We start from the raw sequence: 144,179 nt of genomic DNA, 5'->3' as shown, positions 1-144,179 counted from the left end.
TAACGCCAAGAACGGCAAGCTCCACAGCAGGCCGGGTGATCAGCAGGTGAAGGCGAAGACGAAGCACAAGGCGGCGCCATCCCTCACGGAGTCCGACTCCGCCTCCGCTGCCTCCAGCAGCGACCAGCAGAACAGCAGCACCGACCAGTACATCCAGGTCATTCACAACAAGGAAAAATACTTAAAGTCAAGCGGCAAGGTGACTAAAAAGAAGTCCAAAGCCAGTATCGATTTAAATCTAGCGGGATCCAAAGACCTGGTCTGCTCCAACGTCTAATGATGCACAGCTTCCTTCGCATTGCTTTCATCTCTCTCCCTGTTGTCACCGATTACAGTTTATTCTACCGAGATGTATAATATACTGTTATGTTCAAAGTAATAGAAAGTGGACGATGCTGTAATTAATGTCTGCAGTAGAATTATTTTAGTTACTCAAGTTTTAGCACACCCGTATAGAAAAATATTTACATCACGATGTGAAATTGGTGTTTTTAACCTAAAATCACTGCATTTATAAATTACTGTAATAGAAATAAAGCACATGATTGTGATTCACCATAAACTTGTCAGATGCAGCCGTCGTGTCCATGACTGGTTTTACAAAAACCGTTTGTTCACCGTTTTTTTAAAGAACGGCTGAAATTGCTGAAATCATCTTAACATTACTCTGACATTACTCTGACATTACTCTGACATTACTCTGACATCACTCTATCCATCCATTTTCTGAAACCCCTTATCCAGTTCAAGGGGTGGGGGGGGGGGGGGGTCAAGCATATTATTATTTTTTATGTTCAGGGCACCTCTGAACAGCTCCCCCCTCCCCCCCCCCCCATCTGCCCTCCTGACCTCCCTGGATAAGATCATAAGGCCACACGTTCAGCCATTTTAGCTGAGCCGCCATGCAGATCACAGACCGTATAAATGAAACACTTAAAGGCTGTAGATCCCAAAGCATATCAAGTGTAGTTCTTTATAAACGGCTACAAAAAAGGGCTATAAATGTAACCAAGTGTATGATTTAAACAGTAACCGCTGTTACTAACAGACGGATTTACACATGGATTTTGTGAGGTTTGCGACCGGCTGGCTTATTATTATTAGTTTCAAAACTGCGACATCTAAGCTCTAATCACATTGCAGAGAGACGGGCGCTGACCAGCTGCGGATATGATGGCGCAAACCTGCTAAATAATTCAGTTTGTGCAGCGCGGCTGCAAATACGCAGGCCAGCCGCCGTCCGGCTACAGCGTGCAGCTGGAGGATCTGCCGGCACGTAGCGGGTGAATTATTACAGCCTCTTCAGGTCACAGTGAACATCAGCCACATGGTGCTTCTGTCCGGGGGGCTTGATTGACGCTATCCTCTGCGTTTGCTTTATTATTATTATGTAAATTCATTTTAATCTAACTTTGCGAACTGGCGGAAGTCGATAATTTATTAAAGGGGCAGTTCACCCCAAAATATATATGTTTAAGAGGGGATTTAGTGCTATCTATCCATCTAGGTTATTCTGCTGGGAGTTGCCTAGCTTTAGAGATATCAGCCGTAGAAATGTCGGGCTCCTCTCGAATATGACGGGACCGAATGGCATTCGTTCTGCGGGGATCTGAGCACAGATGATGCTCCCCGGTGATGTCTCCATTAGAGACCGGCCCCCACCTCCCCAGTCAGCAGAATATACACCTTCTCTTACACACACACACACCCCAAATTTATTTCTGGCTGTGGACCTGCCCCAGACAAAGTTTACCATCGGCCCCAATCCCCCTGGGGGGACAACTACGCCACTGTAGAAAATAGTGGGGGCAGGTCTCAAAAAAAACTCAATTAGCCCAGGGGCCTCTGACCTTTCTGACATCGAAAGTTACCCTCCTTCTCTTACTTCATGGCTGCTTCTCTCAGGAGCCCTTTGCTGGCGTGAGGCAGAGGCACCTTAGCTAGGAGGCGTTAGCCTGTCTCACATTTCTGTGTATGTCTCGGTGTACAGGGCTGTTACTTATCCAGACACTTTCGGTTTAATGTCCTCCCAGGTGTTGTGTTAGCCAGGCAATGGCACCATTAAATCAGAGGTGGCCCCTGTATATTCCATTTCTTTTGGAGGTTTTCTCTTTTGAGTCCTTCCCTGTGGATAATGATGTACAGGGGGCAGCAGAGGACTGCTTAATTATGAGTGAGGCATCACCCAGAGCACCAGATGTCGTCCCAGTGCAGTGGAGACTCTTGCAGACACTCATGCTGTGTATCGTAACTCAATGTTTCCTCTGTTCGCATGATGCCTGCGGCTCTTTCTGGCAATGTTTTGCTTGTGGACATTGCCATTCCGGCCCTGACCCTTTAAATCATTTTTATTTCCCAAGCCGCGATGCAGACCCCAGACTGTCTGCAGTGATGTGACTGGTCCACCGTGCCTCTTTATCAGCGGTAATATCCAGGGATCGCTATTAAAGGCACCAGCTGGAAGCCTGTAGGCGACGCATTATGTGCTCATGAATATACAGTATCTTACTTACCTTTGCAGAAATGCACAGTCCTGTTTTTCATGTACCAGTGCCACAACATTTTAAAGAATGTTAAAGTGGACAAACATCTGTAAACTCTATGTTACGTATCATTTGTACAACTTTCAGGCGTGTTTGTTGGAATACAGCTATGAAGGCGTGGGATATCGCAGCAAAAAGCCACATTAGTCTGTGACCTCAGTGACCCACAGAGCCGTTTGTGAATCGTGACTCGGGGAGGGACACGCCATGTGACTGCAGTGCCTGGGTGGCACCAGTGTGTGACGTGTACTGGCTGATATTTAGCCGCAGTCTTCAGCTTTTTTGTAACTATCCTGAGAACAAAACATATTTTCTTGAGTTTCACAGTCGCATTAGACAGTGTAATCTGAGTTTCTTTTTTAAAGAAAAATGGCATCTTTGGAATTAAAATGAGAAGTTGCTTTAGATTCCCGGCTTTTAAAATACATTTTTTTGAATTTGCATTTTTGAATTTTTGCATTTGAACCTCTGTGGAGTTTTTGAGCTCAGTGCTGCATGTTTCCTCTGGTTCCTTAAACAGACATGACCTTTAACACACACACACACACACACACACACATATATTCATATATTCCTATCTGTATATTCCTATCTGTATGGGACTCTCCATTCATTTCTAGAGGCATAACAATAACCATAAGTATGATAACTGTGGGCGGCATGGTGGTGCAGTGGTTAGCACTGTTGTCTCACACCTCTGGGACCCGGGTTCGAGTCTCCGCCTGGATCACATGTGTGCGGAGTTTGCATGTTCTCCCCATGTCGTCGTGGGGTTTCCTCGGGGTACTCCGGTTTCCCCCCACAGTCCCAAGACATGCTGAGGCTAATTGGAGTTGCTAAATTGCCCGTAGGTGTGCATGTGTGCGTGAATGGTGTGTGAGTGTGCCCTGCGATGGGCTGGCCCCCTGTCCTGGGTTGTTCCCTGCCTCGTGCCCATTGCATCCGGGATAGGTTCCGCTCCCACCCGCGACCCAGTAGGATAAGCGGTTTGGAAAATGGATGGATATTGCCATGTGAAAAAATTAGGACACCTCATGATATATTTAGTTCTTTATTAAGAAATATCAACATATCAATATAGAATCTTCTCTCAAATGATATCTGTAGATAAAAGTGATGTAATTGCATCACTTATGCAAAAGTAAGAAACATAAACTTATTTAACAAAAGAAAATAACTAAGATGGCAATTCCTACTGAGGAAAACGTTAAGACACCCTCACAGCCATTACTATTTAAAATGCCTATAATCAGATTATGGTACACCACATGAGGTGAAAATGATTAGAACATCATTACGGAGCTTTTTTGTGGAGCCGGTCTTACTTAAACCACAGACATCTAGTTAGCTGAAGTGAGTGGTATTACCATGGTGAGATTCAAAGAGTTTTCTGAGGCCTTCAAAAAGAAGCTTAGAGATGCATATGAGTCTGGGAAGGATATAAAAGGATCTCAAGGGGGTTTGGAATCAGCCATTCAACTGTCCAGAAAATAATTTACAAGTGGACAACATTGAAAACAACTGCCAACATGGCCAGGTCAGGCCGTCCTAGCAAGTTCACCCAAGTGCAAACTGCAAGATGCTGAACGAAGTCTAAAAATCCTAAAATGTCATCACGGGACGTACAGGAAGCTCTTACCACAGTTGATGTCAAGGTACATGCATCTACTATCAGAAAGAGACTGCACAAGTTTGACGTACATGAGAGGTGTGCAAGGAGGAAACCCTTGCCATCAAAAAAATAACAGAGCAAGACTGAAGTTCACCAGAGACTCCCTTAGACAAAGACCAGGAGTTCAGGAACAACCTGCTTTGGGCAGAAGTATCTAAAACTGAATTATCTGGTCACAGTAACAGAGGACATGTTTGGCGTAAACCAAAGGCAGCTTTTGAGGAAAAGAACCTCATACCAGCTGTGAAGCTTGGGGGTGGAAATGTCAAGGTTTGGGGCTGCTTTGCTGCAGCAGAACCTGGCCGGCTCACCATCATAGAACCCACTATGAAGTCTTCATCGTGTCAGAGGGTCTTCGAGGACAATGTGAGATTGTCTGTCCAGAAGTTGAAGCTGAAGAGTGCGTGGACCATGCAACACATCAATCACACATGCAAATCTACCAAGGAATAGTATAGAAGAAAGGAATGAGGAGTGCTGGAGTAGCCGAGTCAAAGCCCAGATCTGAATCCTATTGAGAAGCTGTGGGGTAAGTTGAAGTGGGCTGTGCATGTGAGACATCTTTCAAACATCACACAGCTTAAGGAATTCTGTACTGGAGAGTGGGGAAAACTTTCTGCCAGTCGTTGTCAAAGATTTACAGATGTGTTTAGGAAACGTCTAATTAGCTTATTTCAGTCAAGGGGACATACTAGCGATTATGCATTAGGTGACGTAACTTTTTCCTCAGTTGAAATTGGCATCTTAGTTAATTAATTTTGTTAAATAACTGCATTTCTTTATTGTTTCTGCATAGGTGATGTTATTACATTGATATTTCTTAATTAAGAACTAAATATTTAATGGGGGTCCTAATTTTTTCACGACTATATATTCCACTTCCTCTTTCAGCCTAAATATCTGACCTATACAAAATAAGACACATTTATATACTTAGCTTTACCTCTAAATTCTTGCAGGAGTGAAAGGTTGAGCAAAATGCTATTTGGCATCTGGCCAAATGAGCAGTGATATTGGTGTGATCTGGCATTGTCTCTCAGCTACGCTCACAGGCCTACATGTGACCTCATTTCTGTTATTGTTGTGTAGGTTTTTTATGCTGAATGAGTTCTGGATTGTGTTAATTTAAAAAAACCAAAATCATACATGGAACATGTATGCAAATATGATGCATTGGACTAACTGTTTATTTTGCATAATCCTGTTCATTTTTTATTACTTATCATATATGTATATGGATACAATGCAATGATTTTCTGTTTTTGCAGTCCTTCCATAAATTCCAAAAAAAAAAAAAATATGGTTTTCCCTGATTTGATTTGTAAAAAGTGTAAACAGACTTGAACTTCCTTATACCTTCTAGGGTTCAGAAACCGTTCCTACGATAATGAAGAGAAGACCCCTCCCTCGCTGGAGGGCCAAGCCGTACGTGTCACACAGGACAGGCTTCCTTGTGAGGTCTTGCTTGGTGCGACCCACACGGTGCTCTCTCAGCCCATCTCGCCCCCCTTCCTCCTGATGATGGCTGTGAAGGGCCCATCGGGCAGAGCCTTGATGATGCTCCAGGCCTCAAACCGTGGTAGACCCAGCAGAGACGTGTCCTGCACCTGCTGGATCTCGTCGCCTAGTTGGATGCAGCTTAGGTCTGAGGAGAGCAGGCACACGGTGATGAGCTTGGACCAGCTATGCTCTGACCCCTGTCTACAAAAACAGAGCTGCAGTGTGATGAGTGTGGTGAGTTTCTGGCCTGTCCTGGTGTCCGTAACACTTGGCTAGAGATGCCGGCTCTGCACCACTACTCTGCGTAATTTTGAAAAGTGCAGCGCATGCTGTTTAACAGCTTAAACAAGCAGTCATGATTACCCTTATAAGACAAACATTAATCTTGTGGTTCTTTGCATAAAGTTATATTATTTGCATAGCTACAGTACCAGTTTATTCGCGCAGACAGCCAATATTAAACGGGAGGTACATCGTTTTTCAAGCTTTATTGAGGTTCTGCCACAGAGCACCTCTTTAAAATGTGAACTTGTAATATCTTTGCCAAAGGTCTGTTTTTTTACACAAACTGCATACCACAGGGTCCGAAGAACAATGGCATGTTTTCAGTTTTTGATTTCAAAGTCTCTACAATTACTGTGTTTTTTTTTTATCCATTGAAGGTACTAAGAGCAGAACGATCAATCCGTCCTCTGGCTGTTTGTTACAGGTGTGGCGCTGTTCTGGCAGTGTCTGTTGTAGCTTGATGGCTAGGTGCGATTAGCTAGCTAGCCTGCATGTGACAAGCTGCCTTGTATCATTGCAGGATATCTTAGTCGCTAAGTTTCTGCAAGTGGTTGACCATGAAACACTGGCTTCCTGAGGGTTTGTTTCCTGTCTTAGATATTACACACCAGTATCTGGTTTAAACACCAACCAGTTAAGTCACAGAGTTGTCAACTACAGTACTTGATTGAAATAAAATCTTGGTTTGGAATTTTACTTTCTGGACCTGAACTATCCACCTTTGTTTTCAAGTATGAAGATGAATAGATTTTTGACGACAGATATTTCTTTGGATTAATGATAAATACATAGTAAAATCTAATAAGTCAATTATTGTAGCTTTCATGGGATATGAAAATAATCATAAAATAAAATAAAAAATGCCCCCTACTATCATGGGAAGCTCAGATCTGGCCCTCTCAGAATTGGCCCTCTCAGATTTGGCCCTCTCAGTTCTGGCCCTCTCAGATCTGGCCCTCTCAGTTCTGGCCCTCTCAGATCTGGCCCTCTCAGATCTGGCCCTCTCAGTTCTGGCCCTCTCAGTTCTGGCCCTCTCAGATTTGACCCTCTCAGATCTGGCCCTCTCAGATTTGACCCTCTCAGATCTGGCCCTCTCAGATCTGGCCCTCTCAGATCTGGCCCTCTCAGAATTGGTCCTCTCAGATTTGGCCCTCTCAGTTCTGGCCCTCTCAGATTTGACCCTCTCAGATCTGGCCCTCTCAGATCTGGCCCTCTCAGAATTGGGCCTCTCAGATCTGGCCCTCTCAGTTCTGGCCCTCTCAGTTCTGGCCCTCTCAGATCTGGCCCTCTCAGTTCTGGCCCTCTCAGATCTGGCCCTCTCAGATCTGGCCCTCTCAGTTCTGGCCCTCTCAGTTCTGGCCCTCTCAGTTCTGGCCCTCTCAGATCTGGCCCTCTCAGTTCTGGCTTGTTCTGAGTGCTTAGGGCCGTCGCTGTGTACCTTTAAAGATCCTGTTCACCAGCAGGGGTCTGTCTCCGTTGATTGAGCCCTTGCCTCCTTCAAGGCTGAAGCCCACGCCCCCTGCACTCTTCTCTAGCTGGACGGTTAGGATCTCGCCGCCACCTTCGTCTGCAAATGCAAACCCAGAGGACGTTTTTCCATTAACCCCACTCCCAGGGCCCAGTGACCTGGAATATTCTGCAGTCACATTGTTGCCACATTTGTGAACATTGACCACCATTACATACTGCTGAAGCTGTATGCCTCTCTTAGTTTACTGATCAAATATCTCCAGAGAACATTAATATTACCCACAAACCCTTTCTGTCCACTCCTCCACGCTATTTTCACAGGAATGACTTTAAGCCCAAGATACCATCTACTGTTTGCCAAAGGAGCTTTATGTATGATAGTGATGCTTTCGATTCGGCTCCTGATTGCCCTCATCTGGCAGCAGCTCAGACTCTCCCCCACACTTACCAGCTCCGCTCTGGTCTGGGCCACCGCCGGCCGCGTCGCTGGAGAGCCCAGCTCCTGCCTCGCCCTCTCCAGCCTTGCAGATGACCACTACGGCTTGCTTCATCGTCCTGGCCTGCCGGAGGATGGCTGTGGCATCGGCATGGTTCAAGTTCTTCAGAGTCTGCCCGTTGACGGAGAGCACCTCGTCCCCCTTCTCTATCGTGCCCTCCTGAGCCGCCAGTCCGCTGGGGAACACCTTGTGAACCTGACCGGGGGGGGGGGGGGGGGTACCACAGCTCAGCCTCAGATCACCAAGGAACCGCCAAAGCCCAAATAAGGCAACAGATCAACATCTGCTCAGGTAAAAGCAGAAGCTAAGCATCTAAATGTACACTAATGTTTGTAATGCTTATAGTCCTAAGGAGTGGTTGACTTTGACTTTCACAATTGCAAACTTTATCTGTGCTATTTTGGGTAGTATATATATATATTTTTTTTTTAATAGAAGGCTACTCACAATGGTTTCTTTGTTCTCACAGTCCACACCCCCGGCGATGCTGAAACCCAGGCCAGCCCCCTCTTCTTTGTGTAAAATCACAACTTGGATATCTTCAAATTGCTGGGTGGGGGGAGACCAAACAGGTAATTTATCACCAATTGACCATGCAAATACTCTTCAGCCTTGAATTATACTAAACACTAAATTTGACACCTCCTCTTAAGTGGCTCATGCACCTTCAGTGATGTTTCAGCTTTTATCCTACGTATAACTTTTATATTCCTTCATATAGCTTTTATGTATGTCTAATATAAACGTAATAATGCACACACAGGCACATTCCGCACTAATGAAGAGCTTGAAGCCTTTGTCTATCTGAGTAATTCTGGTCACTGATGTTAATGTGGCCAGATGGCCGGATCTGCCCTGTTGCCCACTGCCATCACCGGGCCGGAGCTTCAGGGATGAAGTAGCTGCCCCCCCCAGAGCTCGCAGTCCGCTTGGTGACTCCAGCTCGCCGCTCTGTGTGTCCTCCGGCAAAAGAATTCAAGTCTCCAAAATTTAGATGGTAGTCTAAATATATATATATATATATATATTTCTGCAGCTTAAATACTAACATCAGTGTGGCTTGCAATGTGCCGGATATAAGTACAAATCAAAGATGAGGCCACCAAGCAAAGCCGGTAGCTCTTAGCTGCCCCCACCTGGGCGTTTGTGGGTTTAGCGCGAAAGGGAAGTTTATGCCCATTCTGAAGGGCCGAATACAGCCTTAAGTGCTCGGAAACTAAATCTGAGACGTTCTCATCTCTCAGTCCAAGGCCTGTTACTTCATGAGGTGAAGAAACAAATGATTGTGACACAGGAAACACAGATGTTATCTTGAAGTGCAGTTACTTAAGTGGTGAGAGCAGCTGTCATTCTGCGAGGTAAAGGGAGGTTTCCATGGTGATCCAAAGGGCACTGGCTTCTTCTGTAGCTGATACTGAGCTAACGTCACGGTTAAGGTGTTGGACCTGCTGCTATACCTTTGATCAGGGTGTATAAACCTGATCTGCTCCATAGTTGGTAAGTGGCTCATTTTATCCATAGTAGTTTACATGTTTTACTGATATGTATAACTAGATATTCGATTAGGTTAAATAACGTGCTGAAGGTTTGGGTCTTAAACCAGCCATGTTCAGATTATACATCCAGGTTCATAACCACTAATCGCCAGCTCCCAGGTGTACGCAGTTTAGGGGTATCGGTCAAGAAGCTTGATCACTGCTACTGTATGGAGACCATGACTGACCTTCAGGGTCTCCTCATCCAGGGCCTCAACCTCTTGGATCATCCTTTCGATCTCCTCGGGCAGGATGACAGAGATGACCGACTGGGCACAGTTGGTCGAGGAGCTCGGCAAGGTTCTCTCCCAGTTGCCATCTTCGCAGGTGTCGCTTTCCCACTTTATGGTGCACTCACGGAGCTCCGCCAGACTGGGGGGGGGGGACACTCAAGTGAGCTAGTTATCTTCCCCACCCAAGGATATTGGAGTAATACAGATGAATTACAGATACTAATCAAACTTGCTTTTGCTTCAGATAAATCGGCTCTGTTTGAAAGTCTTTAATGGACAAATCTCTCTGTGTTTGACAGAACGCTTGCAATGGTTCAGCTTTCTGAACAGGAAGTTCACAGGAAGCTGCCCTTGAAATCTTGCAGAAACTTCCTCTAAGTACCGGTGCTATCATGTTGCCAACTCCACTGTGGCTTTTTCTCGAATCTGAGAAACCATCTTCCTCGTTCGCTACACTGTTTCCACCCCAATGGCTGCACACCATATCTGTCAAAGCAGCCAGTGTGTAGTGGCAATGCAACTGAATTCAAGGCACTCAAAACCGTTCTCGAGAAAAAAAACCCACATACCTTACAGAGAACCCCTTTTCACTGCAGTCAGCTCCAGGGGAGAAGGGGGCGGTTTCCGTAGTTGAAGGGTCCTCGTCTGTCTTGGTCAGAGGGGATCCTGGAGTTTGGCTCCAAGGGTTTCCAAGGCGGAAGCACGGGGACTGAGGTAGGGAGCGCATTGAGCGGATCAACGCGTGCGACACCTTGTTGCTGAAAGACAAGATCTTCCCCAGACTTTCATTATCAAACAGCCGGGTGGTGGAGGCCTCCGTGGAGAGCTCAGGAGTCGTCAGTGGCAGGCTTCTTGTCCGCAGATTCTGCTGCTTGGCGATCGCAATGGACTCCTTGGATGACAAAGGCCTGTCCAAGACGTCATCCTTCAAGCTTTCAACCTTAGGCTCTGGAGCTGAAATGGAGACTTGATCTGCCTCTGGAACAGGCTCATCTGGAGAAGCTGTTTCTGGAGTAAATGCCTCTGTGAAAGACGCCTTTGGAGCTGTTGTCGCTGAAGAAATTCTGTCTGTAGAATTCTCTGATGGAGCAGGTTCTTCTGGAGAAGTTGCTGTTGGAGCTGGAGCTTCTTGAGATGTTTCCTCTGGAATGGTCTCTTCTGAGCTGGATATGACTTTGGAAACAGCAGAATGCCTTCTTGCCGTGGCGGTGTCTCCTGGAGGACAGTCAGAGACCAGCTGTGTGGGAACAGACGGGGAGGCCCTGTGCTCATTGACTGAGTTAGCCACTGTAGATCTGCTGCTTGGCCCACTTCCTGTGTTGCAAGGGCGCGATTTCTCTGCTAAAGGCAACGATGTGGAAGAAGCAAGACGTCGGCTGCCCCTTTCTGGTCCCTCTGAACTAGAGAAGGACTCGAATGAGTGGATCTTTTGTTTGAAGGACAGATTAGCCGATGCTGAGGTGCTTCTCAAGCTCACCCCGAAAGTCCTTCCCACATCAGGGAGCTTCTTATCAGAAACTCTGCTGGATTCTGCCTGTAGCCTCCCTACCAGGCTCTTCCGAGTCCAGGTGGGCTTGGGTGCCACAGGCGGACCCTTTTTCACACTCAACGATTCATCCGCCTTCGCTGTACTGAGGTCCTGGTCCGCCTCACTGCTCTCAGGCAAGGCGGGACCATTGACGTCTGCCATCCCATTCTCCTCACTCATGGCGGCTGGGCTGTGCGTTGTCCCGATGTAGGGGGTCACCTTCACCTGGGGCTCCTGTGCTTGGCTGTCCTGGTGTAGCTCCACACAGGCCTGCCTCCTCAACAGAGGCCTCTTACTCTGGGAGCACACGTGAAGGGCAGGCTTAAGACCTGCCAACAACAGGCACAGAAAACAACATTTACTCTACCTCTTCTTAACTGGAATGTTGGATAATTTATCCACTCTACTGTCCACTCTACTACAGCCTCCAAAAGCTAAATATTATTCATATGAAAGCAACGTTTTACTTTTTACAGAAAGATACGATTTCCTTTTTTTGAGCATTTTTTTTTCCAGGAGACCATCACAGCAAATCAGACGCCATGTATTCCAGGATCTCATCGTTAAACATCAGTCCTACCTTTGTGCTTGCTGTCTCCTCTGGAGGAGAGATCTGTCGCCTCTGAAGCTGCAAGGACAGCTAAGGGACTTGTGTGTGTCGCCCTCGGTGTCTCAGCCAGCCCGCCGACTGCTTCCTGTAACAGAAACAGGAAACAAAGCACTCTGGCTCCATTTGCAGCAACCGCAGAAGGTACGAGCAACGCATCCGGTCGGCTTTAATCTGACATGCATTACTGGCGACGGACACAAATTGCATCAATCCCCCTGTGGATTCAGCAGTGCAAGCTGAGGCATTTTTCATACCAAGCATGCAGACACCTCGCTGTGCTGGGGGAATCACTTAGATGGTCACTTTCCACGTACAAAGCATTCAAAATGTCATGGTCATGTGTGCACGAATGATCGTGACAGCCACATCTTGCTCATACTGCAAAAGCCATTTAGTTATGTGAAAACCACAATATTTAAATATGTACGCTGCAACTGATATGCAAAATGAAATTATACAACAACGGTGGCCATTTTGATTTGTTTTTTTCATTTGGTCTGTGACTTAGATTTAGTGATTTGATAGAAATGTAGGTAAACAATTTGACCAGGTTGTAATTGGAAAAAAGCTGATGTACTTGCGCAGAAAATGACGCACGAGTTGCATGAGATGAATTGCTGTATAAATGCTGCATTGTAAATAATGCACTTCTGGATAAGTGCATCTCCAGTGTTAGCCCCATGCACAAAGCTCACCAGCTCAGACACAAGAGAGAAATAGTTCAACATACATGTTTAAATAGCAATTCTGGAATCTTTCTTAAAGCCATGTAAATACTGCAAAAAAACTAGAGGCATATGGAGAAAAAAGACAATTTTCAGTATAAAAAACATTGTAAAACAATCCATTCATTTGTCAGTTGCTGTTCTTAGAGTGAATGAGAGCAATTGATTTGACTCAAATGTCAGGATTGTGTAAGAGTTTCTGGTAAAATGCTGGATTGAGCTGTTCAGACCACCCACACACATTCGGTTTTAAGAGTTTTGTTTCAAATAAAGCTTTTAACTATTTAGTTTTGAAAGTGAAATACAGCTGTTTCACAAAACACTGCTTTGTACAGAGTTCAGGAAGTGGCAGTCCTGTACTTCACACTTACAAAAACTTAAAAATGAGCCAAACTTTAAATGATGAGGCACGCTTAATTCATGCCTAATTAATTTTTTTACAGATTATTTTTGCAGATGCTAACATTTGAACTACAGCAGACAGTGCTGAGCTTCCTGATTACAAATGTACTGTTCCCTGCATGTAGATTTTTATCACTTTACAAACTGAAGTTGAATATTAATCTGTGTGGCAGAAGAAAGATCACACCTGGCATGTTGATTGGGGACGAGGCCAGGCATCGTCCAGGGAATCTCTGCTGGATCCCTGTGAGTCAAATCTGTCCAGTTGAGTCTGGGTGGGGCTTGTGGGGTCAGATCCTAGAGTCTTCGAGCTCCTGATCCTCAAGTCTAATGGGTGAAGACTGTGGACTGTGTCAGAGGAGCTAAGGGGAACATTGTAGTCCTGGTATGAAGGTGGTTTACTGTCAGGCCAGGACCCGGACCCTGATACTGGTGACGCCGGCAGTGGGATGTCCATGCTGTGGACCCTGGCCTTGGGGTCTGATTGCGTGTAGCTGTGGACCAGACTGCAGGAGCTGCATAGCATGCGGTAGTTGTAGGTGCTGTCACTGCATGAGCGGGTCATCAGTTTTGGGACCCGGCGGCCTCCAGGCTGCAAGAAGCTCCTTTCAACACAATTCTCACATCTCAGCCTCCCGTGGGAGCAGGGGGATGGTCTCCTCAGACCTGCCAACATGCCAGGAATAATCAGTCTCTCTGGAGACCTACAGCTCTCTCTGTCCAGGTGTGGCCACATGGAGAAATGCTAAAGAAACAATGCTTAAGGAAGGAATGGACCAGCAGACAAGACCCAAGTATGACTGCTTTCAAGCCAAGAAGGAATCGTTAGTTGTGGCTTTACAGAAAAGCTTTGCATTTGACTTGCCAGTGGTTTTAAGCACGCAGTATATATTGTGTTCATGTCCCACGAGGGGTGACTCATGCCATTACACAATAATCACACAGGTAGATATGAGGTTCTCTACCTTCTATACTCCATTGGCTCCTGTCTCTCTTCATCCGGCTGCTCTCCACAGCCTGAGCGATTGCCTCATTCAGCTGCTGCTCTGAGACCTATATGAAGTACCAGAAGAACCAATTATACCATCAGTAAAGGCTTCCATCACACCCTGGATTGTAGGGTTTTGGTGATGGAGAACCATGTGACATTGTCCATGAGGTACATACCTTGGGGTCGGGGTGCCGGCTGATGAGGACCCGAACCGTACCGGGGCTGCACTGACTCAGCACCGTGTAGACCTCGTTCAGCGTCATGTTGTAGACCACGGTGTCATTGATCTCCATGATCTTGTCCCCGCACCTTCATGGGGAAATGTGGCCAGCTGAGAGGGGGGTCGACCTTTGCGCGTATCTCGACCTGGCCAGAGGAGTCACTTACCTGAGTCGCCCATCTATGTGGGCTACCGATCCCGGCGAGAGAGTGTGGATGTAAATTCCAGGGCAGCCCTCCCCTGACGGGACACAACAGAGTCCAACTCCAAGTCCCACACCGGCTTCTGTAAGCCACAAAGACAGAGGCATGATAAACAGATATAATTGTCCTGAAAGGGGTCACAGTAGGACTATAATGAAATACAACCTAAATTAAGACGTTATTAAGTATGTGAGAGAAAGCAATATCATGACATAATAGTGAAAGCATCATCCTCAAACGTTGCTGTGTGATGTTTGACCTTAAACTTGAGTGCTGCTGTTGGTTTAAAGGCTCCTGTGAAATATTTCTGCCCCACTGGATGGCAGCGACCTTTCTGCAGTGAGATTTCCATCACAATGCGGTCCTGGGGTTTGGCTGGCGTGGCTGTAAAGCTGCAGTCACTCATGTCTGCGCTGGCCCTGCTGATCCCCGTGCTGGAGCTGAGGGACCGGGAACGGCAGAGCTGGGCGGCCTGAGCCTGGCTGGACAGCACCCCGGGCCGCAGGCTCGTCCGCACCACCAGCATCAGGAGGCCCTTCTTGATTTGCTTTGCACACAAAAAGGTAGCTGCTAAGTGGCTGCGTTTGGCAGTGGAGCTGAGAGAATCTGTACAGTGGCCATTTACACATGTATGCCATGGACAGGTATCCCCAACAAAAGCCCAGGACCAAATCAACGAAGGCGCACTCACTTTGAACTTATGCAAAGCGTCTTCATGAGTCAGGCCATGCAGAGACTCGCCGTTCAGTTCCAGAATCTCATCTCCTGCATGACAGAAATGAGGGGGGGGGGGGAGGGAACAGTAGGTTGAACAGCAACAATAGGGTTGTTTATCAATACCAAGAATGCAAACATCATACTTGTGCAAGAGCATTCTCGCTAACTTGTCTCCCAAGAATGAACTTGAGCTGCATTGAATCATGGGATTGTTCTTATCGACACAGACGCCACTGAAGCATCCTCGATATTTCGGACAGGCAAGAATGACAACCGGGGATTTACCTGCCTCTGTTCTTCCGTTCTTGATTATTGAACTTCGGCAATGGAAGATGGTGTCAAACGGGCAACTATGGTCAAATACACATATTGAGAAACACCCCGGGTCTTCTTCACTGTACCTTCCTGCAGCCTGCCATCTGCTGCTGCTGCTCCACCCGGAAAGATGGTCTTGACATAGATACCCATGGGCCCACATATGCTGTCCTTCCCGCCGACAATGCTGAAGCCCAAACCCTTGTCAGGGAACAGAGGGATCCTCGGTGACTGCCGAGCACGTTCAGCGCACCTTCTGAGCAATGGGGGTTTTCTGTCCTTGAGCACGCTATGGTCTTACCTTTCCCTGACCCTTCATCAGGACGACGTTACAGATGATGAAGGCTTGCATGCTGCCGCTGCTGCTGAGGTGGACCAGGTGAGCCGAACTCAAGGAGCGGGAGGGTCTCGGAACAGCCTAGAAATCCGCAGTTACAGTGTAGGAGCATCTCAGGACACGTCTCTGCTGGAGTCATTCAATGCCTTGTAAAATCTTATGGAACGCTATATGGCACTCAAGGTTTAACCAGATGTTAACTTTCTAGAGTATATACTGTTATACAGAACTGACGATTTTTGAAAGATTGAGATTTAAGTGGGTTACTTAGCAATAGAGACATTGCTATTCCTGGCAAGATGTTGGAATCATGCTTGAATTATCCGCAAATGATAAGTAAATGACTGCGATGGGCTGGCCCCCCATCCTGGGTTGTTCCCTGCCTTGTGCCCATTGCTTCTGGGATAGGCTCTGGACCCCCCCCCCCCCATGACCCAGTAGGTTAAGTGGTTTGGAAAATGGATGGATGGATGGATAAGTAAATGATAAATACTGATAAGTAAAGTTTTTCTCTCTAACAAACTGGGAAAACACCTGGACTTCTGGGAATACCTGCTGTTGACATCGATGTGATGTATTTGGAGAAGATGTTGGTAACTTCAAAGACTTCTTACCTGTGAAAATCCATGAGGAAATTCCAACTGCTGAGACAGGGACTTCCTGTTTCCGTAAAAGCGAGTGTGCCCCTGGCGATGGCCACGGGAGATCTCTGGAGTCTTCAGAATCAACGTGTCCAAGTCGCCGATCCAGTAGGGACTGACGGCTGAAAGAAGGGGGTGTAGACAGTTTGAAGTATGAATCGATTAATGCATGGATAGCATGTGCAGACTGTCTACATCAGATTCTTCAGTTTTTTGAGCTAGGTGAGGAGAAAATAGGTAAGTAACGATTTAAGAGGAAATTTCCAAAACTCCCACAGTCCATTTTTGTGGTTTTTGAGATGAGATTGCAAATGATTTAAAGTCAGGCTTCGTCATCATATGTTCCAGGTATGGGAACCAAGACTCACTCCTCATGTAATCTAACAAAAATTTTCAGCGAAAACATCCCATGGATCGAGTTACTTTTGGAAATTTGCCTTTTAATTGTGGTGCTGTTTGTGTCTATGCGACTTACTGGTGGAATTAGACTGTGTCTTCGGACTGTTAGACTGGTTCCCCTGGTCACCCTTCTCTGCCTTCTCCACATCCCAGCTGTGACCAGTCTCCCCACAGCTGGCCTCCACAATGGGGTCCTTCGAGAAATAGAGTAGCACCAGGCCTTGGTGAGACAAGTCTGCCTAGACAGCTGCTGGCCGCCCTGGTAAGGATGGCGACACTCACCCTCAGTGTGACCGTTTTCCCAGTTTGCTCCTTACGACCGTAGCTGGTGAGGATGTGTGTTCCGTCTCTCACAGCAGGAGCCATTAACGGGACTCCACTGTTGACCAGCGTGGTACTATTTTCACTCATCAAAGACTCCTGTGGTTAGGATCAGGAAAAAGTGTATGGAGCACAGAAATAACTGTTTGTATTTCAATTATTTATGCGAGCTGCATCGGGGCGGCATGGTGGTGCAGTGGTTAGCACTGTCGCCTCACACCTCTGGGACCCGGGTTCGAGTCTCCGCCTGGGTCACATGTGTGCGGAGTTTGCATGTTCTCCCCGTGTCGTCGTGGGGTTTCTTCCGGGTACTCCGGTTTCCCCCCACAGTCCAAAGACATGCTGAGGCTAATTGGACTTGCTAAATTGCCCATAGGAATGCATGTGTGAGTGACTGGTGTGTGAGTGTGCCCTGCGATGGGCTGGCCCCCCATCCTGGGTTGTTCCCTGCCTCGTGCCCATTGATTTCGGGATAGGCTCCGGACCCCCCGCGACCCAATAGGATAAGCGGTTTGGAAAATGGATGGATGGATGCGAGCTGCATTTCACTTCTGAGATTTGGATTCAATGCTTAGCGACTTTTTGTTCGTGTGACTTTATTTTGTCTGCTTTTAATTTGTCTCCTTAACGACCGTTTTTCCTCAGAGCTGAGGCAGCGGAGCCAGTTCCTTTTGCCGCCGTCAAGCCGGCACTGTGGAAACAATCGAGGTACGGCTGAGTCCACATTAGTCACATGCCTCGGCATTTTTCTTTCTTTCTCTCCTCGCCTGGATGTTCCCTTCTCCTGCAGAGGCTACGTTTATAGTCAACATCTGCAGTTTCCTCCCAGATCAATATAGTATCTCTGTTTGTCTGTAAGTCAGCCTGTCTGTCTGTCTCTATTTACGTCGTATTGGCAGTATTAGGGGGTGCAGTCAGCCACCTAGCAGAAGGTTCCAGAACACAACAACATTGGGACGAGAGCCATTAGACCGTCGTATGAATTCCTGAGCTGGAACTAAGCTTTAAGAATAGGAACAGACATACACAGTACAATCCAGAGCTACATCCTCACTTACCAACCGCATTGAGTTGGGGGGAATGGGGAGACTTTCATTTATTTGCTATAAATCACTAAATGTATGAAATTTTTATGAGGGGGGGGGCAGGGAGGAAAAAAAAACAGCAGAAGTATTTCTCCTAGGAGCTTGGTGTCAGAAGAAAATTCACCTCCATAGATGTAGTCTGAGGAAAAAGTGGAGATCTTTTTGCATATAGAGATTATCCTTTTATTAATGCTGAGACACTGGGTGGTGCATTTATGGTGATGTTTTACAGTGAGTGGGTGGAGTAACTATTAGCCTGTTTTAGGAGCCCCCAGGGTGGGTGAATTGGAGGACGCTGTGGAGGTGAGGGGCTCACGCATGCCTTACCTCACTGCATGCCAGCGTGTGAGATGCCCTGGCACGTGACCCCACTGCTGGCTCTTCCTCCACCTCGGCACGTCCGCCACGGAGCTTCCCATTGGCTAGAAGGGGATCGGCTCCCGGCTGGAGGTAACTGTCCCTGCAGTTTAGAGCAACACCACACATGCACCATCAGCTGCTCACGCTGTATTTTTGTGTAACCTAGGTGACCCCATGCTGCAGGAATAAATAATGCACATTTTCTGGACATTCAAAATGTACATTATATGCATTATATAAAAAAGAAACAGTTTCACAAAACTTTGCGAATAAAGCAAATTTATGCTGAGGCCAGTACTGTACCAGTCCTAGCAATGTGGCACCCTAGGGGAGCATCATCGCCAGCGCCCCCTGTCTGAGGGTAAGTGAAATTGGCTGGCAAGCCAGCGCCCCCTGAGAAGGCGGTGCCTTAGGCAGCCGCGTATGTCACCTGTGGAATTGACCAACTCTGGCTGATACATTTCTGAATATTGTACCTCTGCCCAACACACATAGACAGCGATCGATCGCTATAAAAACTTTCCTCCGAGTGACAATGAGTCTTTACCTGTGCAGCGCCCCTCCGTTTTTGGTGCAGTGTACAGTAAGGCCTCTTTCAGCAGGCAGGGTGTTATGATGGCCAGTATGGGTTCCTGGGCCTTCTTCACCAGCCACACACATTCTCCAGATACTGCTCCTCTGTGTTGGGATATCATCAGAGTTACAAAGGAGCCTCTGTGAGGGGTAAATGTTTTCTTTATGAAAAAATCAAGCCCTCCCACTAACAAGAGTCCGAATGGCTAACTAAGCCCGTAAACAGCACACTTTCATCTGACCAGAATCCAGAGCTTCAGAGCAGCATGTTGGAGCCAGAAATGGAAAAGCGAAGCTCATTAAACTGGGAGTGCCGGTTAGACAAATGGGTTACTCTTTACTTGAGGGGTCACAAGTACTTAATAGTCACTCTGTTACTACTGAAGTACAAATCATGTACAAATATAGTAAAAGACGCGTCATGGTTCATTAATGATGAATAAATATGAGATTGGTATTTAACTTTTGTCACTCATTACTCGTTCCTTCAGTAGTTCATAAAAAAATTACAGAATTAAGACATATAGTAAGAAATATAACAACTTCTTGGAATAAAAGATGCGTCATGATTCATTAATGGGGAACAAACATGAGATCATTATTTCACATGTGTTATTCATTACTTGTTCCTTCATTAGTTCCTTCATTAGTTCACAAAGGTTCACAGAATTAACAGATACAGTAACAAATATAATAACTGCTTGATATAAAAGATGCACCCAATTCATTAATGATGAATGAACATGAGATCTGTATGTAACTAAGACTTGGTTTGTTTGATTAATTAATACATAAGTAATAGCATAATACTACATTATTTTGTCGACAAATGCATTTGGTGTTCGTAGCTCACAAAGCATAAAATGAGAACATACATTTTTATACTTGGCTGGTTACAGCGGATATTAAACTGTCCTCTTCCTTTATAGTTACGTGGCTGTTTCCTAGGAATAAGTATTCCGGTAGACACATAGGCATCTTGCCAATTTAGGAGTGGCATGATTGATTGTCATTCATAAATTCAGCCTCTTAAATCCAAACTCACGTACTCTGTCATGTTCTGTGCACACACTCTGACAGTTGGTCCACTGTGTTACTCTTTTAATCCACTGTATGCTGCAACTGTGGTTAAGGCCCGATGTTTTGGGAGTAAGAAAATCTGCTAGCTAACAGAATGCCATCGTGCCTCTCATACTGGTCTAAGTCACATGGTCTGAACAGAAACATCTTTTCTGAAGGGGCCAGGGTGCTTTAGACAGCTCTGGAGCTCCGAGGGCTTGTGACCTGATTCAATTTAAAGAGAATCGCAAGCACAGAGGGACAGAATGGCGGGTATGAGGTTCCATGCTATAGGAAAACTGAGATTCATTGCAGTTCACCTCGGGGGCATTAAGTGAACATGTTTTATCTATTACTGTCTCATATAGTTCTCATCCATAATAGTAAATCATTTTAATATATGCATGATCAGCTGGCCAGAGTCAGCCGAGAGGCACTCTGGAAAACTCAGCCGTACACTTAGCTGTTAATTCTCTAACATTTCATCTGTATGCCGTTGTTTTTCATTGTCTTCATTATCTGTCTCCTGTTTTGCCTCGTTCCATTTCAAACAGTATTTTTTACAAGAACCGAGATATATTCAGGGTCACTTTTCATTTAAATATTTTTGATTTGCTTGATTGACATTCTGGTGAACATAGAGTGAATTATGGCAGTATATTGAATGAAATTAATTCATTTTTTCAAGTCGTACAAAATCTGAAAGCAGTTTTACAGAGAAAAATCACTCTGTGTCGTCTTTTAAATTCACATTTTTTCCACATTTCTACTACCAGGAGGTTATTTTTAATTGAAATTGATCAGTTTCGGCAGGTGAGTGCAATTTACAAAATGTAGATCAATTTCTGCCATTCAATGCACAAGGAAACATCATCGTTAGAGCCGAAAGATATGTGAATGTCTGAGTGAACAACCAGCGGTACCTTAAAGGAGAAGGTCCGTTTGGAGATCTCTTGTGGGCCCCCAGAGGTCACGGTAGGGCTGCCTCGTGGTGGAATCCTCGGGGAGGCCGACCGGGTGCTGGCGTGCAAGGCAGCTTCCTGACAGTCCCACCGCTGCCTCCCCCCGTCCCCTCTCCCTGCCCCCGGTTGGCTGTACTTTTCCTCCGGGCTGCTGCTGTCGTCGCTGGTCACCGAACGGCACAGGATCAGGGACCTGGAGATGGAAGCGAGCTTCCAGGAGCGCTGGCCAGCCTTCCCCGCGCCCCCCTGCGGCTCCATCCTCCTGTCCGGGCCATTCGCCTTCCGCGGGTGGTGGGCGATTCTGAGAGGCATGTGTGCGCATGGAGCTCTCCCCCCGCAGCCGGCTAATGGGGAGGGCCGTTCTGCGAGGCAATTAGGAAATTCAGTTAGGAATCCTGTTTCATAAGTGTTCTGAGAAAGTGCTGAGGCAATGACTAGATAAAAGCTCTTTTCTTTCCATGGCCTGAGAAAAAATAAAAAGGAACTTTGCCTTATGACTTGGGTTTGAGTCCTCTCTCAAGGCGATGTGCAGCCTGCTCACGGTGTGCAACATCTACCTTATCAGTCAGATTGCCCCAAGGATACGTTTGCTGTGATAGCTGACAATTATATCAGGAAAAGCAAATTCACACAAGACTGTTTTCCACTTTTTTAGAGGAATGGACCTCAACTCAACATCACATCCATTGTCCGATGTTTGGCTCCTATGGATCCTTCATAGCCCAACATATCCCAAGATTTACTGCACAGGGGTGAAGTGGGTGTGTCCCGATAAGTGGGTGTGTCCCGATAAGTGGGTGTGTCCCGATAAGTGGGTGTGTCCCGATAAGTGGGTGTGTCCCAATAAGTGGGTGTGTCCCGATAAGTGGTTGTGTAATCGATAGGAGCAGCGCTTTGTGACTGAAGGGTAAGATGGTGACGACCAGACCAACCCACTGGACATCGCTTTCTCGTCAACCTTCAAAGAACACAACCTGCAATGGCTACGCTTTACTAGACCACATCCTTCGAAAGATGCAGACCTATGAATCTGGACACAGCTAATGTGTGAGAGAAGGACTAGTTAAACACCCATGTAATTAGAAATAAATCAAAATGTGGAGGTCAGCTAATTTACCTCCATTAAAGTAGTTTTCACATTCTGTTCAATGTTTTTGTAAAATTCAGATTATTTATTTATTTATTAGAAAGTGCATTATGTCGAATGCTAAAGCAACAGGACGGTTCATAACATGTAACACACTTATACTTTCATGATGCTGCGTTCACTTACTTCTCATCCTAAAAATGTATTTGATAGTTTCTTACTCAAAACATGAGCACTAAATGATCACCTGTCCCACATTACCTATATACTTCATATATCTCAGTTTGTCTTCGGCCCGAAGGGAGAGCAATTTAGAGGTGCAGCAGTTAGAATGGGAACAGGCTGCTGTCCTTACTAAAAAAACTAATAGCCTGCAGGGTTTTATTTTAGTATTTGAATTAATTCCTTCCTTACTGTGATTATTAACACCACACTCCTGTTTGACACAGGGTTACAACCAGGAGAGGAGTGTTATGTCACCTGAGTCTGCACGGCCTCGTGTCCAAGACGCCACCTACATGACACCCCTTTCTATTTGGCCTGGCAGGGAAGCGTGTTGCTTGCTTTCAAATGCCAGCAAATGCCTTTGCTGTTGGGTGAAAATTACAGAGCCATGGTGCGATGGGGGAGGGGGGGATGATTATCTAGTCAGATGTAAGCCTGGCCGTTGGACAGAGAGTGTCGGCCATACTCTAGTGTCAGATGAGTCTGTTTACAGTGAATAGGGGAGTGTTGTTAAAACTGAGCATGATTGCTTGAATCCTGGCTAACGCTGCTGGGATCAAAACAAACAGGAATATGTCTGTGTCCTGTCCGTGTCTCTGTTGTACAAGCCGAGCAGGAATATGTCTGTGTCCTGTCCGTGTCCCTGTTGTACAAGCCGAGCAGGAATATGTCTGTGTCCTGTCCGTGTCCCTGTTGTACAAGCCGAGCAGGAATATGTCTGTGTCCTGTCCGTGTCCCTGTTGTACAAGCCGAGCAGGAATATGTCTGTGTCCTGTCCGCGTCCCTGTTGTACAAACCGAGCAGGAATATGTCTGTGTCCTGTCCGCGTCCCTGTTGTACAAACCGAGCAGGAATATGTCTGTGTCCTGTCTGTACTTCTGTCATATAAAACAAACAGGAACATACGTGAGTCGTCTCTGTTCCACTGCTCTACAAAACACTCCAACTAAATCTAATCACAGGCTAAAATCAGATGACACAAACTCTTCTGGTAACTCTCTTAGCTGTTATAAACAGTTCTTATTTATTTGTATGCCTGTTTGTTTCATTTCCTCTGGTTACACCTCACCGAGTCGGATGTCACACATGGCAGTCGAGTGTGGCGCAAGGTAAGTCCTCACACTGGGGCGCATGTCAGCTGCACGCGATGGGATCTCCATGAGGGGGAAACTCCCTGCCTGTCCAGTTTATGGAGTGCCCTCCCTTCCCCGGCCGTGACCCCCTACAAGTCTGGCCGGACACTCCTCATTCTCGGTTCAGTCTAAGTCCTACCATGTGCTGCCATGTGACTCCAACTTTCCTGAACATTCTAGTATTGATGTAATGGCACACAGCAGTAATATTGTTTTGTTTTAAAAGCTTTTTGCCAGGTCCCAAAATAAGAGAACACGCAAAACACATTTCCTGCCTTCAGCCCACCTTGGCAATGAGCGGACGAGCCCAACTTCATGGACAGACCTGCAGTGAGGACTGCAGAAGTAGCTATGGTGGCTAATTTGTAACATTTTGTTTTCTCCCTCTGTTTGTCACTCTCACGTTGCAGGATCCTTTGTCTGATCTTAACCCCCGAAATCTGTCAGATGATCCCTTAATCTAATATTCCTTACATAGAGGAAACAGCAAAGATTCATCTGACTGTCATTTATTGTCTAAAGGATAATAATGGATAATTATTACTAATGGCTAAAAATATCAAAATAAACTAACAAACTAGATAGTCATCCAATGAGGAGGAGAAAAAAACAGACCATTAGCAAATGCTTTCTGAGCCGAGAGCTTGGGGATCTGCGTCAGAATTTTGCAAATATTGTTCTGAATCCAGCATTTGCTCAGCTTTACTGTAATCAGTTTGGATGAAATGTTGCATCGGGAAAAAAAAATCTTAGATTTGCTAATATTTTGTTAAAAAAGAGTCATATTATAAGTTCTTATTCTCTCTTTCATCAGTCCCAACTTCTCTCCATGGCTCTTTAATCCAGGCATGTTCTGTAATCAGAAGCATTTGTCGGGCAGCAAACAGAAACCGCCCCCCTTTAAATGCCCACAGTATTTGTATAAGGGTAATACAGGGAGTTCTGACTAATACAAACACTTCATCTGACCATCCGCAGTAAGTTCACAAGCCCAGATTCTCACACACTGCCCTGTCCCTTGACACAGAGCAGTAGGAGACTTGGTTGTGGAGTGGGGGGGGGGGTTCTCACAATACCCCAGGGGAACTACGTGCGTGCAGAATGAGCCCAGGTGGATATTTCAGAGGGTGCGGCGAGTCTGACCCATTTTATTAAGCAGTCTTCCAGTTCCCCATTCAGGGTTTACTTTCCACATATGGCTTCTCTCAGCAGGTCTTCAGTGGTGGCACCTTTCCATGCTGTTGTTTTATAAGGAGTTACATCCTCTGCCCAGCCTGCCCCTGTACAAAATCCCATCTTCTCAAACCCCACACATGCACACGCCAAGGTGCACGTTTTTCACGTACTTAGCCCGTGTGACTGAACCTACACACATTACCACAGCTAAAACCTCTGCGAGATCTCCGGGCTCTGCATGGATGCCAGGCTCTTCAGGTAAGTTATCTGGTTATGAAAAGTCTTTCGAGTGACCAGGATTCTATTTCTACAGGGAAGGACAACAAAATGCTGTCAGCTTGTACTCTTAAGACATTAAGCCAGCAGGAGAAGCACAGGAATTGACATTATGTAACATATTCCAGCAGGCCGTTCAAAGAGGCAATAAGATGAAGTCACTTACGGATATCGATCATCCTTCTTAGGTTACAGTGTCCAGCCAGGGATTCAGAGGACGTCCAGTTAAAATCGCTCTTCAGACCATTTCTAACCTGAGGTCAGACCTACTGTGACTTCAGGAGTCTTTGCTCCTCAGTACAGATTTTTTTTTCTTTTGAACCAAGTGCCAGAAAGTTTCGATGATTTAGATTGGACACTTGTGACTACCGCCTCCCTAACTCCCAGGCAGCTGGGAGCACAGAGGACGCTGAAAGCTGCAGAGCAGGAGCCTTTTTTCCTGTCTGGCAAACGCAGAGTAAGAAAAGCCACTTCGCTTTTCCCTGAGAACTTGTGTGACCTCACACCTACTTCGTGCCTAATAAGGCTGCTCTCTTTACGTGATCGTCGGAGGGCAATCGGCAAGCGTACATCTGCGGGGCTGAGAATGAATGCGCTCTTTATGTTGCATGTCTGCCTGCACGACTTTATGCCCTTTGCAGTTATGTCGGGCTGTGTGAGTTTATAACTGTTCCTTTGGTGATTGTTGGGGATCGTTAAACATCGACCTGGCAGCAAAAAATCTTTTCAGTTTGTCACACTTTGGCCCGGGGCTTCCGCGAGTTCTTCATGTGTTCTGTTACGTGTGTGTGTTTCACATTGACTTGCTTGTTCTTATGAAGGAATGTTATCATTAACATTAGCATTGCTCTGGTCCAAAACATGGCATCCCTGCCAGGGTGAACCCCAGTCTTGTGCCCTCTGGAACCTGATATGGGTTCCAGGCCTCCTCCCACAGCCCTGATCATGACAAGCGGTGGAAAGATGGGTAGATGCTTCATGATCTGGGATGCACCAGCACCCCATCCAGGATGCCCGTGCCTTGTGCCCTGTGCTTTCTGGGACCATCAGTCTCCCAGGCAGCCGCACTCCAGGTCACTACTCCTTTTCTAATGTGTTCCCCCATGTTCCCCCCACCCCTCAGCAGTGAATCGTAAATGCCTGCCCTGTTACAGGACAGACCCCAATGCCTGTTTATTTATCTTGCTAGATGCGACGCCAGACTGGCCCTCACCTTGGGGAGGGGGGCTGGGGGCAGAATTAAAAAGTAATTCCTGGGGAATATTTTCCCCTGATTAAGACCTGCTTTTAGCAGCAGGACTCAGGGGGGTGCAGGCCTGAATGCAGCCTGTGTGAGGGGCATCAGTGTGCCCCACCGGGGGCCCGAGAGAACTCCCTGAGCAAACAGAGCAGGGACTGAGGGGGCACTGAGGCCGCCACCCTTTACGCTTACCTCCCCAGAAGAGGGGCCTGGGGACATATCCCTTCTCAGGGGGCTCCCTCCTCTTCTGCTGCCGGACTGTGTGATCACTTAGCCTCCACACGACATGTAACGCTGGATGGGTGTGTCAGAATCCGCAGCTCCAGCCTCTGCCCCCTTATTGCGCAAAGAGAGGCGTTGTTTAACTGCTGCTCTCCGCGTTGGGGAATAACATGTGATTGTTCTGTGGCCCCCCCCTGCCCTCCCCTTCGCAGCGTCGAGCTGTGCCCAGCCTGTTTATGAAAGGGCTCCCTTCATTACCACACTAGCTGGCCTGAAATTAAGTGCTTCCAGTTTTCCAAACCTTTGGAGATCACTAGATCCTTAGAGCTACAAATAAGTATAAAGAGTCACCGGTGTTAATGAAATGCTTTCTCATGCCAACACGTGTTTTTTTCAGTTATAATAATGCATGATTCTGTTCGTGATCATGGATTCTGTCAGAGGGTTTTCCTGGGACGGTTTCCGGAACATTGTAAAGCTGGGTTCATTATTTTTGCTGAGTGCACTCCCAACTCTGTTCTCAGAAATTATGGACAGAGATAAATTAATCCCACTTCAGAACACTCTTAGCATCAACTTAAACTGAGCAATGCTCCTTGTGTAAACCTGGCTGGAACAATAAATCTGATCACCTTTTAGCTTAATTTCTGATTGTTATTAAAAATGTTTCTGCCTTGTAGCTCTGTGTCCTATAATGCCTTATAACCCCCAATCCCCTCTTCCATGACCATGACCAGGATAACGGTTTCAAAGATGGTTGGATGAATGTTTCAACCTTGCGTTGTTAATTTGCAGAAGCTGAACGTAAATCTAAGCTTTTGTCACCCTCTAGTGGAGAATGAATTATTTTTTTAAAACACACAATGTTTTGGGTACAATTTTAATTTCTAATCGCTGGGATATGGCGTCATTTTTATATGGTGTAATGGTTAAGAAAACCCGCTGGATCAAGTCGTAGGACATTATTTGCTGTCCATGTTCTGAATCCCTCCACTTATCTTCATCCAATTATTTTAACAGAGAATGAGTAGTACGCTCATGGGAATTTTACTTGCACAAAAATGTTCTGAGGGCAGAACGAAAAATTGTTCACAGAAATAAGATTGTTGAGGGGGTGGGTCCAAGCAACTAGTGGAGGCGGGACCAACCAATCATTTTTCGTTCTGCCCTCAGAACATGTTTGCGTAAAACTCCCACTGGCCAATTGCTCTGGAAGCTGGGATTCAGCGCGCGCTCTGGTCTGTTTCGTCAAAAAATTAAATCAGCGTCATATTCTCTCGCAAGGTCTCACGGGTATCTTTATAATTATTTATCCAAAAAGAAGCTGACTGCTAGCTGTTGACAGCTACCGATCACACTAAATAACTTAAGTGTACTGGTTGTTTCGACGTTCAGCGCTGAGTCTAAACCTTCTTCCCGCGCCTATGCACACAATGGTGTCTAATTGAAAAAGTACAAATTAAACACTGGGGCGGGGGGGTATAGCCCCCTTAAATATGTATACTACTTGGGTCTGAAATAAATGTATTAATTATTATTATTATTATTATTATTATTTACATTTATATATGTGGGCTCTGGGAAGAGGTGACACACAAACGTCAGCACGTTTCCCTGACGGACTCTTAACGCGGAGGCTCCGGGCGGCCGAGTCGCTTCAGTTGGTGAAAAACGAAGTTAACATCAGAAACAATATTCAAGCAAGAAATCAGAGTAAGTTATATATTTGTAAAAGCGAGTTTACGAGGCCATCTTCTCCTTCATTGTGATATCTGAGCAACAATTGACCGATCCACAGTAATAAAAACAAACCCTACTATGATAAACAATTTAACACTAGCACTGCTTATTTTGTTTTTGCTATAATCAGTGTTAAATTTTGGGAATGTCCGCTGAATATGGTCTGTGATCGGTACTGATATTGCAATGGGGTCTGCCTAAAAAAAGGGAAATGCATAAGATAAACAGCCGACATACGTTCCCTGTTTCCCTATGTTAAGCCGTCGGGTAATTACACTTCTTCGCTGCCGTTTGCCTTAGATTCAGTGTCCAAATATCATAGATTTTAATGGGTACATGTTTTGGATTACGTTGTGCGCTGTATGGCGCACGTTAATAGCGGACTACACGTGTGAAATGGCTGTATATATGCAATCCAGTGTGACAGTCCAGGTAACATGAATGAATGTTATATTATTGATTTGCTGTAGATGGCGCCATGGTACTTCAGAGCAAAGATCTCGGTCTGTTTTCAGTTTCTGGTCTGAATTCTTATGATGAAGGTCTGCAAGCAGGGCATTGCAGTCGTACAGGGAGTCTCAGCATGTAATGTGCATCTTCTAATCTGTCCAATGGACAGATTGACCACAATGACTCAATCATGAGTGACTAAATGAACTGTTAGCACATGTGAGTTCATTTTGACTTGGGTGTGCAGGCTTTCTAGGTGGGACACAGGGTCTATAGGCTTTTTTGTTATTTGATTAATTTCATTAACACAAAATATTTGGTTAGAAAGTAACACCTGCTGTTTAGGGGCATGAATATTTTACCTCTTGTCACATTTCAAGGCATCTTATTTGAACTCCGTACATCTGCTGTAACTGCTTGTCATATTCAGGGTTATGGGAGATCCAGAGCCTAAGGGTACAAGGCAGGGAACAACCCAGGATGGGGCACTAACCCATCGCAGGGCACAGTCACTCACACACCATACACTCAAACCTATGGGCAATTTGGTAACTCCAATTAGCTTCAGCATGCTTTTCGACTGTAGAGGGAAACCAGAGAACACGCAGGAAACCCCACAATGACACTGGGAGAACATGCAAATTCCACCCATGGAACTTGGGCGGAGACTCAAACCCAGGTCCCACAGGTGTGAGGCGTAGGCCTAACCACTGCCCCCTTTCATTTGCGGTCATGGACACCGATTTTATTTTTCTGACCAAACAGTACCTGATTAATCCGTTTTTAATTTCTCGAATGCTGGGACTTGAAGAGAACCCGCAGGCTTTATGGAAATCCTAAATTGTGTTTCCCCAGTATTACTCTCCAAGCTCTGTGATAAGTGTGAGCGGCAGAGTGAAAATGAATCCAGCTGCTCATTCACACGAAGCCTTGTTCTTTCGATTTACAAGCAGGCGACACCAGATAAGTGACCTTTGAGAGAAGCTCATGCTGGATGTAATCTTGGATGACAAAAAACTGGATTTCTCGTAATACTGATGAAAAACCACTCAGTTTTTATCACAAGTGCAAAAAAAAATACAGATTTCTGTACCTGTAGTGAAAGCTTGACTGCCAAGAAGAAAATGCATTTAGTTGAATCACTGGAGCAAAAATGCTTGATATTGTTTTAAAATTTGTTACTGTCAGGATAACATAAATTATTTTAAAAGTGAAAGTCTGGTGTCCAGTTCTGTGAAACTTTGTTTTGAACGTTTACACTGATGGTTCACATTACCTTATGTTCTTTTGGTGTCTAGCACAGTTCCCAAACCGGTCCTCGGGGACCTACAGACAGTTCACATTTTTTCCCTCTCCTAGCTTCGGAGGGTGCAAAAATGTGGACTGTCTGACAAGGAACTCAGAGGGAGCAAAAACGTGGACCGGCTGTGGGTCCCCGAGGACCGGATTGAGAAAAACTGGTCTAGCAGACTGTCATTCATCGCCGAGACTGAAACATTGTGACGGATCTGAAATATTTAAATTTTCTTATTTATTTGATGAATTCTCTAACAGTTTTATGCTTAAACAGTCCAGGAACATCATGAATTGCAAGCTGGAGCAGAAGTCAGCAGCTCGGCAGGTTCCCGGGAATCCTACCCAGGCATTTGCACATTTTTGTCAATAAGAAAAGGAATGATGGCAGAAGAAGTCGCGCTTTATATATTTTAAACTGTCAGAGGCCATTTACTCAGGTTTTAACGCTTGGGGGGTGGGGGGTAATTCCACTACCAAATGATAAAAATTTACCTAAGAAATGTTCGAGATCTTTTTGTTTTCATTACCGTCTAGCAAAGTGGGGGATGTCCTTCTCCAACTACTCTACTGCGGTCTGTCATCCATTCTGTGTAGTTAAACAAACCTCGTGTTAAACCCAGTCCTTCCGGAGGTTTCTGCTCCTGTGTGCTGGCATGCCTTGCCTTGGTGGCTTTCAGTAAGGTCACGGGCATCCTGTGAATGCAGTTCTTGTTTGTTTGTTAGAAAAGCTGAAGCCTCCAACTGTACCCGAAAAAGTATGACATCACAGCAGGGGAATGTTCTCCGTGGAGGATTTTACCACTGGCTTCCATTATACATCAAAGCAATAAGACTCTATAGAAACTGTAGAAGCATCAGATGGAACCAATAATGCAGACTGATTTAAAAAAAGAAATAAAAAAAATTACATTCATTTACTTATATGTTTATTGAAATAGATAATTTGTATGTTGTTACGAGTATCATTTTGAATTTAGTATTTATAATGGAATCCGTTTGTCTTGATAGTACAATCATATAAACTGTTCAATTGTCTGTGTCACAGTTAACCTGATAGTTTTCTCATCTTGGATATTTTCTTTTTAAAATGGTGTTAATATGAGTTTAGCGTCAGGGTGAGCTGCAGTTTCGAGCACAGTAAGACCGTCACGCCCACACACTAGCGCCTCGCGGGTTTGGTAGAGAAAACAGAAGTTAAGACTCGAGGGGCTGCTGTTAGGCAGTTGAAACCGGAATGAGTATCGATTTGGAGGGGAGGCGTTGCCTTCCCACAGTCACAAGGAAGCGGTGGGAATCTCTGCACTTCTCTTCCGTGGAGGGAATTTTGGCTGGATAATCGAAAGCATTCAGGCCAAAGGTGAAGACACATTGGAGTGTCAGCGCTCTGGGGGCTGAGGTATAATAAGAGACTCACTAGGTGGGGCCTTCCTCCCCCCGAAATGACAGCACGAGGGGAAGGGTGGGAAAAGCTGAGATCAGCACTAAGTCCAAAGACGCTGTAGGGCCTGAGCGCGGCTCACACCCGACGCAGTAAGCAGGGAGGGGCACATGCCGAACAAAGAGGTCGCTGTCCACTGCATAGCACTTTCCAGCAATAAGAACATCCCAAGGAAGAACCAGAGTCCAGCTAAAAGGAGAAAAGGGGCGGAGCATTTACAGAACGCTATAATAATTTGGACCAATAGGAAGGGGAAGAAATGACTTAAAGCACATGGATAGGTTGGTGCCTGACAGACTCTTAATTGGAAATGATGGATTGAGGGGCTCTAACATAGTGAGATTTATAAGCAGCTGGGCTACGGAAATAGCTCAAAATTTATGTTACTGTTTAAATGCAGTGGAAGGTGATGAATAATGTTTTAAAACCACTGTATAAATTAATGGTGCCGGATTAGTTACAGAGCCTCTGAATAGAATTTCTCTCGGAAGTAAATCTAACAAAATGAGCATTTTGAGTTTCCTGTCCCCCGGCTGTCCACGGCAGAGCCTATGTTTAAAGGTGACTGAGGGTCCGTACGCTCCCTACCCTGCATCCAGAGGACCTGGGGCCGCACCTCAGGCACGTAACTGGAATTCCGTGATGCACAAGTCGTTTGCACCCAGACGTCTTCTGTGCTCCACCGTTTGGGAGGGCCTGCCGATGAAAAGGAGACATGCTCCGACGGGCAGAGAGTATTGTATCTCCACGCATCCGTGCAGAAGGGATGCTGGGTTTGATTACTCGGGGCTGACACTGCGAAAAGCAGCTATTTGGGAAAAAGGCCCGTGGCCCGTGTACTCGTCCCAAACTCCCAGGAGTGTTTGTGATGTGTGATCGTGAGAAATTAAGACTGTGGTGAATTTCACAGGTATTACCATCATTTTAACCCTAAATTAGGATAGAAAGTGGTCAAGACCAATCTATTTATATCATGGATGAAAAACTAGCAGATTTTGATGTTAGTATAATTATTACCTGATTATGCGTCTTGCTTTAGCAAGCATTACAAAATAATGTGAACTGCTGCATTTAAATGTGCATTCATCTACAGCAATATTTGAGCAAGCTAACTCATAAACGATGTTGGGGATTCTCATTAGCCCATTTCACCCTGATCCTGGATTCGTGAATTGACCTTTCCAGGAATTTTCCAGATTCAGTCGATAAAGCTGCCTTTCTTTCTGCAATATGACCCAGCAGCAGACCGTTTTCCTTCCTCTGATATATGTCAGGTGTCTAAAACATTTTTTAATCTGTCTAGATGAAATTGCTGCCTTCACTCTTGAAAACGCATATCATTCCATCGTACTTGTTCTCAGATGAAGGCTGGAGCCGATTTGGTAAAAAGGAAAAGGTTGTTACGGGTCTGAGTGCCTGGCTGAGAAACAGCCAGTCCGTCACCTTGTTGGAAAACTTGATCGACCCTTGTTGATAAATTATGAAGTGGGGATCCTCATTTTTCATCACTGGTTCCTCTTACATCGCCCGTTGTCATAACAATGACCAGCAGCTACGAGGTACATTCACCCCTTTCCTAAAACACAAGGTACATTGTGTCACTAGGACACTTTAAATATTTTGAACCAAATGTCAGCCCATTAATGAAACTATTAATAAAAAAATCTTTGTTAAAAGTGAAAGGAAAAGAGAATTTCTTTATATCCTTTAGGGATGTGAGAATAAGCCTGTGGAGTGAAGGAACGTCCTGGTTCCGCTCGGTGTCAGTGTCGCTGGGTACAGTTAACCTGTAGCGCTAATCAGTGTGGGCAAGGTTCTGAAAACTGCAGAAAATGTTATACTCTTAAAATGTGTTACATATTAAGAGTTTGTATGGAGGGGGGTATATATATACACAGTACTGTGCAAAAGTCTTTGGCAGTCAAAAGAAATGTTTAAAGCTATTTGTCTGGTCTAGGTCAGGGGTGAACAGGTGATATGAGTCAGGTATGCTCTCCTACTTGGAATGTAACAGTGGTCATTTGCTCAGAACAAAATAAAACACAATTTGACATTAGAACGTATTCAAATTAAGAGTAGCTCAATAAAAACCAGTAAATATTTCTTCTGTTGGATGGCTAGAAGAATGCCGGCACCATTCCCAAACCTCTCCTCATGGAACCCCCAGTCATCCCATGTATTTATAAAATTTCACCAACCGGGCTCGTTTAATTTAAGTCAATGAAATATTGATTAGCTGTACGAGTTGTGCAGTTTTGAAACGGCTAAGCTGACACTCTGACAGGCATAATAACATAGTTTTACACCAACATAAAGATCATTTAAACATTTTTGCCTGTCTAAGACTTTTGCACAATGCTGCATTTTGGTATTCACATCCACTGACACCGAAGTGGGCTTCCTTTATGACGTTGTCAGCACTGTCAGTGACACATACTGACAGGAAGAGCGCAGCTCTGAAACAGGATACTGGGCTTAGGGCTGTTCAGGGGAAACAGGGTCTGTTACCCAGAAGGGAAGAACATTACATCACAGTGTTGGTGGAAGGCATGTGGGAGGGATGGGGATCCTTTAGCAGGAAATGGGCGAAACCTTGACAGAAATTATTATTCAGGCGCTTTGTACCCTGAAGGAAGCATCTCCCGATAGCACAGCCTATTGGCTTCCTGTTGTGAAGTGACAGATTTAGTTTGACCAGATGTGGACAGGAAGGGAAAGGTGACCCAGGATTACTGGAAGATTCCTTTCGGAATCTGCGGTCAGCTGTGGTAAATCTTTCCCTGTGCGCTAGCAGACAGCGAAGCCCCTCACGTCTGAACGCAAAGCGGCCTGAGTTTTCATTCAGGACGAAAAGGCTTTGCAGACACAGTGACCCTTGGCTTGCCACCTGACAGGATCGCTTAACCTTTACGCTCGTTACATGGTTGGCCTAATGAGCCTTCACGCCTGAGCTTGATTTCGATTCATCCCCCCGTTTGTCAGCAAAGGATGCACTATTTTACCGAGGCTTTGTTTGTCGCCTCCGCTACTCACGCCTGGAGGTCGGCCTGCATGGCTGAGATACGGCATAGGGAATCTAAACAGGAACAGGGGTCAGCCTGGAAATGGTACTGAGATTACCACGGCTCACCATACCAGTCTGTCGTGCGGAGTGGTCATCTGGTTTAATGGTGGGCATCTAGAAGCACCAGCATTCAATAAAAGCAGCTTAATAGCCGGTTAGAAGCAGTGTAGACTTTTTTCCAAGTCGAATTAATTGGCCAAACTCGTCTTCCAGATCCTTTGTATATCACACGTCAGAACCTGTTTCGTAAGCATTCCTTTGGCTCATTGTGTCTAGAACAATCAGATTGTTTTAAATACAATGTAAACAAATATCTCAACTTCCCATTCAAGCACTTCATTTTAAAAATGCACAGAGTTTACTATAGGATTTTCCTTGGGGTTAACCCTTTTTGTCATGTCCTGCTGACAAAACCAAGACTGGGTGCTCCAAGTGTCGCATGCTGCTGTACCAGTGAAAGCTCAACAGTGAATATTTGGATCTTTGGTGAGTTTCTTTGAAAAGACTCAATTCGTATTCAAGAGTCACATGGGCGTCATATCTTACTGGCTGCCACCATAGTTGGACACCATTCATTATTTATTAGATTTTAGTTTCAGTCATGGAGCAGTATTCTATCTAGGGTGTACCCTGTGCTCTCTGGGGTAGGCTACAGACTCATAGGACTATGCATTAGATAAGTAGGTATGAAAAATGCCTGAATGGGTGGAAGGATGTTTGAATCTATTCTCAGGAGCAGTATTTCCCAACCCCGTCCTCAGGAAGCCCCAGACAGCCCACATGTTTGCTCCTTCCTACCTCACAACACACCATTACTAGGTATTTGGAGTTTTTGATTGGCTGGGGGCTAGGAGGAAAATGTGGACTGTCTGGGGCTCCCCTAGGATTGGATTGGGATATACTGCTCCTAAGAATACTCACTGCACTTAGAGTACCATCAATGTTTTCTTTGCAGTACTTAATATACACATTATTTTTAAACACTGCCATCAACAGCCCAATTGTCTGTAAATTTCTAAACATATTCATACTACTATACATCCGTCTATCCATTCATTCCTTTTTCGTGTTATTGGAATGCAGGCACAGTGAGATGTCACTCCACCACAGTGCGATAACATTATCAATGAAATAGCCAAATCAGTCTTATTCAGAGGGTCAGTAGACAAGAGTATATCATTTGAAAAATACACAAATGGAAGCAGCAAATATGAGAAACAACATTTTTAATATTTGAAATAAATACTCCAATACATGCATGAACAAAACACATTAGAAAGACTAGTAAATCTGGTAAATAGTGTGAAACACTGACAGCAGCGTTTATCTGGTAAATTTCACACATGGATCAGAACGCTGGGCATGGCGGTCCCGCCCCCACCTCATTTACACAGCTCAATTACTTCCATGGATCACCGTGTCATAGGTCAAACGAGTGAGGCTACATCCATCTGAAACTGAGGTAAACTTTTCAGGGTTTAATTCCTTATTCCGGCGAAAAAAGGAAAGGGTGGGAGGATCGACAACAGATTTTCACCAGGGTCACTGGGCTGTTTTTGTAAAGGATTCAATCACAACCAGTGTGAGAACACCTCAAGTCTGCCGACCGCCCCAAGGCGACCTGGGAAAGGGACGGACCCAGTCTCTTTGGCATACGGGATTGCAGTTAGGAAGGAGAGGGTGCTTACGCTCAGAAGGGTTCAATTCACAGAATGGGAGTTGACTGGCGGCAGAGTCCGTGGGGAAGACCGTTCCCTTAGTGCCTGCGAGAGAAGATTGCAGCCATCCGATACGGCAGATGCCGAGTTCCGCAGGCGCTCCCGGTAGTCAGCCATCTTGGTGCTGTTTTCTGGAAGCTGGGAAATGTCCCTGAGGCCTTGGGTCAGGTGGACACAGGCAGAAACGACACTCATGGCACCGCCGAGCACAGCTGTCATCACCGCCTTGCCCTCAGGGCTCACGCAGGCCGGCCGGCCCAGGAACTGCGGTTCCGTGGCGAAGCCGACCAAGGCGTGCACGGCCTGTACCAGCGGCCCGCTGAAGAGCACGCAGCGGTTCCTCGTCAGCTCACTGGGCGACGTCTTCACCTCCTTCACGCAGGCCAGCAGTGCCGTGGCGCTCGTGCTCATGCACTTGACGCCCAGCTTAAACTGCTCTTTGGCGAAGCGGTCCTTGGACCTCTCACTGGCCTGAACCGAGGCATCGGTCAGCGTCTTCAGGTTTCTGGAGATGCTCTGCGACACTTCCAGGAGGAGCTGGGGAGTCAACTCGGCCAGGGCTGTGACCCGGAGCACGCTACAGCTCTGCTCCACTTCGTGTCGGCAGCGTGTCACCTTGTAGCGGTCCACTAGGCCCGGAAGGGCAGGTTGGGAGCCTAGCATCTCCACGGCAGCCAGGTAGGCAGCGTGGGCAGAGCACTCAGTCAGTGAGACCACTAGGTCTCCCATCTCCAGGAGACGGTCCCCCACCTCGGCAAAGCGGCCCATATTTAGCTGGCTCTGTATGTCATGTGTCAGGATGGACAGCTCCTTGGTGCGGGCGATAACCGTGTCCCGGCATTGCTCAAAGGTCTCAGCCACGGAGAGCCCCTCGCTGGTGAGGACAGGCCTTGTCTCACTGGACAGCAGCAGCAGGTCGGCCACCAGCTGCATCTTGCCCTTACATGAGTCGGAAACAGACGACAACCTTCTCCTCAGCTGGGAGCTAACGCTCAGGGAGCTGCAACTCTCACTGCCAGACCTGCCCGAGCCCCCACTGGCCATAGTAGGGTGCTCAGTCAGAGATTCTGGGGTTTCTACAAAGATTAATTTTGACGTTCACTCCACAGCCAGTACCTTAGGACATTTTCATTCAGTTAAATGGTGCTACCTTGCCTGCCAAAAACTGAATCTAAAAAAGCAGTAATCTCTTTAGAATACAGTTGTACACCATGCTACACATTTGAACCCTTGAAATCGTCCCGTGGCATTGATTTTTAACACAAGCTAATTAAACAAGTGAGATGTATTATAATATTTCAAAGTCAATAAGCTTGTTTGCCACAAGTGGGATTTCCCAAGAAAAGGCAAAGCTCATCTGAGTCGTGGAGGGGATGCTTAAGATTTCTATTTTGTAAGTCACTCTTTTACAGTTAGGAAACGTTTTGTCAAACAGTTATAACAGGATGTAACTAAAATAAATCCCTTTAGCTAATACCATTTATCTTGCTACAAATTAATTTACTTCTAGACAGGGTACATGTACTTGTTTGAATGCCCTTAGCTGCCCCCCTAAAACAACCACTTAGCTCCTATTTACTAAACAGAACTGGGCAGTTCAACTTGTATTAATCAGATGTAGTAATATCCTCGGTATAATGGTCTGAACAGTAAGAAAAAATACAGTGCCTCTAGAATGCCTTAATTCGGGCAAATTAATTTGACAAAAATATTTTAGAACTATTATCTGGTGGACAAATATATATATACTGTAAAAAGTCTCTTGGAATTGCTCCTAAAAGGGTTTTGGTTTAAAAATGACAGTCCTTCGCGTTGCCTCCTTGCCTGCTGCATCAGAGACACCTGCTCCGAGACTTGCCGGCGGGGTTAATCCGTGCGGCCCGGGGAGGGGGCGGCCCGCTTCGTGCCCCTCGATCCCCGGCCACCAGCGGAGCTCCGATCGGCCGCGCCTTTCCCCACGTCGTCATCCCAGCGACCTGGCCGGGCAGCAGGGTGCCCCGTGGCCCTTCGGCCTCTTCTTCTTCGCGCACGGCCTCGCATGCATATCTGGCGTCCTCAGCAGAAAGCGAGCCGCCGGCTTTCGCTTTTGATATCCATCTTACGGCCGCATCGCCGTCGTCCCCGCTGCAATCTCCCTGTCCCCCGCTCTCCCGTCCTCCCTTCAGGGCAGAAGTCGTGTTCCGCTCGCTCGGGAGCGCCCCGGCCGCATCTCCCCGTATCAGGAAGAAGAGGAGGGTGTGGCCGGCGGACGGGAGCGTTCGGTCCGCCAGGCGCCGCTCAACTTTCGGTCGCAATAAAAATTCGGCTCAGATCCGCTCGGCTTCCGCTTCTCGGGGTCTGTACTCCGGTGCGCAAGCTGCTGTCCCGCTGCTGATGCTCAGGTCGCCCGGGTCCCGCCGCGGGCTAATCTCCGTGCCACCGTTCGCCCCTTCCCGAGGCCCCGACGTGGGTGCACTCGCAGCACCGGCTGCAGGAACAAAAAAGTTATCAATTTTTAAAGCACCAAAGCAAGGCTCCTAAATGAGTCGGCCGCCCGCCTTCTGTCCCTCTCCAGGATTTTTTCCCCACAAACGGGTCAGTTTAAACAGCATGCGCCGAGTGCCGGTGTGTCATGCGGCTTCCCTTGTTCAAAGTTTGCCTTCCCACTCCCGGAGACTCGTCTCTAAGCTCTCGCTGAGCGCCGCCGCGGCCTCGGCGCAACTTTTAATTATGTGTTGCTTGTACCCGCTTTCGCCGTAAATCCGAATTCACGGCGCACGGCGCAAACACGCGTCAGATCTGTTCTGTCGGTCGTAAATAATACGCGTCCCGACGCCGGCTTTGTTCACTGCACCGCGCGCAGAAGTTACGGCTGGTTTCATGGTGTCCGAGAGAATTTTAAGGCCCGGTGTCGGCGGTCACATTGCGATGACGTAACCGAGCTGTAAAAGCGATACCAAATTAATGCAGCTTCACGGTGGAGGTCATCATTTTTTAATTTCATAATCTTACCAGCTGTAGTTACACTTACATATTTAATAGGATGCATTGGGTTTTTACGATAAAGGATCCGATAATACTTTACCGTTAGTGTATATCTCATGTAAAAGTATTTTTTCCCCTGGAATTATGTTTTACGAGGATAGCGACCGTATTTTATTCTGGATAGCTGCTTATTTCAAATTTTGGCGCTGTTACATTTGCCTTTGTAATTATATGTTCTGGGATGTTTATGTAATATTGCACTAATATGCGCATTAGTCCCACAATAATCGAGATATTGATGCTTTACTTGTTCGAAATATGTAATATGCAAACATATTTGCATAGTAATGCACCTTACATTTTATTATTATAGTTTATCGCATGATTTAAGTGTGCAGTTTTCATGTACAGAACTGACTGCATATTCTACGGCCGCAGTATATTTACAAATGCAAATTACTGATATATTTGGAAAATAAAATCCACCCTCCCGCCAGTGGTTACACGTCTCACTAGACTGAGATCCACAGTAAAACCCTGGGCGGTGTAACTTGAGTCTACGCCTTCTGCGGCGAGCATGACGTCACTACACAAAGCTGCTCCGATCGCTGCGCTCAAAGAACGCTGGGGATGCGAACTGACCAATCGGGAACCAGCAGGAGGTGGGAACGATTTCTTTGCCACGCCCACTGTAGGCGTCTGTCAACCGTACCGATTTGTCGGGATCCTGTACTTTTCATAGTGCGAAACTGAACAAGGAAAAAGGTATAAATTTATATGAATGGCTGGAAATGCAAAAAATCGAATTCCATACATAGAAAAAACATCATGTTCATTGCTACTTTATCAATTAAGTTAATCTGTAACATGATCATGGTGTGTGACAGTAGTATTTAAATATAATACTCCGAAATTGTGGCAATCTAACGAAGATAAAATCAGTGTAAGAATGGGCTACTCGTCTTAAGTCAGTTGATGACGGGGGATCCATAATGATTATCTTATTTTACAGAAGTGCTTCGATATAAGTTAAAGTAACAAAAGGTCATCGAAATTGTCGGGTCCCATCCCAAGGTTAATGCTTTACTGTAACGAAGCGCTACTCTCACCACAAGCTGTGCATTGTCCGTCTCACAGCTGCGAAGGCGCCGTGCCATTAGGTGGGGCGTCCTGTGAGGAAATCGCTCTTTCTGTTTTCTTTAAACACACGTGACGACAAGAAGCATTCAGCTGCGGAGCGGCTCGGACGGACGCTGCGAAATCCGCAGCGAAGTCGGCGGCTCGTTTCGCTTTCGATGTTGCGACTGTACATCGCAGGAGTCGGAATGAAATCACGCACTAATAACCGCTTTTCACATTTTTGTGTCGTAGGCTTTAAGAAAGTACAAGTACTCAGTCCCATTCGACATTCTTACACCACACTTAAACGGGATATTCTGGAAAGTAGTCATGCTTACTGACTGTCTACATGGCCAAAGCCATTCGTATCACCAAACTTATGTTTTGGCAAAAATGCAGTTGTAGGCCTTGAGTTTAAGAATGCGAGGCAACGACGAGTTGGGCCGAGTTCAATGTATTGTATAAATGCTTAATTTTGTATTCCTGTTTAAAAAAACCGGAATACAAAATTAAACATTACCATGCATTGTTAACTGTAATGTTGTTAGGTATTATGGTAATCATAAAGCCTATATAATGTATATAAATGTTTTTGTGTGCTCTTATTTAGAGTTTAATGCATCGTCCATCTCCCAGGTAATTTCTCGCACAGGGTTGAGGGGGCGGAGCTGCAGAAAATCCCAGGCAACAAGGAAAATCCCACACAAATATGAGGAAAACACACACACTCACAGCAGGGGTGCGATTTCAGGTAAGACGCAACAGTGCTGGCCACCACGCCGCCCCACCACCTGTTTAACATATTGTGTACATTAAACATTTATGCTGTAACAAGGTGTTCATTTCTCTGTCGGCCTGAATTTGTATCATTTTTCCATGACTAACTTCACGTCCAAGCAGGTTCTTACATTTTCCTGTACCAGAGTGATCAGCCCTGCTTTTCTTTCGGCCACAAACGGCATCGTTACGTCAATGCAAGCCTCTGGCTTTGCCATTGTTATTTTTAAGGTATTGTGTGCATTTCAGTTACTGATGGTCGTTGACGTAAATGAGACATTTCAGAGATTATCGCCTTAATCTAAACCCTAACGGCTTCGCTTGATTTATATGTTAAGTTGCATGAACTTTGAACTCGACTCCAAGGCCAAATTTGTCGTGTGCCGTGCCTCATTGTTGGAAAATGATGGGCAGCTTCCTTGTTTTGTTTCGGGAGGGGCCCAAGATGACACATGGGTGTATTAAAAATAAAACTGCTGTATGACTGAGGCTTTCACGCTTCTCATCACACTCTCCGCCTGCAGTGCTGTGTGAAACTCTGCTCAAGTCGGTCTCCCCACACATTACATAGGTGCCCGTTCATCCTCCAACCGCTGCAGCCACACAAGGACGTGGGATAACATATATAAGTATTTCTCTACTTCTGCTGACTCGCATGTATGCATTAAAATGACTAAAATCAAGCAGAACTACAAATGCATGTCTGATAGCGATTAAACTGTGTAATTGTAGTCTGACAGGTACGATAACCAGCTATACCAGTGAAATACTACTGAGTTTAATGTTGTGGCTCTTACTGGTGTGTGTAACCTATCTGGACTTGACTGATCCAGTTTACAGAGGGACAATAATTTGCTTCTATTTAACAGATGACCAGCAGTTTTCTCTTAAAAAAAAGCTTTAAATGGAATTTTAGGTGCAACATTTGTCTGGTCACTTCAGAACAGACGTGCCCAGAAAGACTGATATTCTGCAGGAGTGATCGCGACGGTGTATGTTGGTGACACACTGTGTCCATTAAATGCAGAAAGGGGATTTGATCCAAGTGCGAAATGCAGGGATCGCTAAGCCCAGGAAATGCTGCCATGTTCTTGCTGGTTGGAAAAGCAGCCTACAAATGGAAACTAGGTTGGGATATTTTGGATGGAAACAGATGAAGCTTCCTTAGAGGTCATTGGGTGCTGGAAAGGAGCCTCCTGCCAGCTACATGTGCCACAATCTTTAGATTTAATTCAGCTCGGTAGTCGATAATTTTTCCTTAATATTGATAATTTATACTATTTTGTACATTTACCTGTACTGAGCCTTATCATCTATGTAAAGTATGGTTCTCTCTTTTTCCCCTGTCTCTCCCAGCTTGGAGAAGGTCATAGTTCTTTCCAGCATCTTGTTTTCTGGTGTGTTCTGTCGCTCTAACACTGAAACAGCTATTTTGTTTTGGTTCCTTTCCACCAGTTTCTCAAATCCATCTCAACTCCAGTAACTAAATAAAGCCCCAATCGTGTTCTTGCCACCTCCGCATTCTTCTAAATTACTACTGTCCTTAGTATAGAACATAACAGTTACAACTTTAATTCCATGTTATCCTGGTAGTAAATTAGAGGTGTCGCACAGCATTATGTCAGAGATGCATATTTTCCCGTATGGCCGATACTGGCCGATTACTGGGGTCTATTTTTGCTCATTTTGTGTTGTGCTTTTGTAGAAGGCTGGATCTATTGATGAAGAAAACATCCCACTGGACAGGGTCCCTCACTGCACCAGTGATCTTCTCTAAAATTAGACCAGAGTGCCCAGGAGACAACCCAGAGATGGCAAAGAAAGGGAGACATTCGTTGAAAATCTGCTTGAGATGGAGACTGAGGAGACCGACGTATTTCCAGTGAGCTGCAGTGCGTGAGCTGGTGTACGTGTGAACGTCCTGCAGACCGTGAAAACAAACTCTCAGGGTTCGGCGCAATCTTTTCTTTGCACGCGTGTAGAAGATCATCAGAAACATGGCGGTAATTTGAAATGTTGATTCAGGAAGTTGTTGTCATGGCGAACTGAAGGCGAAGTCTGCTTTCCCACACAGCGGGACCGCCGTGTGCCTCAGTCACGCCATTTTCGCTCTAGGTGGTGGGAACCGCGATGGGAGATGAAAGACTTCCTGTTGGCGTGGGATCGTTGTGCAGGTGTCACCGCCCAGCCAGGTGTTCCTCAGCAAGGCCGCGGAGAAGTGCAGTGGTATGAGTAACAGAGAAAACCGACAGAGATAACTAGTCAGTTATGTACTTTATGCACTTTATGTAGATACTGAGAACCATATATCACTTTATTTCTTTACTATTATTACTATTACTTGTATTCTGATTATTTTATTTAATTTTTTGTTCTATGTGTTTAATTTCTGGTTCTGTGTCTGTGCAGCACTGCTCTGCGTGCCTCAAACTGCCCCTCAGGGACAATTAAAGTTTTTTGATTTGATTTGATTTGATTTGATTTGTCCGTAAGAAAACAAAGGAGAATTAATGAAAGCTGGGTGAACCGTAAATGTATATACCAGTGTTTCCCAACCCAGTCCTCCGGGTCCCCAGACAGTCCCTGTTTTTGTTTCTTCCCAGGTCCTGGTTGGGAGCTGATAGGGAGCAAAAATGTGGTTTGTCTGGTAGGGAGCTGGGAGGATCACAAACGTGGACCAACTGCGGCAGTTCAGTCAATAAAAATGCAATAATAATGCAAGGAAAGGTGAGATTGCAGGTAGGTTTATAAACTCTTTATTAATGGTCTTTGATCTGAAGACTTTCTCCGTATCTGTGCATGACTGCAGCCGGCATCCGCTTTCCTGAACTGCTTGTCCTTTGAGGGTTGTGCTGATGTGGAGCTTGCCTGCGCGGGACAGGGTGACAGGTAGGTGTGCGCAGTGCACGATTTGGAGTGCGTTTAAGATCCAAGGAGAAAATCAGGGGGAGAGTAGGATGGACGCCGTCGGGGGCAGAAGCAGGCCTGATCCTGGGTGGAGAGTCGAGCACCTCATGACAGTGTCCAGGTGCGAGACGGAAAGACCCTCCCATCCTGTTTACCGTGTTCAGAACCGGCCGTTTGACCCTATGATGACTCTCCGTAGGAATCCAACAGCAGATAAAATCCCCCCCCTTTCTGTTACTCTGTCTTGTCAAAGCCACCGACTGGAAGCCGAGATTTTAGTAAACACAAGTTGGGGGGGGGCTCCTGGCGCTGGGTCTTCCCTTCCTGCCGTCAGACACTCTGTTCCCCTTCAGCTGATTAAAATCTCATCCAGGGATGTATCTGGCCTTGCGATTGATGTCTTGCGGCTCCTCACTGGTGTGTTTCTGCTCTACTTGTCTAACCTCAGAGTTTTGTTTCCTCTCTTACAGTATAAAGTTCACTTTATGGTGGTTTAGCCTACTTTAAGATTTCCTTGGCTAATTTGTGTGTGTGTGTATAAGTTCATGTTATCTTAATGGAGTCCTAAGATATAAGAATACATCGAGAAGAGAGTCTTTCAGAAAATAGAATTCTAAGCATCCCCCTTTAATTTACATTTGTCGTTTATCATGTCACGTTAAATACTGAATGACTTTATTATGTTGTCGGCCCACTGCTGAACGTTTAAAGCTGTACGAACCGTGGAGCTGAAGATAAGTAGCAGTGTGTTTACTGCAGCTACAAATGCGACGACCCAAGTGATTCATTGACTTGATTGAAAAAAAAAACCCAAAAAAACAACCTTTACTGGCGTATTGAAACAGCGGCGTTGCACCACGTACCGCTTGGCTGTATGAAATCCCTCGCTAGTGACAAATCTTGCAAAATAGTACGAGTCCCCTAACGTTGACCTCCTAACGCGCACGTTTACACGCAGTATGTGTGTAAATTTTGCTTTCGAAGGCTTGGCTGCGTGTCCACGGCCTGGCTGAAGTGCTGTACTTATCTTCGCTCTGTTTTCCAAGCTTCAGGTCATCTGTGGGTAATTGTGTCTCTCGAACGCTGTATTCCCACATTTCAGAGTTATCATCCAACCAGTGACTGATTTATGCCCGAAAATACCAGGAGAGGCAAGCAATCATCCTAGAAATGCCCAGTCACACGTTGGTACACAGTGATTAAATGAAACCAGTACAGCTCTCATATCGAGGGCCAGAACTGCTCATCTCCGTCCTACATGTGACCCATATGTTGTGGTATTTTGTTTACACTGAAGCATGCACGCACGCGCACACACACACACACACACACACACACACACATATATAATCTTTACATATATATCTCTGTTCTTCTAGGTTTAGCATCAGATGCTGTCGCTCCCACTGGCCTCACATAATCCGATTGGTTGTCTGCCACAGCTTCTCCGGACGAGGGGGGGTGTGGTGATCATGTGCGGCGTGCTGATTGGAGGCAGCGGCGGCCGTCATCCTCGTCAGACGACGCCTAACTGCGATCTGCCCCCGTACTGGAGACAAAAGGGACAGAGAGAGTCGCATAAAGGTTAGGACACAGTCCAGGTGTGGATTTTTGGATGTGAAACACGAGTCGTTAGTGTGAGCTGGTCATCACTGTATCACATCTCTCATGAGGGTCGTAATCATATAGACCCCATAGTCTCTCAAGTCACCATCTGGTGACGAACAGAGCCACATGTCACCTTCTGTGCTCTCCTTTAACAGCCCAGCGCGGCCCAGATCCGGATCCTGCATCCAAACGTGATGGTGATGTTAAACTTAGAAAAACAATGACCTGCTGGTTGAGGTACAGGATCATGCTGGGGCGGGGAGGGGGTCTTTAGGGGCCTCTCTCCATGCCAGCAAGGGGGTCTGGCCCATTACATTTTGGTGAATGACATTATGATTCCATAAAATATTCTTGGATTAAATGTCCGCGAGTGACATTACCAGCACATTAAATATTCATTAAATTTTTGTGAATGACATTACCATTTAGAGCCGTCATTCTCAGTCTTACTCACGGGAAGCCTTCTGCTTGAATACTAATTAAATTACAGGCAGAATGCTGTGGAGAGGGAATATACCCCTGTTCTGGAGACATTATTTCAGGGCTAATATTTCGCCCTTTAACATTGTCTTTGCAATGGGATGTAAGAATTAGTGAAATCTGGGTGAGCCGTAAATGATTAAACCAGTGTTTCCCAACCCAGTCCTCAGGGTCCCTCAGAAGGCCCACATCTCCACTCCCTTCCAGCTTCCTAACACTGGAGTGGCACTCAAGAAGATGCAGAAGATGTTTACTTTAAATAATTCATTTTTTCTAGCTGTTCCATTCATGTTTTGTGGTTTTAAGAAAATCACCGAAAATTGCGCATTGCACCACATGGCATGCAAAAAGTACGTGGCGGATCGAACAACCCAGGACAGATTCTTAAGATTTCTGTTTGTGCACCAGAGGGCAGAGTTCCTAAAGGATGACGGGTCACACCTATGATGCAGCGAGACCGCTGGACGACAACACAGGAGAATGGGACACCAACTGGTTCCAGATCAGTTATGCGCAGGTTGGAACACTCCTCCTCTTCTGCTTAAGCTGGCAAAACATTTAGGTGTCGATTCCTTCTTCGTAGTGATACTTAGTCTATGTTGACCCCCGAGTTAACAGCCTGACTTGTTGAAGTTTAGATCACAGTGGAGTATGAGACCATTTTCGGAGAAACACTTTAATAAAGAAGTCATTAACTACAGTGTATTAACAAAATAATACAATGATAAAAATCAATGCCATTTTTTTCTACAAAGAATTTTAATCAAAAGTGATAGTGACTGACATATTTATGTCCCAAGTCATAAAGCATTAAAATTATTTTACAACCATTTACTGCTGGTAAATACACACTATAATAATACATACAATGAAATGTACATGAGTCTTAAAGGGATTTGTTTTTAAATCCTTCGTTGAAACAGGACAGAAACGCCGCAAATACTTTACAACTCAAAAGATGTCCCTTTAAATCTGTTCATTTATGTCTGTACAATAAATAATTATAAAATATATCTCTGTTATGAATTTGTTGGGTTTTTTTTTTAGAAACATATGTAACATACAAAACACTAACCGCTATAATTTCCGAAAAAAGACCAGCTATTTCGGCAAAGGGAAATGAGATTCCTGATTCTTGCCAAACTGCAGATAAGACGGTGAAATCCTTTAGTAGGCCAATGTTACCCTGGGAATTTGTCAGATCGGTTTGGTTCATCTTTGATCAAAATGACCTCAAGAATTATGTCTGAAATAAGATTTTTACAGTTTACAACATATACAAATGGTCCACAGAATCCGATATGAAAGTTATGAAAAATGTCACACTATTACAGGAGAAATCCCACGCAGCATAAAATAATTGTGGTCCAAGAAGGGGACCAAGGTTAACACCACTGAGCAGGACGACACAAGGAATGTTCTCGTCTTCGGTCGGGTACATTCAATGAACGTTACGGTTGAATCACTCACGTCCACATTGTCACGTTGTATATCACGAGCAACCGCCATGGAAGCTAGGCGACACTAATGCATGCTGGGTATGTTCTCACGTTCAGTAGTCCTGTTTTGTGCACCCTGCAGGTTTTCACGCTGTTCTCTTAGGTCACGGTGATAGTGGGGATGAGATTGCAGAGAAACACCTCTCTCTACATTCCTCAGCTCCCAACAACACCACTGTTGACCCCCCGCCCCCCCCCCCCCCCCCCCCCCCCGCAGTTTCATAGCTTCACCTTCTTCACCACGGGGATGGGCATGACTTGATGGATTTTGGCCTTGTCTTCATCCGTGACCAGTTTTACCCAGTCGGGCTTGTAGTTGCCTTTAAAGCCGACAAACGCCAGTTTATCTGGAACAAGAGAAGCGGGAAGCCAGTTACGCCACTGCATATTGATTTCAGAGAAATGGCCAGGAGCACTGCATAATAAACAGCAATGCACAGTGGGGCTTTCAGTGTGTATAAATGGTGGAATTTATACACAAAATAAAGAATGCAAGCTGCTGCTCAGGCTTGGGCCAGAATAGACACTTAAAAATGGTGACTGTTGCTGTCAGCAGTCATAGCACCTGCAGTTCAGACTTGGTAATCCACCTGAAGCTAAGCAGGTTTGGGCCTGGCCAGTACTTGGATGGGAGACCAGCTAAGAAAGCTGGGATGCTGCTGGTTGGGGTGTTGGTATGGCCAGCAGGGGGAGCCCATGCTGTGGTCTGTGTGAATCCCAGTGCAATGATGGGGACGCTGCACTGTAAAAATGGTGTCGGCCTTCGGATGAGACATAAAACTGAGGCAAAATTGGTGGCTGCTCTCACCCAAAGCACTTCACAGAAGCAATAGGGAGTCACTTCAACCAGCACCAGCATGTAGCTCCCACCTGGATGATATGATGACAGCCATCCTGCAGCCAGGAGCCCAATATGTGACTGGCTGCAGCGATGTGCACTGCTCACATCACATAGTGCTACATAGTGGTGCTGGTTGAAGTGACTCCCCGCTTTCCACAGGAAAGCATCAAGAAATGGAAGAGAAAGTATGTTTTAAAAGTTAAAAAAAAAACACTGCATTTCTTTCCTACAAAGGATATTTGGATAGAGGCATGGTGGTACACTGGGACCTGGGTTCGAGTCTGCTGTGTCCTCAGGGCGTGTGGAGTTTGCATGTTTCCCCCCTGTGTTGTCATAGGGTTTCCACCAGATGCTCTAATTGGAGTCACTGAATAGTGTGTGTGTGTGTGAATGTGTCCTGCAGTGGGGTTGGTGCCACATCGTGGCTGTTCCCTGCCTTGCATCCATAACCTCTGGTTCTCTGGTTCCCCCCAGAAAAGGTTACGTGGTTACAGGCGATGGATGGATAAATTAGAGAGCCCCCTGCTGGTTCCCTTAATCATTACAGTACTCTGACAGCTGATGTTTTATTATTAATAACTGATTTTAAAAATGCACTAAGCATCCATCCATCTATCTTCTGTAACCGCTTATCCTTTTCAGACTCACAGGGGGGTCCAGAGCCTATCCTGGGGGGGGGGCTATGGAAGGGAACAACCCAGGATGGGGTGCCAACCCATCTCAGTGCACACACACTCACATGCACAACTAGGGGCAATTTGGTTTCTCCAGTTAGCCTCAGCATGACATGGGGAGAATATGCAAGGTCCACACAGCTGGAGCCTTGGTGAAGACTGGGCCCCAGAGGTGAGCGGCATCAGCGCTCACTGTGCTGCCGTGCTAAAGTCCTGTGGAGGCACATCAACAGGCAGGTGGCGAGTTACATCACACAGACTCCGATAACATTCATGCTGAACGTTACCTTTCAATTTGACATTCTTCTCTGCTCCAAGCTGCTGAAGGATTTTGGTCCAAGGTCCTTTGGTGACGAGACGACCTTTGGAGGTAATCATCACTATGGACCTAAGAAAACACAAAGACACGCAAACACCGATGTCAGTTTAACGAAGGTATGCATCTTCAGAGACGGGCTCCATGTTGGACCTTAAACAGAATTTGCTCCTACAGGGACTCTGCGTCACTCCAGTAGGGGGGTGCAAGGTGAGAGAGCCCAACCAGTCACAAATACATCCACCATTTTCCGTAACCGCTCGTGTTATTCAGGGTCGCGGGGGGTCCGGAGCCCATCCCAGAAGCTACAGGTGCAAGGCAGGGAACAACCCAGGATGGGGGGCCAGCCCATCGCAGGGCACACTCACACACCATCCACGCACACATGCACACCTACGGGAAATGTGGCAAGTCCAATTAGCCTCAACATGTCTTTGGACTGTGGGGGGAAACCGGAGGAAACCCCACCATGACACGGGGAGAACATGCAAACTCCACACACATGGAGCTATGGCGGAGACTCGAACCCGGGTGTGAGGCAGCAGTGCCAACCACCGTGCCGCCTTAGTCACAGATCCAGATAAATAAAATTTGTAAAAAAGTTTTTTTAAAGTTCATACATTATTAATAAATTATTATGATACAATCATCTAACACAAGTCATAATTCCAAGTACAGACACTCCTCTACTTACGAATGAGATACGCTCTGAACGGCCGTTCGTAACTTGAAATGTTGGTAAGTCGCTATTCAACATCATTTTAAGGGTCTACGCAAGTACAAAGACCTAGGATGCTGGGAGTATGTATGCTATGCTGCTGCATGGTAGGAGTAGCGGCCAGAAGTCGTACTAGGCGGAATCGGCGCGCAGAAAAAAAACTGATGTTGCGGGCAGGGAACGGGAGCCCAACGAACACGATTTGGACTTACAGTCCTCTTCGTTCATATGTCTGAAAGTTCGTAAGTTAAACGTTCGTAAGTAGAGGAGCGTCTGTATAACTCTGAATGTAATTCGACTGAACTTTTGTTCAAACAGCACCGCCAGTAAAACCATCCATCCATCATCTCCCGCTTAATCCGGAGTCGGGTCGCGGGGGCAGCAGCCTCAGCAGGGAGGCCCAGACTTCCCTCTCCCCGGCCACTTCGTCCAGCTCCTCTGGGGGGATCCCGAGGCGTTCCCAGGCCAGCCGAGAGACATAGTCTCTCCAGCGTGTCCTGGGTCTTCCCCGGGGTCTCCTCCCAGTGGGACATGCCCGGAATACCTCCCCAGGGAGGCGTCCCGGAGGCATCCTGATCAGATGCCCGAGCCACCTCATCTGGCTCCTCTCGATGCGGAGGAGCAGCGGCTCTACTCTGAGTCCCTCCCGAATGACTGAGCTCCTCACCCTATCTCTAAGGGAGAGCCCAGCCACCCTGCGGAGGAAACTCATTTCGGCCGCTTGCACCCGCGATCTCGTTCTTTCGGTCACTACCCAAAGCTCATGACCATAGGTGAGGGTAGGAACGTAGATCGACTGGAAAATCGAGAGCTTCGCCTTTTGGCTCAGCTCTCTCTTCACCATGACAGACCGATGCAGCGCCCGCATGACTGCTGACGCCGCACCGATCCGCCTGTCGACCTCCCGTTCCATCGTTCCCCCACTCGTGACCAAGATCCCGAGATACTTAAACTCCTCCACTTGGGGGAGGACCCCATCCCCAACCTGGAGAGAGCACTCTACCCTTTTCCGGCTGAGAACCATGGTCTCGGATTTGGAGGTGCTGATTCTCAGTAAAACCGCCTATGCTTATTAACACATCAGGGTCCTGCCACTTGCCAGGGAGGGTTTGGGCTCAGCGTGCACTTCATGAAAACGCTACATCGACTGGCTGATGTAAAGCGTGTGACGGTGACCCTTACTCGTCCTTGAGGCCCGACACGTAGCTCTCGATCTGCGCAGGGATGCCCAGTAGGAGAGAATTCCTGAAGCTTTTCTTGTCCAGCACGTTGCCACGGTGACCATCGATGACCGTCAGCTGTACGCCTTCCGCGGGTTGGTACATCTTCTTCCCGTTCACCTGCAGGAACACGGCACAGCCTACGTCACGCCGCCTTCACCCCGAAACGGTGACCCTATGGAGCCGCCCTCAGTGGGGTCACGGGCTCACCGGAGCGGCCCGGATTAATGCCACTCAGCGCATCGCGTACCTCCGCATAGGCAGAGTCCTCCTTGATATGGAAGAAGCGAGTGTTGAACGACTCCAATCTGACTTCCAGGAAGTGTTCTGTCACTTTGTTCTGGAAACGCAGAAAGACTCAGACAGCTCTGCACAAACCAGGTTACCCAACTATAAATCCTGGACTAACATAAATACAGGGATTAATTATGAGAAACATGTGTTGAGTTTAAACACGAGCCAGGTGTTGCTATTATGAAGCTTGGAGCCATTTGCAGGAAATTTATGACGTCGAACTGACCCTCATTTGAAGACGGTGGCAACTCTTAAAAGCCAGCTGCCTCAGAGAGGAGCCAAAGGCGGCGGCAACGAAATCCATCGCGTGGAAATCGGAGATGTGGATGCGGCATGAACAAAAGCGCATCGGGAAGGTGCCCTACCTGCGACGCGAGGGACAGCTTCCTGGGAAGCGGCACGTCCACGACGGGCATCTCGGCGTACTTGGGGTAGGCCTGGGCCACGCAGTCGCTGGGGCCGCTGCCCTTCGGTATGACGGCCTTGATTTTTACACGCTCACAGCCCTTCAGAGAGCAGAAGGCAAAGTCCTCCTTGTCGTTGTGGGCTTTGACTTTCAGGAAGAGGAGTCTGGGGGAGGGAAAGGATGGGGGCAGCCATACTGATTATTAATATGTAAATAAACACACTTCATCTCCCGCCGTCCACCCATCCATCATCTAACTGGTTATTCTGATCAGGGTCCATGGAGGGTGGGGGGGGGGGGTGATGGCAGCCCAGTGCAGGCAGTGACTTACATCCTGAAGGGGTATAACACACATCTGTATTCACACCTTTATGGGGTCCAGCCATTCATTTCTATGGGCAAAATGCTAATCCCACCCAAGACCCAAATCCCAACCAAGACCCTAATCCCAACCAGCCCTAACAATAAATAACCAGACAAAATACAAAGCATTTGGCATGTTGAGTTTTTTGAGCATAATATACTCATGACCCACCCGCATGCACACACAGAGCCAAACACAAAGCCGGGGGGGGGGGGGGGGGGGGGGGGGGGGGCTGAACCCCGAACCCTGAAGAAATGAAGTCACAGTGCTACTTTGTAATGCTAGTTGGAATGTGGATGGATGGAATTTAATTTTTCCCCAGACGGCATGGGGGGGCTGGGAAATTACCTCTAACTATGAATTACCATAACAGAGAGTACTTTTAATTTCCCAATTTCTGGCAGAAGTGGGACGCAGGCCTACCCAGTGTCTTCCTCCCAGTAATAGTAGCCGCGGTTCTGGTGAGAGTGCTCCACTTTGTTCCTCTGCAGGGTCCTGAGGAAGACGCCCGTCTTCCTGGTCTGTTTGGTCAGGCGATTGTGAATATCAGAGATGATGGTGAACGTGGTCCCTCTGGGATAGCAGAAACCCACATTGATCCAGTCGTCCCTATGTAAAAAAAAAAAAAAAAAGACATATTAACCCCAGTTCAGCAAATCAAAGGTCACTGCAATTATGTTATCCCTGCACAGTGTCAGCGTAAAGCAATTCACCCAAGTGAACAGCAGGTGGAGCCAAAGTACCAGTGGGGGAAAAAAAACTGCATCGGGGTCACTGAGGACTCCAAAAACGAAGCCAAATCTGCAGCCGTGAACCGTAAATAACACGTCTGGAATGTACGTATAACATCTCTGTACAATAAACTTAAAGAATGTCGAAATAAAGGACTCGCTCCCTTCAGCACACTGAGCGAGGAGCTCAGCAGCCCGCGGGAATCAGAAGCAGGCGGACAACCCAGAGCGGGGCGATGAGAAGCACCGCCGCCGAGCAGCGAAAGCTAAACACGGCAAGGCGGCGTGTCACCAGACATCTGAGCTACGCTATAAACATTCTTCCAGAAGGAAGCCGTAAGAGACCCACAGGAATCAGAAACATTCACTCCCGCGAGCTGGACTAGGCCGCGGACTGACCTGCTGAAGTTAATGAGCCACACAGTGACCTCGGCAGGGGCGGCCCCACTCCAGTGCACCGTGTAGCCCTTCCCCAGCATCACCACGGGCTGGTACTGCTGGTAATGGTTCTTCTTCCCAAGGGCCCCCTCCAGGACCAGAGGATGATCTGGATACTCGTCCTTGATCATCATCATGCTCAGGTTGGCCGGGTCTCGCGTCTGGATATATACCTGGGGGGGGGGGGTGGGGGTAGGGTACACAAGGAGGACGTAGTAAGAAGACCCGTAAGAGGTCCGGGGAGGGGGAGGGTCTCCCCCCTGAGTCTTCATCGACCATCCAGGAAGCATGCTGAGGGTATTCCTGACCTGAGCATAATGCCCACTGCATATGGCCGCCCGCCAATCGGGCACGTCGATGCAGTCTGGGTGGCGCAGGAGCCAGTTGTCCTCCTTCACCAGGAAGGCGCCCGGGTACTCGCTGACCGAGCCGTCTATGTCGTGAAAGACGGTGGTCTTGTCGCCATCCAGCTGCATCTTGTTGAACCAGGGGCCGGGTTCCCCAAAGAAAACCCGCGACGTGATCTGATTGGACGGGAGGGGGGCACGTGGACCTTTACTAGGAATTCCCTCCTTCATGTTGGCGTGCCAGCCAACGCGGTGGCCAGTCGGCCAGCTTACCGGGACGTTGTCGAAGGTGATGTCGCTGACATTGTTGTTGGGGCAGCTCTGCCAGGAGTTGTTGAGGCGGAAGCCCAGCGCGCTGGTGTGGCGGCCCTCCAGGGCCACGTACTTGCGAAAGGTGCAGTTCTGCACGGTGATGGGCCCGTCGTAGATCTGCATGCCGCGGATGGGGAAATCCCTGCCGGGCAAGAAGAGATGCGGCATCATTCCTGTAGCTGAAGCTGCACGATCCCACACGTAGGGGGCGCTGTGCGGCTTGGAAGGTTTGGACTGTGCAAATATGTCGCCCTTTTAGTTGAGGGAACATCTGAGAGACCCCGGTACTATAAGCTGATTAGTACCAGCAGAATAGAGATCAGTACCATGAAGGCACTCTGATTGGCCGGTCCATATCGACAAGCGTAGTATTAGCTAAACGTCCAGTACCTGATGATGTGACACTGCTAGTGCACTGAACCATGGGACATGGGAATGGGAGGTAAGAAAGGGGACTAAACACAAGAGGAAGAAGAAGACAAAACTCAGCTTTGGTATCATCACAAGGAAAACAGAATATAAAGCCTTTAGACTGGTGAAGCTACTTCCCTCCCTGTAAGTTGCAAACTACATCGCCCTCTGGTGGCAGATGACAGCAGTGTGTGCTGAGTGGGGAGGATCCTAGCATACATGTCCGCCAGTCACTCACACTCCTCTGGGGAGGGTCCTGCCAGTCAGATCCGGGCCTCCGGGCCCCCAGTACCGGCTGTCCGGCTCAGACGTCCCTCTGTTCTCGCTCTCCCCCACAAACAGGGAGTTCCTCACCTCCTGTCGCGAGCCGTCATCGTCGGGGAAGGTCCCCCCACTGCACACAGAGAATGCACTGTCCTCACACTGGAAGCCAGGTCCCGCTTTCCCATTGTGTTCCATGTTGCTTGGCTCTTTCTGACAGATACCCCATATAAGGAGTTTTTCAATTAAGAGAGGTTTGGGGGAAGCCATCTCCAGAGCAGCCCCCCCCGTCAGTCTGATGGCGACAGTGATTGGCTGTCTTACCTTGCAAGCGTCAGGCCAATTCCATTATCAGCAAATCTAAGGAGATAAAGACCTTTGTTAAGAGTGTACAGATTCATTCAGTCAGAAGCACTTCAAACAGCATCGTTAGATGCTCGGGGCTCTGAAAGTGAGAAAAACGTCTCTTTTTCCCTCCGTGACCTGACAGGGCTTTCGATCGCACCATCAGCGGCTGGGAGGGGCACGGCACTCACTGGCAGTCATCTAACCAGACGTCTCCTCCACGCAGCCAGGCCCCGTGGTCCTGGTTCTTGTAAGCAATGAAGTGGTGGATCAGGGCAGGAACGCGGGGCTTAAAGGGATCCGAGTCCTGGTGCGGCCCATACCTGTAAGCACAGAGATGCTGGACTGAGGGGTGCAGCCCTCCAGCACAGGCCATACACAGGCCACACACAGGCCACACACAGGCCAGGCACATACAGGCACCATCATGGCCAGCCAGTCTAATTAGCAATTTAATGTCAGCAACCAGGAGCTGAGGCTCAGCAGCACCCCCACCCACTGGACCTTCTGAGCCCTGGCACAGCTTCACAGGCTGCTCCTGCTAGGCTGCAGCATACGCCAGTTTTCCGGCTGTTCTTAAACCCAAACCGACCTCAGCACAGGGAGAGGGTACACTGGCTCAGGCGGGAGGGTAATCAGTGTAACTGAGTATTTTAGTAGTCAGGTGGAAGGAACAGCTGTAGATAGACCCCCGCCCACCAGGAACCAACCTGGGGTCCCCAGGCAATGAGGTCGTCATAGAGACGGGGGCCGTAAAGGAATGCTCACCTGGCCCCTACCAGCGAGAGGAAGGGCCTCTTGTCCTTGGCGTTGGCTTCTGTCGTTTTCACTCCGTTGTCCAGCATCAGCCCGGCCTGAAGCATCACATTAGCTTTAATTACAGTCCATTTATGTCCAACGTAAAATGAAACACATTCACAAAACTGAAGTCAAATCAATTTCCATCAGGACTGTGTGCCGAGTCAAATCCATTTACACCAAAGCGCTTTGCTTGTCAGACTTAAAGGTAACATCACAGTTTTATTCGTAAAATCTCAGTGGCTGCTGTCCTCAGTAACTCCACCGCTAAAGACGTACCACACCAATCAGCTTTCCTATATTGGCCCCGCCCACCTAGTCCCCCCCCCCACCAGCCCCGCCCTCACCCTGAAATTGGAGTGTGCGCGGTTGTTCTGAAAGAGTCCCATGGGGGTGTGCTCTGTGCGGCCCGGCGAGTACATGCCCTCCGAGGGCCCGGTGGCAACATGGTGGAAGATGAACCAGAAGCCGGTCTCCTGTAGAGACAACCCAAGATGGAAGGCGATGCGGGGCGTGGTCAACCGGAGGGGGAGACTAAGAGCCCCAAGCAAGAAGAGGACGTGTCTGCTCACCTCGGAGCCTGCTGCCGCACAGTTGATTAAGTTGTTGTTGGGATTAGCGATCCAGAAGGTGGACGTGGCACTGCAAGGAGAAACACTGCTACTGAGTGGCTCATCCGGGATCATATATAAACACTAGTTTCCATACAGGAAAGAAGTACAAATGGCTTACAAGACATTAAACGAAAGAAACACACACCTATGTAAGCTGTACGTATGTTTTATACTTGCATGACCTTTTTGATGGTCCCATTTAATGTCTAGCGATGGGCAGAAGGGCTCTTTGTACGTGTCACACGTTCGACACTTTGCAGTTCTCTATACTGCCCTCTAGTGGCGGCCTTGGCCTGACACACTTTGTTGCACTCCGTCCCACTGATACACGCGGGTGTTTGCTGAAGCTAGACGCCTGGCTGGACAAACTCATTTCAGACCTGCCTATGTGTGGCAGGATAAGCCGCTTTGCGGTAATGAAGGGGGACTATCGGGCCAACCCAGTAATTATCAGGTCAAGTTTGTGATGGCGACCACAGCCATTACACGCGGCCCCCCGCCCCAGCCAGCTGTCAGGACACACACAAAAAAAAACAATCAGGAAATCTGATTCTGTTTACCTTGACGCCGGCCCCTGGAAATCTATTATTTCCAAGAGCAGAAGAACTTAATTCTGATGATATTATAGAGTAAGCACAAAGCCATGAAACTATTTGCTGCTTGGCAGGTTTGGCCTGAACCGCGTATCACAAAGAAACCACAAAGCCTAAAATATGACTCAAAACAGCTGTAGGAAACCGAGGAGAAGAATCTTTTCTCTGAAAACGATTGTTTTTAATTCCCCAGTTCCCTCTGTGGTTATTTTCCTCGAGGATCTTTGTGGACTGGGCAGGCGATTCCATAACTACCTGCTTTTTTTAAGCAGAAATGTCATCCTTTGTACAGACTGCTGCCCGCTCTCTTTCTCGAATTCAGCTAAATGCCGGCACATTCATTCAGAGTTTAGGGCTGACTGAAGTTCTGCCAAACTGAACGGCATAAATCGCAGCTTGATGACTTTATTTTTTATTGTGAACAATTCATGGCAACGCCAACAGAGGATCTGCCTTCACAAAAATGCTTGAATATCACAAACAAAAACAGCCCTGCTTAAAATTAAGCTTTGGGAGAGAAAGAAACATTTTTTGTGGGAAACCTGCACTCAGCATTCAAAAATAATAGCTCATCTCTGCCGGTAAATGATTTGTGCAGCAATAGAGAGCCACAGAAATAATTCCCCCACATCTCTGCAAGATGACCTCAAATTCTCCAATCCTCTTACTGTGCCTCACATGGACAGGCTAAGGAATGGAAGGCATGCTACACATCCGTCCATCCATCCATCCATCCGTCCGTCCATCCATCCATCCATCCATCTATCCACTGTCAGGGACATCATGACTCTACAATCTATCCTGGGAAAAAGCAGAGGGCCCTAGTTCCTCTCTGGACATCCAGTTTAGAAGCTGCTTCAATGTCAAACTTCTGCACCAATTTGCACAATTTTCTCCGCCAATCAGATTCTCTGTCTTAATGTCATGTCTGTACGTCTTAATATTTGCCATTTAATATGCTATTTATTACTTCTTTTTTTTTTTGCACTACAACCAACGAGACCGATAGTAATTCAACCAACAGGCACGAATCCCACCCGTCATATATGACAAACTGACAGTAAATATAGCCTGACCTTGTCTTGACTTTGGAAAGCAGAGAACTTAAAGAAATCCCATATAAATATTGTGAGCGCATGCAAACCCGTCACACACAAAGCTGGGGACGGGAATCGAACCCACAACCCTGGAGGCTACAGCGCCACCCACTGAGCCACCCACATAATACAGAATAAAATCCAACTTAAAGCAGAAGAACAAGAAGAAAAAACAAACTGATCCCACAAAGTGAGAAATCTCAGTTTGCAGCGTCCGTATGAGATCAGCTCCGGTGACATGCTGAACAGCCATGGGCGCTTGCCTGCAGTCCTGGCGTGGGTTGGCCACGTAGCCCGGGAAGGCGCCCTCGGTGATGTCCCGGCACATGCGGCTGTCGCGGTCAGAGGGCAGCAGGGTTCCCGCCTTCACCAACAGCCCCAGGCAGTGGTCGAAGGTGTTCCTCTCCTCCGGACCGTCCTCCGTGAAGAAGCAATGGCCCAGGGCGTCATAGCCCACCACGTCCTGCACCTGCAGGCGACACAGAACCAGTGCGGCTGCGAGTCAGCGGGGGAGGGGCACAGACGTGGGTTTACACACTCGTTCTAGCGAAGAAAATCGGCCCCATGGGGGATATTAATCCATTTAGTCAGATCACCGCGGTCGGCTTCCCAGCAGCCGACTACACTGTTGGCCGATCTGAGGTGGGCAGAGATAAACACCCCAACGAACACACACTGAATCTCGCACACACTGAATTCTCATTGGCAATCGCTGCTGCTTGCCTCATAGATGGAACATCTTATCAGAAGCAGTAAAGCTCGAATCCTGTCTGAGGAATTCGACTTGAGGTGCTCAGCGTCAGTTTCCATCCCAAGCCATGACATCTGACCCGTAAAAAGTGGGCGGAGCACTGGGATGACAGACGCCGGCCCCGGATTCGAGGTCGTGCGCATGCGTTTGCAGTTTGCCTGATGGAGCTTCTGCCTCGCCCAGACAAACTGATACTTTAGCCCTTGTGACACGACCGGAAGTGGCTGCCACCAGTCGTGCGAAGCGCTTCGCGGGACATGGCAGGGTACACTCACCAGCAACCCGTTGGTGCCGTGCACGGTGACGCAGCGGGAGAAGGTGTGGTGAATGGACAGGTCACGCACATAGGTGGGTGGGTCGTAGCCTCCACGCTGGTCCACGTCACCGTTCATGTGGAAGTGCACGGGGTAGTGCCCCATAGACTGCTGGCCCATGTGCTGGAGCTCCACCCCCTCCACGTGCACCGCCCGGAATCCGCGCTCCACCTGCGGACACACCGCAGGAGTGCGTCACCACACTGCCCCCTGGTGACACTCCAAGAGCCCCACGCCTCTTGCTGCTGAAGACAAGCATTAATAATTTATGGCCTCGCTGGGAACAACTGGATCAGAACCTGCCCCCGGAGAATCTGCAGAGTCTTTTACAACAGATACTTGGCTGCTGACAGATAGTCCTGTTTTCCAATTTGCCTGTGAGGTCTTTAACTGATCCAGACCTAATAAATCTCCCTGTTTCAGCACGGGCTAATGAAACGAGGACAAACAAACACACGCACAGGGATCCCGTCATGGTGTTGGTGCAGACACTCCGTCCCGGGGCCCCTGGGCCCTATAGCCTTTCGGAAACGTCACCACCGGCATTTTACCGTCCTACAGCCGCCCAGTCCGATTCGAGACCGTTTTAGTTCATATCGTTATGCATCTCCTATACTGATTCTTTCGCCGGCATCCACACACTGAATGTTTTAAATCACGTAGAAATGGGGTATGTTTCGAATCACAGCGCATTGCGACAGGATTGCAAATACATCCAAGATCCCCCCCAAAGCGTAATTACTGAGACGCATAAACAACGGCCTACTGGATCACACGTTTATCACCTACACATCACTGTCGGCCCCCCCTCTACTGAAAGCCAGATGTAGCGGGCCGGTCCTGACCCAGAGCCCCCCAAACCTGGCTGCCTGACCTACCTTAAGGTGTCCGCCGAACGTGTCGAAGCTGAAGAACTTGCAGGCCTCGCTGCCGTAGCAGTGGGGCTCCATCTCGCCCCGGATCTGGACGTTCCTGCTGAGAAGACCCACCTCCGCTCTCATGTCCACCCCGTCCACCGTCTCGCCCATGTGCAGGTGAGCTGCCTTCCCTGCAAGACATCACAAACATGGAGGTAACCAATGGCTGGTGAGCTAAACCAGTAATAAGACCAGTTATACCTGAAAATCTCACCCGCTGCAAGTATGACTTTACATGATATACTCAGTGACTGATGTCCCTGTTTTCCAGCATGTACCGCAGATCTGATTTTATACCTAATTTTTTTGTTTAGTAATTAAAATCCACTAGTGCATATCCCAGATCTAGTATTATATGAGCCTTACGATATTCGGTGATTATGCATATATGCAACTGGTACGCAAGTCCGGCTACGTGCGGAAAGCGGTTCCTGTAACGACACAAATGTATATAAAATACCTACGTTTTTGCGCTGATAGGACAAGAAATCAAGGTTAAAATGCATGGCAATTTCTTGTCATATCCAGTGTTGCCAACTTTTTAAATTAGATTTTAAATTCGAGGCAAGTCTGTAAACGCATTTACATGTATGTAACAGTTTTATTACCTTGTAAATAGTCTCTAGGGTTTGCAAAATATCCAACCGCTTTTGATACAGCTAGGTTTAGGCTTATAATAGAATAATACAGATGTGTCGTATGATTTCTGGCATGAGCGTTACGCCAGATGCTTGAGTTTGCAGCCATGCATTTCCGTTGTTTCCGCTACTGATCGCTGCACGTATCGTTGTTAAAGGTGACTGTGTACTTATATACGTCCCTGGCTATAACTAATGTTATAACGTGTGTAATAAAGCAAAATATCAGATTATTTCATCCGAGCCCAGATAAATCGTCAGGGGTTCCCAGTTTCGGTGTCGATGCCCAACGCCGGGGCCAGGCGCGCTCCCGGCTGCGCGTTCACGGCTGATGATCACGGTTTCGTTCCGGTAACCGGGTCCCTGAAGCGCTGACACGCCTCGACGGCACCAGGACGGCGGCACGCTCGGAATAAATGAGCTGCTTTGAAGATCGATGATTAAAACAATCCCGCCAGTCTTGGGATGGAGAGTTTTGTCGCGGCAGGTCAAACGGTCCTATGCCCCCCACCCTTTCAGCCCATAATCGGCGCCGGGACGAGCACCCTTCGGGGGGAAATACCGCGTCGCAGAAGCGCTGCAATCCTGCCTTGATCCGTCTTACAGATTCACTTCACGTTAATTACAAATAATTCAAGAAACGCAACGCTTCGGATCAAGGTTAATTTATATTTCAATTATTCATAGTTTGGGCTGCCGTATGGCTGATGAATGGATTGATGCTTTGCTTAAAACGGAAACAGGGGCTGTTTTTCTTATTTTTCCTGCGGTTTTCTCCCGGTTTCCATCATTTGTCAGTAGACAGGTGCCCGAGTTACCCCAGTCCTCAGAACTGAAGCCGTTTCACGCTGCTGTGTGTCACCGCTTTACCTGCGGGGACTGAGCCATTCGCCCTGACCCATCCATAGGTGCCCGGCTTCTGGTATTTAAAGTGCTTTTTTTTCTATGGGTGACATTTTTTATCATGAACATGTACTGTGAATTGAAGAATGCACGAGGCACGTGTAAAAAACGGGGTTGATTAAATCTGATGTTCGCTTTGTGTAATGCAGCTTTGAACAGCAGGTGGCGCGGTTAAAGGGAATGATCGTACACCTTCAGCCGGCTGCAAACCCCACGGGAGAACCTGCTCTAGTTCCCTCGAGAAGAAGGACTTAACCTAGATAGCTAAGACAATATTATCGGACTATAAAACAGAGTGAGGAGAATCTGTGATTTGGGTAAATGTGTCAGTGTACAACAGCAAATTTGTACTTTGAAAATCAAACCAATCGTCATTTTGTGGATGTGTTTGTAATTATTACACATTTCCCCAGAATGTGACTTTAGAATGTGCCCATAGAAATGATATGTAAACAAACTGTGTGTGTGTGTGTGTGTGTGTGTAGGGGGGGGGTGAATTCCACAAATATAGCCTGGAAAAGCAGAACCATTAAACACAGGTTCTCCTCACACACACTATTTGTGTTTCAGACTGATCTATATGTTCAATACATAAACATACTCAATACGATATGATCCCATCCGAAATAAATCGCACTACTAACACCGCATGGGCCATCATTATTTTACACAAACGGCAGAAAGTAGAACCTGATTCAGGCGTGTGTCAGGCTGAGGAGGATCCTGCACGCACGGGATCTTCTGAAAAGCTGGGCTGATACACCTCATCACAAGGGCCCTGATTCGCCATCAAGAAACATGCACATTCCTCAGGAAGCTAATCACTGTAGCGGCAAGGCGATCACTTCTGACAGGCCGTTCCTAGGGAGACTGGCAACCGAAGTCGTCATCCTCCATTTAAATGATGACATCCCCCGGAGCAGAAATCTTCTGAGGCATAATATTAAAATTCTAAATCGGGCAGTGATATTACAGCCCACGGTCCATGTGACCATCCGGCAGCATTCATGGAGGCCTCACCCCAGTCCTGCGAGAGGCTAGTCTGGCCGTGCGGTGGATGGATGGTTCTCTAACCCTAACCCCACACGAGCACCTCGCCTGCCCAGTTATTCCTCCGTATGAGACCTGACCCGCGTAAACGTGAACCGCTAGTGAGATGGCGTCCGAGGCTCATCTGGAACATGCTGGGGAGGAAAGCTGCTCTTGATCACTTTCTCGGCCCGCTAACCCTGCAGCCGAGGATTCCCTCTCCCCATGGTGTTTCGTCCCATCGTCACAACTCCTACTTTCACGGCGCAATTCACCATTCCGGTGCAGGTGAGGGCCATACACTTATACCAATTTGTACCTCTGCTTGTCACTGGGGCTGTACCCTCAAGGGTCTGCCAATTGTACCCTAGCTGTAGGCAAATGTACCTTATCAGATACAGAGATGGACTATGAGGAATATTTTTGTGCCATTAGGGGTACACTAACATTGTACCTTGAGGATGTTCCTCAGAGTCCATCTTCATACCTTAAAAGGTACATTTACCGCCTGCTAGGGTACAATTAGCAGATCTTTGCTTGTCACTGGCGCTGTACCCTCAAAGGTACAGTTCGGTACTCTTTTTATTTTTACTATTAGTGTTGAGCTGGGGAGTGTGGGCAGGGGCGTCACATTAACCTCCCTCCACCTCTTCCCCCCAAAGAGGATTCCTAATCGCAAACCGGGGGAGATACTGACGCCAATACGGGACCAGGAGGCATGGATTAAATTTGGGTCTGAAGAATTAAAAGCGCAGTCGCCCGCCCCCGAAATGGTAAACCCTCAGTCAAGCGTAAACCTGCTGCCCGCGATTACAGACTTTAAGACCAACCGGCCACAAGTGGAAACGAGGGGTACGGGTCCTCAGGTGAGACGTGTCATTTCAGACAGCAGACAGGGTCCCGGCCTTTAAGATGCCCTCAGTCACGTTCCTCTCCCTCTAAAACGGTAGGAATTTGAATGTTTATCACAGGCGGGTGGATCTCCAGGAAATCCTGGCAAGACCTTAGAGAAGATGCAGAGGAGTGAGATACGAGCTGCATTTTGTTTGTCTGCTGAAAAATGCCATCGCTGCTTCCATTTCATGGTGCTCAGATCCCTGATAAGCCCAAGAGAAGGATTTCTCAGTCTTTAGGAGACAATCCATGAAGTGACACCAACAATATTAATCAGGCCCAAGCAGCCATGTCGTGTCTTAATTATGAGTTGTTAAGGTGATACGCACCTACATCTCAGTATTCAGTATTACAATATTTTTTAAAAAAATCACCCAAATCTCTCTTCTCAGCTTATTTTGCACACATCACAATATAAAGCCAATAGACTAGAATCATCAAGGCATGAATTATTTAAAATAGGTACAGATATTTACTTTTCACCAGGACATCTTATTTCATTCACTGTAGGGTTTCTCACCAACTGCCAGCCAGTGAATTTTTAAAACCCTTTGTGTTTACGCAGCCCCCCACTGTTACGGTGGAGTCTAATTCTGCCCATGAGTCCTATAATTAACTCCCACCCCCCGCTGTGGGAAATTGTTTTCATTATATGTATTGGATGCCCCCTCCCACCTGTACTTACTACTGGGAGAATAAGGATGGAATACATGCGTAACAACCCAAATCTGCCAGCAGGGGGCGTGTGCTGTGTGCTGATAGTCTCACACCAGCCACACAGGCAAAAGGTGAACCGGTGGGCCGACGGTAACCCACTCCGATGGGCAGAGTGTAACAACAGGCACCTGGCTAATCTGATTTACAGAGATGGAAAAAAAATCAATATTTCTTTAGAGAAATACCTAAGAACTCAAAGGAGGCTTTCATGGGGGTGTGGTTGTTTTCACAAGATACACAATAATGGCAATATTGCATCAATCGCCCGTAACATCAAAAGGCAGAAATAATGGGTGACTGACCGTTTACGCTTAGTCTCTTGTTCGGCTGCACAATACATTTATACAGCTAAATATGAACAGCATTTGACAGGATGGGGACATTGCTTCCTTTTACTACACCAGGGCTGCCCAGTCCTGCCCCTGGAGAGCCACCACCCTGCAGAGCTTAGGTACGGCCCTCATTTAACACACCTGATACACATAATAAGGCCCTTCACTTATATCTCAGTATAAGAGTCAGTTATGTTGAAGCTGAGTTGGTTGATATTATTGAAGGGCCTGATTATGTGAATCAGGTGGGTTAAAGCTCTGCAGGGTGGTGGATCTCCAGAACCAGGCTTGGGCAGTCGTGTGCTACATCCATGGTCCCTTCAGAAGATCTAACTGCGGTTTGAGATCAAGGGAAACTAATCTGCTTTTTGGAGAAGGGGAGATGATGCTTACAATGTTAAAATAACACACTGTAACCTAAACCCCATAATTCTAATTACCTATTATTATAAAGAAATCACTGTGCACATGCAGACCGGGGGTGGGGCAGACCAAGACATTCCACCTCTGACGGGCTTACTGTCAGCTGACCTGACGGATATCTACCCACAGTCAGGCCAGCATGGAGTGGGACTGAGCTCGACAGAAAGTGAGAATTTAATAAATCCGCCAAGCTACCAATGTAGAATCCAGACTTCCTCGATCACACTGAGCTGAACTCCACTGCCTCCCTGTACGCCAAAGTCTTTCATTGGCACACGGAGGTTTTTAAAGTTATGCAACAGTTGCAGAAGTATTACTTTATGTGTGGATGCGGTCAGGCAGAATGTACTGCCTCTCGGCAAATTCGAGAGCCCTCACCTGCCTGCTGTGTTGCAGCTCACAGTTACACAAACCGCACCCCCGCCCCCCCTCCCCCCCCCCCCCCCCACACCCCCTTAGCCGAAGCTGACTCCCGAATTAATCCTGCAGAGCCTCTGGGTTCGAATAACACGTGGTGACCCGTAAACCGAGTTCAGCTGCGTATCACGGACTAACCTACTTTCCGAGCCCCGTGAGGGTTCTGAAAACCGTGGAGAACCCAGAGGAACACCGGCTTCCAGAACCACGCTTCAAAAAGGGAGCGACACCACGGAGCATCGATAAAAAGGAACAAATACCAGACATGGGAATTTAAACCAAATAATTTCAATCAAAAGCACAAGGGGGGAAAGTCCTTTCTTAGCGATTTGGTGAGGCGTACAAACCCATTCGCAAAAGGCTTCCAAACATCAGATTCCCCCAGGAATTGGTTCCTGTACCAGCATGGGGCGGGGGGGGGAGTGAAGCCCCTGGCTGGACAGAAACATATGGGAGTGACCTTGAAAAATACACCATCGCTTTCCCTCAAGCGGTCAGGAGACTCCCTCTGGCTGGAGACAGTAACCTTCATGCAATCAAGCCTTTTTTTTCCAAATGTATCTTAGGAAGCCCTGGGAGGCGCAGAGGCAGTCACCACCCAGCCGGAAGCCCCTGGTGATTCCCCACAGCTCCAGCACTCCGGGTTACCCAGCAAAAAAACAAACGCGAATGAAACACAATATTTGTATGAACTGCAGGCTATCAGCTCTCAGTTCCATCTTGATGCTTAGCATCAGGATTGATTTATTCCTCACATTCACGTTCTTCTTCGGTTACACTGAATATCCAGATAGGCAGGGGGGACACGCCCCTTATGAGAAAATTAAGGTTCTGAAAAAAATCACCAGTAACCATGAATGCTGATGGGCCCAAAGATGGAAAACGAGACTCAGGCTTCGAAAGACACCGTATGTAGGCATAATACGCTCACCGAAGTATAATATGGAGATGGTGGCAGTGTTGCGCTCTCATTGTGTACTGGAGTCCAGTCTCTGAAACGCTAAGAAAACACCCTTCGCCGATCAATAGCATGTGCTGACCTTGGACCTTGACCTGGTTGGGCGCGCAGGCAGGACAAGGGAGGACTTGAAACTCCTCGGCCTGATGCATGGAGTAGTCCGTGCTGGATACCACCACCGTGTCCCCAGCTCTCCAGCTGCTGCCGTCCTCCGCCAGCTCCAGGATGCTGGTGTTGGAGTGTGTGTCGATGGTGATAGTAGCCTGTGGCCTCACTGCAAGCACACACACACACACACACACGCGCACACACACACACAGGACAGTGCCGGTGAGTGGGTGGGGGTGTCCGTGACCCCGTCCTGTTCCTGCTGTATCTCGCGCTGACGACAGTGCGCTTGTTTACACTTACAAACTCGGACGTAAAACCGTAAAATTGCCACATCTAATCAAAGAAAACAAGGAAAACGTCAACGGTGAAAATAAACAACACTTCAAATACGCAGCAATAACTGGTGCCTTCGAATAAACTGCTGTCGTCTGACGATAATGCCTGTATCAATTATGAGGTATGTAATGGACTGTAATGAGAATCCGGAACTCTCTGAGAAGGGCAAGCAACGGGTCAACCTAGCCTATCTAGGCCTCATGAGAAATGAGGTCACCTTGCTTGTAGTGGGGGGACCGCAGTACAGTAAAAATACAGTGGTAGCCGTGAAGGTCGCAGTCAGCATCACGAAAAACAAAAGCTGAGAAATAAACATGCGTGCGGTTAATGTGAACCTCGAAACTCCTGACAGATCTGATTAACGGCACCGCAAATCTCAGCTCGGAGGGGGAAAAAAAACAAGCCGTGCCTGTCCTTGGCTTCCGCAACAGTGTGTTACCTGATCTTATCGCTTCCCTGAAACCCAATAAAAACTTATCTGTGTCAAAAGCTACAAATATACATTTCAGCTGTGTACAGAATTTCCCTCTTCCTGGTGCCACCTAGCAGAACTATGTGAGGTCACCTTGTAGGTAAGGGGAAATCAGTGGGGTAGGTACCATCACAGGTGGAAGGTTCTGGTCCAGTAAAGTACAAATCCAGACCAAGACTTTATTTCAACCAACCAGCTAAGTATAAAGAGTCATAGTCACGGAGGACTCAGCTGGTTGGTTGAAACAGAACCTTGGTCTGGATTTGTACTCTCTGTAGCTGAACTGTCCATGACTGGGTACCATTGTTTAAAGAGAATCCTCATCCACAAACCTGTTCCTCTGCCTAAGTACCTGTGAATTAATTTGTGCGATTCCTAAAGGTCACATGACACAATGAGCACAGACAATCCAGCTTCCTGCCTCTGCCCCAGACAATAAATCAAGCTGCCTCTAGAGGCGGCAAAACGCAAATCCAGACCAAGATTTTGTTTCAACCAACCAATTGAGCATAAAGAGTCACAGTCACAGAGGACTCAGCTGGTTAGTTGAAACAAAACCTTGGTCTGGATTGGTATTTTCTGGACCTGAACTTTCCACCTCTGCCTGCCTTTGCCCCATCAATCATGTTGGCCGTTATCTCGAATGCAGTTGAATGGGTAAAAGTACCATTCTACCAGAGGCAGTCTGATAAGTGATACAGGCTGGGTGCTCACTTGGCATACGTACCGAGTTTCCCACAGAGAAAGCGTACTCTGTAGTCCTGACACATCCCATCTGGCTGATCTTTATTGAGACACGCAAATCCATAGCTCCTGTCAATCTTGTAGAAGATTTCTCCAGTCAGGTTGGAAGGCACCCCATCCTGGGTCTCCACCTTTAGTGAATGAATTCAAAGCATCACATCAGTAGGCTTCCTCGGACCAGCGCATGGTCTGTCCTGTCCTGTTACCCTCTGCAGTCAGCCTGCCTGATCTTCACGGCGGACCATGGCATCACCTGCACGTGTGTGTGAAGAGAGCTCCACGTGCTTTTACTGTTGTTTGGCTCACAAAACAACATGCACCAATTCTCCACATAAGAGTGTATGAGGAAGAATTCCTAAAGGACTCACGTTGGTGTCTGAAGGACCTTGCACATGATGGAAGGTCAACTGAATTTTATATTCAAGGACGTTTTGACCCAGACCTCGATATTCATCTAATGAAATGTGATTGGACAAAATGTCCCGAGGCAATACACATTCTTGTAGAATAATCTCAGCACTGCTGAGCAGCGCGGTGGGCTTTTGTAGAAAGACTGGGCCTCATTGGTCGACACCCACCTCAATGTCCAGGGGACTGTTGCAGGTCCGATCGGGAAAAGCCTTGTGGATGTCAGCCAGTTTCTCCCAGTCCCCAGTTCCCCTCTCGTCGTCCCGGCTGAACCAATCGGTCCACTCGGCCTCTATAGGAGATGCATGGCACGAGCCCCATTTTACCCTCCAAATACAAAATGCTACTGAGATCTACACTCAAAGCTTTACTTCCTCTCAATTTGACCCCTCTTAGTCTAATTGCAAACAATGATTGAAGGGCTTTCTCCCGAACTTTCACTCGTGACGGCAATCACAGAGCACAGCGAAATTACACCGCCTGCCTGGGTTTCATCAAACGCAAACACAGCCGCACAGCACTCAAGATCCCCCCCCTCAGCATCATAAATGACCGTGATAACCTTCAGGAGCAAGGAAAACACAGAAACACTACACCATGGTTATGGGTAGAAATCAAAAGCCTATTTTTCATGAGGAAAACCATAAGAGGACAATTGTTTCTTAGACAGTTATTATATTACTCTTGAACGCCTACTGTCAGCGGCACTGTGAAAAGCTTTGAAATAATAACAGCAAGAGCCCACATCTCTGTGGGTCCCTGAAGCTCTGTGGTTTGCAAACCTGCAGCTGGGGTTACCTTGCATCCACTGACTGGTGGCAGTGATGGTGAAATGGTCACCGTACGCCGACTGGAAGACACGTGAACTTTGAGCTTCGGAAGAAGCCTTGGTGCCTGTTCATTTAAGCACAGTAGTAAGTCAGGGAGAGGATTTATGTTCATGTCATTATTGTCTATAGATGATTTTAGCACTACGCTTAGATAACAACGCTTAAGCACCCTGCTGTTTGTTCACTAGTCCTAACTCTTGCACCATCTAGGTGAAAACTATGCAGTAACCTGAAACGAAGTTTGGACACCTTGGGTACTGCTGGTTTGACTTTGTGTTGAACAAGCGGTTGCTCAGGGAATCCCAAATGAAGCACACTCCCTGCATTGTGAGGGAGCGTCAGTTACGGCACTACGGACATGTGGCACGTCTCCCTGAGTGTGATCCGGCTCACAGGATCCTCATTGGCGACCCGAGCGGCTGGACCAGGCTAAGGTGATGCTACACCTAGCTGCAGCAGAGAGATGGCCATTTTTGGAGGGTGGGACTGCACCGCATGTTGGCTTGGGCGGGGTCACCAGCTGGGATCCCAAGGTGTTTCGTAGTGTGGTGGCCACGGCAACACACTACCAGTGCATGCTCCCCAACCTGACCTGAACTGGTAAAAACTCAACTTTCCAATCACGCTGCTGTCTCTCCCCTAAAAGCTCTCCCTCCTCCTCACATAGATTGATTTAGGAACCTTTTGGTGACACGTGTGGCTCCTTTAACCAGCATGCCATACTTTGCGTACTAGGAAAAGCATGCAGGATCTCACCTTGGTAGATGGCGTGATCTTCCGTGGAGGATGATGAGTCTCCTTTGACTGTAATGAAGGTCCAGGAGTGTCTGTTGAGGGGAAAAAATGGATGAGAGAAAAGGAGGGAAAAATTCCCCTACAGAAACGGTGGCACTTAACGCCTCCACTCTGACATTTGTAGGAAATGTAACTGGCAAAAGAACACAGAAGTTTGACATCAAACTCTTGTCTACCATCTACCGTTGCCTGTTTCTTAGAGGATTAACTGCACGTGACAGTTTGCTTTCCTAAATATATGGCGGAATGGGTAAGTCTCAAATACCAATGTTCCTAAAGCTGAAGCCACAATTACCATTTGTCTGCTAGATCTGTTTACATTTCACACCTGCTTCTGATTACATTAAATCACACTAAAAACACCACTGATTGCTTGTTCACATGCACCCTAACCACACAAGCAAATTATGTGCACGAACTTGTGGATTTTACACCCATAATGCAGTGAGGGACCTGTTACCCAGACATGAAATGGAATTCTAGGCACGAGTGCTATTTATCATTTCAAAACCTTGCAAGTTACAATGTTGCTGGCAGACCATAAACCACACCCTTCCCTCCGTCTGAATTATTTGGCACCAGTGTTGGAACAGAAGGCAGCACTGCGCTTGATGACCCCCACCACGGCATTCCTTTTGGGGTGTGAAGTATTCATGCTGAAATATCTAAACACGACTTTTTAAAAAGTTTTGCTCCATAACTCTAGGCCGCCTGATCAACTCCACCGCTGCGTTCGCTGCCTCGGCTTTCCCCCGCATCCCTTAATAAGGCCGCTTTTTCAGCAGGGCAGTGTTATTAATATCCTACCACACCCCGGATTAAGCCAAACAAACAGCTCCGGACTCTAGCGCCTTCAAAAACTGCGCCGGAGCAGGAATTCCGAACGTAATTATGCCGCATTCCATTCCCAGTGCATAATTGCCTGGCCCTTGTTAGGTGTTCAACATAAGTGTGAATATATGTTAATCCGCCTGGGAAGATCTTGAAGGCATTTCCCTTGCAGTAGCTGCAAGCTGTTCTGGTCCAACATTACTGTCTTATTCCATCCTCTCACACCCTTAATTCTGGAATTTGTTTGGTGCGAGTCGCTGTAGGCTGTCTCCATACACACGGAAACAAAAACCAATACCTCTCAGAGTCCGCAAGACGTGGGCAGCCCAAAAAAGGAAACCTGCAGCAGGCGGCCAGTAGGAGGCGACCCACTCAAGCCCGAGGCTGTGTCCCTGGGGAGCCATATTGTGACGGCTTTGTCTCGAACTGGCCTCGATTGCCGCTCTTGGCAGATACTGGGGCTCTGCAGCGGAGGAATCTTACCGAAAGCCCAGTCGGTGGAAGTGCTGGCTTCCCAGCTTCGTCATGGCCTTCTTCGCCAAGTCCTCCAGGTTATTGGATCCCTCGTCATTCACCACCACAGCCATAATCATGCCGTCGCCCACCGCCTCCACATACTGGGCCAGACGCCGGCTCTCGTCTTTGCTCCTATAAGTGTCAAACCTGAAAAAAACAAACAGGTGAACTTATCAAACGGAGGTAATGGAAAACTACACAGGCACAAAACTGACAGATCCGTGGGCAGAACTCAAACAAAACATTCCTATAAATACTTTGAAAGTTTTCTGCCCGGAACCTTTAAATCCTGAATTTAACCTTTCCAAGGTTTCCTTCAGAAAATGTACATTATTCCTCAGAGAAGCCATCAGCCCAGGATGCATTTATCAATGCTCCACTGTCATACTGTGTCATCCTGCTCCACTGTGGGCAGTGGTGGCTTGATGGTTAGGGACAAGCCCTTGTAATGGAAAGAGTGCAGCTTCGAATCCCCGACCACCACTGAGGTACCCTGAGCAAGGTACCACCCTCCAAGCACTGCTCCCTGGGCGCTGAATTAGCTGCCCCCTGCTATGTCACATATGGGTTAAATGCAGAGGACACATTTCGTTGTTCTGTGCTGTGGTGTGTCAACAATGACAATTAATCACTAAATTCAATCCTGATTTTAGCTCACTGTAGCCCGATGTGTTCCTCCACCTCTACTGTCATAAGATCAAAGAGGATCAGTACTGTTCCAACAGAACGATGGTCTCTGGGGCATGGTCCTCTCCGTCCGGTGAAGAATCATCTTCCCGTTTCACAAACCTGTCGAAGTGGAGCACATCCCCCGTCGTGGGATCGATGACGTGGACGATGACGCCCCTGTTACCCCAGCCTCTCTCAAAATAATAGTTGGTTTCATTCGTCTGTCCTGGATGCAGCGTTCGGTTCAGGAATGTCCAAGCCAGCTTCTTCTCCCCATGGATCTCGAGAGTTCCTCCTGTCACCACCCCGATGTACTTCCGGCCAAAGTAGCTGTGAGCTACGTCGGTGTCATCAGATCTGTCGAATCCAGAAAGATCAAATTCGTAGAGAAACGTACAGTGAGACGCCCACAATCAGAATTAAGCCACTAATCCAGACATCGATTATTCCCAGCCATCTACATACCTTCCATACAGGATGATAGTTAGGTTGCCTTTGTATGGGCAAACTGGGCTCCCAATGTGAAGCTCCCCCTTGTTCCCAATTAGTATGTGTTTCGTCCGTAGAACTATGGGTTGGTTGGTGTCAGCGATCACAAGCTTTCCTACAAGAAAACAGCAGTTCTGGAGACACTGGGACTGATGGTCTTTGTGTTGGGGCCCGTAAATTTCATATTGGCAGGACGATGAGATAAAAACTACTTGCCCTCGGGGAGACATTTTTGTTAGTCATAAATCCTAGCAGAACCCCTCCCAAATCGACATACACATTAAGAAATAAAAACATAAAATCTCACAAACATGGTAGCTGCTTAATTTAGTGGCGATAGAACAATGTCACAGAGAGTTAGCGTCCATGTGCTCATTGGGGTTGGGACATGGAGTCAAGATGGGTGACAGTGAAGGAGCCTGTGAAGTGCTGGGTCGTACATCTTGGGGGGCTGAGCCCAGTGCAGAAGGTGCTCCTCAGCTGAGGCACATCTCAAACTGCTCAGAAGGTACTACAGTCTGGCAACACGGCTGCAAATAAGTCCAGACGGCTCAGACCTGTAACCCAGTCTCCCCTCCTTAAAAATGTGCTCCAATCACTAGCCTTCACCTTGATAACACCCCCCCCCCAGCAAACAGCAGGGAAATAAGGTGTTCCTTTTTGGCCCCACTAAGACAGAGGCCCATGTACCTTGTTCAGAAGTGAAGTCATGTTCCTTATGACCTCTACAGGCAGATTGGACTTGCAGTTGTTCCACCCTCCCTCTCTCTCTCAGTCTCTCTCTCTCACACACACAGATACACACACACACACCCAACCACCAACTCCAGTGTAATACCCATCATTTTTGGGTTGGTGCCTTTAGAGAAATCTCCTTTCATAGTTCCAGAGTGACCCATACCTCCGTCAACGATCTCTATGGAATGCACCGTGGCTGAGGACGTGAGCAGCACCCTCTGACCAGGCCCGATGGTGACGCGGTGGGTCTCCCGGTGCCCAGGGGTCCAGGGATGAAGGCCAGGCTCTCTGTCCGGACAGGCTGCAGCACAAAACACAGCCATCAATTCCCGGTGCCTCCTATGCATCACTGCACTGCGCCATTATTCTTATCTTAAACTGAGTCGGGGTCTTGAATTGAAATGAAGAAAGATGTTAATGAGACAGATTCGCTCTGAAAATAGAGGGGGATTGACATTAACAGCACTTGCACTGATTGCTGAAAGATACACCCTGACACACACACATACACACACACGCAGCCTTTGGTGAGTTTAGAATGAACCATCGCTGCTTAACTCATTTATTTCCTTTATTTAAAAGAAAAAAAAACAACATGAAGACTCCACAAACTCCGACAGGTAAGTCAAGGATAGAGAAGATTTTGTTTAAATCATACATATATAAATGAACTATTAATAAAAGTCTTCCAGCAGGCCTGGGAACGTCAGGAGGGATTGTGATGTCAACTTGACATGGATTCTTAATCCTCATCGATCTTCCATGAAACATCTCTCTGTGCCGTGAACTTAATGAATGTTAAAAATAGAAGAGAAACAAAAATAACAACAGCCTGACAGGAATAACAGCACCGTGTCGGCTCTCTCCATAACACATGCTGCCCCAGAGCTGAGCCAAAGTAAGTGCACCTCTAATACTGCGAAAGCAGCCCTCCAATCCAGGCATGTAATCCTATTAAAACAGGGAGCCTCTACGTAAGATTACCAGGCATTAGCATAAACATCAGCAGCTAATGATTTTTTTTAATACTTTATCTGGGGGGGGGGGGGGCATATGCATTTCATCTTATACAGTAGGTTTAATTTTTGCTGTCGTGTAGCTTGTTCATGCCTCTGGAAACAATTATTTGAAGGAACAGGTCCTACAAGCCTCGTTCCCAGATGCCCTTTAAAAATACTGGAATGAAAAGTGAACCAAACCAGAATTCTCCGCATTTAAATGCATCTATAAATAACTGAATTGCCTGCTGCTGGGACCCGTGCCCTCGCGTTCCAATGGAATCATTGTGAGGGCAGGTTCTGCGGGAGCGGATGCAGTCAGGATGGAGCGCCGCCGGACCCAGAGCCGACCCATTCTCCTGCTATAGGGCTTATCCACGCTGGAAGGCTCAGGCAAAGCATAAATAAGCCATGAGGATTAATGGCAGCTAGAGGATGCCTCCCCTTCCCCTCCGTGCCTGCAATCCAAGCCGTGTTTCACAGTGATAAATTAACACATTCCCTCCTACTCAGTTAAATCTACGCAGGCTTATCACAGCAGTGGCCTGGGCAGGACCACTAAGCATGTCACGCCAACCTGAAGCTCGCGCTAATCCAGCCCGGTTTAAATGACGAATACATGGGTGCAAGTATACGGCTTGTGGTTACTCCACCACACATGGATGGTAGAGGTACCATGTAGAAGAAATGATTACAGTACCAGTCAAAAGTTTGGACACACGAACCCATAGACAGGTTTATTTGTCTTAATCTCTACTCTAAAGACATCATAACTATATAATAACATGTATGGATTATGCATTGACCAGAAAAGTGTGAGTTGCCAGTTCAAATCCCACGGTCAGCAGAGTGATGCCACCATCGGATCTCTGAGCAAGACCCTTAACCCCAATCGCTCCAGGGCCTGACTGACCCTACTGTCCCTCCACACCAGTCTACTGAGGTGGCCTCCTGGGACGCTTTCCCAGCTGTCCTGAAGGAGCTCCCACATACAGACTGGACACTCACTGGCCGCTTCTCCTTCACTCTCGGGTCAAACTGCCCCAAAACCATTTCTGCTGTGTTTAGGTCAGGTGACCAGATCACATGATGTGACACTGTCACTCTCCTTTGTAGGTGGCTTGGCGATTGTAAACTTTTCACTGGTACTGTAAAAGTATTCTTGAAATATAAAGCATTTCAAATGCGATTTACCTAGACCTTTTCTCTGCAGAAGGTAAATAATGTGTGCATTAAACATTTTCTGTCATTTTCCGTAAGCACTTATTCAGGAATCATCGTAATTTCGCCAAAATTTCATCTCACGCATCCTGGTACATATCTGCCCTTCTCAGTGACAGAAGAACAATCGTCCAGCTGTGTAAATGCTGATGTGGATCGACGGCTTACACTGTCAGCAAAAGAGCACGGTACTGGAACAGTTTTGCTCCCCAGCCTCCAGACAACATTCGCGTACCCCCCAACAAAATGTTCCTCAGAGTCCATTTCTGTACCTTAGACTAAAAGGTACATTTACCTACAGCTAGCATAGTGGATGCAGCCCCAGTGACAACTAACTGTACCCTCAAAGGTTTTGACAATGTGTAGAAAGGTGTGCTAGCAGTTTGGTGATTCCATGGCATCGCAGCCTCCGAAAAAGGCGGCTGTCTGAACCGTGAAATTCCAGGTCAGTGGAATAGAACCACTTGTTGTTGAGATGTTGCATGCAAACACAGCACATTCGCAATACGCCAACGCCCCATCATTACTGCTGGAACCCAAAGCCGCGCCGGGGATCCTGCCTGCAGCTGAATCAGCAGCTCACGCAAATGCAGAAAGCAGTACTTTACTCGGAATAATTGTCTCTGAGGTGCCATGGGGGTCTCCTGTGACTCACCCGCTCGGATGCTGGGAAACAACAGCAGAACAACGAAGATCCTCATTTTCAGGTGGCTTCAGCTGGTTCGTCTTTTGAGTTGCAAGGCACCTGGAAAGAAAGAATTCTTTAGTTTATACGAGGGCAACGGGCGGCAGCCTAAAACAGCCGGTCGTGAGCCGATTGAAGAACAAACAACCCATAATGACTGCCGGGTCCGTGTCCCTTCGGGAAAGCGAGATAAACATTCATGCTAGGACCGTGTCACCTCGAGTCGTTAAGATCTCCAAAGTTTCTCGGCTAGTTTGATCTTGAAAGAGGTTTTTTTGTGAGAGCATTTCCACCCTGACCTCCAAGGATGAAAGAACTCTGGATAGGAAAACACAAGTCATCTCGCTCTGACAGAGTCCTTCGGCGCTAACGAGAGTAGGGCCGAACGAGGGCATCGGTAATGGAGTCGGCGGTCAGTCTGACCTGCGGCCCCTGCTGGTCGTTTTCAGGACGGTGGTGCTGATGAGAGCGACGGAAGGAGGGTTTCAGACACCGATAGTGACAAACACGCATGTGTATGCGATTGTGTGCGTGTCTGCACGCGTGCGTGCATGTGTGTGTGTGTGTGTGTGTGTGTGTCTACGCTCATTCCCTTGACAACGCTGGTCCAATTAATGGAAAATATTTGCTATTTATACTGATGCTTTCCTCCAGAATCAATGAGGTACGAAGTTACTGCATGCCATCATTTCACTAACAGTTTTGAATTGATTGCTCAGAGTGAGTAATTAAGGACAGGCCTCCTGTGAATGCAGGCCGGCCGCCTGTGGCCAGGTTTAACCGGTTTAGTGTCTGTGTCGTCAGCCTCCCCCTGCTGATTGCCCAGAAGCCCTGAAGTCAGGAACACACATCATTACGCTGCCCGGGTCAGCTGTGTCAGTACTGAGCGGTCATAGCTAACCAGCTCACAGCTTGTGCTGACACGCTGCTGAGGGGCCCTCAGACTCCGTGCTGGGGGCAGCTGCCTCCAGGCCTGGGGGTGGGGGGGCAGCCCCGAGGGCTTCAGCACTAACCTGTCAATTATCACCCAATATTTACGTCATATGACTCGACTTGTGCATCCAGGCGAAGGAGACGGAGAGCAGCGCCTCCTGTCTGCAGACACGGGCGATGTGGCATGCCTACCCTTGTTAGCGGCCCGGTGTCAGGTAAAGCCACTGACCCATGCCACGGGTAGCGTGGATCTTATCAAGCACCTGCCAACCCTGTCAAAAACATCTGATTCTCCCCCATTAAAAGCAGAGTACAAACCGCGACTTCATTATCCAGCTATTACCATGGCAACATCACTGGGAGCAATTCCGTGGAGAGCCGCACGGTACGGAAGTGCTGGGAAGGCACCTGCAGGCAGACCAGCCTGGAGGGGGTGCGGGTGTTAGTGGGTGGGTGTTCGTGTTAATGACACAGACAGGGGCGTGTCTGGGGCTCTGGGCGCCTGCGGCTGCCGAAAGCCAGTGCTCTGGATCTCGGCCAGGACCCCCGTGACCCAGGAGGACGCAGTCACCTCAGGCGAGGGAAGAGATGGTGCACACACAGCTGCGGCCAGCACCATATTATGTCCCTCAGCGGGCCGCTGCCTCGGCCCCCTACTGGCCAGTTTGTGGGCCTGCAACCTAAGTATTCATGGTATCCAAAAGTGACCAGACGCGGTCAGGCGACCGGCGTGTTATGATTTCCGTCATGATGGCCATTTAAAAGCGACACGAGCCGTAATTCCCTTTTCTTTAATGAGAAGAAGGAAAACCCCAAGACCGTTAAATGTACTTCCTTGAAGTTACATAACAAAAAGCAGCACATCCCAGATGACAGACTCCAGAAATATGCAAAGTATAACAAAAAGAATAAATGAGGCCTGAAATGTGCCGTTCAAAGGCGGCACCTGGCCCGGTTTTATCAGCACATCAAAGCCGGCGCTCGGTGTCGGTCTCGCTGACGTCAGCTTCTGCATCATTAATGGGCCTGATTGGTATTGTGCCCGTTAGCAATTTAAATCACTTTAATCTGAGACTGGGCCACTGGGCTGTCCACATAACCACCCCCCCATGCACATGAGGGCCTCCTCTCTACATAGCTAGGAGCGTTCCCCCTCCCCCACCCCCCCATCGGGCAGGACGAGGAGGGCGGGTTGCCGTGGACGCAAGTCCGTGTGATAGCCGCTTTCACAATGCATTACATCACTTTTCCGGAGATGGATGGAATCGGCTCCAAAGGATCCGGGGGCGATAAAAGCAGCTAGGAGGTTCCCCCGGTTCCCCCGGTTCCCCCTGGTATCTGTCTGAGAACTCCGGAGAACGCTGGGCCTGGATGCCGCTGGAATGCTCGTGCGATTGTGGGGAGATAACACACCCCATGCTTATCCGCTCAGGACGCCACGCTGCACAGAAACAGAGAGCAGATATGTACACAAAGGCTCCGCCCAGACGGACATCGCGGACCGGAGGCCTGTTCCCATCTGAAAGACCCTGAATCTGCTATTTTCAGAGCGTTTCAACTGGCAGCTCACAAACAGTGTCCGCGCCGTCGCGCGATTTATACGGAAAATCGACGTTAAAGTGGGGAGAAGCTGAACAGCCTCTAGGGTGCCGCGAAAGCGGAAATGTTGATAATGATAAGGGGCTGGGACATATATAAAAATATTTACGTATTCTTATCACTCCCTGTTATATGCTCCCAGTGCATCGAACTGGCTCACAGACAGTAACTTCTCCAGAGGCTTCTCCGCTGCCAAATTGACACAACCAGCACCGTGTTCCAAATATAAGCAAGTATATAAATAAACCAAAAATCACCCTTAAGGTTCATTCAGCCATTAGTCACAAATTCGACAGAATATCGCATTATGAAAGTCAGAGACGTTTCAGTATCCCAAGGACACCGCACTATGGAATGCAAACTGCAATAACTGAAACCATTTTTATGCGTGACTGCGCGACAGCTGTGCTCCAGAATTTTCTGCTTCTCGCTTATTCACTGAAGCAGTGCTTTCAACATCCAGTAATTCACTCCAGAATATATTTATATATATACACACACACTATATATATATATATATAGATAGATACACACACATATATATATAAATTACAGCAGTCTTAAGCGATATCAATACTACGAGATCACGAAGGCTTCTTCTGTTGCTGAGCATTACTAATTCAGTTGACCAGTTAGATTATACTTTGAAACATAAGCTAACCCGTGACTGACTTGGTCTCCAGACTTCATTACAGCATGACCTCCAGAGGCTCCCGACTCCCCTGTAACGCGATGCGGACGTCTTCCTGTTACTGGCCGGCTTCCACGCTCGGCCGCGACGTTCACACCGACGGCTCCTGTACGCCGCTGCCCTGGAATTCACGAGCATCTGGGACTTGATCACACATCAGCTTGCATCCTGACAAACAGCCTCCGGAAAAAAGGGGCTTTTACCGAAATGTCATCAGCTCTGAGATGCTAGTGGGGAAACCCTGTGACCTCATACCGGCAGACTTAGGGTGGCTGGTCCTGCCCGCAGCTCTGCACGTGGGGTTTCCAGATTCTGCCTGCATCTGCACATATTTCCTCCAGTAGCCTTTGTTTTCTCCAACGGATCAAAAAGATGCTGCTACGTCAACTGCTGCGCATGAGTCATTCACTATGTGTGAGTGTGTGGTCCGTGATGGACCACCATCTCATTCAGACACCTCGCACTTTAAGCCCAGTGCATTCTGGGACAGGCTCCAGGTCCACCCTGACACTGTACTGGATAAGCAGTTTGGAAAACTGATGGAAAAACAGGATTGCTTGCAAAGTGCTAAAATCCCCACTGCCTCCTACATAGAAGAGCGGAGGAGAACCATCCACGTTCCAGTCTCTTATCCTGGTCGGGATCACATGGAGCCCGGAGCCTCTTCCATGCAGTATACAGGGCCGGGACGCCCTGGGTGAGGTGCCAGTCCATCGCAGGACACACACAGCAGGAAATGCAGAGAAGCCAATTAGCCTGACTGCATGTCTTTGGACCGCAGCAGGAAGCCAACATGCCACCTGGAGAACATGCAAACTCCACACTCACAGAGCAGAGATGAGAATCAAAGCCCAGTCCTGGAGGTGTGAGGCAACAGCCCTACCCACCGACCCCTTGCGGAGAGACATCTCCATTTAATTATGTGTCATTTCACATTGCAATTAGGGGTTTAGTAGGATCTTTGGAAACTATCAAGCATTAACTATCAAGTGCGAGCGAAACACTTGCGTTAATCAAACAGTTCTGCTTCTCCAGAACTTCAAGACAGGCTCGAGGGAGGTTAAAAATAAATTCCCCAAAATTAGCAATAAATAAATAAAATACATAAATATCCAAAGCCATGTGTTAAAATATAAAGAACACCACTGCAGATAAGTGCCAAATGCACACAGTATGTACCACAGAACTTCAAAGCTTTTTTAAGTTTGACTAGGATTTTATTCCATTTTACAATAGACAAAGATGGCTTTAATGCATTGCCAGCAGCTCCTCCCTAACCCTAAGCCTAAACCTAACTCTAAGCCCAAACCTAATTCTAAGCCTAAACCTAACCCTAACCCTAACCTTCGACAAACAGACCACTTTAAATCTCATGTTCAATCTATCAGATGGCATCTGCTGCTCGACCTGGCAGATTGCATGGTGGGTAAGGGGCATGACGCACAGCCTGAATGGCCGTCCGTCCACACACGCCCGACCATACTGAGCCGCTCCATCAGCACACACAGCGGGGGGGGGGGGGGGGGGCACACCAGTGGGGCAAACGACATGCCGGAGGGCCGATGCCCTGCAGGGTCTGTGATTCTAGGATGCACCTCCCACGGTGGGAACTCTTTGGCCATCTGATTCCCTAGATCTGGCCCCTGGGCTCACGCACAGGTACGTATGAAGGCTGCAGGAACACCAAGCGGCCCGGGAGTCATGATTCAGTTCTGCTGGCACCAGTTCTGGTTGGCGTTACTAAGGAGGGCAGCTGCCAAACCAGCTCCTCACTCCCCAAAGCCAGACTTTGAGGGTCATGCGTTTATGGGCCAGTAAAAGCAGCATGAGCGATCTAGAGGAAAACATTGGAGAGAAGGCTGGTCCGTGCTAAAAGTCTGGATGTCTGCCTCGGTTTCGGGCCAAGGCACGAGAAGAGGTCGTCTTTATGAACTGCAATTCAGTGTGTCAATAAGCATGTCACAAATTCTTTGCAAATGGCCCTCTTCTGCTGCCACTGAGAACCAATGAAAATGGTCAGCTCTGTCATAAACCAGAACTCCTTCCACCTCGTACTTCTCGGTGAAAGGTTTCTTGGTCTCATTTAAGGAATTTCTGAATAACAGGACTCACACCTAGCCAATAACTTTCAAAACTGCAGTCCTACAAAAAAATGTAAGGTCCTGCAAGCAGCAAACTGGTCACTAACCTTGATAAACTCGACCTCAATGAAGTCCAAAGATGATGAAACCTCAAATTGTTGACCAAAGCGAAATTCCTCAAGATGTGTGCCAGATTATTGCATTATTGACTTGTTTGAGTAATGCACACATCTGCAGACAGAAATCCAAACCAAAGGACAGTATGGAATAAGTGACAAAGATTGTGGGATGGAATGAGAGACAGAGGTGTTCAAACAGGAACATGATTTCCTTGGCTCAAGTGGTGGATAATTGGAAATTGCAGAAAATGCAATTGATGTCTGTTAATTCAAATAGAACCTTGTTCTATTCCACTGATTTAACATAGAAACTGATAAAAGAAAAGTCTTAGGTTCATCCAATCAGATTCTTAGCTTTAAAGCATAAATTTCTTAGGACGGCAACCCAGTAGACAATGAGCAGATACCAAAAATAAAGAGATGTGGTCATTCCTCCTACACCCACTCATACTGACCCAGCCAGTCTCAGGCAGAATTCACAAGCAGAGCTTCAAAGAGCCCTGTTAAGCCAATTGGACCAGGATACGTAGGATCACATGGTGCATGTTCTTAACCAATCATCGGTCCTGAGTGTCAGATCCTCTGCACCACAGGGATTGTAGGCAAACCTCCGTACTGAACCATTAACATATGGGAGCCACTTAACCAGGAGCCGTTCAATCAGTCAGCAAGCGATTAAAATTTCAACAAAAAAAAAATTCACAAATTACAGCTCAATGAGGGCGTCTGCCTGTATAGCTTCTCTTCTATGTTTGGACGAAGTGTCAGTTAAGGAATGAAGCTGAAAAACAAGGCTTCAAGAAAACGGGGAGTGCAAAGAGTCTCATTCAGCCAGCAATGAAAGGTGGGCCCCCAGGGTAGAACAAGCATAACGCCCCCCCAGGGCTCACTAAGCACTGATGTACGCCCTCAGCGTCATTTTGGAAAACAGCTCTTTTAGGCGAGACCAAGGGCATTCTGGGAAGACAGCTGTGTCAATTAGGTTACGCACTCCATCCCTGCACGCCCCCTCCCAGCCCTGCTTAAGTTTAAGAATGATAAGAATGCGCTGCAGGGGGCCAAACAGACATCAGTTGGGAAACCCGCCAGTGGAAATTACAGGTCACTTCATTATCACCATGATTCTGTCGACAATCAGAAATAGATACGACATTCCGGAGCTTGATATTACACAACCAGCGAAATGTTATCTGTCGTGTTTTGTGGTGACAGGAGTATCTAATAAACCCTGCATGAAACATCTGTGGATTTATTTTGCAGATTCATTTGAAATGTTTTTCTGTGAATGGATCCTTTTCTGATTCGCCGAGGGTCATGTTGGGTGAGGCCAACATGGCAGCATCATTAGTGGGATTGCATGTCAATCACCCCTAGGCTTTTTCTATTCGCTTTCACCCCACACAGGAGGAGGTACACAGCAAGGAATAATTGCTCAATTACAGGTGACAACCAGGCATGCATAAATGAAGCCACATTCTGAAAACTTCTCCAGACGGCCCTGAAAATTTTATTCCAGTTCATCTAATTCCCAGTGCGTCCAGCCTCACCAAGCGGACTCTCATTTGCAAGTCTAATGCCTGTTATTAAACGGTTGGTTAGTTTTTTGGTCTTGTCATCTGTTAGGACTGAAGTGCTAAGGACTTCCATTAATATGCTTCCAATTTTCAGAAATTTGACTAAATTAAACCAGGACGTGCTAACAAAAATGGTAAATGTGGAACAGGACTGACATTTTGCATGAATGAAACAGCAGAATTGCATAACTAATTATTTCTGTATGTTAAAATCAGTATTTTGCCTTTCATGATACACGCACTTCGATCATCGTCATTGTGTTAAATTAATATGGTCCAGATTGTGGACACTGGAGAGCTGCTGTTCGAACAATGACGGGAATGTCCCCCGGATGCCAGAAGTGTGATTGTAGCTTATAGCTTAGCGGCAACCTTTATGTACGTAGTGAAACAAACCTCCATCTTTTGAGGCAAATGCTGCCTCTGGAGGCTCGACCCCGGGAAGAAAGATCATGGAGGCAGACGTACATCAGCTCAGAGATGTCAGAAATATCAGCTTATGGTGAAACAGTAACACCCTCTCAAGCATTTTTAATAAATCAACAGCCTCTTTCCAGGATCCAAAAAAGCAAGCCCACGTGTTTGTCATTCCTGAGAATATGTCGGCTCTGCAGCCTTTCAGTAGGATGAGTGGGCCAAGTGGTGAGTCACTAGATAAACTGTCATCAAGCTAGACAGCAATTTTAAGCACCGGCGTTCAAATCCAGGTGAGGAACACATTCAAAAGGGAGGCTAAAGAATCAAGCTGTTTTCTGCTGCTAGGAAGAAACAGATGTTGAAAACTGTAAAATTAAAGAAGAATCAGCCCCTGGCCTTATCTGTGCATTCTATAAAACTGTCAGGGAAGCCAAAGTAAATATAGACTGGACCATTGCGGCGCGCTGTCTGACCACAATGTGCAAGAAACTACCAGGTCATAAAGTCTGTGTTTGGGAAGTTTAGACGTTTGACACATCATTAGTCCTGTTGACTGTACAAACTGAGATTTGAAGATTTCAATCTGCATCTGCTTCTTGGTAGAAAAAAATTCGAAGCAGAAGGAATTTAATGTGCGAGCAACAAGACCTCAATTTTCCATCAGAAACCTCTCTTGGCCAACGTGACTTTTGCTCCAATAATGAAAGTGGCACCAGAGTGGAGAGTAATTAAAGAAAGAATTACCAAGATTTTCAAGGTTAATCCCTTAAGAAATGGGTTTCCATCAACTTTTCCAAGGTAAAAAAATGTCCTTCCTATGTCTTTATAAGTCTCAATCTTGCACAGTTCAAAAATAAATATTTTCATGTTTTTAGAGCTTTACTGAAATTTTGCATGATGTCAATATACAAAGCATCAAAAATGAGAAAAAAAAAACACAGAAGATATTAACGTAATCTAAGGTATCTAGCAGCCATCATGAGATCACAAGATATCGCAGCACTCCACACCGGGCGTTTGGGTTCTTTAGCAATTAATATCTCCTATTGTCTTGGGCCTTTCGAAGGACAGAAATGCTCCATGACAGCACATCAAGTCAAATTACATGAGCGAAATGTTGCAAGACCTCAACCGCTGCGATTTGCCGACACTCTGCAACTTGGATGCATAAATCCTTAAAGTAAAAAATGCGCCAGGGTGCTCTCTGTTTCGGCCGAAGTGATTGCAGACAAATAAATGGAACAAGAGGAGTGAATTATCTGACACTATTCTGCACTCGCCAATCAGGCATCTTTCAAAGCACAATTATCCTTTTACTGAAACCTCTCTCCACCATGTGGTAACAATTAAATGGATCTTTACATAGCTGATAAACAGAATTCAATCTTTATTTGACTCTTCGTTTAAAAACATTACACTTATTCAAATAATAAAGTGTATTTTTCTGTCAAATCTCTGGCAACCAAGAATGTATGAGAATTCCTGAGGAATTAAATTAGTTTTGTTCTGACCTAAAAAGTTCAATTTTGTACGCAGGGCTCCGTAACTGGAAATCCAGCATATTTTCTAATATTTAAATTTTTTGGAAGACATGAGGCATCTCAACAATTCTATCACGCCCACACGGGTGGGACATAGCAGCTGTGGGCGATCTCCTCTGATTATCTCCGCTTCTTAAGCGGATCTTACTCTACCAACAATGCAAAGTATTGTTACCATGTACCGGAACATTACCGAGCATTCTTTTGTCTGCCTGCTGCGTCCTACCTGCCTCTCTCTCCTGCCCTGCCAGCTTGCCCTCTCCCGCCTGCCCTGCCTGCCTCACCCGACCTCCTTACCTGACCCGTCTCCATCGACCCAACTTCCCCATTGTCTTCTCGTCCCTTGTTCATCTGTAGGACTGACTTCCCTGGCTCCTGACTTCTGGTGATCGACCCGACCAGGATTCTTGCTTACTGTCTTGGCTTTGTCTGCACCCAGCTCTTCAATAAACCCTCTGGTCTCCTGCAACCACGGATCTGCCTCGCACTAACTGCAGAATACTTCGCCAACTACGTATGGATCCCACAAAGACTGAGCATATGTGGCAGCACGTGAATCCGCAGGTGAATCCGCTGGTGAATCAGCACGTGAATCCGAAGGTGAATCAGCAGGTGAATTCGCAGGTGAATCAGCAGGTGAATCAGCACGTGAATCCGCAGGTGAATCAGCAGGTGAATCCGAAGGTGAATCAGCAGGTGAATCAGCAGGTGAATCAGCAGGTGAATCCGAAGGTGAATCCGCAGGTGAATCCGCAGGTGAATCAGCAGGTGAATCAGTAGGTGAATCAGCAGGTGAATCAGTAGGTGAATCAGCAGGTGAATCCGAAGGTGAATCTGCAGGTGAATCAGCAGGTGAATCCGCAGGTGAATCAGCAGGTGAATCCGAAGGTGAATCCGCAGGTGAATCCACAGGTGAATCAGCAGGTGAATCAGTAGGTGAATCAGTAGGTGAATCAGCTGACCACCCAGGTTTCCCAGATGATGGAGGGACAAGCCTCTCGCATCGATCTACCTGCTTCACCGCTGGAGGCTTCTGCTCCTGTTCTGGTAGCTCTACCGGAGAAGTATGATACCAACCCTGACCAATGCCGGGCCTTCCTGATACAGTCTGGGCTTTTCATTGATGAACATCTGGATCACTTCGTGGACGACGCCGCTCACGTTCGCTCTGTAATATCTCTGTTGACCAGAAGAGCACGCGAGTGGGTCACTGCCTTGTGGACGGATGACAGCCCCCTTCTGGACTTGGCACGAGAATTTCAATGGACTTTTAACAAGGTCTTCGATCACCCCGCAGTGGGACGAAGTCTAGGTGAGCGATTGTTCGATCTGAAGCAAGGCATGAAGTCAGCGGCTGACTTCTCTCTCGAATTCCGCACCATCGATGCCGGACTGCGCTGGCTGAAGGACTGCCTTAAGATTATATATCTCCGTGCTTTAAACCCAGAGCTTCAGGAGGAGCAGGCTTCCCGCAATGAGGCACATACCTTTGAGGATTACGTTCGGTTGTCAGTGACGCTGGATAACACCATAAGGGTGCACCGTCGCCGGCAAACCCGCTCAGATGCAATTCTCAGCGTTCAACCACCCCCAGGCGATCGCGTCGACCGATGCAGCTCGGTCGCTCTCCCCTCACCACGGCTGAGAGACATCGCCGCACACGGCATGGACTCTGCTTGTACTGTGGGTAGCCTGGACACATTCTGCGGACTTGCCCCGTTCACCCGCCTCATCCGGAGGGCGCCGTTAAGGTAGGCCTCTCCGCTCTCGTGGGCGTGCGCCAAGTTCAATTCACCATGCCTGTTGTTGTGCACTGTAGAGGGGAACAGATAACCACTATGACCCTGTTGGACTCTCGAGCAGCAGGGACGTTTATGGACCTCACCTTAGCCCGGCAGTGACAGACTCCCCTCTAGGCACTTTCCACTGTGCAGTCCCGGGCGTAAGCGGAGAGCCCCTTCATGGAGCCCCTTCACTGACCTTAAGGATGGGGGCCCTCCACTGAGAGACCATTGATCTGCTGGTGCTCCCTCACACCAGGGACCCACTGATTCTGGGCCATCCATGGTTACAGAAGCATAACCCCCACATTGATGAGCTCACCTTCTGATCACCCGTCTGCTTCGCTCGTGTTCTGCGGTACCTTGTGGACTGGGAGGGATTCGGACCCCCTGGACCCAGACCTGATCACTGCATGCCACCGCGCTAACCTTTCCAAGGGGGTCTTTGGCCTGGAGGCCGTCCGTGCCGGTCTATACGGCCCCCAGGGGGGGCCTTCTGTCACGGCCACACGGGCGGCACGTAGCAGCTGTGGGCGATCTCCTCTGATTATCTCCGCTTCTTAAGTGGATCTTACTCTACCAACAATGCGAGGTATTGTTTCCATGTACCGGAACATTACCGAGCATTCTTTTGTCTGCCTGCTGCGTCCTACCTGCCTGTCTCTCCTGCCCTGCCAGCTTGCCCTCTCCCGCCTGCCCTGCCTGCCTCGCCCAACCTCTCTACCTGACCCGTCTCCATCGACCCAACTTCCCCATCGTCTTCTAGTCTCTTGTTCATCTGTAGGACTGACTTCCCTGGCTCCCGACTTCTGGCGATCAACCCGACCACGATTCTTGCTTACTGTCTTGGCTTTGTCTGCACCCGGCTCTCCAATAAACCCTCTGGTCTCCCGCAACCAGGGATCTGCCTCCAACTCGCATTCTGTTCGCTACAAATTCAGCAGACGGGGACGTGACCCAGCTGGGGGGACACATTACCACAGAGAAACACCGGCATCTTTCTTACACTGGACTGCTGTGCATCTCAAAACCATCACACGCACGACACAGACCTGTGAGAAAAAAACGACTTAAGGTAGAAGACAGTGACGTAACAACAGAGTCGCTTTGAGCCAAATAGCAAATTTTTTGCATGTTATAGTAGAAATATTTCAATCGGGTAAAAAGCCAACAACAGCATTAGCAAAATGGAATGTTGAATTACACTTCCAAGCGTGATTCTTCGAATGCACCTGTTACTGAAGGACCTGAGGTTCATGCATCCTGCATCTGAAAATCTTAAAGGGATCCGGAGGAAGCCACACACATACACACACACACCTCTCACAGTGGGCTGACACTGCTCTCTAGGAACTAAATGGGCTTCTTGGCATCTGAACAGGGGCCTGAGAGATACCACAGAGGGTCTCAGTAGGTGGCCACAGAAATACTGAGGAGAGATAAGTGGAAAAAGTAATGAAAAACATGTTGCTCTCCAACCTGCCTCCAGGCACACAAATACCAGCACAGTGTCTTCTCAATTGACAGTTAACCCTGCAAGACATCTCTTCCTGGAAAAGTTCCAAATTAAGAAGGTGTAATGGGCTTTTGGACACATGTTCTGGAGGAATTACGGGACCCACAAGCAAGCAATCAAGTCTAGTCAACTTACAGACATAATGAGTCACAAAAGCCGCTCAGCTGATCCAAACATCTCAGCTATGAACCGACTGCACCTGTATTCCCTACTGCAACCATGGTGTTTCGCCGCAGGTTTGATTCCTCCACAAGACTCCCAGCAAAAGTCCAAGGGTCCCCATGCGAATAACCTTCGGTTGGGATGACGAAAGGCAGCATGTCACATGGGGACTGGGTGAGGACCAACGGAGCTGTGCATTCTGGGTAGGGACAGGGCCGGTGATGAACAAGAGCAAACAGACAATCAAAGAGGCCTTTTGGGTGGATGAGAAAAGCAAACATGAAGCACAAACTGAGGCAGGAATTTCAGGTACTGACATCTAAAGCACAGCTAAAACAAAACACAACACACTGATCTGCAGTCCTTTTGGCAACAAGGTGGGACTGATCCACTGAGCAGCCAGTCACCTGACCACTCCTCCTATCACAGCCACGCCCCCAACCCTCTTCCCAGGGACCACACCTGCCATCAAGGCATAAAAGACGACTCCCTCCTGATGTTTGTCTTGAATTAACATACAGCACCTTTTAATTAACGTCTAAAATGTATTGCTGTTTATTAAACCCCCTGTAGATACAGCGCAGGCGCGTAGCCAGGTAGTACAATTACAACCCGAACTACTAGAAATTTGAGTTTGATTGAGATTGAGGTAAAATCCATGAAAGAACCCACCCCCCCATAGGCAGGAGGATGCCCCCCCCCCCCCCCACTAGCTGGACACTTTTGTTGGATCGCGGAGAAGGACGCCGCTCTGTCTAACGACATGTGCGATGAAGGAGCTCAGGCCGACACAAAGTCCCCCCCCCCCAGTTAGCAGGTGCTGCCATTTAGCAGACGGTTTTAAGCTCAGCACATACAGCAGAGAAGCTACCCAATCCTCAGCAGCCTCAGCCAGAAAGCGGCCAGAGGTTCTCAGAGAGCCATGCCAGGGGAACTGAAGATGGGCTCCCCACCAGGGGAAATTTCAGGATTTAACCCTTAGGGGGCTCAGCTACTTGAAGAAATACAGGACGTCACCCCCCCATGATTAAATTTGCCAAGAGGAGGGGGGGGTCCTCTGTCAACCCATACAAAATCCATCCATCCGTCCATTTTCCAAACCGCTTATCCTACTGGGTCGCGGGGGTTCCGGAGTCTATCCCAGAAGCAATGGACATGAGGCAGGGAACAACCCAGGATGGGGGGCCAGTCCATCGCAGGGCACACTCACACACCATTCACTCACACATGCACACCTACAGGCAATTTAGCAAGTCCGATTAGCCTCAGCATGTTTTTGGACTGTGGGGGAAACCGGAGTACCCAGAGGAAACCCCACGACGACATGGGGAGAACATGCAAACTCCACACACATGTGACCCAGGCGGAGACTCGAACCCGGGTCCCAGGGGTGTGAGGCAACAGTGCTAACCACTGCACCACCATGCCGCCCCCTCCATACAAAATGTATATGAAAATCTGGGACAAATCGCTAAATAGCTTCAGAGAAATTAATTTTCTGGGGGAAAAAATGGGGGGGGGGCCTCTTCGGTGGTCTTCAATTATGAGGTCCCAGCTGGCAAGTCCACACACACAGCTAACGATTCACACACCAGCCTGCAGCTACACATGGCTCATACACAGACAGCTTCCTGCATGTCCGCCATGTAAATGAGCCTCTGGATGCGGCCCGAATCGAACGCTGCCTCCTCAGAAACACTGCAAGTTGGAGCAGCGGCAGTCAGCTGTCTCGGCCTGCACTGCACGACCCACTTAGTGCTCAAACGCCGACTCCGCTCCTCAAACACACGCCACATCCCCGTGCCTGACCCTAACCGAACAAATTACCATGCTTAAAATGCTTGGCTTGTTTTTAGTCTTGTAGGCTACAGGTTGTTTTATGCTCCCCTGCCAGTCATCTCAATGCGGCATCTTAAGTTTCGACAGTTTGACAGAAGGGAGACAAAGCAGGCCTGCGGTGAGAACACGGCCAGATTGGCTCAGTGCTTCCCAGCCCAGGTCGCTCTACCCTTCGCACCTTTTCCCTGCGACTTGTCGGTGCTTGCAGCGAATTCTCAGTTGTTATTTGGGCAAACCAGGCCTGAACTTGAAAAGAACGTAATGTAATTGTTTTTGGTAAAACAAGATATCTGCGGCCCTACTTTCGACAGGCACATCAGATCCGGAGGAGTGATTGATGGAGCAAATGTCAGGGCAGTCACGCTACGGTTTCCCAATCTGCCGTCATCTTCTGCTTTATGCCAGAAGAACAGGGTTACTTAAAAAGGGTTACTTAAACAGGGTTACGGTGATGGATCACCTAGCACAGCATTAAGAAATGCCGCCCTATACTGAGCAATATTGGCTTGCTCCAAATTACCCACTTTCCCAAGACTTTTGCATTTAAAAGAATGGAAAAATGGAAAAAGCTAAAGGAAATAGATTTTCCTGGCATCTCCCCTGGCTTTTTGATTGCAGTGGAAAAATTGGAACTCCATTGAAAATGAGAAGATCAATTTTGCCATTCTGAACAATTGCCATTGTTATTCTATATCATTACACAGGATGCAGTTTCTCGTTTTCACCATACAGCATTTGCATGGTTTGGCTTTCATGTATTATATGTTAATGCGCCCTGCAATAGACCGGCGATCCCCTGCATTGGATAAGTGATGATAGGCAGACAAGATTAGATTAGATTAGATTAGATTAGATTAGATTAGATTAGATTAGATTCAGGATGGATGGATGGACTGACAGATGAACAGACAGACTAAAGAAAGAAAGAAAGAAAGAAAGTAAGAAAGAAAGAAAGAAAAAGAAAGAAAAAGAAAGAAAGAAAGAAAGAAAGAAAGAAAGAAAGAAAGAAAGAAAGAAAGAAAGAAAGAAAGAAAGAAAAAGAAAGAACACAGTAAAACCAAGCACAAGTTTCCGCACAAGTTTGACCAAAGTCTGCTGATCCAAACACAGACAGCACATGGGTCACTGGGCTTTCTGGGACAAGCAGCTGCAGTTCTCTGTCAACAATGTTTTTGTGGAAAAGTTTCGCAGTGAAACACCCAGCTACAAACCGCGTCATGCCGGAAGGCCGCTCACTCCGAGCGACTCCCATAAGGCCGTTCTCCGCACTGGGCAGAGATGCCTCCCACAATTCCTCTAGCTGAGGCTGATCGCACTGCCTCTCTGCTGCATGCACATGCATGTGATGCTGTTACTCCTTCTCCTCCTGCGCAGTCTCACTCACGCGTAAATTAGCGAGTCTAATGACACAAACTCCATCTCGGTGGGCACGCAGGAATTAGGCTTTTTATTCATTTAAAGGATGCTCTTTTTCCCATGAATGCATTAGAATACCTTTTAGCTGCATGCGGTTCATTTCTTGCTCATTAAATCGGCTAACTGTTGTGTGTGATGCTCCACACAGCATGACAAGCTTCCGCCCTTAATACCGTATGTCATCAGAATGTCATCTCCCACACCCCCTTGCTCAGTTGTCCCTGGAAGACTTCTCTGCTCTGAGATTTTTCCAGAAAAACCCCCACGCCTCCTGGCAGAGCCCCACCTCGGCCTGTAATAAGACCGGCCGCCCGACTGGCCTGGATTGGCAGGCAGTTGGTGAACAAAAGCCAGATGAGCAAAATGAGTGACAGAGTGACTCTCAGGGACACAAACAGGCACCAGGTCGCACCAGTACATGATGTGTACATACCAAGGTGGATGGTTTGACCATAAAGTCCCCACACCAGGCTCAAGAGACCACACCGTCCATGGTTCTGCTGTCCCGTAGTATCTGGAATCCGACTAGATGGATGGCAGTGGCCCAGAGCCCAGGCAGACCACCATACCAAATCTGACCAAATCGCGAGCCTTGGGTCTCTGGCCCAGCTGGCCCAACAGAAAGGGGAAAGGCTGAAGCCATTTCTATCGGCAGTTGAGGGCTTGCATGTCGACAAAATATTGACAGTGTAATACCGTTAAAAAATATTCATCAGGTATTTCCAGTTTCCTGAACGTGATGCCTGCATTTATTCCGGCAGATCCGGATGCTGAAGCCAAGCACTCGGCCGCCATTCCAAGGCAACAGGTACTGCAGCACTCAGAGGTGATTATGGGATGGCGTGCTCTGAAGAGCGGCAACGGAAAACCTCCGACCGGACCCGCAGATTTCCTTTGTCCCATTCCACTTTTCTGCAGTCGCATTCCAAGGAACCAATGCTGGCAGCCTGCAGAGGCGGGGGGGGGGGGGGGGGGGGGGATCCATTTATCCAAGTGAAAATGAGAAGCAGACCAGCAAGACTGAAGAAGCGCCGGGCCGGCTGTGGCATTCCAGGGCACTGCGCCGGCGGAGGGAATCCGCATGGAAAAACAGGCCGAGACCGCGCTCCCAATCTCGCCGACCTTGGCTCACCTCAGAGACAAAAACACATCTCTGTCCCAGGCCATCGCCGGTGCGGCTGGCACTGCTCTGATTGCATTTATGGCCAAGCTAACCGCTGGACGGGAAACAGTGGGATGAACACCGACAGGCGCTAAGGCCTGGAATTTGGGCAAATAACTTCCAGAATCAACAGCCACTCTTCTGGAAACCAGTCAGCCACGGTGACCAGCACACACACAGACAGACAACAGCCGACATGACGAGTAAGACATCTCCCACCGTTACTGCTTGTGAATTAATAAAAATGTTTGCATGTACCAAAATTTAAAACTACGTATGGTGTGTCCTTGTTTATCTTAAGTCAGGACTGGTGTGAGGGACTGTCATGATTACAGGCGTGATAATGTATCTGAAGAAGCCCAATAAGAGACCTCCGTATTACTCAAGACTTGTGATTTCAGTCACATTATATTGTCATAACGCAAGTGTTAAATGTTTTCAGATCATCAAACAGCGTGTTATAATTTGCAATTTGTGCAATGCTAAAAATATGCAAACTGCAGTCCCCAGAAAGCAGATTCCAGCTCCAATAAAAGGGGAATTCTATCCCTGTTCACGCCATAACCCCGAAACACATTCGCCACATGATTTCTACGCCACTTTCACGGTCTGCCGAGGAACCTTTTTGGCTCGGCAGAGGGGGAATTATGAGGACACATTCTGGATGAAACGACGTGATAAAAGCAAGATATGTGCATGACCATCCGAACAGGATCGGGAGGAAGAAAATAAAAAGGCAAAAAAGCATGGACACCTTATACTTGGGCAAATTTCACTGTCTCGGTGCTGATTGGCTGCTCACCAACAGCCTGTTTCACTGTCTTGGTGCTGATTGGCTGCTCACCAACAGCCTGTTTCACTGTCTCGGGTCTGATTGGCTGCTCACCAACAGCCTTTTTCACATTCCCGGAGCTGATTGGTCATTCACCAGCAACTTGTTGCCGGGTACTCCACCTACATGTAGCCACCAGTAGACAGAGTTCATTGGTCATTAATTAAAAGTGTAGCTGGACATGCCAACCCAACAGAACACCAAGAATCACTTACACTATGTGACTTAGTGGGCTAAGTGTCTGTACCTGTCATTGCTGGTTCGAGCCTGGCATCGTCTGTCAGGCCCTTGAGGACGGCTCTTAACCTTGGCTTGACACATGACTTTGTGGGGATTTTACTTTGACCGTCACAAGATGTATGAATTCAGGACTATTCTCAAAAAACTTGGATGTTGAATGCAAGGAATTACCCAAGATGGGGTGTCAGCTCAAAACAGGGCACTCACACCATTTGAGTGGAATCAGAAAAAGGATGGATGGATGGATGGATGGATGGATGGATGGATGGATGGATGGATGGATGGATGGATGGATGGATGAATGTCGATTGTAAAAAAAAAAAGTGCTGAGAAATTATTCTGTCATCAACGTCATAGACACATTCTCAGCAAACACCTGTCAGTCACCGGTCACACAGCAAAACACGCCGGCTGATTGCTGTCAGCTTGCTGCGGAGTAGCGGATTGGTCAGGCAGTGGGAGGAGCTTCTTCACCTGTCTGGGGCCATTTGTTTGCCGGTAGGAAACGAGAAACCTGAACTCCCACAAGCCGTGACCCAGCAGCAAACTTCTGAGTCACCGCGCCAGTGACTCACCCCACACAAAAGGAAGCGTGTGATATTCACAGCAAGCGTCTGCAAGAACATCTAAGCTAATTATCACCGACTTGCCAGGAGAGCGCAGCTTAATGGAAGATTTCAGCACATTGCTGGATGATTTAATATGCGCCACGTCTCCGGCCCCCTCTGCCCCCCCCCCCCCCACCTCCCCCCAGCCCGTCGGCCACCCACAAAGCACCCCCCACAGCGGTGGTTATTCCTCCGACCATAATGGACAAGCTCACAATTACCAGCCGAGTTAATCTTGAGCGACGTGATGCATTGTGATGCCGGACAGACAAATGAACTGAGAACACCCTTCAGAGATCCAGGAATTAGCATGTTGGCCAAGTTAAGGGAGAAAAAAATAAGTGTATTATTCCTTTCAATAGCTTTTTAATGGTTTTAAAGGATGTGAAAATCAGATTAGAAAATTGATTATTATATTTTGCGTGGATTTACAGGCCTGCCACTATTAATGTATTTACTGAAGGCATAAAATGGAAAAAGATTGCTAGTCTTTTGTCTGCAGGGAACAATACAGGCCTATTCTGGGACCTCCTGCAGACCCACAGGTGCCCGCAGACTCCCGCGCCACTCATCTTCCCAAAGAGAGACGTTTGCCAAGGTTAATGCCCAAAGCGGGCGCAGATGGGCGAGCCAAAGGCACTGTTGCACAATAAAGCGGCTGACTGTGATTGGGCGAGTCCTGCCTGCACGTCGTCGCCACGAGGTCTGTCTGCCAGGCAACGGCGTGGGGACAGTCTGGCTTTAACCCCCCCCCCCCCGCTGTCAAAGCCTCTTTTACAGTCACAATCTTTCCAGGTCATTGTCTCATTAGGCTCATTTCAAATCTGCTTTTAATGGCTTTATTTTTTATTTTTTTGCAAAAAAAGACAAGCAGCATCCCCCTGACATGCGAGTCGGCTCCTGGAAAAGCCGGCCGGCCTGTAGAGGTGAGATCTAACATCTCTATGCTGCAGGTAAACACAATCTCACCATCGTCATTACGGACACGTCGCACAGCGTTACATTAACACATGATCCCGCGAACGCTTCCTTTCGCTAACACACCTTGCGGAGAACTTTAAATGAACTAAAATCACAAGGCTTTGTATTCATGAGCACGGCTCCGAAATGAATCTAGTCTAGTCTAATCTTAGTACTCGGGCCTGGAAATCTCCATTCCCTTCTGGAATTTTCCAGCCTTCTGTACTTTGTTGGTATTTTTAAAAACCTTCCAGGGTTTGCCAGAGTCCCTGGTGCCTGAATTCTAGTTCTCCAATGAAAGCCATAAACAAAGTGTAGTTTAAAAAAATAAAGCCTTTTAGCATTGCCCAAGAAATGGAAGTGCCCGCCTACTCATGTCTGCCCAGCGTATCGTCCAGGGATCGCACCCGAGTCCGGGTCAGGTCATCTGCTTACTGGAGACTTCATCTGCAATGATTCACACGCCAGTCATGATTTGGGAAGGGTGGGGGCGGCAGGGGACAGCACAGTGTTTAATAGAGGGAATGTTTGACCCAGCAGTCCAGAGATGCGTAATGTTATGAAAAGCTATTAGCGGCTTTGAGGTGTTCTGGCAGAAACATGGCATCTCCACACAGGGCACTTCCTACAAATGGCCGACTGATATTAAACCTTAGAAATGTGGCACTGACTGCAAAAACAGTTCAATAAAAGTGAGAATAAAAAAAAAAATCTAATCTCCCAGCTTTGGGCACATGCCACTGAAAACAGATGCAAAAACAAAAACTCTGGCATCCAGTTGATTTTATTTTACTGCTACAGATTAAAAATCAGGACGATTATCTTCTCAACCAACATGTGTTCTTTAACTAATTTAGTTGAAACACATCAAGGCTGATTTTTTTATGAAGGTAAATGTAAGATAACCGCCACCAGAATATGATTAAAATACTCTTATGGGCTGTTAAATTTGCATAATGAGTTACTTGGCAGTACTCCTTACCGAATGATATGAAATTGCTTAATTGAACGAAGTTATCTGCTTAGCTTATAAATGAGAGAGATGGTCGCATCCCGAACTGGGTTAGCAAAGGCGGACAGGGACTGGACAGATCACAGGCATAATCTGATTGGGTAAAAATGGAACCTCACTTCATACCTACAGCCCTAGGTTTGACTTTTTTTTTTACCACATTCTACACGGACAGCATAACAGAGAGTAAGTCCCAGGAGTAAATGACCCAGAAACGATGACTCCTCGAGACTGAAGGACTGGACGGTGTCAGTAACGAGAAGCAGGAGGTCTGACACACGTTCTCGCTAACTAACTCCAGGATGCCGGGGTAACCTGACGGCAGGTTTTACTGCAAATCATTCTGGGTATAGCACTTTGCACCCCCCTCCCCAACACACACACACACACTCACCCTCATATACGCGCCTGATCAAAAGAATAACAAAGGCTGATGAAAGCTTCTGAACAAGCCCTAGATCTGAGCCCTTTGACATTCGCCAAACTACAACCATGGCATCTCAAAAGAAAAATGATACTATATATACACATACATACACGCACACACAGGACCACATGTGCACATGTCGGGTAAACATATCCTTATGGGGACCGCTCAATCATTTCTATGGGAAAAATGCTAACGTTAACTATGACGACCTTAACCCCCACCCAGCCCTAGCCATAGCCATAAGTAACCAAACAAAATACAAGTATTTTTGCATTTCTAGTTTTTTCATTGCAGCTACAGATTTTTATTAAACTGAGTTTTCCCTTATGGGGACCAGGAAAGTGGTCCCTTTAAGGGAAAAAAAAACAGGCATCGCGTTGTGGGGACATAAGGTAAGGAATACCCTCTCGCACACACACACACACACACACACACACACACACACACACACACACACACACACACACACACACACACACACACACACACACGACATCTGTCCACAGTAACAATAGACCTGAACCTCTCTATCAAACCAGGGACGCGTATCACGGTCTGTTCTGACGCAGGGACAGTAAACACAAACCACAGAAATAAGAGCAGCCATCTCATTCAATAACTCAGAGAAACGCCTGATTCTAAACTAATCCAAGGGGAGCAGAGAGCAGCCTGTGCGTGCAGAAGGGCGCGTGTACGGCGTGACCAAGCATGCGAGAAGTGTGTGCAGGTATGGGGTAGGACAAGGGCAGCACGTGAACATGCATGTAAGAGCAGGTGCGTCCTACACGGGCGTAAGAATGCACGTGCGCATGGGAGGGCGTGTTCCGTACAGCAATGCACACCTGAAGAAGCGGGCAGGTCAGCTGTGCAGGTGGACGGATTTCAGCTCACAGCACCGTGACCCACAGAGGGAATGAGGCAGCAATGGTGCCCCAAAGCTCGACCAATGGACAGCCACAGAGAGGTCAAAGGTCACAGTCTCGACGTTCATTCACAAAGCACACGAGTGTGTCGCGATGGACATCTGCCATGGCATCGACACACCCAAACATACACACACACACACTCCTGTGTATGTCCCTCAGCCTTACACCGACCGGCAAACACACCGGCATCTCCCAGCGCACAGCTGCACATTAGCTGCTCTGTCTCGGTTCCTGGGTCTCACAGGGAAGGGAAGAAATCCAGACACTTGAAATGAAACCGATCTGAAGCAGGGAAGAAAAGGGGAAGGCGGCACTGCCACCTGGAATGGGGCCTTTTAATACCAGCGGACTGTTCTGGAACATGAGGCATGTGCTGGCTTGTTACCCTCCAGCTGAGCTTGTGAAAGGGTGTTAAAGAGTTCCAGCAGTTTGACGGACACGAGCAGTTATGTGCGCTGCACCTGCAAGCTAAAACTCCAGGTGCACGATACTCGCACAGCTCTGCCCGTCTGTCACAGTGACATAACGCCATTAGAAAGCATCACAAGGTCAGCTGGACGTCCGCATGAAAATAAACATTCCCCATTTTGACATTCTGTGTCAGCGAGTCTTTAAGCATTCAGATGACGAAAAGCTCATAAATCCACACAGGAGGAAACAAAACAGCTTCTACAGCGATATGGGCTTTGATGCTAAAACTGGCTTGATTTCCATTCTCTATTCTTCCAGCATTGCAACGATAGGTGGGTGGTTATACTATTATACCGTATATAATAGTGTATATGCACTCTTCCTGTGACTGATATGCATTTCTGAGAATTTTCAGGCGGGCATACGCCACTACACCTCTGGTGTAGAAATAACACATTTTAAGCTAGAGAATGAGGTGGCCAAAATAGCATTTCACGTACAAGGAAAACTACAACTCCCACAGTGCACCACTGCAAGGAGCGGCCCTCCGAACAGCGGGCGCAGGTCCTCCTACATTCCAGAAGGTGACGTCATCATTCTGTGACCTCAGAGGCACCTGCCTTTCCCAAACAATCTTAATAGTAATGAGCAGCATTTCCACCCTGGGGTGCTTTAGAGCACATCTGTTCCATCCTAATGTGACACACATTCATATTTAATGTATATAAGTTTTTTTTTTTTTTTATTTTGCTTAAACTAAAAATTTTACAAATGTTAACGATACATGTTTATTCCAATGTTCAAAATATGGATTTATCTGCATCACTCTAATATACATCCATCCATCCAACCATTTTCCAAACCGCTTATCCTACTGGGTCGCGGGGGGTCCGGAACCTATCCCGGAAGCAATGCGCACGAGGCAGGGAACAACCCAGGACGGGGGGGGGGGGGGGGGTGCCCATTGCAGGGTACACTCACACACCATTCACTCACACAGGCACACCTACGGGCAATTTAGTAACTCCAATTAGCCTCAGCATGTTTTTGGACTGTGGGGGGAAAACGGAGTACCCAGAGGAAACCCCACGACGACATGGGGAGAACATGCAAACTCCACACACATGTGACCCAGGCGGAGACTCAAACCCGGGCCACAGAGGTGTGAGGCAACAGTGCTAACCACTGCACCACCATGCCGCCCCTTCTAATATACATATTAGTTGCAATTAATTTAGCAGCAGTTTTGTGAATCTGGACAAAGCCCCCAGAGGGAAATGGTAAAATACAGTGTTTGCAAGCTGAAGTATTATTATGCAGAAAAGACAAACAAAGCTGCTGTTTTTTTTTTTCTTCTTGCTCGAGCCAATTATCCGGCTAGTTTGCGGCTCTTCCCCCTCGCGAGGCTAAGCGAGTGGCTGCATGAACAAAAAGGGACAGCAAACCATCACACTTTATTAACATCACCGGGGCAGACAGCCTGTGAACAAGCACCAAGCCCCACGCTGAGGCGAGATCCTCCACACATTCCCATCTGCACCTGCCTAATTGTGCTAATTTGTGTTACTAAATATTTACAAGCACCGCAGGTAATTAGAGCCTCGTCCATTTACATTGACAACATCAGCTCAAAGGGAGGGAATGTTTTAGAAGCTTCCAGATGAAAAACCTGTCGACATCAGTCGACAGCATCTCCAACCTATACCTATTTTTTTTTGTCAAATGCTGCATTTGGTTGCTTCCATAGAGTGGAGCTCCAGAGCAGGTGGTTATGTAGCTGGAGTGGTTGGTGATGAGGATCTGGGGCCTGGAGCTCAGTGGGGGTTCTACCCGGACGGCGTGCCAAGGCAGGATGGAGCGGCCGCTCCATTCAGGGGGTACAGGCAGGGGACGCAACCTTTCCAGGTGTTGGTGAAAATTAGGGCGGCTCACACTGGCCGCGGACTGTACCACATCCCTTAGAGGTTCCGCTGAAGAGCACAGATGGAAATAGGAAAACAAAATGAGTTTGACCTCGACACCTTTGGACTTTGCCCAGAAGGGAAGTCTTTTACTGGGCGCAGAAAGCAATCAGTGGGAGAAGGCAGACTTATCTGGCTTTATTCCTACATTAAAAAATTTCCATTAGAAATGCTATTGTCCTCTCTCTACTCCTCTAGTGTCAAGCTCTCACATTATTTTGTGAGAGACTCAATGGATTGTATAAGAAATGAGAAGAAAGACACCTGTCAGGTTCAGAGAGGGCGAACCTTCACAGAAAGACAGACGCATCGGTAATTTAGCACTGAGAGCAGCGCAGGAAACCCGAAGCACAGGGTCTAGGGTTTGGAATCTGGCCCCAAGCTGGGTGAGTATGGAGTGACGGGTTCCTTACTGAGTCTCTGCGTTCCTCTGGTGCTCCAAAGACAAGATGATGACTAAAAGGCGCGAGTGAGTGAACTGGTACCGAGCTGAAGCTGGACCGTGACCTTTACAGCCTGGGTGTCAGGATAAGCACCACAACACCGTACCTCTAATTGGCTGAGAAGGTGATGGATCAGAACTGTTCTAGTCCATTATTTTATGAACAATGTAATTGTGAATTTCCTGAGGCTTGTGTTAGAAACCCCCCAGAGACGTTTTGACCAGACAGCTGCATGGAAGAGAATATCAACAATGACTGTCCAGCTACCGAAACAATAGAGGGGAAACTAAATGTGACAGATGGGTGAATTTTTACAGATTTCCCTGCTGTGATGTTCACTACCACTGATGTTATGCTGGCACAATATGCTTGATATAAACATGTCAGGCTGGTCAGCTTTCCAGCTGATAGCATGCTGCATGACTAAGCTGATAAGATGCTGTATAGGTGAGCTGATAGCATGCTAAGCTATCGAGCTGATTGCATGCTAAGGTATCGAGCTGATTGCATGCTAAGCTATCAAGCTGATTGCATGCTAAGCTATCGAGCTGATTGCATGCTGCATCACTGAGCTGGTGATACACTGTGCTCGGAGCTTTGAAGGCCAGCCAGTGTAGCTCAGTCTGCTGAAAGCTGTTACTGCTGTAGCCAACAGATCAGCCCAGCCCAGCCCAAAAACTGCAAGATGGGAAATACTGAGTGAACCTCGTGACCTTCTGATGGAAGACTTGATCATTGCGGCAAAGACCACCAGTAAACAAACCAGTGAGCTACATGGCTTGTCTTTACTTTCTTATGAAGCGAAGCTGGACTGGTATGGTTAGCTCAGTGATGAGCTCTGTTGCCTCACACCTGCAGGGCTGTGCGTTTGCATATGGGATTTCCCCGTGTACGGTGATTTCCTCTTGCAGTCCAAAGACATGCAGTTGAGCTAATTGGAGTCTCTAGCTAGCCCTGTGTGCCCTGTGATGGACCGGTATCCCGTACTGGAAGTATGCCAGCCGTACGCCTTCTGTTACCTGCTGTAAGCTACAAAACCCCACAACACCCTGACCATAACAGATGGATGGATGGATGGATGATAGATAGATAGATAGATAGATAGATGGATAACATTAAGCTTCTAATTTGATGGGGAAAAATAGTACTTGTGTTTTCTTTTTTTTTTTTTTTAAAAAAAAGAAACTTTAAACGTTTAAATAAGTTTGGAGAATTTGGCATTCACAGAATGTTCAAAAGCCCAAAGGACTATTCACCAAAAAAAGACAGACAGAAATCACTTCAAAAGAGAATCCCTTCAGGAGAATCACTTAATGAATAGGAAACCTTTTGTTTGAAGTTTGACTCTCACTGATTCAGGGGAAATGTCCAAATGTGACAAATTAAAGAGTATGCATCTGATAGAATTTAACCCTTAATAAAGCCAGGACTAGACTGCTCTTTGAAACTTCGTGATTTTCGGTGCTCAGGTGTAAGCGAAGAACTTAACAACCTTCAAATAACCATCGTCTGATTAACAAAACACCTTCTTAATAACATTGGTTAGGAAAAAAACACGGCCGAATGGGAGCTGTCCATGGTCACCCTAAAATGCAGTTACGTCGGGACACCAGCGTCTCTGCGTTAACTGCTTAAGCTGCCCATCGATAACAAGAAGTATTTTTTTTAGATTCAGCCGCGAAAATCAGCTCTTTCAATTCCAACCTGCAACAATCACCAGCATTCTCACGGTATAATTTTTTATGTGATACTGAAAGTTTTTTTTCTCATTTGACACGTTTGTTCAAAGGCACCTCTTCAAACCCTATGCCAAAAATTGTCCCGTTCCACGGCGCTATAAAGGAAAATCTAAAAGGCATAAGGTTCAGGTAGCAATTTCCATTAAAAAGGTATATTTCTTCACTAAATCCACCTTATCAAATTCAAAAAGGAAAAATGGATCTCTTTTACAATCGTCTACCCAGTGTCACGCCTTACCAAAGCTGCTTCAGTCTGCTACCATGCAAGCAGTATATAGTTCACATTTTATTTTCTGCTTGTTTTTTTTTATTATTATTTTCATCTTATATCCAGAACAATTTCTTTCTGCTGAAACATCGTGAAAGACAGTACATCTTAAAAGGATCGGATTCCGCCGGTGTTATTTCCTACACAGATTCTTAATATCCACAGAACAGCAGCGCTGGTGTGGGTCATTTTACGCTTCCTCTGTTTAGAACAAAGTCTAATGTAATTCCATAGCGAAATATGAAACGAATCACAACAGCAAGGAAATAATATACAGACCTGATAGGAGACAGGAAACTGTGTGTCCGTATGTTTTATTGCGGGTGGCAGTTCGGCGGATTGCTGGCCCCCGCGCAGTTCTGCGTCGCTTCTTTTATACCATTTAAGCGGTTCGCGGATAGGTAGCGGCTTTGCAAACTACCACTGGGAAAAAAAAAACATAAAATTAAATAACTCCTGTTTTATTGTGAAGACACACACATTTCCATCAGCTCTATTTGCAGCTCTGAAGCCGTCCACGTTGACAGCCAGGAAGCCAGCGCGCTCCCGTGAACTGTCACATCACCTTACGCATTACCATACCGGGCATTAGATTGCTCCATTCATTTAACTGCGTTAAGGTAAACCGGTAAACTTACACGTATGATTCTTGTGGTTTAAAACTATGCCCGTAGCAATGCTTTGCACAACTATTAACTTGTAGTTCCGTGTAATGTCACCTGTTGTAAACTAGACAAACGTGGTGTATTTGTGAGAACAGTCTAATTGTTTTTTTTTAATTCAAATAACATATTTAAATGAGCGCAAAAATCCAGACAGGAATATAATTGATGACCTCACGCGTGCGCCTCTCGTACAGATTTAGAAGGATCTGTTATTCTTACGAAGCCCACAGAACTCCCATTACACAGCGGGAGGAAAGCCGTAACCAAACAGTATCCCCCTTTTTTATGCACCTGGCTTTAAAACAGAACCGTACCAAGAAGCATCTTTGCAGGAGTAAGTCCCGAGTCGCTTAAGAATCCACAAGGCGACGGACAAGTATGCGATCTCACCAACCTGTAATGTTACGAAACCCTGGTCGGCTCTCCCCGAGAAGTGACAGTCCCATGCGACTGAATACCGGGCTGAGATGCCGGGGAAGCAGCGCTCATGTGGCGGCTCTGATGGAGCAGGGAGTAGGCGCGCTTATTTATACGTACCTTCGCTGCCGGTCTGGCTCGGGTGGCTCTGTTTACAAGAGCTGCGTAAACCACGCCCGGTGCAGCAGGATCGCTCCGGCAGACGCTTATCTCAACACTTTTCCAAGTTCACCGCCGTATCTTCCTCTAACTCCTTTCTGTTTTCGGGGAAAATGTAGGCTACATCGGTATAAACGTATTGCATTAATGCGCGAGATTATAAAGACATGTTCTTTGCAACAAATATTGGGTATCCATAAGATGACATAACATGACAGCCCGGTATCCACCCGTAACTGTCGGGTCTGATGAAGCGGAGTTAAATGTAAGTACTATATGGATAGGTTTATATCGATTGTACAGGAAAACACGAAGAATATGCTATTCTTGAAATATGCCATCATATGTTATGCTTTACCTTTCTGGGGTTTTATTTAGTTTTTTTTTCTTATGTTTTGATTTGAGTCCAATAATTTGTATTCGAAGCATTGCTGGTTTATTGTAAAAAAAACGTGCCCAAGTCCGATAAACACTAAAATATGAAATCGACCAGATTTAATTTATTTGTCATATCCCCCCGCCCCACCTTATAATACGGAACTCGATTCTCGTATTTAACTTCGGGGTGCAATTTTAAAAAGTAGACAGGTAGGTCTCCCACTAGATAAAGACCAAGCATTGAAAAGCATTTTATTTCTCTAAGGCATTCCCCATGATGAAACATAGAGGTCGCCGTTAACATAAGATGATACTGTGCATATCAATACTGGATACTCGCAGACAAAGTTTGGTTGGGGGGGGGGGGGGGGGGGGGATTCTTTCTTTGGTGGTGACAGACCTGGACCTGTCAAAAGCCGTAGGACCTAAAGCTTTATTCTTCACGTCCTTGCCAACGCGAGGACAAAACGCGGATCGCGACGGGCGCGTGAGCTTCATCCCATTTCGTCAGAACTCTACTGATGCGTCGAAAATCATTTCATAACATTCACTTTCTGGTTACAGTGATTGCATTTGTGTGAATGGGAGCAGACTTCTTTGACAGAGCTGAATATAAGAGGCTGGTATTATTTTTAGAAAGCATTTCTTTTTACATGATTACATAATATTTTAAGGGTCGTAATCTACTACTTAAGCATCTGCATAATCTTGCAGAATTATAACTGACGGGTTAATCTTCCAGGATCCCTGCAGCACATGAAGAGCCAAAGAAGGGCGGCAGTCAGTACGCTGTCAGAGAAAGGGTACAGCCCTGGTACCAACATCATTAATGTACCCCAATGGTACAAAAATGCTCCTCATTTCTGTACCTTAAAATCTACAGTTACCTCCAGCTAGGGTGCAGTTGACAGACCCTTGAGGGTAATAATAATAATAATAATAAAATAATAATAATAATAATAATAATAATAATAAACTAATAATATTAATAATAAAAAATAATAAAATAATAATAATAATACATTTTATTTAAAAGGTTCCTTTCTAGCACCCAAGGACAATAAAGCATAGAGCCATAAAATACAGAGAATATAGAATAAAACGAGTTTCATAAAGATTACTGTAATAACAATAACAATAAATAAATATATAGAATATTAGAGAGAAAATGCTAATTTGAAAAGATGGGTTTTAAGGGCAGATTTAAAAAGTGTAAGTGAGTTGATGTTTCTGATGTCTGGTGGGAGTGAGCTTCAGGGCCGTGGGGCAGAGCGACTGAAGGCTCTGTACCCCATGGTGGTGAGACGGACAGAGGGAACAGCGAAGTCAATAGAGGATGATGATCTGAGGGTGCGGGAGGAGGTAGCAACGTGAAGGAGATCATGCAGGTACGGAGGTGCCAGGTTGGGAATGGCCTTGAACGTTAAGACAAGGGTTTTGAATTCGATACGAAACTTGACCGGGAGCCAGTGAAGCTGCAGCAAGATGGGTGTCCCGCTAATGATCCGAGCGGCCGAGTTTTGAGTGAGTTGTAATTTGTGAAGCATTTTTCGGGGAAGAACTAAGAGGAGGGAATTATAATAATCCAACCGAGAGGTAATGAGACTATGAAGAAGAACAGCAGCCTGGGGGGTGAGGGAGGGGCGAAGACGGTTGATATTACGGAGATGGAAATATGCAGACCGGGTGATATTATTAACACGGGACTGAAAGGAGAGGGTGTTAAGATGACACCCAGACTCTTAACCTGTGGAGAAGGGGAAATGGAGCAGTTATCAATGTCAAAGGTAAAACTGCTGATTTTGGATAATGTTGTTTTAGTGCCAATGAGGAGTACCTCAGTTTTATCACTGTTTAGTTTAAGAAAATTTGAAGAGAACCAACATTTTACTTCATTCTTTACAATCAGTAAGGCAGGAGGGAGGAAGATTGGAAGTGGGCTTACAAGTGAGGTAGCACTGGGTGTCATCTGCATAACAGTGAAAATTAATATTGTATTGACGGAGGGATATTACCAAGTAGAAGATAAATAATGAAAAGGAGAGGCCCCAGGACAGAGCCCTGGGGTACTGCTAAGGTAACAGAATAAAACTGGGATGTAAAAGACTTAAGTTGTATGAACTGAGTACGGTGTGACAGATAGGATCTGAACCAGTCAAAGGGAGTGTGGGTAATGCCGATGGAGGATAGCCTGTTAAGAAGGGCGATACGGCAAATTGTATCGAAGGCTGCACTCAGATCAAGAAGAATGAGACTGGACAGTGAACCAGAATCGGCTGCTGTAAGGAGGTCATTGGTCATTTTTACCAGAGCAGTTTCTGTACTATGAAGGGGACGAAAGCCCGACTGAAACTGCTCATAAAGGTTGTTACGTGATAGATGAGAATGGATTTGAGTAGCTACTGTTTTTCAAGAATTTTGGAAATGAAGGGTAAATTAGAAATAGGACATAGGTTATTAAAATGAGAAGGATCTGCAGCAGGTGGTTTCAATATTGGGGTTGTAGCAGCAGTTTTCAAAGATGGTAGTACAGTTTCCGTAGAAGAGTGGAATGAAAAATAGCAGGAATGAGGGACCAAAGGGAGGCAAGCTTTAACGAGAGGTGTAGGGAGGGGGCCGAGCTTACAGGTAGATGACTTAGACTTATGTATAAGATCTGAGATTTCTGACATGGTAGGAAGCTGGAAGGACAAAAAAGAGCGAGATGGTGGAGAAAGTTCAGGTAGGTTACTAAGAGTGGACTGTGGACCAAGACTGAATATTCAGAATTTTTTCTGCAAAAAATGACGAGAGAATTACAGAAAGCAGGTGACTGTAAGTGAGATGGTAGAGCATCCAGGGGTTGAATGCTATTCTTAACCACTGAAAACAATGACCTAGTATTGCCTGCATTTGAACAGATTATTCCAGAGTAACAGTTGGGTTTAGCTTGAGTGATACAGTCCTTATAATGTAATGTGTGGCTATCGTACATGCCTTTGAGAGGAAGTAGTCCAGTCTTCCTGTAGAGTCGCTCAAGTTGCCGTCCTTTGGCTTTCATTAGTGGAAGTTCATGCATAAACCAGGAGGCGGAATAGGAGAAAGAAACTGATCTGGTTTTTAATGCAGCAAGATAGTTAAGAATACATTGAAGGCTAGCATTACACAGTAGTGTGAGACCAGCTCTTCCACTGTAGCTATGAGTGTCAATGAAGGAGTTAATACTAGAGGAGAGGATGAAAAGGTTAATATCTTTAATGTTACGGAAGGAAATTAAACGGGGGAGCTTTACATTGGTAAGGGAGAGTCTGAGATTAAATGAAAGGAGGAGGCAATCCGTAATAGGGAGTGGATCTGCTGCAGAAAGAGTAGGAAAAACTCCAGAACAGCAGATTAGCAGATTAGGCCCAAAACATGACCCTTGGAATGAGTGGGCATTTTAGTGTACTGCTGGAAACCAAAGCTCTCGAGGCTGGATGTAAAGTCTTTGGTAAAAGAGTTGTTAATGCTATCAGTATGAATGTTAAAATATCCCAGCAGTAAAATGTTTGCCGAAAGAGTGGAGAGGTGTGCTAACAGGGCAGCAAAATCATTTAAAAAAATCAATATCCGGTTTTGGAGGCCGATACACGGTTGCAATAATAGTTGGAATAGTTCCATGCAGTTGAGACTCTCCAATTCTCACAATAAATTATCGGGAGACCCCCATCCCCGCCTGAGTTGCGAGGCTTATAGGTAACAAACCGGTGGAGTGGATTCATTAAGTTCGGAAAAGTCATTGGGTTGTTGCCAAGTCTCAGTTAGACAGAGAAAGTGAAACTTACGGTCTGTGAGGAGATCCTTGATAAGAGGCCCCTTGGTGGATGTTCAGTAGACCAAAGTTGACAACGGTGGAGTTGCTTTCAACAGCAGTGGCAGCCAACCGGGCTGGGCTGACTAGCGGGCTGTGGTCGATAACCCTACCAGTGCTGCGTGGAGGGCGACATGAAGCAGACCAGAAAGACCTTATTGTAGCCGAGGTGTATTGGAGAATATTCCGACGGGACTCACGGTGAATATATCTCCGGCGAGGCTGGAATATAATGTCCAGGTGACGATGTAGTACAGCCGGCGGAGGCGCCGACTGGCGGCAGCACAGTCGGAGAAGCTCTGCAGCTGAGTATTGGAGTAACCGTGTTGCAGGTTGGTGCACAAGCAGCAGGGGAGACCAGACGATCGCGGAGCAGGTGTACATCCTGACAGTCCACATCGTGAACAAAACTCGGGCAAACCGGGTCATCCGCTATAAAACAGCCGCAGTAAGTCGCACCAGCGTTCACCGGCGTTGGAGTATCTGCGGAGGACAGCGGTAGCACCTTGGGCCAGCGTTGTGATCTCCAGACCAAGTCACAGCATTCGCCAGCATCAGTGTAACCGCAATATTCAAAAAAGTATCATAAACATTAAAAAAAATAAAAAAATTAATTAATTGGAGCTCGATTAAAATTAGCCAAATCAATAGTTCAATTGCAGTTCATTTATTACCGGAGAGCAGTGGCAGCAAATCGCACCAGTGTCCGCTCTGAATGTCTAGAAGATGTCTAGAAGGGTATAGCCCCAGTAATCCTACTCTCAGATGTACAAATTGGTACTTTTTTCCCCTCAAACGGGGAAGTACAGGGTACAAGGCCACTGCCCTGTTGGGCCTGCACTCCAACATAGAGTTGTATAACCTGGCCACTTGCTTAGACTGTGGAAATCGGGTTACTCAGAGGGAATCCCATGCCAAAATAGAGAAAAACATTCACCCACTCCCGCCCCCCCCCCCCCCCCCAAAAAAAAAGAAAAACAAAATCTAGGTTAGAACCTGCAGTCTTTGTCCTGCAAGACCAAAATATAAACAAAGTGCTGTTATGTATTGAGAAACACTTTATGATCGTGTATCTGTTTGGCTACAGAGCGAAGTGCAGCGATCTTGTGAGAGAAAAACTGACTAGACAGATATTTTTATATACAGCTTTGGAATATATATTTATATTAGTGCAACGGTACCTGTGTGTTTTGGACAGCTGGCACCCAAGAATACACTAAGGAGAATTAAGAGTTAACTTCAATATTATAAACATGTACTTGAACTTTGTGCTCATTAGATTAAGCAGAAATGCAGCCTACAGAACAGAAATGTCCGTTTAAAACGCACTTGATAGACAGGACAGGAGAACCACAAAAGGCTAAGAGGGGGCTGCTTGCAGATGGCCAGACCCATGAGATGAAGGCTGTACAAAACACATATGCCTCATACTCATAAGATGCAAACTGCATAAAGCAGATGTGCTACAAAGTGCACACCCTACACTAACCAGTTTGATCTAGTTCAGAGGAGGGGGGCGCAAACTATCTGTGTACCCCTATAAAAATTATGTTGGACCATTAAGTTCTTTGAGCATTTACCACGGAGACGTCATCGAAGTGGTTGCCGCCGAGCTCGGCAATAAAGCGACGTCATATTACGAAGCACCAGTTAAGTGTCATAAATTTCTACCACAAACATAGTACACAGTGATACCTGTACCCACGGGCGTAACTGGGCCATATGGTTCAACAAATATTGATAATGTTTATTGTACAAAATTCAATCAGAATTTGATAACGACATTTTAAATTTTAATGTATATAAATGTAGTATACATATTGTACATAGTACTATATTGTACATAGTGATTAACTGATCTAAAATTGATAAACACAAAATTGCTTAAATGCCTACAAATGCTCACACATAATACAGACACACACATACCAGATTATAAAATTATCTAACAAAGACCCTTCAACCTTTTTATTTTCAGGAATCTCAAAAGTACAACACAAATTGCTTCATTCCCCCTGTATCAGTGGTGTATAAAAAATTACAATTATTTGTAAGCATAAAAGAGTTCAAAAACATTGCAGGTGGCTCAATCAATCTAAATAAAATTAATGAAAAGAATGAGAAGCATGGGGTAGGCGTCTAACACACAAAAAAAATTGTAATTAATGTGAACACAGTACCTGCAATAGATATGTAATACAAAGGACTCCAGTCCTGGGGGGCTGGAGCACTGTACATTTTTGGGTTTCCCCTCATTTAACACACCTGATTCTCCTCCTTATGCTAATTACCGCACAGCTCTTGAGATGAATCATTTGTGGTGGAACAGGGAAAGAACTGAGCTACACAGGGCTCCAGCCCCCCAGGACTGCAGTTTGACACCCCTGTTGTAGAAGCTACCTACCTCACCCACTATTCCTTGTTTTCTTTATATTACAGATCTACTCCCCCTTCTACAGTGACCTTTCAGCACACTTCTGAAATTCACAAACACCACGAACTGCAAAATTTCACATGAAAACTTTAAAAACGGAAAAAAAGCATATAATCACGAATAAAAATAAAATCCAACTTTGAGGTCTATAGCCCGTGCCCTCTTAGAAAGTGTGCTGTCTTCCAACTCCATGATAAGTTTTTGTATCACCTCAAAGGTCTACCTCAGTTCATGAGGCCAGTCCAGGTTCAAGTTAGAAATAGGACCAAATAGCATGGCAGTCGCCAATGCCACGCTTGGTAGCCTCTGTAGCACTGCTTCGAGGACAATCCCAATGTCTTCTCTCTCACTTGAGTCGCTGTACTGGACGGTAAAAATTCCAGCGGTGGTATCCTCAATACCCGCCTGGATGACAGCTTCCTCTGCAGTCTGGAGGAACCAATCGTCTATTCGTTTTATTTGGAATATTGGTCTGGAATGGTCTCACGTGGAGGTGGGTGATCTTCCCAAACAAAAATCATAACACAAACGTTTTTAAGTACAGCCACAATCTGAAATGCTGTTTTTCTTCCCAATTTTAAAAAGTACGGTCAATATCCAGACTCAGACATGCCTAAATACTTACGTGTTAGCACTGTATAAAACACAATATTACATTAAAGACACTGTTTTCAACAGTTATTGAAAACCAAGTTAAACTTCACCTTAAACAGATACATTTTAAAGTTGTAATAAGTAGTCAAGTACTTATTAAGTAAGTACTTAGGAAAAAAAATGTAGAGTAGTAGATCCTTGACCTAAATTCAAGGTTGGGATGTAGCAGAATACTAGTAATAACAGTATGTATCTAGAATACAAAAATTAATTATCTGTATTCAGTCCACATTACATCTCAAACATCTCATGGAAAGTGATGCTTTCAAGTTGAAACTCAACCTAGCCAGTGATGTGAAGGTCCATCCACCAGCAAACCCAAACTCACACCGTTCTTTAATGAAATAATGCCTATTTTATTTTACAATATTTTTATATCTGTGTTGTAAACTACATTTTCATATAATTTCAAATACATTTGCAGAGCACTTAGACCTGTCAGTTTCTGCTTACATCTGCATTGCGTTCTTAACCTGAAGCCTTAATGCACAGTTACTGAAAACTCTTTAATTATAAATTCATTTGTCGTGGACTTCAGCCTTCTTAATTTTTTCCCCACTTCATAGAAATATTGAAATATATCACATATCGCCATTTAGTTAAAAAATATATCAAGAGAAGGACTTTTTTGCCCATATCACCCAGCCCTAATGTACACAAGATGGTTATTACCAAATCAGCGTTGCACAACACTCAACACTACACTGAATGCAACCCAATTTCTGCTCAACAATACATGATGTGTACATACCATTTACTCCCTCAATATGTGTGCTGGGTCCTATGGAGGTAGATTCAGAGTCCCTCGATGACACGCTCCCTTCCAAATTGTGTGTCATCATTCTGGAAAGAGACAATTATTTCATTAGTCTTTTTTTTTCCTCTCAAAATGCCATATATTGTAATGGATTAGGCTTGACAAATAAGTGGAGTGGTGTCACACTATTATGATTTTATTAAATGTATAATTGTTTTTTTAGAATAAATTCTTACTTGATCAATGGCTTCCTGGATGGTCTTTGGTCTATTGTCTATCACTCCACCTCGCCAAATAGCTTTCAATTTGTCTTTCACCACATCTACTGGGACTGTGGACACATTATAAACTGCTAGGTCAGATTTACCATAAAAGATGGAGAGTTTAGATGGAAGGCAATCATCAGCTGATGTTTTGAAGCTAAGGTCAGAGGTATGTTCCTGAAACAGCTGGGATGTTTAACAATCTGCTTGAAAAGACTGTGTTTGGCCTCAAAGCGCATTGTCCAATGTCTGCCAAGAGGACCAAAAGCACGGATCGTGAGAGGGTAGTGCTCTAAATAGTCATGCTTTCGTAGATGTCTGACACCAGGAAACTGCTCTTGATACCTTTGCCTATGATCAATAATCTTACATTCACGGTAGGAAATGGATTCATCGGTATATGCTGGTGCAACAGCAAGTTCAACAATCTCTTTCAAATCCATGAGCACAAACCATGCTGCCTCACTTTCTGGTATAAGCGGTCCTACCAAAAATGGAAGCAACCTCAGAAGGTCACCGGTTCACACCCCGCCTCAGCACGTCTGCTGCTCCTTGAGCGAGGCCCTTAACCCCCAGCGTCCTGGGTGCCACTACAGGTGGCAGCCCTTCGCAGACAGCTTACTCCACAAAGAGCAAGTTGAGGGAGGCGTAAAGACAATTTCCCCACGGGGATCAATAAAGTATCAGTTATTAAGTTCCTGTTTTCATGAGCGTTACCACCTATGGTTTTTCGACTTACAAAACCTGCTGGTATCGCATGTGGCTTGTTAGTTTTATCTGTCCACTTATAGGAAAAGGACAATATCAGCTCATCTAATGTGAAGAAACCTTTTGATATAAATAATTCAAGGCAGTAAGAAAGCCCTACTGGTATGATTCCTTCAAGAGCAAGATCAGAGGGACAGCCGCAGACAACATGAAAATAAGAGAGACGTTAAGATAAAATGCACTCTCGTTTAACCCTGAAGCATCTTTTGTTAGTCTCCTGCGGCAACTTTACATGACATTCAAGAAGCTCTGTTGTTCTTCGGTTAAGATGAGTGGGAACCAGACGGTAGGTTACCAAGTATCCAATAAACTGCATTAAGCTTGTGTTTCTTTCTAGAAGTGCCTAAAGGGTTACATGTTTCAAAATCATCCGCATAAAGTCCTAGTGATATTCTTAACTCATTGTTGTTCAAGAAAACTGTTCTCTTGAAAATACCAATTAGCTTTAGCAGACACTTTCAACCAGAGCGACTGACAATGTTTTTACATTAAGAAAAACATAATTTACCGCGTTTAAAATCCTAAGTGGTCTTACGGCTGCAGAAGACCTCTGGACCTTAATCTTCTCCCATGAAATGAAGGTTGAAAAATGCGGGGAAATTGACTGCAGTTCCCAACGTATGCGCAGTGCGCACTGACAGTATTTGACGTTGGCGGGGGAGGGGCATTCATTTCACTCAACGTGATCAAAACTTGTAGGACTACACATCTCCTGAGATTAATATAACTCCACTAGATTTAATTATGTTTAGGGGAGAAACATAAAATAATCAGGTAGGGTATATAAACTGCGAATCCAACGATCTCCCCGTTGTCATTTTTTCAGTGTAGTCATTTTTGAATAATTAATAAATTGCAGGAATGTATTCCCTTCATTTGGGAACGCCGCGCCGGACGGCTGTTTTTCCTGGCATCCTATGATCCCAATGGAAACATGGGTTTGCTAGCTTTGCCAGAGTAAGTAAACATACCGCTTCGTGTCTCTGGAAGGACACTTAACTTCAGGACCCACCAAAACAGGTTACAAATGACAAAACAGGTTGACTTACCAGATGATGCTTTTACCCAAAGCAAATCGCAACTTTTACCCATTTACACAGAACGTTCAGGTTCAAAATGAACTGCTCCAGTGTATTACGGCAAGAGATTGATTATTCTATTCATTTTTAGTGAAAACCCTGCTGTTACATATTTTCCAGGCGCTGCTTGAGATGTTTACTGTAACAAACAACTTGAACTGGAAGGTAGCTTCAGGCAAAGTCTGGTTCGGTGGTTCTGACTTTCGGTGGTTAGGTTTTATCTGCTGGTATACTGTCAGGAAAAAAAGTACCAATTTGTACCTTTGAGGGTACAATTACTTGTGACTGGGGCTGTACCCTCAAGGGTCTGCCATTTGTACCCTAGCTGTAGGTGTAGGTGCATTTGAGAAATTTTCGAAAAATGGGGGGGTACGTGGTAATGACCTGTAACACCTTCCTGATCACAGCCAACGATACCTGCGCACAGCACATGGTGACTGAAAAATTCAGCCAATCACAAGGTAGCCCTTGCGACCTGTTGGTCATTTTGCCATTTTCTGCCAGTCCTGCTACATTTCCCATATCCTCCTGAAGCATTTTAAAGGAAGTGTCCCAAAAAGGCTCTGAGACAGAACTGGAAAGTCCGTCACTGGGATGGTGTTATAAAACAGCCTCGACCGACATCATCTGTTAAGAAGAAGCTACTTGTGAGACTTTAAGGAGCTTACATGCAGATTCATTGTAAACTGTTTCAGATGTTCCTCAGAAGACCTCTTCAAAAAGGCCACGGGCAAGAAATGTCATATTGGCTGAAATAGAGTTTATTTCATGAACCGACATATTCCAGCTAAAACAGGTGCCTGCATATCTAGAATCAGGAATGTTGCTGAAATGATCCTTGACCTAATAAAATGTAATCCTGGGATCCTGCCCAGGAATGTAGGCCCGGCTCCTGGCGTTCCCACCTGCTGCAGGAGACAGAACCTAGTCGCCATCTAGGACTCACCTGTACGTCCCGAGGACTGAAGCGAGGCGAGGCTGCCGCGGAAACAGCCTCCTGCCTCATGCCGTCTCACGCCCACGCATCCAAGTAAACAGGAATCTGCCGGTTTTTGCCAGATCCTTTTAAAAGAAGAATACAGACAGAGTTCAAAGGCTGAATTTCCACCAGGGGAAACCTTGCCGAGATACAAAATTTATGGGCAGAAGTGCACCGCATGCGCCGAATGCTTAGATGGTCCACAGCGTGAGCTGCTAACACGCATGAGAAGATGTAGCAGAGCCCAGATCTGTGGAGAGCTTTGGGAACGAGCGAGAAGCTTTCACACGAAGCAGCTCAGCTGCTGGAGACATGAGGTTTCTCACCCCAGGATGGACGAGATTCACGGGTGATTTCAGCTATCAGTTGGTGTAACACTACCAATTGCTTCTTCTGCTGGTTCTGATTGGGCTAAAGCCTGGCTTTGATACGTATCTTGCTGCGGACCCAGGTTGTTTGTCTTTGGGTAAAAACACATGTTCCCTCTGAGGGTGCGTCTCCTACTTCATGATCCAGCACACAAACACGCGGGCTGCCCTAACACACCGGCCACGTTGGAGGACACGCGCGAGGCCACGGGACGGCCCGCTCTGGGATCATGTGGCAGCAGACATGCCTACTTAGTGATTTAGTGGAGGCTTCGGTTTTGAGCTACTCACAAGCCCGACAATACAGCTGAACAAAGAGAAGGGGGAAACGACAGGGAAAAAACGAAAGCAAACATCCTCAGTAGAAACAGATAATCAGTAAGTTATGTCCAGGACTGCGTCCCACCCAGCTTGTCCCCTGCCCCGATCCGCTCTTCCTGGCTCAGAATCCAGACACACCATGATCAAGCAGCCTGAGAACCTGCCACTGCCTTACGAGGTCCTGCTCGCACTGCAAAAGGGCGACACTGCACGCTGCCTGGCAAACTCTAAGGAATACACTCTTACTGACCTCATAATTAAAGTTAGCAACATTTTCATGTGCATTTTAATGCAGAGTAACCCTGTGCCCCGGCACTGGAAGACGGATGACGGATTAAGGAATGGATTGCGTTTTAATGCCCCCCTGCCTGCCTCATGCTGCCCCCCTGCCAGCAGACTCTCAGTGGGTGACTGACTAAAGAGCAGGAAAGCCTAAGGGGGCGTTTATATCATATCTGACTGCGGATAGACCAGCCACACGCCCGGTCTAGGTGAGGCCGGACCGGTTTGAGGGCCTGCCGCTACATTGAGTCACACTTACACCAGAACCACCATTTACCCAGCGCCGCAAGAGAATAATTGTCATGTCCTGCTCGTCTGATCCACCTGTGTGCCACGCCCCCTCGCTACCTCATGCAGAATCCCTTTGTTACCAGCTGTTTTTTGTTTGTTTTTAATTAGTCCTATGTATTTAAGTCCGCGTTAGAGTATGTTTAGCCAGTGCAGTCATTGACGTTATTTGTGGTGCAGTTGTCTTCGTGTCCTGCCTTTGATTAAGCCGACCTATTTGCCGACGTTTGGAGTCCGGTCCCTGCGTCCTCGCTCCGTGCCCTGGCGAACCATGACAATAACACATCACATCAGTCTCTGATGGTGCCCATTTTCCTACCACAACTGCCCGTTCAAACAAAAATGCAAATAATTCACAGTTGTGATTTTTCCACCGAACTAGAAATTCATTGTTAAATCTTCCACAGATTCGAGCTCACCCGACTTATCATCAGCTTTCTCAAACATTCACTGAATTATGCAAAGAAAAGTTCTATATATACCTGTAATATTGTAATTTTTTTGAAAAAGGGTTACTTCTGACTAGAGCAGAGATGGAATTTCTGCATGGATGAGAGAAGCGTTCGGAGAGCCTGGCCTGTACTTCGTCAGGAGCTCACATCCTGCAATGTGGAGAATGTGCAGGCTGGGTTATCTCGATCCTGTTTAACGGACATTTCAGATTTCGCAATGTCCACCTCTCCAGCCAGCCACATTCCGTTGTTCTTGGCATATTACTCCGCTCTACACGTCTGAATTACCAGAACACAACTGCAAGTTGTCCCCTGCCTTGTCGTCCTAACATTAGCTCAAAGCAACAGATTAAAAAAAAAGAAAGTTCCTCCATAAAATTAAGGCAAGATGTCAGGGAAAGTCAAGAAGAAAGTCAGGGGCTCAAAACAATAAAAATATTTGATGATAAACGTTGTGTACTGGCACAAATAAACAAGAAAGGCACATTCTCCCACCACCATTTCGGGCTGATTACTCACACTCAAAAACATCTCGAATACAGCTCAGCATGACATCTCTCAGGAGCATGTGTGCAGTGCATTCTGGGTACTTCAATCACAGAAGCTGTTCTCTCTGCCACACGCATGTTGCAGCGATGTTCTGACTTCCGTGGTTTAGCGCTCAGAGGACAAAATGCAATTATTCTAATGACTCCTTATCTTCACCTCTGTCATCTGGACATTTCCTGCACACCGCGGAAACGTATTTTGTAGAGAGTAGAGGGCTAGACTGCTACGCTTGTCATTTACACAGGTGCACAAAGCCGGCCAAGTGCTACTCCATTTAATTTCCTAGCCAGTTCATTTGTGCGGCCTCTGGAAAGGGCGAGCGTGGCAGGGGCGGGCAGCACGTCCCCACAGACGCGAGCTAAGGGTACGACGCAGCCTTCAGGCACCATAAAGGGCAGCTTAAAAACGAGGCCTAAAGACAGGCAACTTCGTCAGACGCATGTGCTGCCACATGGCAGGGCGGCAGTGCGTACACACCGACACCGAGGGTCCCCGTGTCAGATTCGAAACAGTAAAACCAAATTTTTTGACCAACTTATAACAAAAAATACTAATTAAAAAATATGTTAGTGACTTTCTAATAGGGGCATTTAAAAATACAGTTTCTGTAACTGGGAACAAGGGCATTAAAATCAACATGTCATGATTACTTGGTATTTATTTTAGAATTTAGTGATTAGTGGTCATTGCTGACACCACAGCACACAACGAAATGTGTCCTCTGCATTTGACCCATATGTAACAATATGACGTAGCAGGGGGGCAGCTAATTCAGCACCCGGGGAGCAGTGCTTGGGGGGGGTACCTTGCTCAGGGCACCTCAGTGGTGCCTTGGTGGTCGGGGATTCGGACCTGCAATCTTTCAATTACAAGCGCGCTTCCCTAACCATTACGTCACCCTAACCCTATTACCAAAAAAAAAAATCATATATCACATATATACACACACACACACACACGCAAAGACTTTTCCTGAGTTATGATGGGGTTACGTTCCGATTAACCTATTGTAAGGCGAAAATGCTCTTTAATACAGTACACTGAACCTAACGAACATCACAGTCTAGTTAAACATGCTCAGAACACTTACTTTAGTTTACAGTTGGGCAAAGTCATTAACACAAAGCCTATTATTTAACAAAGTGTTGAATATCTCATGCATTTTACTTAATAATGTACTGGAAATGAAAAACAGAATGGAACTGGAATACCCATCGTAAAGTCGAAATATCGTAACACAGACCATCATGATCTGGGCGCCGTCTGTATAAAGATATTTTTTTTAAAAGTCACACTTCCTACAAATCAATCCTTCCTGGAGAAAAGCCACAAACCTCACAAACGGCTCCAGCAGGCTTCCAGTGCATTTAGGGCCTTTTCATTTCGTAAACTCTGCACGGTGCTCCGTACCGCTCATACAGACTGTTTATCCACATTGTTTCCGAGTCGTAGCTGACAGGTCTGTACATTGACCTCTTAATGTTGTTCTTTGAAAACGAGGTCAAAAAAACAGAGGGAGTTAAATGCAAATGAGTCTGAATGTCTTTTTCCAAACTCCAGCGAGACCAAACACAAAAACATCCTAAGCTACCAAAGCAGCCAAAATGGCAAAAAAACACCTTCATGTCTAATTCCTGCCATACCGGAAGCGGCTGAATAAGGCCAGGTCGTGCAGCACGCCAACCCTGTCACCTGCAGCAACCCCAGCATCCCATAATGCACTTGGCCAGCTGAAAAACGGCATTAGAGAGTTTGCCCACTCTCTGTCTGTTCTGACTAGGTGGTGCGAGAAGTCAATGACCTCGTCCTCCATGCAGTGGACCACCTTGTATACCAAGTCACAAGTAGTCCAGGGTGGGAGGTGGGAGGCGAGGAGGGGGGGGGTGGGATACAGGGAGCCGTGACCCCAGAGAGGAGTGGGAGCAGGTCTTAATTCCAAAAGACCATGGGGAGCCTCTCTTACCTCCTTCATCACGTCCCGGGGCCTCTGAGGGGAATTGTTCAAATGTTTCATTTCAGTTTTGCATATTAATGAGCTTTGGGTTATGCCTGACAAATGGCTGCTTATCTTCTACTTTAGCACCGGAGCTATTTGCATTAGCCTTAGCTGAAAGATTAATGCGTGTAAAGCATGACGGCCTAATTGAATTTTAAACCACAGACGGTTCGGCAACAGAGAACTGTTAGAGAGCTCTGGGGGACTGTTTCTCCCCCCTCCGAGCGCAGAATCGGGCTTACGGGCGGCGTTTGCTGAGAAGTTAGACTTGGCCGATTGCTCAACGGCTCCAGGTAATATGCTCTCATAAACAGCGGGATGCTGTCCAATGCCTTTCAATGATACCGCCCCCTAGGGGCAGGGAAACAGGACCACATTTTATGATCCGGCAGCTTTGGGGATGGGCGGGGGGGTGGGGGGGGGGTGTTTCTCTCGGCAGCTACGATATCTAAGGAGCAAACAAACACCTGCCTGAGATGACTGCTGAGGGTTTAGTGCAGGCAGCCATTTCAGCCAAAGGAGAAAATGAAAACCAAGGAGAGAGAGCAGTCATAGGCGCTTCTTTTATAAGGGCTGCCAGAAGCCGAGGTCCTGTCCTGTCTGTACCGATGGAGGCAGGCAATCAGACCCAAGCTCACAGACTCATTAATCAACTGGAAAAAAATATATATCATAACGATGATTAGGGCTGCACGATAAATGCCAGTGCAATCACTGCGGCCCGAACGCCTCAAAGATCCTGCAGAACCAAGAGACCGATGGTGTAGCGAGACGCGGTCATTGATAAAGTTTCCCAAAATCCACAACTGTCGGAGTTCTAACATGCATCAGACGCCCCGTCCTTTGACATGGAGGCCACGGCGGCAAGTGTTCGCCTGGCTGCTCCGTCCACGCGACTCCGCCTTCCGAGAATCTACTGAGGCATTAAAGTTTCACATGGCCAGACGGCGCCTCCGCAATGCGGCCACCGGCACCTTCCGGTCTTTCATTTGCCGATTCCCTGGGCATCCGGTGGGGATGTGGCGTGGACGGCATTCGGGCCCCGCTCTGGGATACCGGGCACGCGTCCACCGTACGCTCTGGCTCTGTGGCAAGCCTTGGGGGGGTAGATACTTGGGGGGGGGCAGGAACACTTAGAAGGCCATATTGTAAGACAGCTCACAGCCAAGGAACTGATTTATTTGACCCATGGATCATGGCTCTGAGTGCCAGTCCCGAAGCAACGCAGGAGAAGCAAGGCCTCCCTGATGGTCCACAGCAACCCGAGACCCCTTGTGACACCGGCACCCACGTGACAGTCGCCATGACGATGACATGACATTCAGCCTGCCCTGGGTACCCTCAGCTCCGCCTGCGGTCCTGCTGACTGCGCCCCTGGGACACGTTAGCGGCTTGAGGACAGAAGGCAGGGTGCTGGCTCCTCGGCAGGCCTGCCGAAAACCACCGACGTGGATTTCAAAAGTAGCCCAAGCCACGTCAAGGGAAAGGAAAAGGGGTCCGTGGACAAGCGGAGGTGGCAACCACTGCCCCGACCCACCTGTCAAAAAGCGATCCACACATAGACTGCTGGGCCGGATCAGACCTGAAGAGGAGAAAGAACTGAGGAAAGCGGATTTAGGATGGATACTGATTCAGCCAGAAGTCCGAAGGTAACAGCAAAGAAAAACACTTTAAACATAAAAGATAAAGTTAAATGAAAAGGTGGATAATTATTCATGAGGCAGATATGAAGCACAGGTTAATGTCAATGTAAGAACGAGAAACACTGACTTAGCTGCATATGAAATCCTCCTGCAGAAGAAGGTTTGCCGGACATTGGCTCACCGGGTAGAGAAGGTCCTCGGTCTGTTTGCCATGATTCCCTTCTGGTTGACCGTCGAGTGAAGTACCTCAGCAAACCATTATGCAACTTAAGAGGACATAAGGACTATTCAATGCACAGCCTCCAGCACTGACAGAATGTCAATGGCACAGTGAATAGAGAAGGGGGGGGGGGGGGGCTTGGTGCAGGACAATATGTAAGGAAGTGATTCGTCTACAGGGGGCGCCAATTTCCAGCAGCAGCAGGTCTGACCAGGCAAAACTGGAACTGCCCAACCCCCCCCCCCAGTTTAAAAAACAGGATTGAGCGGAATGGCTGACCCTAAGCCAGCCCAAGGGCTGAGGTGTTGTTAGGGAAGGTGACCCAGAGCCTGGGCATGAATGGGGAGCAATGCATGATGGGTGGGCACTGTGCCAACACTCTGCCCATAGAAGGCTGTTGTGAGGCACAAGCAGAGCACAAGAGAGATGTGTACAGAAACACGCAGAATTAATGTTTCCGTTTGACTCCAGAATAACCCTCTGCCTCACCTTGCCCTCACCCTCCCGGAGACCTTAAAAAACAAACAAACAAGCTCTTCTTACAGTCCTATAAAAAGGCTCTACATCACATGATACAAAGAAACATGTTGTATTTTTAACATCCTCTACATCTGGCAGATTAAAGTATTAGTAAAATTAAGCTTAATTTTTACATATTTTTTTCCATACAAACAGAAAATGGCCAAATAAAGCATCATCAAACCATAGGGTGACAGTTAGGGTACTCTCTCAAAGGCGGCACAGCACGGTGACACACACAGCACGGTGACACACACAGCACAGTGACACACACAGCACAGTGACACACACAGCACAGTGACACACACAGCACAGTGACACACACAGCACAGTGACACACACAGCACGGTGACACACACAGCACGGTGACACACACAGCACGGTGACACACTGCACAGTGCTGTTACAGCAGTGCAGTGTGGGATGAGCTCCAGGCCCCCTGCACCCCCAACCAGGATAAGCAGCTAGATGATAAATGGATGGACAGAAATGTGACCAATACAGCAAACAAACAGGAAACACTCAAGGCAGCTGGAGCACAGCAGCAAGTCAGACCGCGGGGATTTAAGGCGGCTTAAGCCGGTCACCGTGTGAAGTGAAGTACATGAATGCAACAGACACCCATGAATCCAGTCTGTTACTGTAGTTGCTGCAAAAAAACCAGTTTGACACAGTAAGGTAAGATGGGTGAATGTGATACATGCAGCACTAAGTGAATCCAAGTGACCAGAATCCGGGTCTGTATGGGGCTCGGATTTAAACAGCAGGTTTTCCAAAGTTCAAAGCATTCATTTACCAAACATATAAACAACCAGAGATGGAAAGTTCCGGTTCAGAGAGTACAAATCCAGACCAAGATTTAGTTTCAACCAACAAGTTGAACACTCTGTGACTGTGACTCATACTCAGTTGATTAATGGAGACAAAATTTTGGATCTGAATTTGTACTTTTTGAACCTGTACTTCCCACCTCTGTAAGCAATATTCTCATTATTTGAAATGTAAAAATGAAAGACACCTGAGCATCAGAGAAAAATATATTTTCTGCAGCTCCAGAAATTCCCGGTTTTACCAAAAGCCAGAGGAAAATCTGATAAGTGGATGCTGGGAAATGCTCTGTGTTCTGCGTGTGAACAACAGTCCTGATCCAGTGGGCCCACAACGTGGGGAAAATCACCTTTTTATCCAGGCACACAGACTGGAGGATTTTAACACCACAAAGTTGAATCTTACTAACCCAAAACACCAAATTAGTATCTGGTACTGAAATAACAGCAAAATTAGAAGCAGATGAACTTATAGAGAGAGAAAAAAAAACCGTTCTGTAAATCACAGCCTCTTGCCTGGATCCGAAAGTGGAAAACATTAGTCCGCCGTAAGCATGGCCTGAGTTCAGACAGAAGCCGGCAGAAGCAAAGCAAATAAAATAACCTGAGCTGCTCAAATCGAAATTATCGTGTGGCTCTGGAATGCAGGACCTTTCATTGGTTTTGCAAAAGGCTGAAGCTGACTGTGCCGAGGGTGGGGCCGTGGAAAAAGGGGAGGGCTTTTGTTTTTAACAAAGTGAATTGTCAAAATAAGAACACACAATGGAAAGGAGGTCAGCCAGCCAATCCAGACATCAGGCTTCCATTTGGGTTTAAGAAAAGGCTAAAAGAGGGGTTTGTGCTAAATCAGCAACAGTTAGTTAACAGTTAGTTTGCCGCCGTGCCAGCGACTAAGGTTATATTCATGCCGAGAGCATGTGGATTACAGAATGTTGCAAACAGTTAAAATAATCTAAATATGATCCTAAGATAGGACAAGATGGTCCCAATGCTTGGAAACTGCCGGCCGCCCCATTTGTAAAAGCAGGGGTAATTTCCATCCATCTATCCACTTTCTGAAACTACTTGTCCTATTCAGGGCTGCAGGGGGTCCGGAGCCTATGGCAAAAAGGCAGGGAACAACCCAGGATGGAGGGCCAGCCCATCGCAGGACACTCACACACCATTCACTCACGCATACACACCTACAGGCAACTTGGTAACTCTAATTAGCTTCAGCATGTTTTTGGATTGTGGGGGGACACCGGGATTCCCGGAGGAAACCCCACGACGACATGGGGAGAACATGCAAACTCCACACACATGGAATCTCACTGGGGAACCGAACCCAGGACCCAGACATGTGAGGTAACAGCGCCGTCATCCCACCCCCAGGGGTAATTTCTGCAATTGTCCCATTTACTTTGCCATATTTTCATTACACAACCCAGGTCTGAGGTCTAATGAGCATCAGGCGGACACCACGATTAGAGAAGCGTCTTTCTAGTTTAGCGCACATTCGTTTCTTAGGTGTTCCGTCAAAACACGCTTCTTCTGTCAGGCATGCAGTCGGATTTACCTGCCAGTGCAGTTTCCCTCCGAAACACCCGCTTCCAGCTGCTGAATGACCAATAAACCCTGGACTTTACTGGAGAAAACACTTTCCAAAATCCTATTACTGTTAAAATGGGCAAAGGCAGGTAAGATGGGCATGGATTTGCTGGGGAAACGGATTGCTATTGACAAACAGTAAACCAGAGATTAATGTGAACGAGGGAGCAGCTATTCCTGGTTAAATGCCACAAACGCGGTAATTACGAATGTCTATGTATGTGTATAACATGTATAGCAAATAAGTAAACATTATAATTAATTTGGTTCTGCCTTACAGATGACACGGTCAGGGAGGTTATGTCACACATGGGCGTAACTTAAAAGTTTATTTGATTAATTAATAGAAGTAACCTAACATTTTATTTTTCAAAACCCCAAACATAGCTTAGCCACCATAACGGATTAATATTGTGCATACTATACATTATATACTTTGGGTATTTTAATTAATTCTGTAATAATTAATCCTTAGTTGATATGGTTCAATGTTCATGACTCTAGGAAAAACAGTCACAGTTAATTAATTAAGTCTGATTTACAATTATATACATATTTAAGCTTCATTGCCAAGCTAACGGCAAGACTAAAGGACAAGAGGATAGAAAAGAGACATGATTTGGTATCAGGGCCAGAAGCAGCAAAGTAAACGCGGTAAACTGGAGTCCGTCAGTCTATTCAGAGAGGATCCAACCTCATAACGACTTCAAAACGGTTTCTAAACCTGACTATGTACGCGACGTTTACGCAGCACGACATTTAACGTGTGACTCAGGTTCATCCCAAATTCAGCCACATTTCATGCGGTGTTTAGTGTGTTTACATTTGCCGACCGAGTCGACAGCAGCAGCCAATCAGACTGACGATTTATATAGCTCAGTGTTTCCCAACCCAGTCCTCGGGGAACCATAGACTGGCCGCTTTTTCGCTCCATCCTGGCTCCCTGCCAGACAGTCCACATTTTTGCCAGGAGCCTGGAGAAAGCAAAAACGTGGAATGTCTGCAGGCCCACGAGGCCCAGACTGGGAGACAATGATATAGTTCATGCAGGGCACTTCACTGCAGGGGTGGCCAGTCTTATCCACAAAGGGCCGGTGTGTATGCAGGTTTGTGGGGTAACCTTTAGGTCAGCTGCTCAAACCCAGGTGTGAGGACTCTTCAGCCAATCAGCCCTCTACTGAGGAAGTAAAAAAAGCACAAACACAGTGGCCCTTGCTGGGTAAAACTAGACACCCCTGCTTTACTGACAAAGCTCTGGTATCACTGCGAGATCCCCTTCTGGGCACGATCCAGTGAGCCCCACGACACGTGCACTGGCTCTTCACCCACGAGGCCAACCCACTGCCCTGTGTGTTTGAAGCAGACTTCTGTGAATGAGCAAACGGTTACCTTCCACATCACACACAACAGAGATGAACGCCTTAACACGACGACCACGGACAGGACAACGTCTGTGACTGGATTAAACACATCAATCCACATGCAAAGTCGTCTCTGCCGCGATAAACTAGGGCAGCAACACGCGCAGAATTAATGTTTCCCTATAAAAAGCATTCATAAAAAAAAACAGGTGAAACTGCAGAGCACTTTGACGTCGTGTCATTGTGGAAAATTAATATTTCAAGTGTGTAAAGATTAAGGGCCCTGGGTAACCTACTTCCTGAATTGCCCCGGGTACGAGGGGCCTGAAGGACTGTAAAGAAAAGTCCATCCATCCATCTTCTGTAACCGCTTATCCTATTCAGGGTCGCAGAGGGTCCAGAGCCTATACTGGAGGCTACGGGTGCAAAGGGGGGGGAACAACCCAGGATGGGGGGCCAACCGATTGCAGGACACACTCACACAATTTACTCACACATGCACACCTACAGGCAATTTGGTAACTCCAATTAACCTCAGCAGGTTTTTGGACTTGGGGGGGGGGGGAGAGAGAGAACCGGAGTACCTGGAGGAAACCTCACGATGACATGGGGAGAACATGCAAACTCCACACACAAGGAGCCATGACGGAGTCCCAGATGTGTGGGGCAGCAGTGCTAACCACAGCTCAAAAAAGTAACCAAAAATTAGCCAGACAGCAGTAGACAAAGGTAAGGAAAGTGGACTTTTCCAAGGAAAGTCTAGTCAACACAGAACTGCGTGAGGGTGCCAGGCTCGACCCCCCTCCACCCTCACGGCCAAATTCCCCTGCCCATGTACAGTGAAATGTGACACCTATACTGATAAGCTGTTTTTTTCCGATGTGGTAAGTGTGAAGGTATCAGTGTATGGAGGTTCTTCCCCTGAGCATGAGTGCCTGAGATCACCTCCATCAAACCACCATTTCAGACAGATGTACAGCTCACATGCTCAGTTTTTGTATTGCATTCTCTGTAAGCATTTACCTTTGTCAGAAGCGGAAAGTTCAGGTTCAGAGAGTACAGATCCAGACCAAGATTTTGCTTCAACCAGCCAGTTGAGCATAAAGAGTCACAGTCACAGAGGACTCAGCTGGTTGGCTGAAACAAAATCTTGGTCTGGATTTTTACTTTCTGGACCTGAACTTTGAACCTCTGCTTTCTGTCTTGTTCTGAAACTGGATGGCAGTGGGACTTGGATTAACTACAGCCCCGATTCCGGGAAGTGAATGTTTTCCAATAATCACTCAGGTTTGGGTCATCTCCTCCAGTAGGGAGGAGAAATCATATCTAATGTCCGCCAGCCAGCTGAAATACCATGAAGCTACTCAAATCCTGCGAGAGGCTCAAGAAATCGCTGCGACAGCACAGAACATCCTTAATTCAACCCTCAATTAATACTCTCCAGGCTTCTTAAAGTCCTTGTGCTATTCGTGTACAGGCTAAACTGTGCAATTATTTTCTTCGGGAATGTGTTTGCAGAACAAGTCGAGTTTTTAAGTCTATGTTAAGCAAAGCCATCACTCCATTTATACATTTTTGTTTCATGTTTGCTTCTATAATTACAATTTCGACTCCCTGAAGCAAAGCGGCAGGCAGGTAGAAAAATCAATTGTAATTTTAACAAAGACATTAGATTCGCCACATGTCCTGTCCTTATGAGGTCTTATCAAACGCAGTTGCGTAATAGAAGCAAAGAAATACCAGTCGGGCAGCCGGTTATATCTCTCCTCTCAACATGTCACGGCGTGACTGCACCACACCGGAAAAGCTCTTATTTGTACAACAACCTGGAAACATCAGAAACACTCATTTCTCATCCAGGATTTCTGTCAATGTTTCACACCCCGGAGGACGGATATGCGACCATGTCAAGCAAACGCGCACTTCGCGGAGCCGGAGTTTGGGAATCGCAGGGTTGCCAGATCCTAGCATCCGTCGTGACACACCTATGTTATTCCATTACAAACCTAAAATTAGCTACATCAAAAGCGTTGGGGTAGTTTGCAAACCTTGCAGACTATTTACACGGTAATAAAACTCTTACACACATATAAATGTGTGTGCAGACTCGAATTGAAAATCTCACTCCAGCCAGCTGACCGAAGTTGGCAACCCTGAGACCGGGGTCCACGGAGAGGGCAAAGCGTTGTTTAAAGTTTATCCGCAGAATCAATAAGCGGAAGGAGAGAACGATGCTTAATTTGGACAGAGATTAAAGGACGCCTTAAAAAACGTGAAATATCGCGGCAGGCGCTCGGAAAAACACTTAAGCGGCGTGATTTACTTTGGCTCTGTGCGGAGGACACTGACATGCGATGCCTGCTGCATGAGGAGCGACCACCGCCGGTCAGCATGCAGCGCATGCCCGGGAATGGGTGCCTTTTTAAAACACGGATCACCAGCAAAAGGCGCCTGTAAACTGGAAATGAAAGCGATCGGAAGCAGGAGGGCTGATGCAGGACTGTGCAGCTTGAATACGAACCGTTTGCGCCGTGGTTTGTAATGCAGTGCACAAGGCCTGGGAATTGCAGACTTGATCGCCTGGTCACACGCATGCGGCTTTTGGTTGGTGGGTGGGTGGGGGGGATGGATGACGGAAAAATTCCACATTAAACTCCAGGTTCACAAATATTTTTTGTTCTCAACTAAAACCACGGCCGCGTGACTCAAATCAATACACTTTTTGATTAAAAGCAAATAATTGAAACACGATTTAACGAATTAAGGCTGACAACTCAAAACACACGATGTCAAAGCCACTGATTTATTTAAATGTTTAGTAAAGCACCATGCCCTGGACAATGCGTGCCAAGACAAATACCAGTATGAAAGCTGGTGTGACACGCATAGTTATCAACGTATATCTGTCGCAGGATTAACAGTGATATTTGGGGTCATGTTTCAATGTTATTAATAATGTTATATTCCCGTCTGGTGCGGAGATGACTATCAACAGACGGCGTGGAGGGTAAGACTAAAGACACACGTAACTAGAAATACACCCTGCAGGTCGCCGCTTTGTATTCTCTGCAAATTCTATTTACAGAACATGATTTTTTTCCTGAAACTAAAAATGAGTTTAATCTGCCAAAGGCAACTCGCTTTAAAATCATTATGTTTTGCTGCATTCTTTTATTGGTTTTCGTTTTGCCGTGTGTAATTAATGTTTGCGTGTATTGCAGGACTCTACGCCCCAGACGAAGAGGAAACAAAACAATGAAATGTCAGCTTTGAATATAAATCAGATTTATACCCAAGAGTGTGACGATAATATCTTGCATCGACGGTCTCTCCCTAATCACCTTCATCTTCTCCAGTATTCTCTGTGTGTATTAGTGCTGTCTGCAGCTCTGCTGGCTGTAGTGAAATTCTGCCTTTTAAATTATTCACAGGCTGCATAAACAGAATGGAAGCCCAAAAACAGGCAGATAAAAATAAAGACTGTTAACAGTAAATAAAGACTGATAAAAAAACAGTGTAAAACCGGTCACGGTGTAACTACAGATTTACAGTAGTCTCTCCAAATCTAATATCCACGATCTAATCTAATGCATCATTTAAAAGTACAAAATGAACTTTGCGTACAAACTCGGACGTAATAACTGGCAACTAGAAGAAATGATTTAGGTGCAGTGGTGATATTTGCTGTTCTACTAAGAAATGCCTGCACAACAAAATCAAAGACAGTTGTCTCAGGTCGGGGACTCAAAGAAGCTTGATACATTTACATTAATACTTTAAACTGGCAAGAGTGTAAATGTGTGTGTGCCATACACGGAGCGGGGGGTGGCAAGAGCCGGCCGTGGTAGTCCTAGACTGAAATCTGCCCATTGGCCACCCCCGTCGTGTTCGCTTTTTTGTGGTTAATCAGACTTCGATTTAAAAACTCTTTTTACTCCGTACCTGTTTCTCGGTATAGCTGATGATGATAAAGAATAAACTCATTACACTGCTGCGCTAAACATGTGCTCTCAGAACAGCAGCAATGCAGACGTTTGGGAATCTTGTACTTAGTGTACGCTTGTTACCTTAACCGCAAGGAATTGATATATTAAATGTTTATTTGATAATTCCACCACTGCCTGAATTATAAACAATGTAGAGTTATAGCCTCTATGTACCTTAAACGTTCGTTTATTTTCTAGATGCCTTATATTCATATTTAGATTCATATGCCGCCCCAAAGTGACCTCTGGTCCCGCCCCGGTCACCCCACTGAAAATTTCCTGGCTCGGCCGCTGGTGTGTGTGTGCTGTGAAGGACTGCCGTTGTGTCCACCTGGTCCCCAGCTCTGTACCCTCTTCTTCCTCAGATTGACTTCAAGCTCCCTGCTCTCCTGCACTGTATAAGCGGTTGGGAATTGATGGAAGGGCAGATATTACACTTCACTCCTATCTGGGAAATAAAAACTGAGCTCGAACGTTGCATTTTCTCCTTTAACCAGATAGATCACAACCTTCCGGTAGAACATCACGTAAAATGGAAAAGCTGTCTTTAGAAAATACCCAGAATATTCCTCCTGAATAAGAACCACTCATGCACGTCTTTTCAATTTGTACGGATTTTAGCCGCTCAATCCTGCACAGCCTGCAGATCCAAGACCAGCCGGAGGAGAGTTGACTTGTGTGAAATAGGCCAGAGCCCTGAGCGTCAGTGAAAAGCAACTGAAATCTTGTCTTCTGTCAGGATGCCATAATGACCACCTCAAATTTGTATATAATGATGAAGAAAAAGCACAAAGATCTGTTTAATTCGGGTTAGTAATGGCAACAGTGTGAAACCCATTCTTCTAGACTATTAAGGTAAAATTGAAGTTACTACCAAGCTGACAGTGAGTTGTGGCATCACTTAGCAGCTGTCTTGATTGCCAGACCAGGCTGAAATCCCACGCTTACCATCACTACTGATGTGATAGTTTCCTATGAATTGCTGGCCTGGTTGCCAGGGGGTAGGTACTTCCCAGGAAATCCGCTTTCCCATGTATGTCGGAACCAGCTGTGTTTTTTTTTGAGTTCCTCCAGGACCCGTGACTCAGGGGTAGCGACCCACCTCATGATCCGAGCCTGCCAGCCTTGCTCCCGTATGGACGCACGGATCATTTTCCAGCGGCTCCTGCCCACCGCTGTGCCTCTTGCGTCCCGGATGACGTCCACGATAGCCCTGCAGCAGAAGAATGTTGCATATCAAGCTCTCTGAAGGCACGGTGAATGAACATGTAGACAAAAACTACACACCCATCTGAGCCACAACTGAATGCTGTTCTTCTATATGTAAAGCCGAGTTCCTGACTCTCTGAGGTCGTAAAAGGTCTCTGGGCATCTTTTGTAAGAGTAGAGTGTCCTGGCTAAAATTGCCCACTATGGCCCTATCAGATCTGGCCTCCTAATCATCTAGTATCTAACTGGTGAATTCTTGCCTGCCCCTTTATCACCTTAGCTGCTGTGTGGTGAGCGTACTGGTGCACAATGGCTGCCGTTACATCATCTAGGTCGGTGCTGCACAGTGGTGCTGGTTGAAGCGGCTCCCCATTGCTTCTGTAAAGCGCTTTGGGTGTCTTGAAAAGCACTATATCAGCGTTTCTCAAACTTATTTGTCCTGGGGACCAGTCATGTCAGGCTTTGGGGCTGCAGGGCCCTGCATGAACGACCACCCCAACCCCCCACAGATGGATGGATGAATGGATGGGTGGATGGATGGATGGATGGATGGATGGATGGATAGTATTACTATTTTTCTTTTTCTTAATAATAATAATAATAATAATATTATAACTGACCTGATCTGACTGAATTTTGACTGGTGCAGAAGCGAGGCTCCGCGGACCGGCAGGAACCCTCTCAGGGACCAGCAGGAACCCTCTCACGGACCAGCAACGGTACACGGCGCATAGTTTGAGAAACGCTGCCCTGTATAATTCTAACATCAGGTATTGATCAAACTTTCCAATGCAGAAATATGGAGATGCAAGCAAAAAAGTGTTCATTAATGCATCAAATGGAACTGCGTTTCAAAAATAACCACCACTTCTGTCCCTCTTTCCCGCACTTCCGGGATGTCCGAGTTAGCGCCGGTGCTTCTGGTCAACCAGTCAGCAAGGTTTATCACTATCAGCCAGTAGTTTGTGGTAGAACAAAACATACCTAAGCTGTGTCCCAATTCAAGGGTTGCAACCTTTCGAAGGACAAGGTGTACGGAGGCGTGCCCTTTGTAGGGATTTACTGCTTGACTGTCATAAGCACAAAGACAGGGACATCCTTCCCTTGCAACCCCACCGTACCAAACTTACAAGAACATTCTGGTAATTCAAGTGTCGCAATTTGTCTGCGAAATTTCTCAAATGTCACTGTGCAATTTCACAGAACATGGTTGTTATGTGAAACCATGCATGGCAGCAGTGATGTTTGGCATAATAACTATAAAAAACATTATAATTGATTAAATACAAAGTCATTTCTCACGTTCTTAATCAGTGGACACATACAGCATCCCAGCTCCTGGAAAGCACATGACACGTGTAGTTATGAATATAAATGAACAGCATTTAAACCTTCGGTCTTGACGGCTTGTTTCAGTGTATGCAGACCAGGGGTCCCACACTCTTTCAGCTTGCGAGCTACTTATAAATGACCGAGTCAAAATGATCTACCTACTATACAAATGCAAAACATATATTAATTTATAGATATAGTGAATATTCTTTACTGCCTCATGCCCATTGCTTCCGGGATAGGCTCTGGACCCCCCGTGACCCAGTAGGATAAGCGGTTTGGAAAATGGATGGATGGGATTTCGCTTTGGGGGAAATAAATCATTTAACTGAACTGGGATTTTAGTTCCTTCACCTTTCTCCTTCTCAGCTCACTTTTCGGAGGGAAGTTAATGTCGTAGTTTTCATGAACAGTCCGAAAACGCCGCTCCATGTTTCCCTTCTTCGGAACAGCAATGGCCGACGGACAGATGAAGAAAACGCACTTCGAATATGACATTGTGAAAAAAAAACTCCTCCCCCCAATCCGTGTGGAAGTGGTCCGTTTTCGGCTTCTTACCTGGTCCGGCTCCCCCATTCATTTTTACACCCTCTCTTAAGTTTAGTAGAAATGAACTGGAGGCGACTCGGTCGCTTGCTGGAGTTTGGCGGCAGCTGGCGCGGTTGAACGCGTCATCCATCCTCTGTTTTTCATGCCATGCTACCTACCCACTCTACCTTTGCGATCGACCAGTAGACGACTTGGGCCCCCCTGATGTAGACCTTATGCTAATTCCTGGTTTGGGCCATTCGAAGCGTCACTGTTGTCTTTGCGCTCGATCTCCATTCCACTGCCACCCAAGGATGCCGCACCAGCTGCTGGAACATCCCACTGTTGTTCTCAAAATATTTGCATGTGTTCTGGAGTCGTTGGGGGTGACCTGTCACTTCTGATAGGAGCCTGTTCATCTGTCCAAACAAACCAGTGGGGTCTGTGATCTATTGCTTTTTCAATTCCAGCTGATCCACAGATTTCGGCTGTCATATGGGGATGCAGGACTCTCCATCACAAAAAAACCTTCTGGAATGTCCAGCCTCGGTCCATTACCTGTGAATTGTACCAGGTCTTGCCATTCTTACCAATGTCAATGTTATTACTGTTCTGGTGAAGTGAAGTAAGTGTCAGAACAGAACATACACAGCATAGAAACTCTGATATTGCTTTAACGCAAACAAGTAAGTAAAGTTTATTTATAAAGTGCTTTTCAGAGACAGACATCTCAAAGCGCTGAACAAAAAAATGAAATAAATAAAATGCCATACAAGTTAAAATACAGAGCATAAAATAGAATATTCAAACACTATCTAAAGGCTTTCTTAAACAGATAAGTCTGTAGCCGAGCCTTAAACTGTTCCGACTGATTGCACCAAATCTCAGTGCTGGTGGAGGACTGTTCCATAGTCTGGGAGGCACTGATTGAAATGTAAAATCCATATGCATCTTCAGCCTGGTGCAAGGGGCAAAAAGAAGGGTGTGTGGAGTGCAGGACATGCACATTGCATAATAAGGCCGGACCATACAGGGCTCTGTAGGTGAGGATGAGAATTTTATAATGAATCCTGAATTCCACTATGAGTCAATGTAGAGAGTTGGGAAAAGAGAGGCAGGATCCATTTGTTCATATGATTAACAGCATATAAGATGGCGAAGGCTTGTCTTCTGAAGCCCTTGAAAATTGTATCGTACTGCAGGTCTCCTTATATGCATTAACGCAATAAAAGATGAAAGAAATGAAAGATCTGATCAGAGATTAGAAGGGGTCTGGGGTGCAGCCGTCTCTCCACCGTCATCATAAACGACGCCATCAAATCATTTTCAGGTGTTTTGCGTAACATTACGACGTAGTTTGACCATTTTTGCAGTTTCGGTCTGCGGTCGTTTGGACGTGAGAATGCCTTTCCCGCATAGGCAGAATGCTCCAACTATCCATCTCAATAACAACGTTAGGGTTGCCGTGGGGGAAATATCCCATCGTGCGCGACGCCAGCAGAAGAAAACCAAACACCACCTAACCCAGTGCTCTGTTTTAGAGGGCAAAGTGCAGAAGTGCTTGCAGGAGGACTGTTTTTCCACCAGTATGGGAGTGAAACAAATCCCATCGTCTCCCCTCTCCCACACACTGCAATCGCGGCATAAACACCGACGTTTACAAAGACCCGTCATGTTTGTGGAACACGACGTTCATCTGCGTTTATAGAGAAACCTCCAGCTTAAAGTTCCTCTCCTCAGCTTCCTTTCATTGAAGATGAGAAATGGTCCCCCCAACAGAAAGAAATGAAACCTCAACGTGAGAGTGGATTGCATTTAGCGATCGCATGAAAAGGATTTCACGATTGCAAGGATGTTTTTCCCCAAGCTGATTAGCTCGTGAGGAGAATAAGATCCCATTACTGAAATATTTAATCTCGAAAGATTAAACTACAATCAATAGCCATTCAATATCCTCTGTTTATTTTCTTTTTCAATACAAACTTCCATTAAGACTTTAATTTATGTTCAGCGAGTATGCAATCAATGCTGGGAAGGACAAAACCACCGCACAGAATCCCAGTTCTGACCTCACGTGCTGGAACTATAGTGCAGAAAACTGATAGTCCCATCTATTTTTATATTATATTATTACGCTTAGGTCCCTTTAGGGACGTGATTTTTTTGTATTTTTTTTAACAGAAGGAAATGGATTAGCGGAATCCGCGCCCTTATTATTAAGTTAATGCGTAATCAAATTACAGACGTTATCGGCTACTGCTGGTCCACCGCCATTGTTTCAACTAAAGTAAAGATTTCGATAATCCCCTGTGCACCAACACATTTTGCAGCTTTCTTTTTTTTTGGGGGGGGGGGGTATTAAAATCATCGGATGTTATCTCGATTTTTTTTTAGCCGCATATGGGGTAATGAAGTTAATGTCTTTGCAGCTTGGACAGATAAATATTTTAGTAGATAATTTAAAGCGCACGGAGTCCTTGAGACTGTAGGAACGCTTTCTGCATTCAGATATTCACGAGGCAAATATAAGCCTTTTATTTGACAGCCTATTCTTTGTAGTGTCCACACTGATGTGTGGTTAACCTGCACACACACAGGACATATGAACATTGTTTCTCCTTTAATTTTTTTTTATATTGATTTATAGCATATTTGTAATGCAGTGCATAAATGCTGAAGGAAACTATTTTCAGCATGTTGTTAATAGTTGGTGAAATTGCTTCAGCTGATTTATATATTTGCTGGTTTCATGTTTCCAGATGTCATAAGTGAGATATGACATCCAGAAGTCCAATTTCTGAGTCCAATGGCATGGACTCGCCGGTGTTATTTCCCGAATGGCAAATATCATTAAAACATTAACCCTTGAGATCTATAGCCTTCTGTACGCAGGCGATATCATTTATGTCTTTGAACAGCCGGCATTTCGTTGTAATCGAAATACCTCGAGTTTCTGTCCAAAGACAAGGGTAAGTGAAATGTGTTAGTCTTCCACCGAGGCTATTTTCAGAGTCTGGCTACCATCTGACAGTCTGTTACCTGTATATTGCATTTTTAGCAAATGTGGAAACTGTTACTGACAATCTGTTTTGTGTTTCTCAGTCCAGGGACCTCAGACCCAGAGGCTCATTGGCGGTTTACTCCTGTTACGCGCCTTTAAGTGGAAGGAAAAGGAGTAAAGGAGATATGTGTTGCGCATTCTGCAGGTGCGAGGGGTCGGGAAGTCAGCTAGCAGACTTAAAGGACTGCGCCTAGACACCATGCAAAGCATACATACGTAACAAAACATATATAGGATTTTGAATGCGAGTTTGTGCAAATTCTTGTGTGAAATTCAGAGAAAGGAGAAGAATGAGCGCGATACCCGAGGTCCCGTTACCGTAAAAATAACACCTCAAAGCCTCTGACACGCAAATGCCACGATCACGGAAACCCCAGGAGGCTCAAATTCCTACAGCCAGACAGCTCATAACTCTTTCCTCCTGGCGTGCGTGATCTCCGAACAGCTTAGAAAACCGAACAGAGGTAATTAGGGAGGCAGACAATGAAATGTTTTTATGTATAAAATATGAATTTAGATAGAACGGACTGATCTGTTTCTCAAAAACATGGGAAACGGGCCCCAATATTCCAGAACCGGTAAATAGTGTCTGATATCATGTATTCAGCATCTTACAGCACAAAACTACAAGCAGTATCTTCAAGGGAAATATCTGTTTGACCCTCTTGCAAACCCATAGAGGGCGACGGCTGGAGAAATGAGGATAGTCAGAGATGTTTCACCATTTAGGCTAATTTCGCATCTTTGGACTACGGCACAGGGGCGGCATGGTGGTGCAGTGGTTAGTTGCCTCACACCTCTGGGACCCGGGTTCGAGTCTCCGCCTGGGTCACATGTGTGTGGAGTTTGCATGTTCTCCCCATGTCGTCGTGGGGTTTCCTCCGGGTACTCCGGTTTCCCCACACAGTCCAAAAACATGCTGAGGCTAATTGGACTTGCTAAATTGCCCATAGGTGTGCATGTGTGAGTGGATGGTGTGTGAGTGTGCCCTGCGATGGGCTGGCCCCCCATCCTGGGTTGTTCCCTGCCTCGTGCCCATTGCTTCCGGGATAGGCTCCGGACCCCCTGCAACCCAGTAGGATAAGCGGTTTGGAAAATGGATGGATGGATGGATGGACTACAGCAAGGAACCTGCACAGCGCGGAAACAACATGCACACAACTCCACATAATACGTACGTGCACATACACACACAAAGGAGAAATGGAGCTCAAAAGCCAAACCCAGGAAGTGGGCAGAGACAGTACTACTCACTACAATACACTCAAACACAATATGAATCGTTTGGCAGACTGAGGTATCACTGCGACGTCAAAAGCACCAGTTTTAAAGGGAATGAATGGCTTTTTAACAAGACCTCAAAAGGTGTAACACAGACAACAAACGACCACACATTTCTGAAACAGCAGGGAGGTCAGACGCCAGGCAGTACGGCACACACACGGTGGGTAATTCATACAAGGTTCATGCATGACACTGACGCGGGCAACACATGACAACTGGGAACATAACAAGTATTTACAATAACACAAACAAGGGGCTATTTACAGTTTTCCCAGCATGCTCCTCACTGTTAATGGGCTCTGCTATGCGGAGCCATCTCGCCAAAATAAAACCTGTCTAAATTACAAAGCTTTACAACGTTTTGAAAATGGCAAGGCTATTGGCTTAGTTTCCATGTTGCTGTGCATTAAGGGTGTAAGGCGATACCTCTGGATCAAAGCTGGTGTCGACCACAGGAGAGATGGGAGCAGGTGATTTGGCTGAACTGGTCTGGGGCAAGAAACAACACCCACACATTGCGATTCCATCACACTCTCCTCGAATTGCTGAGATCTGGAGTCCCTGAAGCGTCTCAATACTGTGAAGAGACAACAAATGTGGGCACATGTTCAAAGTTGTGCACTGTTAGCCTCACACCTCTGGGACCTGGGTTCGAGTCTCCGCCTGGGTCACATGTGTGCGGAGTTTGCATGTTCTCCCCATGTCGTCGTGGGGTTCCCTCCGGGTACTCCGGTTTCCCCCCACGGTCCAAAAACATGCTGAGGCTAATTGGATTTGCGAAATTGCCCATAGGAATGCATGAGGATAAGCAGTTTGGAAAATTGATGGATGGATGGATAACAACAATAAAATAAATTACAATCAATAGCCTATCTACACCAGTGCAAGGACCTGTGTGAGACAATAAATAATTAAATTAAAGTCAGATAAATTTGGGTACACGCAAACCAGTCAAATTAAACCAAAGTTGGTCATATGTATGCAGACATTGCCATAGTCATATCCAAAGTTTAAAAACATTCAATACACAATAAAAACTATTCGCAGTTCCCCGCATATGCTTTCATGTATCTTTAAGTAAATAGACAGGGGATAAAAGTCCAAAGACTACTCGCTTTCCATAACTTTATTGAATCAGCTCTCTGTGGAGGAGTATGCGATGGAGGTAGGTTGGGCCATCGCTGGGAATAATTTACAGCAGGACTGTCACACTGCTGTGGTACCAATCGCGTCACTCAGTTCGCTTCCCAAAACAACCATTTCTGGGAAATAAAAATGGAAAACACAGATGGCTTGACCCGGGAACTGGGTACCTCGATGACCACGCCCCAGAATTAACAGAACGGGAAATACGTCAAGAGATGGAGAGTTTCAGGAAAATGCTACAAGGACTGAAAACAGAGAACGGGGCCCCAATTCAACACCGAACGATGGCGGAGACTGAGTGTTTAGTAGGTAGATGTTCATCAGGTGGAGAGGAGCGCGAGGATTCCGTAAATATGGCACGTCGGCCCTGCTATCGCTGGTCGGATTAGGCACGAGAATGTGGGAGAAGGTCTATTTTCACTCAGCGATAGTGCCTGAGGAGAGCTACCTTCTCTCATTTCTAAGATAAGAAGCATCTTCTCCTGGGACGCTGGGCAATGAAACGCTCCTTAAAAAAAGACAGTCCTGCCAGGTGACAAGAAAGTCAGGAACTCATCTTATTTCTCCAATAGAAGACTGTCATGTGACCAGTGATGGGAAGCCCTACCTATCCTCTCAGAATTACTGATACAGAAGACGTGTGTGTGTGTGTGTGTGTGTGTGTGCTCTTAAACACATAAGGAAGAACATTGTGTCATTGGAGGCTCTTATTCATGTTATCCATGGGCAATGAAGGAGGTTCCTGCACACTGTTCCCGCCCATATGTATTGCATTTTTTTTGCTGTTCCTAAGATAATGGATGGAGCAGAGACTGGGCCATTTATTAGGTCGAACTTAAAGATGTCAAAGAACAACAGGGCACCCGGTACCAGTTATGGGGAGCTGACTCTGCACGCTCTGTCCAATCGGTGACAACATATGGGGGGGGGTGTGCGGGGAGATTATTGCGGCAAGAATTGGGTAGATAGGGCTATCAAGAGGCCTGATGGGCTGGGAGTCACGTGAGGAAAAAAACCGCTTTGAGGTTTCCCTGAAGGTCCGACCACTGTCGGGAGGAGAGGAGATCATCTTTAATTTCATGTTATGAGCAGATATCGCACTGACAGGACTTACATTCTGCACGAGAGAAAGACAGGCAGCGAAAGGAGGACGAGACGTCAGCGGCGGGTTCCGGACGGCGACGCTCCCGCTCTGGAGGCAAACGGGCGCCTGCTCATTTATCATTGCTTTCTCACCGCCTGTTTAGACAGACAAGTTATTTTAATCTGGTTCCAGTTGGTTGCTTTTTTGTTCCTCGAATTTGTGTGAAAAAAGTCTATGTTCCCTCAGCGCCAAACCCGAGGTCGCAGACTAGAGGGACATAAACACGGGGGGTGGGAGTGGCATTCTAGAGTGTTCTTCTGCCTAATGAGCCGGCCGACACGCAGGCAGACGCCAGTCTGTAGGTCGCTACCCCCTCCATTATTAGTGAGCTCCATCTGTAGAATATCACAGTCATGGTTAGCACTACCTTACCCCTTCAAAACCACTCCTCTTCTGCATGGTAGTCAACCAGGTATGTCCTGGGTCAGTGGATCTAATGACTGCTCGATATCCGCACATGGCTTTTCCTAGGGAGGTGGTCCCAGCTGGCTGCCCCCAGACACACAGGAGACCCACATCACCTCCTCGCACATGACACCAGAGGCAGTGTAATGGGAAACACCAGACCCCACACACACACCTGGCCCAAAGGTTGATGACCCACTGGGATGTGAACACCGGGGGCATTGCAGAGACTGACCGGTCTTCACCCAAAGCGCTATAGCCAACGTCCCATTGCGTTACGAACTTTAATCACAGGTGTCAAGGCACCATGGGTGACAGAAGATTTAATGCACCTTTAATTGAGCTGTGGAGTTTATGAGCCCGGATTTCACACACTCCCCAGGCTAGGAGGCAGCAGCTAACCCGGCATCATTCTTTTGCTAAACAAACCGAACGATCTGGTGATGAGCTACCTGAGTGCAATTGATCAGTTTTATGTTAATCGGCGCGTGGGACGTTAATCCCTACAGGTCTCATCTTGCGAACTCCTTCAGAATTCAGAGCACACCAGTTTGTCCGTGCTGCCTGTCTTCGCCGGTAAAGGAGTGTGACAGCATTAAGCGTTTGTTCGACAGCAGGCTCCTCGCCTCAGCCTTTCACATTACCTCGTCCGAGACTTTAAAGGGAAGGAAGTTCAGGTTCCCCTCAGATCAGGTCTTACCCAGGCCTGGCTCTCTTCACCCAAACATTTTACATTTCAGTTAACATCATCCTCTTTGTTTTGCCAGCAGTGGTCAGAAAGTAATATTTTTGACCAACACAACCAGTAAATATCTTGGTCCAGACAAGAGTGTGGACATAGAACATGGGCACACACATAGGGTATATAGAAACCAATGTCAGTTTGATTCCCAGTTTGGAGTGAAATCCCCCCCCCCCCAAAAAAAAAATGTTATAATGCTTAGTCATTTAAAACAATGTTTCATGTCCAATGATTCAGTCAGTTATCCTGACAGGGTTAAACAAACTGAAAATGGAACCAGGACTTAGCAGGTTAAACTAACACCGGAGCTGAAACCTGGGATTCATTCACATCATTTTGTTGAGGAAACGGTTTCCTGTTTTTACCTAATTCTGTGTGATGGGTATTTATTGAATTATGACCGAAGGATATCAGCAAGTCAACATCGAAATCCAAAACACCAAATACTTCAAACCACTTCTTAAGGAAGAAGAAAATGTTTTGTTGGACACTTACGGAGGTCCTGTGGTCTGCTTCAAATTAGGGTTAGAAAGTTACTTTGAAATGTTTTAATACTAATACTGCCTTCAGAGACGACGTTCAGCAGATCACACTAGCATGAGGTTCTAACCCCGTCGCAGTAACAGCAGCAGACATACAGTCTGTTATACAAGTAACACTGCAAAGACACTAATAAGCTTCAGCTTAAAATTAAAGATTGATTCCTCATTCCAAGTCAGTTATTAGTGTTGAAGAATTCCTGAATATAGATTCTAGAGCATTCCGGTTTCTCTCTTAAAGCAATGGTATTGACCGTAATGCCTTTGACACAACAAAATCCAGTATCCACATCCTGAACTTCACTAATCCTATAAAGGCTGCATTATCAGAGAAGACGACCCCCGCCCCAGTCAGGGGGATTTCAGGTGCCGGGATGGCACCTTATAGTCCATGTTTAGCCGTCCCTGGGGTGAGACTCCCTGGCCGAGTGGACATTTTTCCTCGGATCCCTCTGATCCAGCTGCCCATTCTGCACATTCATCAATAATAATACTTGAGTGGCGGGCAGCATCTGCAGAAAGATGTCTACCGCGTCGTCTCCTCCATCTGGTCCCGTGCTTCCGGCTTCCATGGCCTTGTTTAATTATGCGATACATTCACACTTCTGCACAGCTGCGGATAGAATTCCAATTACCGTGACAGATGGCTCGCTAATTACGCATGAGCTGATAGCTTCATGCTTTCTGCCACGTCTACAGAGGTAGACTCAAGTGTGGCTAATTACGCTGAATGCTAACAAACTGTGGGGCTCGGCGAACACCGCCCCCAACACCACCCTGCACCATCTTCACTATGATGGTTGGCGCCGCAGAATGGGGCGTAGTTGGATGGGATGGGGGGGGGGGGTCTTCATCTCCAGCCCTCACTCTGTTTCTCATTTCTTTTCATTTACGACAATTCCCCCCCATTGCAACACAGGGTGGGGCTGTTGGATTCCCGGATCACCCATCAGCACCACAGGTGGTGGACTGCCCCACGCAGCACCCCCACCGCCGTCAGACGCAGTAAAAGCGGCACGGACGTAAAGAGGACTGACGTCGGCGGTGTCCTTACGCTCACAGTCGCAGGAATTCCCGCTTAACGATGCCGAAAGATGCCAGGAGCCCTCCTGCAGCTCGTGAACAGTCAGGACACCGGCTTGAAGCGACCCAGCCGGCTACCGCACCAGATACACGCCTTTTGGGAACATTAACCCTTCTGCAAAGGCTCTGAAACTCTCAGTAACATCAGTAATATTGGGGACCTCCAAAGCCGAATTTAAACGGCGTGTCTGCAGTGTTTATTGGGTTAGACTCTGTTCATAGTGCTCGAGTTTCAAGGAATCCGTCTGCGTTTTGTATTTAGGATATAAAAAGATGAGTGTTTTATAACTGTTTCTTTGGAGCTTCTCATAAGAATTATTCTTCAAAGCAGTAAGGGAGGCCCGACCGAATCTGTTCCTCAGAAGCTGGAGAAGGTTCCAGAACTTCGAGACGGCCGCTACGTGGAAGGTCTACAGGGACTCTGATTAGAGGGAAAACCCAGAAAAATCTTTTATTTCTTTGCAACCCCTCCTCCCAGAGGCAGGGGGGGGGCTGCAGTTCTCTCAGGACCCAAACTCCCTGTGGTTGCTGAATACGAAGCCTAACGCTTGGGCACAGATAACAGCATTATCTGCTTAGCGCTGGGCGTAACGGGCTCTGACCGCTATAACAACAGGCATAGCACACTGGTGCCCTCCCATAAGGCTTCGCAACAATGGTGTCCTTCAAGAAAAAGGGGCGACGCCCCTCATTTTCGGCCACCGCCCACACGCAGCCCACTGAACAGGCTAATCAGCTCCGTTCGGTTCACTGCCCTCGCTGGCCGCCTCCGTTTCGATCCTCCCGACTTCTGCCGCGCCTTCGAAATGAGACAGATGGTTTCCGAATTCTGCCATTAGTGACGGACTGATCGTCACCCGTCCACCGCGGAGAGACGCATCGTGCGGGATTTTCAGCTCCTGCTTCCGCACCCATCTGTTTGCATGGTACGGGGTCAAGGTGAGGAAGAACAGGGACCCCTGGCAGGATGCCCCTCCCCCTCAGAACTCACCTCGGCTGTTCGGAATTGGACTATAGGAAGCAGAGGAGGGGAACGCAGGAGTAGGTGAGGCTATGTGGCACCTCTGTTGCTGCATGGTGAGCTGGGCTGTTGCTCTGGGCTGATGCTTCCTCACAGTTCCGGGAAGCGTCCCAGACCAGGCTGTATATCAAAAGTAACAACGGCAGCCTCACCTGTCCTTAGCTGGGCCTGTGTGCTCATAAACACGCCCTACAGCTTCTACCCGGCCTCTCCAACAAAGCTTTAACCCTCACTGCCACCGAGGAGGAGGGAAATGAGGACGGTGGTAAAATATACGGATGAGAAACATGGATTTCAACGGGCAGTGGAGACCCATAAGGTTGATGTATCGGTACGTCTTCCTGTTGATCTGATCTTCATACATTACAGTGGACTTTGGGGTGGGGGAGGGGAGGTGTGTGACCATCACCAACTGCGGTTCCTGAATATGGACTTCGGTCAACACATGCAGAACACGTAGCGGCAGATCTGTGCCGCTGGCCATGTTTCGGGAAGGTCCCACGGCTCAGCTGGGAAATCAAAAAGCCTACGCACTCCTGGAGCAGCACCGAGAATCCTGAGTGCAGGACCGGATTCCTGCAGCCCTGACATTGCCTGACAGACACACTGCAGAGAGGAAATGCGCCCGACTCTCATCCGGTCACATGCATCCCAAGGTCAAGACACTCGAGCAACGACGCCCAGTATAGAGCACCACGTCATCAATGGCCGTCTTCTGAAGT

The 144,179-nt window shown here is 46.7% G+C and overlaps 4 protein-coding genes and 2 long non-coding RNA genes across 8 annotated transcripts in view; 2 read left to right on the top strand and 4 right to left on the bottom strand.

Moving 5' to 3' along the window:
* Positions 1–502, top strand: part of LOC125704109 (transmembrane channel-like protein 3) — a 13,747-nt gene extending 13,245 nt beyond the window's left edge. The window contains exon 22 of the mRNA XM_048969437.1: positions 1–502. This exon is cut by the window's left edge and continues 585 nt beyond it. Coding sequence (XP_048825394.1) covers positions 1–277 — 277 coding nt within the window. The 3' untranslated portion in view covers positions 278–502.
* Positions 503–3,581: 3,079 nt separating this feature from the next.
* On the bottom strand, positions 3,582–25,634 carry il16 (interleukin 16). 3 transcript variants are annotated; one of them, XM_049031257.1, is made up of 23 exons: positions 25,247–25,634; positions 21,145–21,545; positions 19,137–19,267; positions 18,557–18,689; positions 17,106–17,243; positions 16,900–17,017; positions 16,398–16,546; positions 15,748–15,864; positions 15,533–15,647; positions 15,106–15,179; positions 14,745–14,961; positions 14,379–14,496; positions 14,168–14,300; positions 13,966–14,053; positions 13,188–13,666; positions 12,604–12,660; positions 11,844–11,958; positions 10,305–11,592; positions 9,691–9,874; positions 8,415–8,516; positions 7,919–8,162; positions 7,439–7,567; positions 3,582–5,860 (listed from the first exon to the last, which is right to left on the bottom strand). In XM_049031257.1, the coding sequence occupies exons 1-23, from the start codon at positions 25,257–25,259 to the stop codon at positions 5,706–5,708; spliced, it is 4,698 nt and encodes a 1,565-aa protein (XP_048887214.1). In that variant the 5' UTR covers positions 25,260–25,634; the 3' UTR covers positions 3,582–5,705. The 3 variants fall into 3 exon arrangements, with proteins under 3 accessions (XP_048887214.1, XP_048887213.1, XP_048887215.1); XM_049031256.1 differs by lacking the exon at positions 25,247–25,634 and adding an exon at positions 23,915–23,960; XM_049031258.1 differs by lacking the exons at positions 12,604–12,660; positions 25,247–25,634 and adding an exon at positions 23,915–23,960.
* Positions 16,962–19,624, top strand: LOC125751868 (uncharacterized). The gene is made up of 3 exons (XR_007400800.1): positions 16,962–17,085; positions 17,790–17,852; positions 18,495–19,624. It is a non-coding gene; the product is annotated as an uncharacterized LOC125751868 (long non-coding RNA).
* Positions 25,635–35,739: 10,105 nt separating the features above from the next.
* tlnrd1 (talin rod domain containing 1) lies at positions 35,740–39,150 on the bottom strand. Its single transcript, XM_048969487.1, has one exon. The coding sequence runs from the start codon at positions 37,290–37,292 to the stop codon at positions 36,231–36,233; it is 1,062 nt and encodes a 353-aa protein (XP_048825444.1). The 5' UTR covers positions 37,293–39,150; the 3' UTR covers positions 35,740–36,230.
* Positions 39,151–46,838: 7,688 nt separating this feature from the next.
* Positions 46,839–104,397, bottom strand: LOC125704141 (cell migration-inducing and hyaluronan-binding protein-like). The gene is made up of 30 exons (XM_048969478.1): positions 104,239–104,397; positions 103,459–103,602; positions 76,489–76,578; positions 73,778–73,915; positions 72,853–72,991; positions 72,508–72,744; positions 71,686–71,865; positions 70,333–70,403; positions 69,545–69,640; positions 68,917–69,038; positions 68,322–68,469; positions 66,758–66,949; positions 60,326–60,495; positions 59,409–59,618; positions 58,646–58,851; positions 56,651–56,720; positions 56,426–56,554; positions 56,049–56,134; positions 55,472–55,603; positions 55,260–55,295; positions 54,913–55,068; positions 54,225–54,405; positions 53,913–54,128; positions 53,566–53,777; positions 52,859–53,044; positions 52,031–52,235; positions 51,622–51,711; positions 51,334–51,491; positions 49,405–49,505; positions 46,839–47,949 (listed from the first exon to the last, which is right to left on the bottom strand). Exons 3-30 carry the CDS (start codon positions 76,532–76,534, stop codon positions 47,822–47,824), a joined length of 4,041 nt encoding a protein of 1,346 aa, XP_048825435.1. The 5' UTR covers positions 76,535–76,578; positions 103,459–103,602; positions 104,239–104,397; the 3' UTR covers positions 46,839–47,821.
* Positions 104,398–110,480: 6,083 nt separating this feature from the next.
* LOC125704148 (uncharacterized) lies at positions 110,481–128,587 on the bottom strand. Its single transcript, XR_007381037.1, has 4 exons — positions 128,499–128,587; positions 115,529–115,644; positions 112,467–112,558; positions 110,481–111,563 (listed from the first exon to the last, which is right to left on the bottom strand). It is a non-coding gene; the product is annotated as an uncharacterized LOC125704148 (long non-coding RNA).
* Between the last annotated feature and the right edge of the window lie 15,592 nt (positions 128,588–144,179).

The sequence above is a fragment of the Brienomyrus brachyistius genome, chromosome 11, assembly GCF_023856365.1.
Source record: "Brienomyrus brachyistius isolate T26 chromosome 11, BBRACH_0.4, whole genome shotgun sequence".
In the NCBI taxonomy this organism is placed as follows: Eukaryota; Metazoa; Chordata; class Actinopteri; order Osteoglossiformes; family Mormyridae; genus Brienomyrus; species Brienomyrus brachyistius.
This window is presented reverse-complemented; position numbering and strand designations above follow the sequence as displayed.

Bases quoted from the DNA above. Each gene is read 5' to 3' on its own strand.
- il16 (XM_049031256.1), bottom strand. From the start codon at position 23,945: ATGAAGTTGGGCTCGTCCGCTCATTGCCAAG. The intron at 18,690-19,136 runs GTAAAGACTCAT...TCTAAACTGCAG, and splicing joins AACGGAGGGGCGCTGCACAG to GGACAGTTACCTCCAGCCGG. The intron at 15,865-16,397 runs GTAAGAAGTCTT...GCGGATTTCTAG, and splicing joins TTCCTCATGGATTTTCACAG to GCTGTTCCGAGACCCTCCCG.
- tlnrd1 (XM_048969487.1), bottom strand. From the start codon at position 37,292: ATGGCCAGTGGGGGCTCGGGCAGGTCTGGCAGTGAGAGTTGCAGCTCC.
- LOC125704141 (XM_048969478.1), bottom strand. From the start codon at position 76,534: ATGAGGATCTTCGTTGTTCTGCTGTTGTTTCCCAGCATCCGAGCGG. The intron at 69,039-69,544 runs GTAACCCCAGCT...CATCTCCTATAG, and splicing joins CACCAGTCAGTGGATGCAAG to AGGCCGAGTGGACCGATTGG. The intron at 54,406-54,912 runs GTGAGTGACTGG...CTTGCCCGGCAG, and splicing joins AGGACCCTCCCCAGAGGAGT to GGATTTCCCCATCCGCGGCA.